Genomic DNA, 121,896 nt, shown 5'->3' with positions numbered 1-121,896 from the left:
CGCTCACTCCTTCTCACCTTTCCTCCAGTGCTGGGATTATTACAGGGTTGGCATTGGTGGTGCAGATCCTGGACGGAAAAGGTACTGATTACTATTTTGACGGTTAAAGTTGACAATGAAAAAGAAGAGGCCAGAGTGGAAGTAACATGCTTGCAGGACTAAACTCACAGCTGCCTATTATAGCAGACTAAGGAATGCTTTTCATGTATCTAAAAGAAGAGTGCATGCATTATCAATGAACATTAGGTATCGTATCAGCCAAGTCATGTATCTGTGCTTTTGGACTGTAGAATATAGACACTTAAAGCAGTCTACTTGCCATTAACAACTGTATGATTTGCCAATTAAGTGCAACACTTGTACCATTACATAAAACATCAGACAGTACACATTGTGCAAAGAGACATCTTGACTCTGTGTGAATGCGTCTGTGTAGGTTTGGGAGAAAGTTCACATATTTATAACAGGTTTAATGTTTCCAAAGGTTAAGATTATTATGACAGTGTTCAAATTTCCTTGTTAGCTATGGCTTTTGAAAGGGATGGGGGAAAAAACCCATAAGTAGAACACAGTGATTGGTGAATGAATTTTACTCTGTCTGATAATGTATTCAACTACAATGTTTCTTGCTGGTATTTTTAAGGAATAAGACCAAACCTCATGCTATGGCCTAATCCTGTGAGCCTTTATGTTGAGACAGTAGCTCAAGATCAGGTACAAAAGTCCTTAATGGCTGGGAACAGCTATACCCCTTTGTTGTGCAATGCACTGATCATTGTTACTACCACAACTGCTATACAGACTGCTGTGCTAATTATTTCCTCTTCCTTTGCATGGCCCATATACAGAGTGGCCCAAAAGTAGGTATACAGTTGTTTAGAATGTTGATGGGAGGGGGAGAGAATGTTCAGTCTTCCAGTACTGCTTTAGAATCCACTTTCTTTGTTCTTGACTCAAGTTCGCTGCCATTATTCACAATATCAGTAAAAAAAAATAACTAAACAACTAAACAACTGTATACCTACTTAAGGGCCTCACTCCCCTCACTCCCTACACTTAATTGATTTAACTGTCACTCCCTGTCACTCACTCTTCCCAACTGTCATTCTGACTCCACCCACACATCTTCTACTCACACATTCTCTCCCCCTCCCATCAACATTCTAAACAACTGTATACCTACTTTTGGGCCACTCTGTATACTTTCAGTGGGGCTTACAACAGCTGTGCTAGTGGGATAGATGGAGAGGGTGCAGAGCTGAAGATAGATCTCTATGTTGCATATACATTGAAAGGTCCAGAATAGGAAAGTGGTTTACCACTAAACTGCTGTAGGTAACTTTCTACATTGGTATTCTGTAAGATGAGGACTGTGCTTTCTCTGTTTTAAAATTCTGACCAGTAATTTTCTACAGTGTTGGGGTACCCTTTTCTAAACAAATAATATGACAACCATTGATAATTCTTGTGGTAGTGCCCAGGACAGTTTCTCAAATTACCAAGTATGTCCACAGGCCTAAAAAGGTTGCCAGTCCTGGCTCTATGGCATTCTTTGTATATACTTCAGAATACAATAATCTGTAATTATCATTTAAACCGGACAACCCTTCTGCTTGCTTGAGATATACAATTAACTTTTGCTTAGGAATAATAATAATGTTCTATTCATTCATCACCTAATAGACTACACAGTAGAAAATGCACGTATACTGAAGTGCAGTACTTTAAAAAGAAAAAAACACCAGTGGAATACTATATGGACAAAATGGTCTAAGCATTATCTTCGTTAATGTAATATCTATCTATACCAACACACACACACACACACACACACACACACCAGCCATAGAACTGTATACCTTTAATTGATAACATACATGAGCTATGTATACCATTAATGTTGTACAACGAAGGCTTCTTTTGTCATGTGCAAGGACCAATCCATGTACCTCAATAGGATTCTTTCAATTACCAACTGAATATATTATTCATAAGTAGAGTCTCTGATGTCTTAATGGAGGGACACCTCATCCAATAGGTGACTTGGCATCTTTTACCCAGGGGAGATACTTTGCAAGGGATTGCAACATGAAGACAACTGAATTGTTAAGCCTGACTCCTCAATTTCTACCAGTAAAGAAGAATAAGGAAGAGGCCGAGGCCTTCTGGTCCAAAGATTCATCTGCTTCTTGAATAAAAAGGTGCTGGTGTGCCTCTGCTCAGAATTATTATTGTCTTGCCCCCTGCCGGCCAATGGATTGATCAACCTGCAACTCTCCAGAAATTAGGATACATTTCCATTTTAGCTGGTAAGTGACTGATAAAAATAAAACATGTCAGGGCACATATTTCCTTCTCTGTCCTTTGCACGAAGCATTATCAATGCCAAGAAATAATCTATTCTTTTAGTGTTTGCTCATATAAGCCTGCTCCCTTTTAACTATGTTGTTTGTTAATGTGAACACTTCTAGGAAAACAGGAGCAAATGATAATTGGTCAAGTCTTTGACCTATGAGGAAGTTCTTGACTGACCTTGGATACAGCATTTTTACTTAAAGTTCTGTGGCAGGATTCTTCTCTTAGCAAAAGCATGGTTAAGTCCAGCCATCCTCATGTCAGCCTATCAATGGTTTAACGCACATAATCCAAGCTGTGTGCCACAGGTTGCTTGAAGAAAAAAAGATGCATCATACCATAGTGCTTTTTATCTGTGCCATCTTTTATGAATCACTTCTTGGAGATAAGGGGCCTGCCATACATATCTATGCTTTTGTAACTGTAATGTGTTTTACATGTGATTGCTAACAATGAAGGGATAGAGACTGCTAGCGAACTAGAGCAGCTCCCCCTGTTCTCACCCTAGAACCATTATGAAGAAGCTTCTGCCATATTGGAATTGCATTTGGAGAGGGACTGCTGGCCTGCCAGGCATAGCATTTCCACACAACTTGGAAGCCTCAACAAGTGTGGAATGCTGTTTAATGGCTGATGTTAGGTGTTTTTTTTTTAATGAAATTGCTGTTTTCATCTGTTGTAAGCTGCTTTAAGAATATAAAATGCAGGGTAGACAGGTATATAGATACGCACACACGTGCATGAGCCAAGCCAATATATACAGGCAAAGGGGAATGTAAAATCCTCTAGCCCCCAGCCAATATGATGGCTACAAATGTCTTCCCAGACCAAATAGAGCAATTGCTTAGATCCAGAAATGAAACCAAGCTTATTAAGAAAGTATATTTTATTAAGGGACGGGGCACCAAATGCAGCATCGTGGCTCTAGTTGAGAATGCTCCTGATGATCTGGAAGAAGAAAACCTTTGGTGGAGGGAGGAAATTTTTCCTGACCCAGTGCGCCACAAAAAACTGGAACAAATATAACAATATAACCAACTCTGAACTGAAACCAGGGGAATTCATTGCTCTTATTAGCTTACCCATGGTTGAGAGGTTAATGGAAGACATGGGTGTGAACAGGTGGAACTTTGCAATGACAGGGCTGCGGGAAAGTGGAACAGTTTTTCAAATAAGATGTGATATCTGTGAAATGTGTGACTTCCAGGGGAAACATGGCTAGGATCCAAAGCACATAATAGGGGGAGTGGTCACCAATTTGTTGATCTTTCGCCTAGTTACCTCCCTTGCACCTCATGACACCCTGTTCTGAAGGGAGTCCCAGTCTTCAGGAGTGGCTTGGGAGGAATCAATGGGCTGCAGTGGGAAAACAAGTGGAAATGCCCTGGTGCATCCACAGGACACCACCATATGGCACCTTCGGTAGCTCAGTTTCACTGGTTACTTAAGATGCACCTCTTCACACAGGCCTTTGGGTCCTTTTGGTATTCTTAAGACCTTTCAGTCTTCTCTTTTGTTCAAATAGTCTACTGTATTTATTATCAAGCTTCTGGTTCAAATTTTTTAGTATTTAAATAGCGTTTTATTAGTGTATTTTTCTTTGTTAGCCACTTGATTTATTATGAAGAGTGGTATATAAATTCAACAAATAAATATGTAGACCTTTGTATTCAAGCCCGTATCTGTTATTGTTTATGGAGCTTCATGAAGTCTTTGCAAATTCTATGTGATAATTAAGTGGGAGGTAATTGCACTGTTTGGGAGACCTGATGTCAAGGATTTGCCTTGCCTTATTCTTGTACCATTTGGAGGCAAGGATCCTTCTGTCAGTTAAGGAGAAGGAAAGCAATTTACAAGTAGAGTGTTTCTTCTTCACCATCTATGATTGGATAACATTGTACTTGAGGTGAGAGAGTCTGGAGTCTGACCTCTGCTGAGCTGGGCTGGATTAATTTGACAGCAGTGGTTCCCATAAGTCCTATGGCATAGGAGTTGTACACTGTATTTTTTTTTTTTAAAGTATGGCTGAAATGTGACATCAGGAATGTGTATTAATCTATATGGATAAGCAATCTTTATCATTCAGGAACTGGAACATGAATATTTAGCATGAGGATAAAAATAATGGTAAAAAATGCAAAAGAAACCTGTTTGCATTTTCAGTGTTTCAATTTGTGCACTCCTATACAATGATCTAATTGTGGTAAGCACCTATTTTAAAATATTGACACCAGTAATGAGAGATCCAAATAGAAATACACAAACACATCTTACATATGTACAAGACATGATGTATGTATACATTACACAAAATGCATACACATACTGCATCCATTTGTTATACTTTATTCAACATTAAGTGGATTTCTTAATTTTTTAAAAATTCTTTGGAGTCTGTATGCCTTTCCTCTCCTATGCTAGAATGCATGAGAGGTATGACAGAAGAGCATCTTAACTATCTACCTATAGCAAGCTTATCCACTGTGTGTAGAGAAGCTATCACATTATTCTTGCTGGAACGGAGATTGCTGGAGTATCACACACAAAAATGCAGTTGGACCATATTTTGTTGGGTTGGGACAAAAAGCCTGAAGGCTGGAACTTATACGGTTGCTGATTAATTCTGCGCTGGAATTCCCAGTATAAAAGGAGTACACTGTATTCTGATATATATGTATTAAGTTCCACTTTCATACTTTTAGGACAAAAGTTCACCATTCAATTGATATTGTCATCTAAGCCTCTGAACAAATGCTGCACTATGGCTTAATTTAGTTCACTGGTTCCCAACCGAATGCCAACACAGGCTGTGTTTCCACAACAACAGAAGGAGAAGCAATTGGAGGAGTACTGGATTCTTTAAAAGGAATCAGCTTTGCTGCATTTGTTCTATGCAGGGCTCCACGAGCAGGTTCTCTGCGCCAGTAAAAAATTGCTTCACAGAACATACTTTCTGGTGGGGGTGGGAGTGAACATCGTCTGACTGGCAGGGGCTGCTCAACCAATAAGAGAGGCTTCCCCCCTCCCCCGTTCCCCTGAAAATCCAGATACACCTGCATTTCAGGAGCAAGCCTCACTGAGCACAATGGGAGTTACTTCTGAGTGACACACACATGCTTGTGTTGGGAAAGGGCGGGGGAGAACACAAAGATGGGAAACCAGACCCCATTTTAACCTGCAGGATCTCTATAACGAAGGGTGGAAGTAGTTACTTCCTAAGGCAATAAGCCAAACAAAGGAGAATTGGCGCCTCAAGATCATGCTTTACTGCACTTAGGGTATTGGGCTTTAAACTGTGCCATAGCAATTGAAGGGGATCTCTGTAACTTCTGATGTGGGCATTCAGAGGGCAAGCTTCATTCAGCACAATGGGAGTTACTTCTGAGGAGACACTAATGGGTTTGTGCGGGGACAGGAAACACACAAGAAACACCTCGTGACCAGGGTCACGGTGAAAGGCACACCCCTGGGCAGGGCTAGCATACCCGAGCTAAATGCGGGGGCTGGGGCACACAGCAACTATACCGCGGAGAACCCAATTTAAGGAAAATAATTGGGACTATAAGCAATCTCAGGAAATCTGGTTTTTCCCTGATAGGCTCCGGGGTTGCTGCTAGATGGCCACGACGTCCTGTATCCCTAACACCCTCAACACACAGCCAGCTCAGAGTAAATCGCTGGTGGAAACGCCCCCACAGTCCGATATGCTTCAATCAGCTGACACATGAGCCTCAAAACAGATGCAATCACTGAAGTGGCACTTTCAAAACCACCCCACAACTGGCTGTCAAGCCTATGTTATTGAAAGGGGATGGCAGATAAAACAATTGTTTTTTTCACCTTTTACTTCTCATGGAGAGAACAGGAGTCTCAATTAAGAAATTGGACCATATATAAATAATGCAGGTATACCAAATTAAACATTTCTGAAGCCGATTTCTATTAATCCCCTTTGGCCTACGTTTGCAGAACAGATTTTTAAATATATTGGGCATTTCTGTATTACTCCAGCCATCTCCCCGCTTCCTAAATGTGTTTTGTTTCCTATGGTTATAAGAATTCACCACACTGATTACCCAATAAACAGCGTGTTCAATCTGTTTTACAAACTTAGGCCAAAGGGGATTAATAGAAATCATCTTCAGAAATGTGTTTTCCTTTCCCATCAAGGGCAGAAGGCATGATCACAGCAACATGTGCACAATCTAGTGTTGTGCTCATGGGTCTCTCGGCTTGGACCAGAATTCAATGTAGAAGCTGGCCAGCTCAATGCACAGTGTTTTCAGCCCCACCACAAATTCTTCTGCACACATGCTGTTGGGACTATTTGCATCCAAAATAAACATGCTGCCCATGTCTTATTGGATCAGGGTTCTAATCTCTGTGTTATTTGGCATGAATGATGGACCTGAACATAATTCGGTATTGTGTTATAAAACAGCTTAGACTCAGTTATCCATGCTCTGTGGTAATGCAACTTCTAGGTTGCATTACTACAATGTGGACTGTGTGGGGCTGCCGCTGAGGACAGTCCAGAAGCTGCAACTAATTCAGAATGGTGCTGCAACATTACTAGCAGGGACCAAGAGGTGAGATCATATTGTGCCTGGTCTGAAATAATAGTATTGGCTCCCTGTCCATGATCAGACTCAAGATCAGAATGCCAGTGCTTACTTAAAAGCCCTACATGGTTTGGAAGCCAGTTAACTCTTAGACCGTCTTCTCCCATACAAAGCCATCCATGCACTGAAAAGGCTTTCTGCGCTCTCCCAGAGATCCTCATACAGATCACTCTTTCTTCATGGGAAAGAGAGATGTGTATCAGGATCGCTGGAGGAGGGGGGTGGAGAGAAGGCTCTCCGGTCCCTCTCCCAGAGATCTGCATGCAGATCACTCTTTTCCCACTGGAAAGAGCATTTTGTTTCAAGATCCCCGGGGTGTATGTGTATAACTGTGCATGGGTTCAGCCCCCAATCCCCAAGTCAAAAAAAATGTGCGTCCATGGGCTATGGCTTAAAGTCAGGTTATTCTACATCCTGCCTCTCCCAAGATATGCTGTTACCTGCACATGCTAGTAAATTGGATGCAAAACTATCACTCAGGTTTACACTAGAGTGAAGGGCTGTTTCTAAGTCATAGCATAAATGAAATAACTTCCCTAAGCTTCAACACATAATGGCAAAACTTAACATTATTCCCCTACAATCTGGTCATAAGAAAATAAAACCTATAATCAATTACATCAGGTGCAATAAGCATGATATGAATAGGCTATTGTCAGGTCAGAGTATATGCAGTGTATTCCTATACTTACCACTGGAATGTTCCTTCTTGGTGCTGTTGCAGTGTGAGACAGGACAGAAGGAATATAGAGAAATTATCCCTATCTGTTCTGAGTTTTTTTTCCCTGTGAGTTTTATGCATGGGTCTTACCAGAGATCTTTCTGCATAATAAGCACTTTATTCTACTGTCATTAAAGTTAATGATACTGACGCTGGAGGTGGGAAATGGAGGAGCTTTATTATCCCCAAAGAGAGATTATTTAATTTATGTTGCGCACATTGGAGCTATATTCAGGGCTGTGTATATTCTGTTCTTTAAAAATTAAAATTTTGTGCCAAGGTTAACACAGATTTTCTCTTCTTCTACCAAGGTGGTATCCATGACTTGTATAAATTATGCAAACTAAGCCAATTTGAATAGGCATGGTTATTTTACATAATTTGTTCTGCTTCAGCTACTTATGAGCCGGAGCAAAGACCTATTTGGGACACTGAAGCCCTGCCTCCCCTTACCACTGGAAAGCTTGTTTTGTTCCTCTGCTCTCACCCCCAGCTCCTGCCTGTGCACATATTTTCAAACCCTAGACTGAGATCTGCACTCGTATAGTACCACCCCAGGATAGACACAGCCCAGAATATGTCTCACATTCTTCAACAACACCTATATGTAGAATGAATGTCACATTTTTCTTCTATGAGCTCCACCAGTTGGAAACATTCTAGACTTCCTTGACTGACATTGTCGATGTAATAAAGCAATAATAATTAAAAAAAATTAAGAGTTTTGGACCTCAGCTTCAATCCCTAGTAACACTTCTTTAGCAGGTGCATGGTTATATTTTTAACAGCCAGCATGGTCTCTGTACAAGTTGGCTTGATTAGGGTCTCCGGCAATAAAAATCCAAAATGACCTGTATCACGCAGCTCAAATGCAAAGGCATAGAGGATACCATTTTTGTATGCCCAGTCCATAGAACTGCCAGAACTCACATCTAGAAAAGGAAAAACAAAGTTTCAAGTGATGTATATGAAATAATATGCTAGTACAATATGGTTGTACTTTAAGTTGTTTTACTAAGCAAGTCTGAAGCAGCTCAATGTCCTCAACTCCAGAGATGTGAGGCAAACACGCTTTGCAAGTTGGAATCTAATTTCAACTAAAATCAGTTTCATTAGTCCCATACACACACTCCAGTTCTCTCTGTGTGTGTGGTATAGTGTAGCAATGTAGGTAACACAAGCAGCATTGCTGGTGGGGCAAGACGGATAGATCCATCCTGTTGTGTGATGTGTAGGTTTTAATTCAGTTCTAACTACTGGGTACCAGGCAGGTTTGTGCTGGCAGAGCTGTCTCTGTCTGGTTAAAACACCCTCAGACTGGCATTCCTTCTCCATTCATTTATGTACTGCTTAATATCTCACATGATGCTATAGTGGTGCAGTATTGACAGTTCCTGACATAGTAACTACGATCTGACTATGTCTCTGCTGCTACAGGGACTCATAGGACTAGCTTGAAGTAAGTCAATTTTAATTCCAAAGACGATCTAAGCATTACACAATGGAAAACAAAACAGTGCGGCTAAAATTCTCTACGTTCTCCTTTCACAATGGTTTCAACTTGCCAGGTGTGAAAGACTATACATGAAGTTTATTTTGTAAGATCTGGCCTAAGGAACGGAAACAGAAAACCCTTTCCACAAGTTACTAATAGTGCAATCCTATGCATGTCTACTCAGAAGTAAATCTTATTTATTATAGCCTTAATCACACCTTTTGCATAGATGTAGGTTAACTCCAGAGAAGATGTGTTCAGGTTGTGGAAGGCCAAAAGACCAGCTCGCCCGTACACATCCATAACTGATGAATGCATGAAATACAATTTCTATTTGTTGCTCAGTAGACTTTCCCAGCAGCAACCTGGATCCCTGGCTATACATTAGTGCAAAATACTGCAGGAAGGGCTGAATGTAGAGCACCACTCATGATTCAGAGGCTTTATTCAATATATTAATATGTGATTTAAAAACAATTCTGGTAATCTGACAATGATGTGCAGATGGAGTGTGTGGTTCAGAACAGCAGGAGAAAGCTGCTGTCACTTAAGGGCTGAAAAAGTCTTTAACCAAACATAGATGGGCATTTCACCCCTCCCCCCCCACCAAAAAAACCTAGCATATGCAGATATTTTACCATCCATTCCTTTTAATTAGTTTAGGGAAGGAACTGTCCACATATACGTTGGCAACACTCAAAACCATGTTATGCCAATAAGGCACCTTTAGATGGAAGAAAAGCATCATCTGCATGCTTCCCTATAACTTCATTTTAAACCCAGACAACATTCAGTCTTCCGATGTTCCGATCAGATCAAACTAAAGTGGTGAGCCATGTGTCCCTTTGCTATATATAAAGCTGCTGAATTTCTTTTGTCTTTCGAACTTGTCTGGAGAGTTCCATTCAAGCTCTGATCGTTATTAAAAAAACAAACTTTGAAGATTCCATACTCCACTGGGAAGAATATGCATTTTTAATACTCTTTAAAATACTTATATATTGAAGAGAGTTTATTTTGCTTTTTATCGTCTTCAGAGTGATTGTGTTCTCAACCCAGAATTTAAAAAGAACGTAGCCAAGAGTCTGAAGGAACACTTGGTACATCAATATTCCCTATAAAGATATGAGAGAAAACTAAGAAACTCTTACAAGCACAAAATGCATATGCCCTGATTGGCAAAAAAGTGCCATCCAAGGAAGTAATGTTTCATACATGTAATGGACACAGATTAAAATATGCATATAGATGCCCATCCACATTGGTCACATCTGTATGTAATGGTGAACCAGGATTCCTGGCTAATCCTGGTTTACTGTAAACAGGCTGCATGCTAATGCACACAGTCTGTTTGCTCCTGCTTTGTTCCTCCTGCTAGTACCTATCCAGCTTTGCCTTATCAGGGAAGATGAAGAATTTAGGAACAGAACATAAGAAGCACTTCCGGAAGGACAACTGAGGAATGCTTGCGACTAGCAAAGCCGTGATGCTGTACCCTAGCATCATCCGGCCCTCAGAGCGGTTGGTGAGGATCATCTGCCCACTCACCCAAGTAAGTTTTCCCACCCCTAATGTAGAATAAACATTAGGAAAACTTCCTGATTATACCAGCTGTTCAACAGTGGAGCAGACTGCCTTGGAAGGTGGTGAACCTTCATTAGAGGTTTTTAAACAGCTAAAAGTGGGTGGCCGCTTATCACAGATACTGTAGTGGATTTCCTGTACTGGCAGGGGTTATACTAGATGATACTGAAGTCCCTCCAACTCTATGATTCTATGAAACCAGCGACAGCTGCACATTACATCCAAACCTGGAATCCTGGTTGCTCCCAAACAAGCCAGGATACATAAGCCAACAACAAAGCCTGGCTTCTTCCTGGCTTGTTTTGCAGCAACAAACTAGGATCCCAGGTTCAGACATAATGTGTAGCTATCACGTCCTGTTTAGTTTACTGGCTCATGTGAGTTGGAGGGCCAAAGCAGAAATGAACAAACCGCATGCACTAGCATGCAGCTTGTCCACTCTAAACCAGCATTCAGGAATCCTGGCTTACTGTTATGTGCAAATACAGCCATTGTGATGCTCATTCAGGCCCCATTGAATTGTCCAGATGTATCTTTTGATGCGTATGGGGTTTGCAGTTTTCCATCTGCATTTGTCAGTCAGTAACTTGCAACTGGTTGCCTGTGACTTGAGTGAGATCGAGGCCTCCATTTGAATAATTCTCTGTCAGCTTAATTGAATAATTTCTCAGTATCTTTTAAAGATCCTCTTATATTATTTTACACTCAGCTCTGTGTCTTCTCAATGTTGCACTCTTCAACAGGCAGATTATTCTTTTGCCAACCTCAGAAGCAATCCATTGCACCAATAATTAGCACAGCAAGAAGACCTGGGCTGCATAATTAGGCTGCTTAATTCCACAAATCCCACAAGCCTTTGGTGGAATCCAAAGCACTGTAGGCAAAGGTCCGTTCACCCATTGGGGCTTTTCAGCTCTCCCTTCCAGTGGCAGCCTCCCATACCCGCTGAGAGGTCAGGTGGCCCTCCAGAGCAACATCCCATGAGGCACAAGGGTCTGCCACGGGAAGGAAATATTACCCCCTCCACTGCACATGCATGAAAGTGCTTTCTGCTTGCGTGTCTGGCTGAGTTTTAAATACAGTGTAATTTCAGCAGCATATAATCTGCAGGACTGCAGGCTTTACAACATCCCCTCCTTTGTCTCTGGTCTCCGAAATTGTTTTCTTGCTTTATTAGAACAGAACCAACATCAATACAGTATATGAAAACAGAGAACGGGCTTGCTTGAGAAACTTACACAAAGTGCTGGAGGCAGGCCCATATCGGTATCGTATCCCATAAACTGACTGCAAGGCATTTACAGCATTAAAAGCTGCAGATTCCTGTGAGGGGAACAAAAAAGGCCACCCCAAAAAGAAAAGAAAAAAGCACGTTATTTTATTTGAAATTTCACATAACATAGAATGACTTAGGACAATGCTTCTCAATCTTTTTTATGTCTTTCCCTTTCCAACCCTTACTTTACCTTCTCCCACCGCCCCATGCAGGAATGGTCTATTCCATCAGTGAGCATGCAGATATCCTGGCATGCAATTGTACACATACTGTCTTCCTGCCACTGCATTGTAAGGATCTGTGGCCTGGGATAGTGATTCTAACACTGCCATTAAGGGAGGTATCGAACAGGACATCTCTGACCCCACTGCTAAAACCATGTAAAGCTGCTCTTTCTAAGCTCCCTTCCTTCTCAGATCACATTGTGATGACCAGGCAGTGAAGGTGCAGCCATCCCTGCAAATCCAATATGGATCAGTGAGGGTCCTCTTCCAGGGTGCATTCAGTCCACCCATGGCTTGGCCAGAGAGAGAGAAAGGTGGTGCCTGTTTCAGGATCCTATTCCTCCTTGGAACTTCTTCCCTTCCCTTCCCTTCCCTTCCCAGGCGGGGACACACACACACACATACACACACACTCACTCATTATGAGAGTGCCTTCACAGGCAACCATTTGTACTCAGAATTGAACCTTCAGCACATAATATGCTTCCAAGTACAAAACGCTCATACATGTAATTTAAAACATTCAGAAATGGATCACCAATAAGAACATAAGAAGAAGCATGCTGGACCAAAGGTCCATCTAGTCCAGCATTTTGTTCACACAGCAGCCAACTAGCTGCCCACAGGAAACCCACAGCACCCTCCCACCCAAGTTCCCCAGCAACTGGCGTACATAGACATACTGCCTCTGATCCTGGCACTGCCTCTGATCCTTTCCTTGTTGCCACTTTTGAATGTTTTAAAGGTACATACAGAGAATCTTCAGCTGGGCACCCTTAACATTTGACGAGGTATGTATGTCTATTTTTGTTCTCAGGGGTCTTGCCCTGACGGATAATGGAGTAGCATTCAAAGTGTTTACAATGGATAAATGCAACTGTTTTGAAAGCGAAGTTTCCCCCCCCCACCAAATCTCTGCTACGGATGTGACTTTTGTGACATATCTTAAGCACTGGTGTTTATAGTTTTCAGCAGCATAGCAGTTTGTAGTAATGTGACTCTATTATTGCAATCTTATTGCATTATGCTATCATTATAGAAAATACCCTTTTAAAAAAAGTATAGATTATACTTGTATTACTGTATACAATACTACAATAATTATCGCTCTTGTATAAAAATGGCACCTGAGATATGGAAGCACTATACAAGGCAAAATGTTGGCTTGGTTTCTCAATTGCAGGTACCACCCTGCTCATTATCACTGCCCCCTGAGAATATGCATTGCATTTGCTGTGTTCTTTTAAAAGGAAGTATTGTGGACAACTTGTAAAATCAAGTTGCCAGTAACATTAGCAAAACCTTAACACATTCTGTTACAAGCTGACAATATAAACTAATTATTGCATTTCATTGGCAACTACTACAAGGTGAACTACAAAGGATCAACATGCAGTTGAAGGCATTTTTCAACTGTCCCCTGGGAATATACTTGCACCCCACATCCAACTGGATACAGTTCCAGTATGACAAGACTGGGAACAAGTAAACACTTGATTGCTCGACTTATTTAAGTTTTAAGGATTTCCAATACCTGAATTATGGAATATGGAAAAGAAAGGGTCTTATCTTGACAAGAGCCATTCAGTATGAAGAAATACCCCTGAATTATATTTCAAAACTACAACAGCCAGTCCATGACAGGAATCCATTTCAAAATAACTTAATTATGTTATAGATGAGGGAACTGCCAAGATTTTGCTACTGTATTTCTGTACATTTAAGAGCCAAATGACAGAGGAAATACAGAGTCGCTGGATGTGCTGACAGTTGACACCTTTACACACTGTTAAAGAGCTGGCTGTAGGAGATTCAGCCCATGGCAGGCAGAAGTGAGGGAAATTTTTACTAGGTAGCTAGTTGAAAGTGTTGAGCTACTTACCACAAGGAGAACTGTCACAACTGTTATTAAGCTGTCCTAATATCTCTTTCAGTGCATTATGGTCTCCTCTCTGGAATTCAGTTGTCTCACCTTTGTCCCCTTGTTTATCCAGCACTGCTGCCAAAATCATTCACCTTTCTTGTTGCTCTGATCACCTAACATCTCTCAAGTCCCTACACTGACTTCCTGTCTGTTCCCAGATCAACACAAGCTCCTTCTCTTTACTTTCAAAACCCTCTATGAACTTAACCATGATTATCTTTCCACTCTTATATCCTGATACACCTCTGCCCACGATCTTTGCTCCCCAATCCTTGTGATGAACTAGACCTCCCCACCACATTCCTTTTTTCTGGAAATATCTTTTAAACAAAGAACATAGCCAGGCAGCTGTAGACACCAATCTCTGTTTGCAGAACTTTTCCAGGCTAACTCAGCTTATGCAAAAGACGTACTGTAGAAATCGCCTGGTGGATGCATGACCAGGTTCTCCCAGGCTATCGATTGGTCAGTTTGAATTTCCCTCCCTGGGAGCTGCCTGTGTCTGAGAAGGAAACATCCTTTGCCTTTTGGGTGATTGGCAAAGAGTCAAGGCAAATCTTTTCCATGCTAGGACCTCCCAGAGGACACCCCACCCCATGCCCGGTATACTGTTTTGATGTGTTCCTCTTAGAATCCTCATAAGTAAGTGCTAGTGAATTAGTTCAATGTTCCATTTTATTTTTAAAGCAACTGTCTATGTTTGGCCCTCTCTCTGCTTGGTTCTACACTGGCTGCCTGTACGTTTCTGAGCCCAATTCAAGGTGCTTGTTTTAACCTATAAAACCTTACATGGCTCAGGACCACAGTACTTGATGGAATGCCTCTCCCGACATGAACCTACTAATACCCTACATTCAGCATAAAAGGTCCTGCTCTGGGTGCCTCCTCTGAGGGAGGCTCAGAAGGCGGCAACAAAGAAGAGGGCCTTCTCGGTGGTAGCCCCCCAATTACGGAATTATCTCCCTGACGAGGCCCATATGGCACCAACATTGTTATCATTCTAGCACCAGGTTGACCTTTCTCTTTTCTTAAGCATTTGGCAGCGTATAATGTGTTTTAATAGGGTCCTGGATTTGCCTTATGGTTGATTGCTTAAAGTTGTTTTTAGATATATGTTGTCTCTGTGTCAGTTTGTGTTTTTTATGTAAATGGATTTGTATATTGTAACCTTAATGGTTTTTCATCTTAGTAAACCATCTAGAGAGCTTCGGCTATGGGGCAGTATAGAAATGATGATGATGATAATAATAATAATAATAATAATAATTTGAATTGGAAGCTGGAGTTCATTTGATTGTCTTGCCAAGCCTGGAGTTGGCCTTATGCATGTGCTGGGTTATTTGGCAAACACACTATAACCTGGTTGTTAAGGAGGTTAAAGGAAACTGGAAAGGGGGCCCATCCTCCATATATCAAAACCATAAGCCTGGATTCCCATGTGTTCAGGTTACCAGTTATTAAATATTAATGTTCAATGAGACTGAGTTATTAAATGTTAATATTCAATTAGTTATTTACGTGGGTGGTAGCAGCCTAAGAGGAAAATAGACAAACAGCCTCTCCAACCCCACAGAGCTAGCAAGGCAGACACAGTGGTTTGTCACAGACTTCCAGCACCTGAAGGGATCTTCCTCCCTCAAAAGACTCTGCCTTTTCTCCTTTGCTGCGCTGTATGCTTGGGCCTGCCTCCCAGCTCATCTGCATGATGCCATCTTTTTCACTTCATTCAAATCCCTCCTCAAAACCCACCTTTTCCATCAAGCCTTTGGCTCAACCCCCCTTGTCCCATGCCCTACTATAACCCTACAGAGCAATCCTATTCATGTCTACTCATCCCACTAAGTTCAATGGGGCTTAACAACAGGTAATTAGTATAGGATCACAGCTCAAGCCTAAGCATATGCAACTGAAACTGCATACAGCTTCACTGTTTACATCTGCTGCCCCTCCCTCTGTACTGAATTTTAAGACTGTAAGGTCAGGGGCCTGTCCTCTTTTCCTCTGTAAAGTGCGATACAGATTCTAGGCTTCTAATTGGAGATTTGTCTGTTGTATATCTATTAATTTTGTTGTGGGATGAGAAGTCAGTATTGCTGATCTAAATGTAGATCAGCACTGATCAGCACTCAGTATTGCTGATCTAAATGTAGAAGCTGGTTTCTACTTTGGCTGCATTCCCTGTGTGTGTGACTCTTGAGTGACTGGCTGAGGACATGGCCTGAAGGAACATGGTGCAAACAACCTTGCTGGATTTCAGGTCTGGGGCCGATCAGTGCCTGGAGGAAAAACTACTTGGGAGTAGGGATGGCGGAAAATTTCTCCCCGAAACTTCGGGGGGCCAAGCGCCATCGTGTTCGGCCCCCCGAACAAGTTTCGGGGAGAAATTTTCCGCACCCCCCTGGGACGGGACTTACCTTTGCCGAATGTCCCTCCCGGCGGCGGGTCCGGCCGGCGGTTCGGCGGATGTTCGTGCAGGGCGGGAGCGGCAGCTGGTCTTTCGACCGGCTGCCGCCACCGCCATTGCAATAAAAGAAAAAAAAACAAAAACGCCCCCGTGATAGGCTACGTGACGATTAACGTAGCCTATCACGGCTAGTTCTGCAAAGTCAGCCGTGATAGGCTACGTAAATCGTCACGTAGCCTATCACGGGTGACTTAAAAAAAAAAAAAAGCGCGTACGGATAATGGCGGCCCCCATAGGGAGCCGCCATTCCCGTTCCTTATTTGGTCGCTGTAGTCTACGTAAATCTTTACGTAGACTACGGCGAAAATAAGGGCAACGCTGCGTTGCCCTTATTTTCGCCGTAGTCTACGTAAAGATTTACGTAGACTACAGCGACCAAATAAGGAACGCGAATGGCGGCTCCCTATGGGGGCCGCCATTATCCGTACGCGCTTTTTTTTTTTTTAAAGTCACCCGTGATAGGCTACGTGACGATTAACGTAGCCTATCACGGCTGACTTTGCAGATCTAGCCGTGATAGGCTACGTTAATCGTCACGTAGCCTATCACGGGGGCGTTTTATTTTTTTTTTTAAACTTTGGAGTTCGCGGCCGGGCGAGGCGGGAAGCCTCCTCCCCGGCCTGAATTTCGGCCGGGCGAGGCGGGAAGCCTCCCCCCCCGGCCTGAACTTCGCGGGGGGAGCAGCGAAGCGCCTCCCCCCCACCGCGAACAAGCTTCGAGGACAGGTAAGTGACTTTCGTCCACCCCTACTTGGGAGCTATGCTGCTTTGCGTTCCATAGTGGGATATTGATGGAATTAATAAAAACAAAGACTTGTTTTCGGCTGACATTGAGACCTTTTTGTGAAAACACTTTTTAAATTCTACACTTAATAGACAGAAATTACTTTCACTGTAAGTTTGCCTCTGGGGCCATCATTGCTGTGGATTCCACCTTGGCAGATTGTGTCCCATATATCAGCGGGAGGATAAGGGATGGTTAGAGGTTCCAAGCCCACCTTTTTGTTGCATTGCCATACAACTTCACTGTAAATCCCTTGGCCATAGTTCTTGAAGAAAAACATGTGAATAAATAAAATAATAACCTCCCTAAAGACTGAAATAACCTAACAAGCACAGATCTGCACTGGAAAATTCAGTCTGACAAGACTTAAATATGGGGAGATGTGTATCCCTTTCTCCAGTTTCAAAGCCCTAAATAATTTAACACACTAATCCAAAGAGTGACTGGCAGCACAGTTCTGTGTAGTAAGCTGGACAGAAGTCTGTTTGCCTTCAACTCAGGAATTATTAAAGAGTCCCCTCATTTCTGAATACTAAAGCCCACGGAAAAGCTTTCATCTGCTGGCCAATCTCAACATGTAAAATAAATCTGAGGGACTTCTGAAGTCAGCCCCAAGGGAGGGAAATAGGAAGGAAAATTCTTTGTGATTCTGCGTTGTGGCTCAGTGCATATGTACAATAAGCTGAAACCCCATCTTACAGGGTTGTGTGAGGCATCAGTAAAGATGCCCTTCTTCCATTTCTGTGAAAATGTGTTGTCTTTGGCAGCTCGGAGTGTGTTATTTGTGCAAGTGTTCTCCTTTGCACATGGATGGCTTGGAACCTCTCATCACTATTCTCCATCATGTTTCTTTCTTCCTCTCAATACAGTTGCAAAGAGTGACAAAACCTTGTGATGTGCTCCCTTGTTGCAGCTTATATGTTCCTGGTGATGTGCTGTGATTGGCTCCTGGACAGTAATGTGCTTAGAATTTAATAGTACACAGGGGATCCACTGGTGAGCACATTGTTCAGGTAAACCCCTTACCTTTCTTTTGAGCCAGGAGAAGAACAGGACCTTGTGCTGAATTTTTGAAAGGAGCTTCAGACCTTGTGCTGAATTTTGAAAGGTCTGAAAGCAGTGAGAGCTGACTCACTGTTTTCTATTATTATTATTATTAATATTATTATTATTATGTAATATTAGTAGAATTAATAAAATAAAGAAACATAAAATATATCAATTGATTTCTAGAAAGGTACAATCAAATACCAACTAAATTAAAATTCAGTACGATCGTTTGTTCATTTCAAAGCATAAATTATACAGTTCCATCTTATTTTAGTCAACCGTTATTCAATTTTATACTACTTCTAAGACTCCATTATTTACATTCCTATAATTATTCTTTACTCTCAGATACTAAGTAAATGTATTCCATTGTTCTAAAGAGTCATTATTTGTAACTCAGCCCTCACTGCTTTCTGATCCTTTCCAACATTGGGAAGTCCCCTTCTCCTCTCCAGGCTAAGGAGTGGGGTGGGAAAAAATTGCTGACTTTGTGCTGAGCCCTGGCAAGTCATGAAAAACAGTGAGAACTTTTGCTGCGTTCTGATCCTTTCCAAGTCAGCACCAGGTCTGGGAGATTCCCCCTCAATGACTTCTCCAGGCCTGGAAACATAAGCTCCTGCCTGCTCACATCTTGGGGCTGGGAAGGAGGGCAGGGGCTCTGGCTGGCTACAAAACCTAGCATGATATCACAGTCAAGACCCCTTCTTCTCAGGGGAGAGTCAGGATTAGTAGTGAAATACTGATACTATTTGTTGTAATACAAATAGTATTTATGGCTGCTCATTTATTTGAGAATAAATTAGAAGGAGACTGACCACAACCAAATACAGATTCTTATCCCACACCCAATTTATATACTGATAAGTTTCCCCTGAGGAAGAATATTTGTTTTAAGGTGTTGGGAAATTGGAGTATCAATACATCAGTAAACCTGTCTTGTACCATTGGTTTTTCCTTCTTTTCCTTTAATTACTATCTATAAAATAGAGTTTGAGTCACTTAGCAATTTTTCTCAATCCTAACAAGCCACTAATACCACTATAAAAAAGGTTTCTCATTAGATAGTGATTTTCTGGATGTAAAATACATAAGGAGCCTGCAAATTTTTGCAGTCATCATTGGACGGGTTCACATGTAACCATGGTTTAGCACTTCATGGATGAGCCTGAGCAAAGTGTTGGACTTGTGTGCTCAACCCTCCTCTCCTCTTTAACTAGCAAAACTAGCAAACTCTGGTTAATTAAACAAGCTATCTAAACAACCCAAGGTTTGAATTTGGCTTGTTTAGAAACAGACCAGACTTCTTTTTAAATCACAGTCTTTGGTTTGTTTGTAACGACAAGCCAATTTTTGAGGAAAGTGAAACTAAACTCTGCTGAAGTCCTTCTCCTGGCAGCAGAGACAATGGGAAAGTGCATGAAACAGAGGTTTCGCTGAGCCTTGTTCCAGCTCATGCATGTAGTGCTAAACCATGGTTTAGTGTTCCCTGCAAATCAGCTCACTCATCAACATAAACATAGATACATTTTGTAGGGAGCTAAGAATATGACGAGTTTTCAAAACAGAAGTCTCCCAAGGAACCCAATGATCTTTCTAGGCTCATAACATTGTGAAAATCAATACCTCAGACTTTTATAAATAAAGATAATAGAGTAGGCAAGGCATCATGTTTCAGAACTACAAAAGAAAAGCGTCAGAAACTTAGCTTGATATTTGACATAATATTTGTGATCGATAAAACTCATACTTATGTCTAGGAATGACATTTGTGCTTAAGTTATTAAAATTACAAACTTATTTCAGTCACTAATACCTACCTCTGCAGTAGGTATTACAAATCTGCAATATATGCATTCTTGGGGCACCTTGACCATTATGCAGGAAAAGAGGCTGGTGTGCTTCCTCTTTCTCATCCTGCCTGTCCTTTCTCATCTAGAAGTCCTGCTGGGAATGTACTCAAATACTGCAAATCCCATAGGAATTCTGCCAACATTCACTATATATTTTCAACTACTTCTTTGCACCCCTCAAATGAAGTGTATTTGATGTCTGGAAGAGACTATCACATTGTAGCAATTAAAGAACATATCTGAAAGATCATTTAGGTGATATTGCCATGTGGTTCTCAACATCTGAGGCAGGTTCAATTTCTACAATTCCGTACAAATAACCGCCCATGAAGAAGAGGGCATTCTCTCATTCTGGAAAGCAGTATGCAGATCTGCACTGCTAGGAGATTCAAGTCAGCTTTTTATTCACTGAGGGAGGCTCAGAACCATATACATTTCTCTAAATTAAAAGAGCAGAAGTGACATGCAAACATTCAAAATTCTTCAAGTTCTGTACTTACCACACAGCTGAAATTTGGGATAGTTGCATACTTATAAGAGTATGGATACAGCAACATTTGGGCATATGCATGGAAAGACAAGTACGCTTTTATTTGTTTCCGGTGTTTGCGAAGGAAGTGAGCAACAGCCTTCACTTCCGGCTCAGATTCTGGGAAAGGACCGCAGTATGTGTCATCACAGGGGTGGATGGAAGCACCTTCATCTACACAATGAAAAGAAAAGGAATGATGACGCACACAAAATTAGACTGGAACTTAAAATATGCATGGGCACAAGCCAGGAAAACTCTCTACAGAGATTGTGCTGGTGGGGCTCTGTTTTTCCAATATATTTATGACAGACAAAAATAATCTCGCTTGTAACAAAGAGGGATGGAAATGATCCCAAATTGTACAGAAAATGCCTTGAATTGGACCAATTGTGATGGCAAGGTACAATAGTCGATTTGAGCTGCATGTTTTTTTATCAGTTAGGACAAAGTATTCTGTATGTCAACACTTGCTATTCTTCTAACATAGCTGTTTAAATTAAACCAGCTTGGACAATGCCCGAAATCATTATTCTACTGGCATCAGTACTTCAGAATACTCATGTATATTAAAAGAGCAAAAGTGGATGGACCTTTTCTTCGATCCAACATGTCTATTCCTATGTATGTTGCCTATGTACACTAGTTGCTGGGGAACATGGGTGGAAGGGTGCTATTGCACTCAAGTCCTGCTTGTGGATTTCCTATAGGCCACGGTGTGAACAGAATGCTGGACTAGATGGTCCCTTGGTCTAATCCAGCATGGCTCTTCTTACATTCTTATGTTATAAATACAGGAATGCAGATGTCATGCTCCCCAATGACTAACCATGGTTTAGTGATCAGGAGGTTTACCTAGTTTTCATCTGGCTTTTAGGAATGTCCTTAACCATGGTTAGAAATAGCCAAGTGTATTATACATTGTGTGTGGAACTGGCTTGTGTTTCACATGAGAAATATGTATTTTCAGCAGTTCTGCATAGCAATGAGCCTTCACTGCCGCATTTTTTCTGCCACAAGGGGCTTATTAAAAACTTTTTCATAAATATTATTTGCATAATAAGTACCTTCAACATTAAGGGGATGAGAACCAGCACTGCATGATGATCGTTAATAATATGAGGTATAATAGGATTGTATAATTCACTTGATAGATAAGTAGCAACTAAGCAACATTTACCGTAGCCAGAGGAAGAACTCTGGCAATGCTTTCTGTGGTTTAAGACATGAGTGTTTCTCTTCAGGCCCATCGACAAGAATTTGCAAAGGGCATAGATGGGCAAGTTGTGGGTAGGGGAGTGCAGACAGTATGCTACCCACTGAACAGAAAGTCACCAAGCCATCAAACCCCTAAGAGCATCCTGTTTTAATGTCTTGCCTTTTGATGCCACAGTCCAGTAGTTTTCATACTTCCTAGCTTCAGGTAACTCTTTCCACATTCACTTGTTTGCTAAGGAATCTCTCTATGTCTGTCATGAAACCCCTATGTTTTCCAGAGGATTTTGGGAAATGTTCCTGTTAACATATTCAATTCTTGTACGTCTGAATCCCATTGGGACTGACCACTGTTTTGGTGTGAATACATTTCCTCAATAAACCTCCAGCCAACAGAACCTGTGCCCCCTCTGCTTCTAAATCATGTGACCAGGCTGTGGCTGAATTGAGCTTGGTTGTCTAAACAAGACATGCCAGAACTTCCTTTGTACTGCTCTTCCCACAGCTCCCTTTCCAGATAGTCGATGCTGCTGAATGTGTAACAGCTGCAATTACTCTATAACACCGGCTCCATTGTGAAATAAAAAAATGCTATTAAACATCCTTAAAGTTGTTTTTTTTAACAGCAAAACTGTTAAGGTCATTTTATTACAAACTGACTTCAGAAGCTTTTGCAGGAGAGGCTATTGCATTAAGAAGGTTACGCAGGTACACACACACACACGCATTTCTATGTATATATATACATGAATAAGGAAGGCTGAGCGCTGAAGAATTGATGCTTTCGAACTGTGGTGCTGGAGAAGACTCTTACGAGTCCCCTGGACTTCAAGGAGGTCAAATCAGTCCATCCTAAAGGAAATCAACCCTGAGTGCTCATTGGAAGGACAGATAATGAAGCTGAAGCTCCAATATTTTGGCCACCTAATGCGAAGAGAAAACTCCCTGGAAAAGACCCTGATGCTGGGAAAGACTGAAGGCAAAAGGAGAAGGGGACGGCAGAGGATGAGATGGCTAGATAGCATCACGGATGCAATGAATATGAACTTGAGCACGCTCCGGGAGAGAGCGCAGGACAGGAAGGCCTGGCGTGCTATGGTCCATGGGGTCACGAAGAGTCGGACACGACTGAACGACTGAACAGCAGCATATACATGAATATGGATCCAGATAAAGTATTATTTAAAATACTTGTTTTGTTATTTTTTGTTGGTTAAATTTTCATTTTTGTAATTTTGCTTTGTGTATACATTCAATATGCGGGAGCAACCAAGCTGAGCACCACAGTTGCATGCTAGTCCAAACGGAAGGCAAAAAGTTTTATTTTTTGTTTTGGGTTTTTTTGTTTTGGCCTGTTGTTGGGGCACTTTTTTTTGGAATGTGGACACAAATTGGATTGAGTTATATTTTTATTTTGGATTTTTTTATTTTCAACTGTTGTTCATATTTCTGAATATTTTTTTCTCAGTTTCTATGCAATAATAACTACTTTGATGATGTCTGAAATGGTTAGTCCTAAATGCAAACTAAGGATGTATTTGTTATACCACTTATGGTATATAAATTTAGTCACTGTTTCTAAATCTGGAAAGTTCTGTTTGGGTGGGGGGGCCAATAATTTGCTTTTGTTTTTTCAATGTTTAATGTGGCTTCATGGAACGTCAAGGGGCTGCGAAATGTAAACAAACAGAAAAAAGTTCTTACTAAGTTAAAAGAGCTTAATGTTGACATGGCTTTCAACAGATGTTGCAAAAGGACTGGGTTGGTGAGGCTTATGTCACAGATACCTCAACCCGGTGTAAAGGGGTTGTGATTTTAATTCATAAGCGACTTTCTATTTCAGTTCAACAGGTGATTCTTGATACTGAGGGGTGTTTTTTTTATTTTGATAGGAAAGGATATGGGTAAGTTAATTGTTGTGATCAGTGTATATGGGCCAAATATTGATTCTCCGGCTATGTTTCATGATTGTTTTGCTAAACTGGTTGATATTACCTATGATTATTTGATTGTGGGTGGAGATTTTAACGAGGTCTTAGATCCTTTGTTAGATAGGAGTAGACCTTCTCCTAAGACCCAATTTGCTATGAGATTGGCACTCCAGGCTTATATGATGGAATATGGTTTAATTGATGCTTGGAGAATTTTACATCCTGCCGATACAGAGTATACTTTTATTTTAGCAGTTCACCATAACTGCTTTAGATTAGACTATTTTTTTATTTCTACATCCTTAGTATGTCAAATCAAAGACTGCAAGATTGACACATTAGTAGTGTCAGATCATACCCCAGTATGTTTGGAAATGCAATTTTCTAATATTCCTACGGCCCCTGGTCTTTGGTGTTTTAATGTTTCTCTTCTTAATAATGAGAAGTTTAAAACTCTGATGTTAGCTGAACTAACAGAGTATTTCAATACTAATGAGAGTACAGCTGGTTTGTGTGCCATTGAATGGGAGGCTAGTAAAGTTTTTATATGGGGCTGAATTATCTCTTACACTTCTTATCAAAAGAAGCTTAAAAAAACTCAACAGAAACATTTAAACAAGAAGCTGAAATCTCTTATAACTCAGTTGCCATATCCCCCACAGCACAACTTTATCAAGGGCTACAAAATACTAAGCATGAGTTGAATAATATTCTTTCACAACAGGTGGAATTTGCTTTGACCTGTCTATGACAGAAATATTGGGAAAATGGTGAACGTCCTAGAAAGATCCTTGCACATTATCTTAAACAGCATCAACATCAAAATGTCATTTCAGCTATTAAAGATGAGAGTGGCAAAGTATACACTTCTCCTACAGACATAAACTCACACTTTTTAAAGTTTTATTCTGATCTGTATAGTACTGATAAGATACCAGAGCAAGATATCAACACTTTTTTTTTCTCAGATTAATCTTCCACATTTAGATTCTTCACAACAGCAGCTCCTTTTAGCTCCTCTGCATTTAGAGGAAATTATGAATGCAGTAATGAAAATGAATATTGGGAAATCACCTGGACCGGATGGGTTCTCAACTGAATGGTATAAAACATTATCTAGTTTTTTAGCCCCAAAGTTGTATTGCCTCTATAACCATATTTTCGAGGCGGGCTCCCTTTCTTCATTGTTAAATGACGCTTATATTACTGTGATTCCTAAGACAGGCAAAGACCATACCTATTGTGCTAACTATTGACCTATATCATTAATTAATATAGATATCAAAATATTAACAGCAATCTTGGCCGATAGATTACAACAAGTCATGGCGGCATTGGTCAGACCAGGTGGGATTAATTAAAAATAGACAGGGGGCTGATAATCTTAGATTAGTTGTTGATCAAGTTGCTTTACACTCTGAAAGAACTGACCAGGCAGCCATTATTTCCTTGGATGCAGAAACGGCCTTTGACAAAATTCATTGGAAATTTATTTTTTACTACATTGACTAATTTTGGTTTTCCTATAGAATTTTTGAAATGGGTTAATATCTTATACCCAGCTCCAAGAGCAAGAGTAATGACTAACGGTTTATTTTCAGCTTTTTTTTTTTACTTGGGCAGGGTACCAGACAAGGTCGCCCACTTTCCCAATTGATTCAATTTATGTTTGGAACCCCTGGCATGTGCTATTAGACAAAATAATAGTATTCATGGATTTGTCTATTTTGGTTTAGAATTTAAAATTATCCTTTATGGCGATAATCTTTTGTTGTTTATCTCGAGACTCCAATCATCAGTTTCAGCCTTAATGAAATTGATTAATACCTTTGGTGAATTGTCCTGTTATTCAATTAATTGGTCAAAGTCGGAAATAATGCTGATTGGAGATAGGGTATTAGCCAACTGGCAATTTTGACGGTGCCAAGAGTTCATTACTTACTTGGGAATAATTATGCCTAGAGACATATCTCAAATGATTAGGTTAAATTTAAACAAGTTGATTACTGATATTTCACGAGATTAGATAGATGGGCAACTTTAAAGTTGAGTTTATGGGGTAAGGTGAATACACTTAAAATGAATACTATACCTCGAATTATTTATGTTATACCTGGGATCCCTATACTTATACCTGGCAAATATTTCCAAAAACTTAATGCTTTGTTTTGTAAAGTCTTGTGGGATTCCTTTCCACCAAGAATATCTTTAAAAAGGATGCAACTTCCAATTAATGAAGGCAGGTTCGGTTTTTCAGATCTAGCTATGTACCATCAGGCCTATTTGCTGACCTCTACTAAATTTGGTCTTTTCCACTCAAATTAGATTTTCCACCTTGGACAGTGTTGGGATCTTCTTGTCTGAAGCCTCTCTCCAAATGGATGGCATTAGGTTCTTAGTATATTAAGGAAGACAGAGCTCCTCCCACAATTTTGGCAGTTAGAAAAGTTTGGCATATAATGTCACATCTATTACAGTTTGACCCATTTTTCCATGCTAAATTGACTTTATGGGGAAATCCAGATTTAAGAATTAGCAAGAAAATGTTCTTATGGCGGACCTGGACAGACAAAATGATTTTTACCCTGGATCAGTTAGTGGGGGTTGATGATGAATTTTTGTTATTTCCAATTTTGCGAGATCAGTTTGATTTGCCTGCTACAGCAGAGTGGCAGTACTTGCAACTGAAACATTTGTTGGTACGTAGATTCAGTCCTGCTGCTTGTACTGCTTCGGAGTCTCCTTCGCTATTGGAAATACTTATTGAAGCTGATCAGACCTATCGACCCATGATTCCTGTTTATATACATTTATTATCAATGAATAAATATGATACAAGTGGTTTACAGCAGGAATGGAACAGGGAATTGGAACGTCCTATTTTGGTTCATCAATGGACTACCGTCTTGGCATCTGTATTGGACATTTCAATGTATCTTCGGTTACACCTTATTCAGCAAAAACTTTTGTTTTGGGTCTATTAGACGCTGCAACGCCTTTTTAATAAAGGTTTGTCAAATTCAGCTAATTGTTGGAGGTGTAATGCAGTCAATGCTTCTCTTATTCATATGTTTTGGAAATGCTCAATGGTTGCCTCCTTTTGGGAGGAAGTTATTATATGGATAAATTTTGTATTGGAAAGCTGTTTTAATATTTACTGATGTAAATGTTCTTTTAAATTATTTACCTGCTTCTTGGAATGCAACACACGGTCAGTGTAAATGGATTTTTTGTGCCCTTTTGGTTGCTAAAAGACTGATACTACAATAATGGAAGGATAAAAGCTCACTGCCTACAATGCAATCGACTGAAGACTTAATAACACTAGCAACATTTGAAAGTGTGGTATATAGGCTTAACTTGCGAATTAAGTTATATGTGGATATCTGGTCTGCTTTTACTGAAGTTTATGTGTCACCTACTTTTTTCCTCTTTTCCCCTTTCTCAAATATTGTAATATTTGAAACTGAGGATTTTAGAACATGTTGTTGTATTTTTTTTGTTTTGTTTTTGTTATGTTTCCTGTTCGTTTTGTTGTGATAAAATTCCCAATTAAAAAATTGAGGGGAAAGGAGAGGCTATTGCAAGGAGAATTAATACAGCATGACATGGATGGAGATGACTCATCCAGTACATGTGTGTCCTCTGTAGACCTCTTCCTGTGTAACTCACATAAAGGTGGTGGTGTGGGGGGGCTCCATGTGATTAGAAGGAAGTAAAGCTATGCTGCTGGCCCCACCCTGACTTCATGCCATTTCTCCTGGCTCTGCCCCCAACCTCCATAACTTGAGCGAGGACTTGAAAGATGAGCCACCTGTACTCATGGAGGCTCTTCCATGCAATCGGAGCCCCAATCACATAGGGCTCCCAATCACATGGAGGAGCCTCCACAAGTACAACCAGCTCCCCCTTCAAACCTTTACTCGGTATGTGGAGATGGGGAGGGGGCAGAGCCAGGAGGACAGGTACAGGCAGCATTGGGGGCACATTGCAGTGTCTCTCTTTTCATCTGTCAAATGTCTGGGGGCATGTTAATTCTCTCATTCAGGAGCCATTGATAAGTTTCTTAGGGAGCAATTCTATGGCCGCTAGTCAGTGGCTAGATGGCCATAGGATATGTGGTTTTCCGGGAACTGACCTCGGAGCCCATGCGCCAAAGTCGCTTCCCAGAGAACTGACCTTCCCTCCATTCTGCGCTGCCTCGCAGGCAGCTCAGAATGGCCCCACAGTGCCTGCTCGGAAGGGGAGCACAGAGCAGCCAAAACGGTGTGTTCCGGGGCAGGGAAGGCGGAAATGCTGGTACGACACATCCTATGTATTGTCTGGCAGCCTCCTCTCCCACTCCATCTTCCTGCTGCAAATGCAGGGCAGGAGAAGCACGAAAGGAATGATCCCCTCCGTGCTTCTCCTGCCCTGCACTGGATAGGCGGTCACCTCTAAGTTCAGAGGCAACTGCCTATCCCCACAGGATTGTGCACTAAGAAACTTTAGTTTGAAAACCATAGTTATAGCCTACAAAAAAAGCAGTTTCCTAGGATGTTACAATGAACTGATTTCTAACACAACTATTTTTATTCCAAATAGTTAAAACGGTAGAGGTGTACATGTGGTTCCAGATAAGACCTGAATTGGGTCAAATTAAGCCATTTAGGTATCTAGTCTCCTTTCCAAAATTTCTCGTGAGGCATCTTTGCCAATTTAATGCATTGACAGACAGTGGGCATTCCCATAAAATATAGTAATGTTTCATTCATAGTGCTCATTTTATTTTAGGGCTTATCGTTACCTTCTATTTTATGATGGTAGATACCATGATATGAAAGCAAGATAGGTTATACCAGGCTGAAAAAGTAGGATATGGGTGCCTCTGCTCACAACCATTCTGCCACAACTTGCAGATGGCAGTCACATGATCTAATCAGATACAGTGTCACACTGCCCTTGCTGCAGCACTGACTCCAAGGGTCCCTCCAGAGGGACAGCTCCTAGCCCTACCAGTCAAAAGGCATTATGCAGCTATTCCATCTTTCCCTCCTGAACAGATTTTTTTCGTTATGGATCTGAGCAAAAATCGGGTAGCGATATCTGTTGGGCCCAGTGAAACAGAGAATTTAGCTTTGGAATGAAACTAGGGGCCTGTTTCCACCAGTGATTTACTCTGAACTGGCTGCATGTGGAGGTCGTTAGGGATACATGACAGCATGGCCATCCAGCAGCCACCCCAGAGCTTATCTCAGAAAAACCAGATTTTCTGAGACTGCTTAAAGTCCGATTCTTTTCCTTAAGTTGGGTTCTCCCCAGTTATAGTTGCTGTGTGGCCCAACCCTCGCATTGACCTTCGGTATGCTAGCCCTGCCCAGGGGTGTGCCTTTCACCATGACCCCAGTCAAGGGGTGTTTCCTATATGTTTCCCATCCCTGCACAAACCTATTAGTGTCTCCTCAGAAGTAACTCCAATTGTGCTGAATAAGGCTTTCCCTCTGAATACCCACAGAACTTACAGAGATCCCCCAATTGACAGGGCACAGTTTAAAGCCTAAGTGCGGTAAAGTACAATCTCGAGGCTCCGATTCTCCTTTGTCTGGCTTACTGCATTAGGAAGAAACGACTTCGACCCTTTGTTATAGAGATCCTACAGGTTAAAATGGGGGCTGTTTCCCATCTTTGTTTTCTACCACCCCCGCTTCCCAGAACAAGCATGTGTGTGTCTGCTCAGAAGTATCTCCCATTGTGCTCAATGAGGCTTGCTCCTGAAATGCAGGTACATCTGGACCTTCAGGGGAAAGGAGAAAGGTCGGGGGGAAGCCCCTCTTCTTATTTGAGCAGCCCCTGCCAGTCCGATGACGTTCACTCCAACCCCCACCAGGAAGCATGTTCTGTGAGGCGATTTTTACTCCCTTGTGGAGCCCCACATGGACCAAATCACAGCAAAGCTGATTCGTTTTAAAGAATCCGGTACTCCACCATTAGCTTCTCCTTCCATTGTCGTGGAAACACGGCCTAGGATTGGGGTGAAGCACTACATAGTCTGAAAGGGAAGAACACCTACTTCACCCCCATTTTTGGACCTTGACAGGAGAAAGGGATGGAAGGAGAAGAGACTTGGCAAAATTTCTCTAGCCAGGAAGATGTAGATGAAGTGGAAAGAGCTGAAAAAGGACAGGGTGAGAGACTGTGGTCAGTGGTTGAGCAAGAGCCCATAATATGGGGAAATGAGATGCAAGAATTGTGAGAGGTCTTGGTATCTGAAGGTCTGGAAAAAATATGCTGTAGATCAGAATAAGAACGTGTTATACATGTGCTGCTTCTCTGAGGGTGAAGGTCTGGTGAAATTCTATGCATTCTCAGGATTCTTGGTTACTTCTGAGGCATGTAGTTAAGATTATGAGATCTTAAATAATTTCCTAGTAATCTTCTAGGGTTCTCCTCATTAAATATCCCAATACACATTCAAATTGGGGCACCATTATATTCTGACAGGTATCTTTTCCTGAGATACTGTAAGTTATACTTATCCATGTAACCTGATACTGTCATCTTGGCCTGGCAGCAGAGTTCTTCAGCAACTTTGGCAGAGATCTTCCCCGACCTTGCCACCTGATTTTTTTTAAGCAGACACCAATAATCAAACATAGGATCTTCTAATTTCAAAGCATGTGGTAAGAACATAAGAAGAGCCATGCTGAATCAGACCAAGGGTTCATCTAGTCCAGCCTTCTGTTGACACAGTACACAGTATTCCAAGTGTGGTCACACTATAGATTTGTATAAGGGCAGTATGATCTTGACAGTTTTATTTTTTTATTCCTTTCCTAATTACGCCTAACATGGAATTTGCCTTTTTCACAGCAGACACACACTGGGTTGACATTTCTATCGAGCTGTCCGCCACAACCAAGATTTCTTTCTTCGTCAGTCACCACTAGCTCAGATCCCATCAGAATTTGGGATTTTTTGCCCCAATGTGCATCAATTTACAGTGATCTACCACTGAGTTATGACTCCCCTGCCCCGCTCCAAAATATAGGCAGTTTAGATTTGTAATCAAATGTTGCTTATGTTAAGCCTGTCATAAAATGAGAGATACAATTAAACAGGTAACTCCATCCCATGTGAACCACAGACTGCAAAGTCAAATGTGGAAATATTTCTTGCATTCCATTCAAAATAAAAAGCAACAGGTGAGCGTTGCGTCAAGATGCTTATGCCAGAAGAGAAGGGAAACAGAGTTGACACAGAAATGTTGCCATGAAGAAAAAGTGAGCTCCTTCAATGCCAAACGTGGGCAGACAAAATGCAAAAATAGGCTTTGTGCTCAAAACATACGTGCCCTCAGGCACCTGTTAAGAATTTCAAGGCCTGAAAACTGGATATGGAACTAAGACATCTCCATGAGAACAGTGAGTGAAGGTTTTTAAAACAGGTCAAGATAATATACACTACGATTTCCCTGTTGGATTTTTCATCTCACTGAGAGAGGCAATATAAGATGACAAATGTTCAAGGGATTCAGAGCAAAAGCTTGCCAAGCTCCAATTCTGTCATTGTTGTTGGTTTTCTTCTTGTCCTTGGGCACATATATGGCTCTTCCGTGCCTTCTTTTTGTTTCTGAAAACCATTTACATCAAATTCTGTAAAGGGACTGTTGTAAGGATCAGCTCATTGGAAGACAGTCTGTTCAGGAAAAAAATGCACATGGGAGTATCATCAGAGCAGAGCAGCATGAACTTGCATCCTGATACTGTGAAAAATAAAGATGACTGAAAGGAGGAATGATTTCCCAACCAGGGCTGGAAACCTTTGATGTAATAACAAGGAATACATAGTCAAAACAGCCACCCAAATGCAAGTCTATTCTTCATGTTTTAAAAAGGCAACCTACTTTGAGGTTCAAAGAATTTACTCATTTCATTCTCTTCTGCTTTGTATAATACAGGACAAAAGCTGCAATCCTATAGTCCTTGGGAGGGCATCCCAGGGGACATAGGTTGTTTTGGATCTCCCCTGCAAGGACAAAGAGTCTGGCAATGGATAAGGAGGTTCTTCTGCCTTCGGATCTCCACCCACCAGTGAGATTTCTTTGTGAAGGCATGAAGTAGACCAGAAGCATTGGGATAGATTCACAAGAGAGTTTTTTCACACCACAAGGCAACAGCTGGGGGCAGCTTCTCAATTTCATTAGGCTACAATATGAATTGATTAATCATAAATTAATTAGAGTTGGTGTATAGTGGCCAAGAGACTGAACTGAGAATCAGGAAACTCCCAGCTTGAATTGTGCCTCTGCCATGAATTCAGTAGTGGGCTTAGGCAAGCCACTCTCCCTCAGCCTCAGTCCCCCCATCTGCAATATGAGAGAGAATAATACTGGCTTACCTTACAGGGTTGTTTTAAGGATTTCAATTACATGATGCATGTGAAGAGCTTTGAACACTTGAAAAAAATGTTGTTTCACTGTTTAGTATTTTTGATCTTCTTATTGTTCCATTTGCTTTTGTTAGCTACCTTGAGGCCTTGACAATCAGGTGGGATTTAAATCTCATGAATAAATATTTGTAAATATGCCATAACTTGTTTATTCGGGCCTTACATCTATACTGTGAAGCCCACATAACGTTGGGCCAAGAGGGAAACAGAGCAGAGACTAAAGGAGCAATCCTACAGCCCCTAGACAGCATCTGAGGGGCCATAGGATATTTCAGATTTCCAGCTTCTATGTCAGAGCCAGGAATCAGAGCTCCCCTCCCCCGACATGGGAAGAACCACACTGGCTGCCTCTCCAAGGTCGAGAACTCCAACTCAAAGAGGGGAGAAAGGGTGTGTTTCGGCGGGTGGGGAGGAGACTGGAGAGGCCAGAATATAAGCTATCTTGGGGCCTCTTCATCCCCATTTCCTCCCCTTCTGAGAAGCTTTTGCTAGATGGGCAAAAAAGCCTTTTTAGCGAAAATGCAGGGTGGGGGGATGGGGAGGCAAAGATTGCCTCCACTGCTCCTCCTGCCCTGCATAGGATCCTTGTAAGCCTCCACGTTCAAGGGCTTACGAGCATAGAGGACGCAACCCATAGGAGTGCGTCCTAACAGTGCAATCCTGTACACATCTACTTTGAATAAGCCCTATTGAGTTCAGTGGGACTTACGCCAGCAGAGGACAGAACAAGGTCCCGATGCCTGAACTAAGGCTCAGAAGGGGGAAATATAGCAAAACATATAACAAAATTTAGAAAGAGATGGATTTGAATTTGATCTTGGCATAATTCTAATGGAAGAATCAGTTCTTCAGGCATATATATTCAGTATAATTTGCACCACTATTTAATCCCCTGGACAATAACAATGTTTAATTGCTTCTGCTTAAAAGCACGCTACTTCTAGACTTACCACACCATTTCACTTTCCAGTTACGATTAGCATCTACTCCATGGCAGCGGAACCTTGAATTCTTTGATCTTGTTTTTCTCCAAAATCGATCCTATCCATACATTTTTAGAGCATGAAAAAATACAACATATGTGTAGGTAAAACAGCATCACATGCATACAATAAATTGTTCTATAACTATTTCATGACATGTTTTTAAAATACATATTCTTAAATATTTGACTGGATTATATAAACAAAAATCTCTATATGAGATATATCACCGATGCAAAGAATATGAACTTGAGCACACTCCGGGAGAGAGCGGAGGACAGGAAGGCCTGGCGTGCTATGGTCCATGGGGTCACGAAGAGTCGGACATGACTGAACGACTGAACAACAACAACAACAACACTTTAAAATTGGAAAAAAATGAGAACATAAGAACAGCCATGCTGGATCAGACCAAGGGTCCATCTAGTCCAGCATTCCGTTCACACGGTGGCCAACCAGCTGTCGACCAGGAACCCACAAGCAGAGCATGAGCGCAACAGCATCCTCCCACCCATGTTCCCCAGCAACTGGTGTACATAGGCTCACTGCCTCTGGTACTGGAGGTAGCACATAGCCATCAAGACTAGTAGCCATTGATAGCCTTTTCGTCCAGGAATTTGTCCAACCCCCTTTTAAAGCCATCCAAATTGGTTGCCATCACTACATCCTGGGTTAGCGAATTCCATAGTTTAACGATGCACTGTGTGAAGAAGTACTTCCTTTTAATCTGTCCTGAATCTCCCACCAATCAGCTTCATAGGATGTCTCCGAGATCTAGTATTTTGAGAGAGAGGGAGAAAAATGTCTCCCTGTCCACATTCTCCACACCATGCATAATTTTGTACACCTCTATCATGTCTCCCCTTACCCTTCTTTTGTCCAAGCTAAACAATCCCAGCTTTTGTAACCTTCTCTCATACGGGAGATGCTCCAGCCCCTTGATCATTTCAGTTGCCCTTTTCTGCTCTTTTTCCAGCTCTACAATATCTTTTTTTAGGTGTGGTGACCAGAACTAGACACAGTATTCCAAGTGTGGTCACACCATAGATTTGTATAGGGCCATTATGATAGTGGCAGTTTTATTCTCAATTCCTTTTCTAATTATGCCTAACATGGAGTTTGCCTTTTTTACAGCAGCTGCACACTGGGTTGATATCTTCACTGAGCTGTCCACACAACCCCAAGATCTCTTTCCTGGTCAGTCACTGTTAGCTCAGATCCCATCGGGCTATACTTAGTTGGGATTTTTTGCCCCAACATGCGTCACTTTACACTTGCTTACATTGAAACGGATTTGTCATTTAGATATCCATTCTTCCAGTTTGGAGAGATCCTTTTGGAGATCCTTTTTTGTTTTAATACTTACATGGGTCCAACTAAAATGGTATCCATCCACATTAAAAATAGGCATGATGTAGAAATACAGTTGATTTAGCATTTTTCTCATGGCTGGGTCACTTTGATATGTTCGGAGAGCCTATAAAGGGATATAAAACAGTTGAAATGTTTGTAATTATTCTTTTAACAATTTTGTGTTAGTTGCATATAACCCGTAGGAATGGTCTGTCCCCAGCCTTTTTTTTTTTTAAGGGGCCAAGTAGTAGCTTCAGAGGGCGATTTTCAACATAAAAACTGAACAGGGGAAAGCACTGATGTTCCTTCCCACAGTTGCTTACCCTCATTGGGTCCCCTCTGTCTACTTTTTGAAAAGAAAGGGATGTGGCCAGTCCCAAGCATGGGAATTCTTGATGTGACCTGAACAACCCTTCAAGTTGCATCTAGTTTATCCTCCTTCATGGAGGATAAGTCTATGATGACAATATCTAACCTCCAGATTCAGAGACAATATACCTCTCAATACCCATTGCTGGGAAGCAACAACCAAAGTAGGCTATTGTCTTCATGTCCTGCTTGTAGGCTTTCTAGAGGCATCCAGTTGTTCATTATGTGAAACTGGATGCTGGACTAAATGGACCTTTGGTCTGATCCAGCAGAGCTCCTCCTTGTTCTTATGATCCTCATGACTCCCTGTTCAAATTACCTTTCCTCCAAGAGATTAGTCATGCCTTTAGGACAGGTGATTAACTTAGTAGCCTGAGGGCACTTTACATGAGCAATATCAGAGCTATGAGTGACACATGCATTCTTCGTCCAGGTTTCTTGTGTAACTTGTGAAGGGGGAACATAGGTATGAATCTCCCAGAGGTAGTGGAGAGAGATGGGTGCATGTGGAACTTGTACTTCAGTTGTCAATATGTTTACAAATCATGTAATGTTAGATCACCACCACAACTACCACCACCACCACCACCTTTATATATTTCAGGATGAAGCCCCATTCTTGTAAACAGCTTGTGGGGCTAAACATGGCACAAATTGAGCTTTGTCCTTTACATCTTTCTGGATTTTAATATAAAGCTTTTTGGCCCAGTATTTCCAACAATGACAGTATTTCTAACAAATTGAGGAAACACAGACTGTGAACATTATGTTATATTCTTTCAAGTAACAATTTTAACGTAACTATCAAATACCAGTCAGCTTGGTTTCACTAGTTACTGCTTGTAAAATATTTTCAAAATTAAAAAATTGCTGTATGAAGCTTAAGTTTGCAACTGCCATTCAAACATGGGGCATCCTGCTGCTGAATTCACTGGGACCCAGAGACTGAGGTCCAGTTCAGAGTTAATGTAGGCTCCCTTCATATTCACTTCCACATGCTCTTCTGTTTGGCTGTGGCATGTGTGTGAATTCTGTGGCTATTGGAACAGGGCTGATAACTGCCATCCAATCACTAATCCATGAGGAAAGAGAGAGAGAGAGCTGTGATCAGGTGGACCTATGTGATTGGTCGTGTCCACATAGTTGTGATCTTCCTGTATATTTTGCAGCCACATGGGATAATACCATTGGCAAGTGGTTCTGGCTCCCATGTGGCCTAAGACCCACACTGCTTGGGTAAGGTATGAAAACTAAGCCACGTGAGAAAGGTGTCCTGTCTGACTTGGTTCAAGGCGCCCAGGGGTGCTGAAACCAGCAAAACATGTACAAGGAAGGAGGATCAATGCAAGACCCCCATCGGGGCAAGGTTAGTCACATTCAATCAGGTCAGCTCAAGTGGGGTCACGTCCTGTTGTGTCAGGTCACGTAGGGTCAAGTACCATTGTGTCAGGTCAGGTAAACTTTGGTATGCTGAATCACAAGTCAAGGTTAGACAAGGCAGGGTCTTTCAGGACCTTGGCCAGCTCTGAGTTAGCTGAGACTCAGTCAAAGTGAGCTCTTGCCTCAGCAAGAGAGGAAGGCTTTCTGAAGCCTTATAAAGGCCAGAAGCTCAAGATCTGCAGTTAGCTCCATGCCCTCAGAGAAGAGTTTGCTTCTTAAAGGGCTACTACCTGATTGGTAGCCACTAACTCCTACAGGGTGGTGAAGGCTGTCATGGGAAGTGTCCTCTGCATCTGAGGAGTCAGGGAGAAGCACATCCTCTGGCCTGGAAGGCCCTGGCATAGCAGGAGTGGGGTTAATGGAGGAAGTCTCCTCTGCCTCTGAGTCCTCTTTGGGGCCAGATGGTGGGTCAAAGCTGAGGAACATGACAATAGGTTTGATGGTGTGATTTATTACCATTCCAACACCATGAATCCGCTTCCTGTTTTCATATACCACTGCAGGCGTATTGAAACTTAGCCCAATGGCTGAATTCAATTTTGGAGAAGGCCGGGTGGGTGGGTGGGTGATAGTTGTTGCAGCAAGGTTAGAGACAGTTAGGAAGTGGAAAGCCTATACTGAACTTTCCACAGATTTGTGGTACCGGCAATTATGGAATAATGCACTCCCAGAAAAATGGAGACAGCAACTGTGTTCGTCCAAAGGGAATACAGAGACAGACACTATTTATGAAATAAGGTACAACTTTATTTCATTTGCTAACAGGAACAGTACTCATCTGAAACCTCAAGCAACTGACAGGACTTTGTGGAAAGATGCCCTACGTTAATGACTCAGTTTATAGACTTGATAACTTGTGACCATCTTGATTGCTGGCTTGTTATTCTTAACCATCCAATTATTATTTTATGGATCGAGATCATCTGGACAGCTGGCTAACTCATTCAATTATTATTTTGTAGATCTCCCTGCTATATTACTTGTGCTGTTTTCAAATAAAAAAGATAAAATACAAGCAAATAAACACACACACCCCCGCAAAGGCATAGCAAACCAGAGGTGACTTCCACAACAACTATTTATAAAAACATGCTTGGCATGCCTCATTGTGGTAACAGCAAGGTACTGCAATCCATTTTTTAAGAATATGCATAACAAACTAACAATTGAGAAGCATAGTAGGAATTTATATATTTATTACATTTTTATCAGCCTATCTGCTCTGCAAGGATGTCAGGGGGCATTCAAAGCTCTTCCTCCCTTTCCATTTGATCCCCACAACAACCCTGTAAGGTAGGTTAAGCTGCAAGATAATGGTTGTCCCATGGTCACCCAGTGAGCAGCATGGCTGAGTAGAGATTTGAACCCTAAGTCCAACACTCTAACCATTACTTATGGTAATGGTAATGGTAACATTACCATTACAAGTCTGAGAAGAACTAGAAAGTCTGCAAATCCAGCCTCTCTCCCTAGGCAGGATCCTCCACATCTCAGCACACAACACAACAAGATACAAGACCTGTATTATTATGTGCACTAAACTAATATGGCAATGTAACAGATAGCTGCAAGTGGCACAAGGGAGTGAGCGACATCTCTATTTCCTTCAAGAATCACTAGCAAATTTGGTTTAGAAGAATAATTTCCCTTAAATTAGGGGTGGGCAACTTGTATTCCTCCAGATGTTTTGGCCTACAATTTCATGGTCCCTTAACATTGTCTATGCAGGCTAGGGCTGATGGGAGTTGTAGGCCAAAATATCTGGAGGGCCACAAGTTGCCTACTGCTCCTTAAACGTTTCAGATCTTTTATAGAACAAAATTCATCCACCAAATATTCCCCAAATTACATTTTATTGGGGCACAACTCCTCTCCAGCCAACAAGTATGACTTTGTTTGTAATACCCTTGGGGTCCCAGAGAAGACACCAACATTGAACGATGCAAGCCCTCAATAGCGGCTCTGCTGTTTATATTTCCACTGGGAAAAATTCATCATGCATCCTGATGAAAACATTTGCAATATTTGGTCCATTACGCTTGGACCTTCTGACTTGAAATTTCCTGTTTTTAAGGGGAACATGTTTTACATGTACAGTGAGTACCTGTAAAGCAGTGTTTGCTAAGGCATACTTCTGGAGAAAAGAATAAAAGCTGGTGTGATTAATCAGTGGTCTAAATCAAGCGCAGAAGATGGAACAAGTCTCAAGTACATGCTAAACATATGCCCCTCTCCTTTGAGCACAATTTTGCCAGCAAACAAGTGTTCAGGATGGGATTAACAGCTCCTGTGCTAGCAAAACAATCTGCTTTGTTGAGAACTGAAGAACTGTCATGCTATGTCCAGCCAAAGATCCATCTAAACCATCACTCCATTTTAAACAGTAGCCACCCAGATGCTCCTGGGAAGATGACTAGTACAGTTTGATGGAAATAGTCATTACAGTTGTTTGTCCCAGCATGTGGTGTCAGAGATATATTGCTTAATATACTGGCTATTATTTATAATCAATAGCCACTTACCAACTTATCCTCCCTTACCCTATTAACAGGAACTGGACCAGAAAACCATGCAGGACCATGGTTGGAACGCTTGGAAATCTTGATGCCACTGGGGGGCAGGGGGGGCAGGTGTGTGTGTGTGTGAAAATGTGTGTGTGAAAATGTGTGTGTGAAAATGTGTGTGTGTGAGATGGGCAGGGTGGGGGACAGCATTCAACCTTTTGGAAAAAGCTTCTATTAATGGAAGAAGGAAGAGTTGTGCTCCTCCATGAACACAATGCTCATTATGTAATCAGAAGCTCCTGTTCATGGAGGAACGCCCCCACCCCCGATATTGGATCCTGCCCTTAATTGATACTGGATGCTGCTGTCATCCCCAGTCCCCACCCTGACCTTCCTGCATCACCAAATGATGCATGAATTTAAATGATGATAATCGGGATCTGGGTATAAAGCAACTTTCTATAGTTCTGTTGCCATGGATCTATCACCTCAGCAGGTGATTCTGTTGGAGCCCTGGATGACCTTTGGAGAGGGGAAATGGCCCGGGGGGTTGGCATGATTTCCCCTGAGCCCCCACTCCCAGGAGCCAAACAAGCCTCCTGGTTGTTGGAGGAGCTGGGGATGATGAAAAGAGTGGGACAACAGCTGAAGCGATGCTGGCAGAACACGTTGGATCGACCACAGGCTAGAACCATTTGAAGTCCTATTCTGTAGCAGTGAGAGCAGCTAAGAAACTGTACTTCTCTGCCACAACTGCATCTTCACAGAGTTTTCCAACTGAGCTTTTCTTTTTTTTTCCTTTCTGGTATATCCTGGCCTACTAGATGGTAATGAAAACCACTTGACAGCCTACTGTGGCCAAATTGCAAGATACTTCGTAGATAAAAGCACTCGTATCTCTGCTGACCTAGATGTCATAGTTAGTGCATGTCCAGTTGATGTAATGTGGGCTCCTGCTTGTCCAGTTATAACGGACACTTTACAATTTGTACAGCCCAAGGATGTGGACAGGATATTTGGAGAGATGAAACCTACCATATGTGGTTATTAAGCGTGTGTGTGCGTGCGTGCGCGCGTGCATGTGTGAAAATAGGCAATGACAGTAGTGAATGCCTCTGTACAAGCAGTATAAGAGAGGTGAGTCCATCATGCCGAAAAGAGGGAGTGCTGAGAACTCTATTTTTAAAAAAACAAAACACTCCCTGAATACCACCGTATTGAATAGTTTCTAGCCAGTCTCCAATATCCTGTTCTTGGACAAGGTGCTTGAGCATGTGGTGGCATCTCAGCTCCAGGTGTTCTAGAATGAGGCAGATTATTTAGCTCCATTTCAATTTGGTTCAGGCCTGATTATGGGACAGAGACTGCTTTGATCACCTTGATGGAGCATCTGGAGTGGGAACTAGACAGCGGGGGGGTGTCCCTGTTGGTTCTGCTGGACATCTCTGTGGCTTTCATTATCTTCAGCCATGGTATCCCTCTGGACTGTCTGGTTGGGATGGGATTTGGAAGCACCATTTTATGGTAATTCCAATTCCTGGAGGGATGGTTTCAGAAGGGGGTGCTGAGGAACTTCAGTTCAATGTCTTGGCCACTGGCCAAGGATGCCAAGGTGTCAGCAGTGGCCAGGAGATTTTTGCACAGCTAAGGCTAGTGCTCCAACTACCCCATTCTTTGAAATGTCAGGTCTGACCACAGTGACACATCCCTTAGTTACTTCTCATCTGGACTACTGTAGTGCACTCTGCATTGTACTGCCTTTTATTTTCATTTTATTTTAAAATATTTTTAGGCCGCCTTTAAGAGTAAAACCTCTCAAGTTTCTCAAACACTCTTTAAAGAGTGTTTGGAAACTTCAGGTCTTTCAGAATGCTGCAGCCCATCTTCTGACTGGGGCTGGTTATAGGGCGCATGTGACCTCCATATTACAACAACATCACTGGCTATTGGTCCATTTCGAGGCACAATTCAAAGTGTTTGCTATGACCTATAAAGCTCTACATGGCTTGGAATCAGGTTATCTGAAAGACCGCATTCTCCCATAAGAGTCTGCCCAACTTTTAAGATCCCAAGGAGAGGCCCTTCTGTCTGTCCCACCAACTTCTGAAACACATTTGGTGAGAACTTTAGACAGGGCCTTCTTAGTGGCTGCTTCCAGGCTGCGGAAACTCCTTGCCAAGGGAGGCATGGGTAGCCCTGTCTCTGATTACCTATATTTTTATTTAAGTAAGCCTTTGGCCCATACACTGACTTGTATAAATGTTGAAATTGTTTTTAACTGATTGTTTTTATTGATTTTAATAGTTTTACCTGCCTTGAGGGTTTTTTGTATTTTATTGCTGCTTTATTATATTTCATTATGTTTTATTGTATTTTATTATTGTTACCTGTGTTGAGCACCATTTGGTAGAAAGGTGGAATACAAATGTAACAAACAAATAAAATAAGAGGATTCAGAAATGAAAGTGATTTGTGCTTCTGCAATCTCTGCATTGCCCAATTCAGACCAATCAGTAGAATAAAGAAGGCCAGTTTCATACATTCCCTTGACTGCATGTAGAAACCTCATAACAAAAGTCAAAGAAGAGATTTTGGTCAGAAGTGCCTTGATCTGTGGCTAGATTTACACTACTGCTTTATAGTGGTATTGAAGTGCATTGATAACTGTTGGGGTACATTACAAATTTGATATACCGCTTTTGTAGTGTTATTTCCTGCTTCTTATTCCATATTATCCAATATACTGCAACAAATGTCATTGTGTCTCCAACGAGGTATAAATGTGCAAGAGGGATATAGCGTTACCAAGATGGGATCATAATGATATGACATAAGGTGCAGATCTGGTCTCCGTCACTTTCATTATCAAGTCAAGTCCTGAATCAAGAAATCGGCCACTCATTATGACAGTGAAGCTATACACTAGGATGAACAGGGTAATTTAATCTGTATCTGTCTAAAATAGGGTTGACAGCAGATTAAGCTGCACCATGGCTGCTAACAATACTTTCTCTAAGATTGAAAGAGGTTTGACAATATTCTAACTTCAACATGTCACTGACAAATATAGGTACCTAAATTCTAAATAACCATGACAAATGGACACCAGAAATGAGTTCATCCCTGCTATGGCAGCATATTGCATACTCTGAATAAAAAGTTTCCAAATTCCAAAATACTGTAGGGAAGTCCATCCTTACTTCTTTCACAAACCACTGGCAAAAGGCTGGGCCGATCCATTCTCTTGCATGGATTCCACAATCTATCCAGACAGCTCTCTTGTAAACCTGTGATCTTTTGCCTAGCTGCAATAGTAAATATGCATAAGTGAGGATAAGAAACATAGGCCAGGATCAAAAGAGCTGTGTAGTCTTAAAGACTGTAAGGGGCTTGTCATAATCCAGTGCAATTTTGTATTTTTTCATACTTTTTCTGTGAACATCTGACCAACATAAAAGGTTTCTTGATAGCTACAAAAGCAATTTACCATGCAGTAAGCAGGGACGCTGTTAAGAGGAGAAAGAAATTTAAATCACCCCATTGGGCTCATGGAAATAGTTTCACAATTCTTTGGATCCAGAACGTTGGGTCTTATAAAATGCAAACTGATTTTGTATTGTTATCCCTTAATAACACTTTCAAAAGAAATATACATCTCTAATTTTTACGGATTTTTTAAAAAAAATCTTTCAAAGAAATAAAACACAGATGTTCACATATGTTGTCAAGATTGAAAACTAGGAAGGAGCCTTAAGTGTGAGATTGGGGCTAATAAATACACACACACACACAAACACACACACACACCAAATAAGGAATCCTTGAAATGGCACTTAAGAACTATTTTAACATTTTGCCAAAAGATGCAGCTGATGTATAGCACAGCCGTCTATGGACCACAGAAAAATTAGGAAGTTTCCATGGAATTAAAGCAAGACTTTTGATAAATTGACACCACCACTACCCACAGCAAGATTTGCTAAATAACTTGTCTGAACAGTGGTCTGTATGACTTTGTGGCATTTTGTAGAAGCAGCACTTCTACTGTAGCAACAGACAGGAATTGGGTCTTTGAATTGGTTCTTGTGCAACTGCTGCTCGCAGGTCAGCTGGGAATGAGCAAGCCCAGACAGCAGCAGGAAGGGGCCCAGCAAGCCAGGGACAGTTGTAATGAGTAAGCCAACAATTTGAACCAGTTTGTTTGGACTCAACAGGACCTTTGACATTGCCTCTGTGTGTGTATGAGTGTGCGCGCACGCACACACACATGACAGGCAAGAAACATAGGAAGCTGCCTTATACTGAGTCAGGCCGCTGGTCCGTCTAGCTCAGTACTGTCGACACTGACTGGGATTCTTTCCTAGCCCTAACTGGAGAAGCCAGGGGTTGAACCTGGGACTTTCTGCAGGCAAAGCATACGCTCTATCACTGAACTACAGCTCCTCCCACATGGAAGAAATTCTATGTTCTTTCTGAAATAAAGAACATGGCAGAATGAATGCTGACAATGCCAACAGACCCAAGAATTCCAGGATCTAGGAAAAGGAAGACTCATATTCTACCCAAAGATCAAAAGATGCAAAGGCTATTCCTGTAAGAATCTCCTACTGCTCTTGGCCTGATTCTGGCCTTGAGATGGTGGAGTGGCTGCCACCAAAGGGCATTTCTATGGGAGGCTGTTATCCTGCACTTTTATCAGAGCTTCTGCTTCTGGATTCTTTGCAGGATTAAGATCAGCTCCTTTACATATGCTTTTTTCCAGGAGTTTTCTTTCTCTGCCTTTCTATACATTTCATTATAGAACCACTAGATGGCACTGTGGTATAGCAGAATTATGCAATTACACTCTATACATACAATACCATTCAGAAAAATACTGCACTTTCCTCCATCTAAAAAAATCCGCAATAATGGTTGGAAAGCATGGGAGATGTCCTGGAGGATGACCACATTGTATAAAGGATCTGCAAACTGCCATGAGTGAGTGATCACAAGTGCACAATAAAACCTTCATGCAGAAAGGCTCAAAAACTGTTGCCATTTGGGTAGAGCTCCATGCAGTGCTGTAATGAATTGTGGAGTAAGTCCCCTTGCTAGTACAAGCAGCCCATACTAAAGCAGTTATTACAGCAACATATATTATGGGGCCACCTGGCTTTTAAAATATAGAAAATGGAAGACTATATATTTAATCTTGTTTCTAAACAGCTATTTCCCTAGCCATTCATATTTATATACTCTCATGACTTCACTAATACTTTATCAAATAAAATTTACCTTTAGCACAAAAAGTGGTCTACCTTCATATGACTTGCCCACACAGAACATGTGAACAAGATCTGAACGAGTTTTGTTCAGATGATACATCCAACTTTGAATCTGAAAAAAGTAAAAAGAAGTAGGATGTGTGAATTTGTTTGAATCATTTTTCTTCAGCAGAAATATCAAATATGGCAATGAAATACTAGCACAATATGCCAGAAGCTAAGAATGTCTTAGAGAGTTTTTTTACTGTCTATTATAGAGTTTCCTATCTGATGTATTTTTAGAAACCTTATTTCAAAGGTTCTAATAAAAACAAACCAAAAAGCAATACAAGTTTACTATTTCCCTGGCCTCTTCTTATTTAAGGATAAGAACATGCACTTCCAAAGATGCCATTTTAACGTCACATACTTCTTCCAATGAATGATATATTTCATAGCTGTATCCCGGTAATGATCTACGATTCCTGAATGACCTTGAACCACTTTGCTTTTCTACTGCTTTTTGCAGATCAGATATGAGGACTCTACATCAAAAGAAAGCAATTTCAATAAATGCAGTACAGTAAAAAGCACCCAGAAAAATAATATTGTATCACCTTATTTTAATGGTAACTCCCAACTACAGCTAGGGTAAAATGAAATAACAGTAAGATTTAGGCTGCAATCTCATCAACACTGACATGGGAGTAAGTCCCACTGAATTCAGTGGGGCTTACTTCAGAGTAGACCTACATACGTTTGCTCTGCATGGAACTATTTCTATCATTTCACTAAGCCTGCCAAAAATTGCTGTTAGAGCACTCTGGTATATTGTAACATGCTGTCGAACAAGCCAGTCATTTTGAAATATAACAGTACTTCAAAAAATGCAGGAAACATGTTTAAGAGAATGAAATAACATAATGTAAACAAATTAACCAGAGTTTAAAATGACATTTTGATCTGTATTTAAATTATACCTTAATGAAATAATTATCTTCCATTTTATTGATGGATCCTGTTTACATTAATACTTTAAGAAGGGTTATTTTAAAAGCAGTAGAAATGTAATTTTTTTTTTTAATCTGGAAAGCATTAATATTTAAACTTTTATAAAAATGCAAGTGTGCTTGAACTCAATAATTTTTTGCAATATATCCATAAGAACTATGTTCTCTACTTGGGTTCAGCTAAATCTAGCCAAATTTGCCAACAGCCAGGTCACAGAACATATGTTTCAGTGTTTATGATGAGAGATATAAATGATGTTGTTGTTGTTGTTGTTCAGTCGCTCAGTCGTGTCCGACTCTTCGTGACCCCATGGACCATAGCACGCCAGGCCTTCCTGTCCTGCGCCCTCTCCCGGAGTGCACTCAAGCTCATATTCATTGCATCGGTGATGCTATCTAGCCATCTCATCCTCTGCCGTCCCCTTCTCCTTTTGCCTTCAGTCTTTCCCAGCATCAGGGTCTTTTCCAGAGAGTTTTCTCTTCGCATTAGGTGGCCAAAATATTTGAGCTTCAGCTTCAGTATCTGTCCTTCCAATGAGCAGTCAGGGTTGATTTCCTTTAGGATGGACTGATTTGACCTCCTTGCAGTCCAGGGGACTCGTAAGAGTCTTCTCCAGCACCACAGTTTGAAAGCATCAATTCTTTGGTGCTCAGCCTTCCTTATAGTCCAGCTCTCACAGCCATACGTTATACTGGGAAAAGCATAGCTTTGATTAGACGGACCTTTGTCGGTAAGGTGATGTCTCTGCTTCTTACTATGCTGTCTAGGTTTGCCATAGCTTTCCTCCCAAGGAGCAAGCGTCTTTTAATTTCATGGCTACAGTCACCGTCTGCGGTGATCTTGGAGCCCAAGAAAGTAAAATCTGTCACTGCTTCCATTTCTTCCCCTTCTATATGCCAGGAAGTGATGGGGCCAGATGCCATGATCTTCGTTTTTTTAATGTTGAGTTTCAAACCTGCTTTTGCACTCTCCTCTTTCACCATCAACAAGAGGCTCTTTAGATCCTCTTCACTTTCTGCCATTAGGGTGGTATCGTCTGCATATCGGAGGTTGTTGATAATTCTCCCGGCAATCTTAATTCCGACCTGTGATTCATCCAACCCGGCGTTTCTCATGATGTACTCTGCATATAAGTTAAATAAGCAGGGTGACAATATGCAGCCTTGTCGTACTCCTTTCCCAATTTTGAACCACTCGGTTGTTCCATGTTGTTCTTACTGTTGCTTCTTGACCCTCGTACAGGTTTCTCAGGAGACAGGTAAGGTGGTCTGGTACTCCCATCACTTTAAGAATTTGCCACAGTTTGTTGTGATCCACACAATCAAAGGCTTTAGCGTAGTCAATGAAGCAGAAATAGACGTTTTTCTGGAATTCTCTTGCTTTCTCCATGATGCAGCGAACGCTGGCGATTTGATCTCTAGTTCCTCTGCCTCTTCGAAACCCAGCTTGTACTTCCGGTAGTTCTCAGTTTGCATACTGCTGAAGCCTAGCTTGTAGGATTTTGAGCATCACCTTACTGGCATGTGAAATGAGCGCAATTGTGCGGTAGTTTGAACACTCTTTGGCGTTGCCCTTCTTTGGAATTGGAATGTAAACTGACCTTTTCCAGTCTTGTGGCCACTGTTGAGTGTTCCAAATTTGTTGGCATATTGAGTGCAGCACTTTAACAGCATCATCTTTTAGGATTTTAAATAGCTCAGCTGGAATACTGTCATCTCCGCTAGCTTTGTTGTTACTAATGCTTCCTAAGGCCCACTTGACTTCACTCTCGAGGATATCCGGCTCAAGTTCAGTGACCGCACTCTCATGGCTATCAGGGACATTCAGATCTTTCCTGTATAGTTCTTCTGTGTATTCTTGCCACCTCTTCTTAATCTCATCTGCTTCTGTTAGGTCCCTGCCTTCTTTGTCCTTTATCACACCTGTCTTTGCACAAAACGTTCCCTTGAGATCTCCAATTTTCTTGAAGAGATCTCTACTCTTTCCCATTCTGTTGTTTTCCTCGATTTCTTTGCATTGTTCATTTAAGAAGGCCTTCTTGTCTCTCCTTGCTATTCTCTGGAACTCTGCATTCAGTTGGATATATCTTCCCCTTTCTCCCTTGCTTTTCGCTTCCCTTCTTTCTTCAGCTACTTGTAAAGCCTCATCAGACAGCCACTTGGCTTTCTTGCATTTCTTTTTCTTTGGGATGGATTTCGTTGCTGCCTCCTGAACAATGTTACGGACCTCCGTCCATAGTTCCTCAGGCACTCTGTCTATCAGGTCTAATCCCTGAAATCTATTCCTCACCTCCACTGTATATTCATAAGGGATATGATTGAGGTCATACCTGAATGGTTTAGTGGTTTTCCCTACGTTCTTCAATTTAAACTGAAATTTTGCAACAAGAAGCTCATGATCTGAGCCACAGTCAGCTCCAGGTCTTGTTTTTACTGACTGTATAGAGCTTCTCCATCTTTGGCTGCAAAGGACATAATCAATCTGATTTCGATATTGACCATCTGGTGATGTCCATGTGTAGAGTCATCTCTTGTGCTGTTGGAAAAGAGTGTTTGCTATGATCAGCATGTTCTCTTGGCAAAACTCTATTAGCTTTTGTCCTGCTTCATTTTGTACACCAAGGCCATGCCTGCCTGTTATCCCGGTGATTTCTTGACTTCCTACTTTAGCATTCCAATCCCCTATGATGAAGAGGACATCTTTTTTTGGTGTTAGTTCTAGAAGGTGTTGTAGGTCTTCATAGAACCGATCAACCTCAGCTTCTTCGACATCAGTGGTTGGGGCATAGACCTGAATTACTGTGATGTTGAATGGTTTGCCTTGGATTCGTACTGAGATCATTCTATCGTTTTTAAGATTGTACCCCAGGACTGCTTTTCCCACCCTTTTGTTGACTATGAGTGCTACTCCATTTCTTCTAAGGGATTCTTGCCCACAGTAGTAGATATGGTGGTCACCTGAATTAAATTCGCCCATGCCTGTCCATTTTAGTTCGCTGATTCCCATGATGTCGATGTTCAATCTTGCCATCTCATGTTTGACCACCTCCAGCTTACCTTGATTCATTGATCTGACATTCCAGGTTCCTAAACAATATTGTTCTTTACAGCATCGGATTTTCTTTTCACCACCAGACACATCCACAGCTGAGTGTCCTTTTGGCTTTGGCCCAGCCGCTTCACTCTTTCTGGCGCTACTTGGAAATACCCTCTGCTCTTCCCCAGGAGTATATTGGACACCTTCCGACCTGAGGGTCTCATCTTCCGGCGTCATCTCTTTTAGCCTTGTGATACGTTCCATGGGGTTTTCTTGGCAAGAATACTGGAGTGGGTTGCCATTTCCTTCTCCAGTGGACCACATTTTGTCAGAACTCTCTGCCATGACCTGTCCGTCTTGGGTGGCCCTGCACGGCATAGCTTATGGCTTCACTGAGTTACGCAAGCCCTTTCGCCACAACAAGGCAGTGATCCATGAAGGGGATATAAATGATGACAGCAGCACAATTTTACAAAACACAACATTCTGTGCTACTGCAGGCAGATAGGTGGGTGCAGATTTCAACAACAGAAATACAAAGCACTTAAGGTTGCTGTTAGCATCTATAAGAATTGTAGTCTTTTATTTATAAATCAAGCCCATGCTTAAGTATTTTGCTGAATCACCTTTGAATATCTGGAATATAATAGAAAGAAATTAATAGCCCAAAGGAAACCCTAGCAAGTAGCTTAATAATCTTTTGTGGGTTTCACTTATCGTGTTCACAAATGATTTCTTTTTAGAGGTATACAGAAAAGTTCGTATATGTAATTGCAAGGCTCATTGACAAAACAACAACAAATGAACATGTCTTCCAGGATTCTGAGCTCTAAGTTTGTCGGCTGTGTTCCCATTAAGAATATTCTGTCAATTACTTGCACATAGAGTACTGAGTACTTCCAGCTATGACCTGATTCACATATAATAGCTTTGGCTATTGGACAGTATAGAAATGCAATCAATCAATCATAAATAACGCTAACCCATGATTTACTTAACCCATGGTTGACCAATTGTTTATTGCCCTACCAAGGGTTTGTCTGGCAGTTGATCAAACAAACCATTGCTTTCTCAATCCCTGGGTTGTTTGTTTCCTTCCTCCTTGGCCTTCTCCCTCCCTGTATCCCAAATGCCTTTGCAGAGTTGTAGTACTAGCATGTAGAACAGCTAAGGGTTTATTTTAACTATTCTTGCCCACTGCCTCTGTAGCCTGGCGAAACAACCATGAACAAGCCACAATTCTGGGTTCATGCATAACGACAACCTGTGGTTTCAACAACCCAAAGTTCACAAGTTCACAAGTCATCAACAAACCGTGAGTTCTCTTTCTGGGTTGTTCCATGGTTAACAAACCATGGTTTATTAGTGCAGCTCCATCCACATATCATGACAACCCAGAATTCAACAACCCATGGGTTAAATAAACCATGGATTAGCATTATATGCGAACCAGATCTCTATGATAAATTTAAAATAATCTGCTATATATCAAAACAGCATTATGCAAATAATTGGCATGCCTATTCCAATACAACTCAAATATAAATAATTTCCAGTTAGGTATTTATCAAACCTAATTTGCTTGACACACAAATCTTTATCTCCAGAATTATCCTCTCGATCTGAGAGGGAGATCTGACAAATGCTGCTTAAGTCATTCCACATTGTTCAAAAGAATTGTGATGCGGAATGACAAGTGCAATTCCTACTGAGTAAAGAGAGAAGCACAGGAATTCACAATAATAATGGAATCATGTTACATATGGACTCATTTGGTGACAGGAAATTGACTAGCGTATTCCAACATATAATTTAAAGGGATGTTGGTGCTTGCATCTACAGCATGCTTACATATAACACTCAAGTACAAATTAAGCAGACCATAGAACTAGTACAAATAATTACCCTTTACCTAACAAATCAACCAGGCCCGCTTGCACTGAGGAGACACTGGTCTCCATTGTAAAGGAGACTATTTAATTAAACTGTCTGCCTGTGAGAGCTCTTGCATGCTTCCATTCAAATAACTGTTTTCTGGTGAGTTCTAGGTACTCTCAAGCCTCTATAATTAAAAAGGCACAATAATAAACAAAGTATATTTTTCAATAAAACTGATGTAACAGATCTAAACCATGGCACAATGTAACTGGTGGACTTCCAAGAACGAAAATCCATGCTTACGTATACTGGATGTTTGCTTGTTGCAGGTAGGGTAGAAGAATTTGAGAACTATTCCTTGATACATGGACATCTGTAACTGCACCCCTGGAAATGTAGGAGAAGCTGCCAGGCTGCCACAAGTCCACCTGTAGTGCAGGAACCAACCTGTAATTCATATTTATTCAGTCTAGATTGCGAACATCCATAAATTTAATATATCAAAGGTCATATTATTTTTATGTACTATAATAACATGGAAGAGACCATCCCTGAGTTATTAGTGAATAGTGTGTGGGTACTTACTGCAGCCTTAGAAAAGTTCACACTTTTTTAGGATCATACAGCTCCATTTTTAACATTAAAAATTAATCCTGAAATAGCCAAAGTAGAATTGCTTTAACCCACTCTTTCATCTTACCACTTACAAAACCATTATGCTGAAATATCTCATGTGAAGAAGCGCTTCAAACCTGAGATTTCTTTAAGATAATGTACATTTTCAACAAGGCAGTGATCCATGAGGGGGAAGCCATAAGCTATGCCGTGCAGGGCCACCCAAGACGGACAGGTCATGGCAGAGAGTTCTGATAAAATGTGGTCCACTGGAGAAGGAAATGGCAACCCACTCCAGTATTCTTGCCAAAAAAAACCCATGGAACGTACCACAAGGCTAAAAGATATGACACCAGAAGATGAGACCCTCAGGTCGGAAGGTGTCCAATATACTACTGGGGAAGAGCAGAGGGTATTTCCAAGTAGCGCCAGAAAGAGTGAAGCGGCTGGGCCAAAGCCGAAAGGACACTCAGCTGTGGATGTGTCTGGTGGTGAAAAGAAAATCCGATGCTGTAAAGAACAATATTGTTTAGGAACCTGGAATGTCAGATCAATGAATCAAGGTAAGCTGGAGGTGGTCAAACATGAGATGGCAAGATTGAACATCGACATCTTGGGAATCAGTGAACTAAAATGGACAGGCATGGGTGAATTTAATTCAGGTGACCATCATATCTACTACTGTGGGCAAGAATCCCTTAGAAGAAATGGAGTAGCACTCATAGTCAACAAAAGGGTGGGAAAAGCAGTCCTGGGGTACAATCTTAAAAACGATAGAATGATCTCAGTACGAATCCAAGGCAAACCATTCAACATCACAGTAATTCAAGTCTATGCCCCAACCACTGAGGCCGAAGAAGCTGAGGTTGATCGGTTCTATGAAGACCTACAACACCTTCTAGAACTAACACCAAAAAAAGATGTCCTCTTCATCATAGGGGATTGGAATGCTAAAGTAGGAAGTCAAGAAATCACTGGGATAACAGGCAGGCATGGCCTTGGTGTACAAAATGAAGCAGGACAAAAGCTAATAGAGTTTTGCCAAGAGAACATGCTGATCATAGCAAACACTCTTTTCCAACAGTACAAGAGACGACTCTACACATGGACATCACCAGATGGTCAATATCGAAATCAGATTGATTATGTCCTTTGCAGTCAAAGATGGGGAAGCTCTATACAGTCAGTAAAAACAAGACCTGGAGCTGACTGTGGCTCAGATCATGAGCTGCTTCTTGCAAAATTTCAGCTTAAATTGAAGAACGTAGGGAAAACCACTAAACCATTCAGGTATGACCTAAATCCTATCCCTTATGAATATACAGTGGAGGTGAGGAATAGATTTAAGGGATTAGACCTGATAGACAGAGTGCCTGAGGAACTATGGACGGAGGTCCGTAACATTGTTCAGGAGGCAGCAACGAAATCCATCCCAAAGAAAAAGAAATGCAAGAAAGCCAAGTGGCTGTCTGATGAGGCTTTACAAGTAGCTGAAGAAAGAAGGGAAGCGAAAAGCAAGGGAGAAAGGGGAAGATATATCCAACTGAATGCAGAGTTCCAGAGAATAGCAAGGAGAGACAAGAAGGCCTTCTTAAATGAACAATGCAAAGAAATCGAGGAAAACAACAGAATGGGAAAGAGTAGAGATCTCTTCAAGAAAATTGGAGATCTCAAGGGAACGTTTTGTGCAAAGACGGGCATGATAAAGGACAAAGAAGGCAGGGACCTAACAGATGCAGATGAGATTAAGAAGAGGTGGCAGGAATACACAGAAGAACTATACAGGAAAGATCTGAATGTCCCTGATAGCCATGATAGTGCGGTCACTGAACTTCAGCCGGACATCCTCGAGAGTGAAGTCAAGTGGGCCTTAGGAAGCATTAGTAACAACAAAGCTAGCGGAGATGACAGTATTCCAGCTGAGCTATTTAAAATCCTAAAAGATGATGCTGTTAAAGTGCTGCACTCAATATGCCAACAAATTTGGAACACTCAACAATGGCCACAAGACTGGAAAAGGTCAGTTTACATTCCAATTCCAAAGAAAAGCAACACCAAAGAGTGTTCAAACTACCGCACAATTGCGCTCATTTCACATGCCAGTAAGGTGATGCTCAAAATCCTACAAGCTAGGCTTCAGCAGTATGCAAACCGAGAACTACCGGAAGTACAAGCTGGGTTTCGAAGAGGCAGAGGAACTAGAGATCAAATCGCCAACGTTCACTGGATCATGGAGAAAGCAAGAGAATTCCAGAAAAACGTCTATTTCTGCTTCATTGACTGTGCTAAAGCCTTTGATTGTGTGGATCACAACAAACTGTGGCAAATTCTTAAAGTGATGGGAGTACCAGACCAACTTACCTGTCTCCTGAGAAACCTGTACGAGGGTCAACAAGCAACAGTAAGAACAACATGGAACAACCAAGTGGTTCAAAATTGGGAAAGGAGTACGACAAGGCTGCATATTGTCACCCTGCTTATTTAACTCATATGCAGAGTACATCATGAGAAACGCCGGGTTGGATGAATCACAGGTCGGAATTAAGATTGCCGGGAGAATTATCAACAACCTCCAATATGCAGACGGTACCACCCTAATGGCAGAAAGCGAAGAGAATCTGAAGAGCCTCTTGTTGAGGGTGAAAGAGGAGAGTGCAAAAGCTGGTTTGAAACTCAACATTAAAAAAACGAAGATCATGGCATCTGGCCCCATCACTTCCTGGCATATAGAAGGGGAAGAAATGGAAGCAGTGACAGACTTTACTTTCTTGGGCTCCAAGATCACCGCAGACAGTGACTGTAGCCATGAAATTAAAAGACGCTTGCTCCTTGGGAGGAAAGCTATGGCAAACCTAGACAGCATAGTAAGAAGCAGAGACATCACCTTGCCGACAAAGGTCCGTCTAATCAAAGCTATGCTTTTCCCAGTAGTAATGTATGGCTGTGAGAGCTGGACTATAAGGAAGGCTGAGCGCCGAAGAATTGATGCTTTCAAACTGTGGTGCTGGAGAAGACTCTTACGAGTCCCCTGGACTGCAAGGAGGTCAAATCAGTCCATCCTAAAGGAAATCAACCCTGAGTGCTCATTGGAAGGACAGATACTGAAGCTGAAGCTCAAATATTTTGGCCACCTAATGCGAAGAGAAAACTCTCTGGAAAAGACCCTGATGCTGGGAAAGACTGAAGGCAAAAGGAGAAGGGGACGGCAGAGGATGAGATGGCTAGAGAGCATCACCGATGCAATGAATATGAACTTGAGCACACTCCAGGAGAGAGCGCAGGACAGGAAGGCCTGGCGTGCTATGGTCCATGGGGTCACGAAGAGTCAGACACGACTGAATGACTGAACAACAACAACAACAACATTTTCAACCCACATGCTTTTCTGATCTCTCTACATTCAAGCAGATTTACAATGCAATCCTATACATATCAACTCAGATTAAGCCCCACTGAGGTCCCAGGTAAGTGTATGTAGTGTAGGATTGCAGCTTTAGATTCTTAAACCATTTGTTTATGTACTTACTTGAAAAGATAATGTCAAAGGAAAGATGTGTATGCTGCTGTATTGACTAGGTGCCCAAAAATGAAAACCTAAAAACAAACAAACCCTAAAGCAACTACTCTTTGCTGCCATGTGTTTACCCTAATCAAGCAGTCATTAAACGTATTTTCTGTCTTCAATTTCTTATACAGTACATTTCCTGCCAATGCTTCAAACATCACATAGCCCTTCAAAATTATATCAGATATAGTCAGTAACTGTAGTCAGACTTTATTTTTAACCAGGTCAATAAAATGAAAGGAATCTGAACAATCAGAAAGCATTTCAGATACATCAACACATCCTTCGCAAAAGTGTCACATAAGGCTCAAATGAACATTGGAAAAAGGTGGTGCAAAATATAATACATTTTAGGCAAGGAATAAATGCTATTAAGGGCACAAGCAATCCTATCAATTGCTCCCTCGCTGCTTTGAAGCCCCCATACTCGGAGGCATCTGTGTTTCTATACCCTGCCAGGCTGAAGCTGGCAGGGCAGGAGGAATGGCGGTGGCGATCTTCACCTCCCGTCTTCCCATCTCCTGTATTTTTACTAGATGAGCTTTACAGCCCATCTAGCAAGAGCACTTCAGAGGGGTAGGGAAGGAGGGTGAAGGATGGTCAGGATAACACGTATCCTGGCCTCTCTGGTCTCCTGCCCTCCCTGCCCACTGGAATGCCCCCTTTCCTGAGGATCCAAGGTCACTTTTCCAACCTTGTAGAGGCAGCCGGCATGGTTCTCTCCATGCCGGATGTGAGGGGGAGGGGTCTGGATTCAGATTTCTGACTCCCCCTTCAGAGGTCAGAATGCTGTCTCTGAACTTGGAGGGGTTTTACAAGCCATTCTATGGTCCCTGGAACACTCTCCCAGGGACCATAGGATTGCTTTCTAAGATAGAAACTTATAAAATGAAACAACAGCATTTGGAAAAATAAAAGAGGGTTAAGAATACCTTCCTGAGGGGCAGGATTAAAATCTGTTTTCCCATGTACATATTTAATAAGATATCCAAGGAGAAAAGACACAGGAAATGCACTCTCAGTGGAACTCTTCCAGCATATTATTATTATTTATTAAATTTCTTAGACACCTTTCTAAAAAGTAAGAAGACACCTTACTAAAAGAAAAGAAAAGACTGAAGGCATCTTAAAACAAAAATTAAAGCATACAAAAATGTTAAACAGTTAAAGGTGCAATCCTATGCATGTTTAGACAGAAAAAAGTCATACAACTCCCAGCATTGCTGGGAATTGTAGGAGTGTTCTCTGTCTAAACATGCATAGGGTTCCATCCTAAAATAGCTAAAAACAATTACCAATAAGATACCATGATCCAAAAAGACAACTAAATTAAGAAAGCGACCAAATGCCTGGGAATAGATGAAAGTCTTAACCTGGCACCAAAAAAATGACAATGTTGGCACTAGGTGGACCTCACTGGAGAAAGCATTCCACAATCAGGTAAGGCCTTCCCCTTGTTACCATCCTCTGAATCACCCTCAGAAGAGGGGCTCAGATGTTCGTTATCTGGGAAATCCTCAGAACTATCATACTTCAGCTATCATACTTCAGTTGAAACTAGATCTACAAGCACACCGTATGATGACATACGACAAAAGCTGAAACCTTCCCTGGCCCACACTTTCCCTTCAAAATTACTTTTCAAAAGTCATTTTAAAAAGTAATTCTGGTCGGAAACCCTCACCAAGACCAAAAAAAAAAAAAAAATGGCTACCCCTCCCAAACATTTCAGGGACAAATATGTAGGTGGGGGAAGAGTTGAGCTCCCATCCATGCTTTGCTTTAAAACTCCCCTATTTTTAGGAATTTGGTCCTAATCCATGGATCTGGTGGTATCTTGTCTCATTTGTCTCTAAAAAGGAAAACTGGCACGGTCCCAGCTGCAATGAATGAAGTGAAAGGACAAACTGAGAAAAACCTCACACAGGGACCTGGTTCACATGTAATGGCAGCAAATCATGGGTTAATTAATTAATCCACAATTTGCCATGGTGCATGCCATGCATGTTCTGCAGCCATTTTGAATGTTCAACTCCTGATCAGGCTGATCGGGGGTTGCTACATGACGTTTGAACCCAGACACTACAGATTAATTGTGACTTAAACAACAACTACTAACACTTAGTAGTTAGGTTATCTGTGGGTTATTTGGCCCATGATTAACTTATAGTCTTGGCTCACACATAACAACTCAAAGAGTACAGGTTGAGTATGGGTTGTTGTTGAATCATGGGTTGTCGTTGAATTGTGGATTATTGTTGCATGCGAACCCTGCATTATGGTTTAACTATGGATTGTTAACCACAAACAATCCAGAGCTCACAACCCAACAACGAACCATGGGTTCTCTTCCTGGGTTGTTTGTGGTTAACAGCCCATAGTTAAACCATAGTGCATGGTTTGCATGTAACAACCCACAATTCAACAAGAAGCCATGATTCAACGACAACCCATACTTAACCTATACCCTGGGTTGTCATTACGTGTGAACCAAACTGTTGATAGCAATGGTTTGCTTGAGCCAGATCTAACATAATCTGAAAAATTATGCCTTACAACTCTCTCTCTCTGGCACTTAAGTGCATCTGTTTAAGAACATGAAGGAGCAGAGTTCTATAGTTGAAGGGAAAAGCTACTGGGGTTTCTAGCAACTTAGGAATTGGTATTGACTGGCTCTGGAAGAATGAGCAGCCTACCAAAAATAATTACCTAAGTTCTGCCAACCATGCCTGCCAGATAGGTAAATATGATATATCACTGATGAATGTTTTGTTGGTTAAGAGTAATAAGAACGTAAACTTTAATTTTAATAAGAATATGCTAGCCACTATTTCTATTATTCTTCTGATCATCCTTATTGTATTGTATATTGTACGGTATACAATGTGTCTTGCTTGTTTCATCATTGCAAACATTTGTTATTCTCCAATACTGTTTGAGCAATAAATATATATTTTGTGCTGCCACTTGTGTTATCTGGCTTGAGGGATACTTCAGGGAATACTACTCATAAATTCTTAAAGCCCAGAACTCCGCTAGGATTTATAAATCTCTTGCTGAGTCGGGTTTGTCCATATAGCCGCAGTTTACTCTCTTGGTCAGATGAGTCACTGACACACCTGTTCAGGCAAGGGAAACAAGCTAGATGGATGGAGTGGGAATGATGCACCCGTCTCAGCATAGATATGAACAAGGCATTGCAGAGATCACATAGATCTGTAAAAATATAGTTTTGCAAATTTGCCTAGCATCAGTACATGCTCTTGGTGGAAAACACAAAGATGTTGAGGGCCATGGTGAAAACAAACCAATCAGAATAAACCTTTCATGGACTTCCACTTGTTTAGGTATAAAGAAGTTCACTCTTGGAAAGATTCTCAACTTTATTATACCCCTTTCAAATTTATTTGCTTTTTCCCTTGAGGAAGAGAAAATGTTGGTAATATGACAGGTGATTTATATTTACAACATAAGCCAGAAGCACTCTGGGTTTCTTAAAACATGTCTGCATTCTCATGTCTCAAATTTACCTTGAAGGCTTGAATAATGGCATATATAATTAAAGTAACTTGTGTGTTATTGCTATCCTCCAGCTCTTTAGCTCTTGTGTTTTATCGCCTTTCCTATGCTGATAGGTTTGTAGCGGCAAAAATATGTGCTTGTTTTGTATGGGATTTGGGGGCATGGCTGGCTGGGGAATGCTGGGAGTTGTAGGACTTTTTTCTATCTAAATATGCATCAGATTGTTCCCTAAATGGACTACTGAGAAGGTCATGAGTGGTGGTGCAGCTTATGACCTGGTTCGGCCGACACGACTTGCCAGTTCCCAGCAATGCCAAACACCACAAAGAACAAACTCACCTTAAGTTGTTGAGAAAGGATCTTCAGCATCTCTGCTTCTTTATCATTCACTGGAACAACCCGAATTACCTTATCCCTGTTAAAGAACACCAAAATGAAACCCTAAGGACACTTTTTCAACACAGGAAATGAATAGTGAAAGAAATGCAACCTTAAGATGGAAATAAAATATTATAGCTTACATACTGTAACAGGCCAGATTGGACAATCAAAACGCTTTCTTTTGGTCATTATTATTATTATTATTAATAATAATGATGCTTCACTTTGACACTGAATAACAGACAAAACAGAATCTATTTTTGTTTATAGATAGGAACTTAGGAACATAAGAAGCTGCCTTATACTGAGCCAGATCTTTGGTCGACCTAGCTCAGTATTGTTGACACTGAGTGGCAAAGGCTCTCCAGGCAGGAGTTTTTCCTGCCCTGCCTAGAGATGCCAGGGACTGAGCCTGGGACTTTCTGCACGCAAAGCAGGTACTCTACCACTGAGCTATGGCCCCTCCCCATTGTTGGCACACCTCTTATTTGGTCTGAGACTTTCCCTAGGTAACAATACTCCTTCTGGCTCTGGTGTGCTTCAGTGTGTTCCTCAACTCTGATTCTCAGCTTTGTTCCTTGACTCTGACTCACTGGCTCTGATGCCTGAGTCCAGCTCCTGGCTCCTCTTTGACAGCTGCCCACACAGCACTGACACTGGGTGATGAACTAGCAATGCCATTTCCTGAATACAAACACTATATGGCGCCTGAACCCAATATAATACATGTTCATCCTTATCTAAATAGCAATCACCTGAAGAGGAAATGAAAAACAGCCCCTGTACAGGCATTTCAGAACCAGGAAAGCAACCATTGCATTTTAGAATGCTTTGATATTTGCTTCATATCTCTCAATAGGTTTTTCCTGCAATGAAGAGTATGTATAGCTCATCCCTGTTGGATTTGTCTCAGCATCTATGCCATGTCCAGTGTGAATAAAGACCTGACCAAGAAGAAAAGACATTAAAATATTACATGACTGATTCTGTTGGATGAATAGACAGACATACCGTTGGGAAATGCTTCTAGCTTTAGCTATGCAGAAAAAGCACTTTAGCATGCAACATCCTGACACTTATGCCAAAAATGGGTAATCCATTGGTTACTGAGAAGCACACGTTGTTTGCAAGCATCATCTTAGCACCTTTTTTAAAGTACCTATGTTATTCCAGGAGGCTGTTTGAGCAAGAGCTTCATGGCAGGTAGGAGAAAAAGTAGCATGCACACTACTGTGCTGATAGTGTGCGAACTACCAGATCTAACAGAACTAAGATGTATAACTGGTGTGTCCTCTAAAGTAATTGAACCATCAGGAGTCACCTTCATGCAAGTTTGGAAAGCATGGGAACTCCGGATATACGCAAATGCCTCCCTTCGTAGAAATTCATCACTATAGTGAACCCACTCAGTGGGTCACTTTTGAAATGGCCTATCCAAAGACCTGGTGGGAAATATTTTCCAGTACTAAAGCATCCACATGTCCAGATAGAGCACCACCAGGTTGTCCCTTGGAAGTATGGCTTTGTAATGTATAGTTGACCAATCCAGCCTCAACCATGTAACCAGAAGCCTCAGAAAGGTTTCTTTTCACTCTGGGAACCAAGCTTTTATATCCTTTGTTTGACCCCAGCCCAAGCTGCTCCAGCTAGATTCATTATCTCCTTTGTGTTCTTGACCTGTGCCCTAAATCTACTCTTGATTGTGATTGCAGGACCCAACGTAAACAGACACTCTGGGTGAGTTCACACTGAGCCACCCTGAGAATAAGCCACAGTGGGTTGGTGGCTTGTCCATTACTTCTGACGGACGACTGCCTGCTCAGCAGCTTGCAGTGGCTGGTTTCTCCTTCAGTCCCTCTCAGTCCTCCCGCCAACTACCAGCATGTATCCCAGAGGCTATTTTTGTCACTGAAATCCTCATTCCCTACATCAGCACCCTTTCTGCAATTGGTCTGCTGGAGTTGTCAGCTCACGAGGGAAACTCCCCCCACTTTGGCATCAGGCCAAAGGGATTTAAGTTCCTGAGCCTTTATAAAGGAGGGAATGCATTCGCAAACTTTTTTTTTTTAAATTTTAAAGGTCTTGTCCAGGTCCACCTGTCCACTATTTTGCCAAGCATACTGATATTCCTGTCTTGTCAACGTCCTTGTCAATTTCACCCCCCCCCCCCCACTTCAGGGCTTTCTTTGCTAGGGAACACTGTCCCTAAAGTTCCTTCATTCCTGCAGCCACCAGCCGCTTTCAGCTCCCCTGCCCCCTTTGTGCGAGCTGTCAGATCTACAAGGGAGTTACAGAGCAGTTAGCAGGATCAGTAAACATACATACATTTCAAGGCGGAGCAGCAGGTAAATATATGGAAATTTCAAAGCAGAGGAGGGACTGAGTAGGTAATGCACATTTCAAGGCACACAAGTGAAGTGGATTGGTAAACATACACAAATTTCAAGGCAGACAAGTGAGGCAGATAGCTAAAGATATGCAAATTTCATGGCAGAGTAGGGGAAATTGTGCAAATTTCAAGGCAGAACAGTATAATACTGAGGAAAACTGCACAAATTTCAAGGCAGAGCAGGACCAAAAACATTTTTTTTAAAAAAAAAAATTGCAAATGTGCTCAGGATACTCTGCAATGTCCTTTTTTCAAGATTTCTTTAAATTTTTTGTTTAAAAATCCATCCTGATGGAGGCCGTTGAGACAGGATGAGGGCAAATGAATGGCAGCTTAATGGTTTTAAGCTCAGTGGTTTACCTTTCCTGTGGCCAAGCTGCAGCGCATTTTGCTAAGGCATCACTGGCTCCCAAGCCAGGTGCACCCCCCCTTATCATGACAACCAGCTATCACCCTCCAATTCTGCTTCAGGAATCAGCAGACCAAAGGGACAGATATTCCCTATGTCTACCTCTATTTTCCAGGATATTTATATTTTGTGAACCGTCCAGAGAGCTTCGGCTATTGGGCGGTATAGAAATGAAATAAATAAATAAATAAATAAATATATACCTGCTGTTACTTACTATCTCCCTTTTTTTCCTGGTATCTCTCTAAAACTGTCCATTCTGCCTCTCACATGGCCAACCCTGCGCCACTGAAACCTGAGCCTTCCACCTTGTAAATAGGCCCCCCATACTGCCCCATCATTAATCTAGCACCCTTCCCATTCCTTAATTGGCAAACCGTGGGTAAAATGCAACATAAGTCTTATTTAGAGTAGAGCCATTGAAATGAATGGAACTTAAATTAGTCATGACTAGCCTGTCTCATTCATTTCAATGGGTCTACTCTAATTAGAATTTATGTTGGATTTTACCCCATAATTCCCTGCCTGCATCTTCTCTTGCTCTGTCACTGCTGGTAGGAACCATAAGGTATTCGCTATTGGTTCAAGACTAAGGGTGGTTATATAACTAAACTTTTCTTTCTGTAATTATTTTTGGTAAAATAAAACTTTATGCTTAAACAGCGTCTGTATTCTTGAGCTAATTTTCCCACAGTGTGCACTCAACTACATACATGGCACCTCTGCCTAAGATCCTTGTATTTCCATGTCAGTCAAGCACATATGTTCAGCTATGTATTTGAATAGACGTGTGACTGAGGATATGTGGTAACACAATCTTTAAATCCAGATTAATTTGTTCTAAATACAGAAAAAGCAAAAGGAGATAAATTCCTTAAAAAATCCTTTAATATACACCTGTATTTTAAATCCCAGCACTGCTGCTAGGTTTTATTCTGGTTGTATTGTTTACTGTGGTTTTAATGTTTTGTGTATTTTGTATTGTTTTATTGTGTGCTCTTTGGTTTTAATTTTTGTGAACTGCCCAGAGCGCTTTGGCTATTGCGCAGTATAGAAATAAATAAATAAATAAATAACTACCTATGTGATTAGGCCTCAGTGTTTTTAAACATTCTAATTTATTGCTCGGGCAAGAATATTTCCTACAAATCTCCTTCAGAAATTTCAGATTCTGCAATGCACAGCAAACATAGCCCCCAGCTTGTTTTTAAATCCAGGACCTAAGGTGCCACATTTTTCATGTCAGTGTCTTGGAAAATTTATACCTTCACCTGAAGAAACGTAAAGTCTCCCTTATTTGAGCTGTTGAAAAAGATAAAGAGGTCTGGTTTCTTCACAGCTGCCAAAATTGGCTCTAATTCACTGATATACTGTTCCTGACATCCACCCAGCTGATACCCAGGATAGAATCCCAGGTGCCAGCTAGGGTGAAAGCATTTTTGAACTCTGATCAGAACTGGGCCTATAGGCTCAAAAGGCAGCACTCACTGTGACAGGGCTTGGAATATATAAGGCAGTTGCCTCACAGGCCTCTTGCATCTACTGCCTGCTGGCCATGCTGGACGCCATGGGGTACATGCAAGCCAGTTTCCAAGAACAGACATGGACATCTCTGGGCTGTGCTAGGGCCATGGTTCGTAGTGCTAAAGATCATACTGTAAGAGTCTACTAGACTAAATGAAAATTGGCATAAGCAGTGATGTCTGATGCCAATGTGGTCTGGTGGAGGTATCATTGACTTTAGCTCATCTGTTTTGTGCTTGTCTGATGTATGGACTCCATCTAGACTCTACAGCAAGGGTAGGCAACGTGGTACTCCCCTGATGTTTCAGACTACAATTCCCATCATCCCTGACTATTGGTCATGCTGGCTGGGGCTTATGGGAGTTGCTAAAACGTCTGGGGGGCACCAGGTTGCCTACCCCTGTTCTAGAGTAGCTAGGGTATACTTGGCTATATATCAGCCATAAATTCCCTATCCCTGCCCACATTTCACAAATGTTGAAACTTATCAATAACAGCCAAAAGACCTGTTTTGCAACCAGGAAAAATCACACAGTGGCCCACTTTGCACAACATGCATAACCCTCAGTTTGTTGTAGGGTAATGCAAATGTTGTTTAACCCTTGCATAACCCCCGTTGTCCCAGTTTGGATGCCATGCCACAACCCCACTGGCGGTTGCATATTCAAAATGGTACAGCTCATTGTGGGTTAAACAGTTCGTGTTGTGCGAACTGGGTCCCTGGTTGTAATGAGGTGTAACTTTTAGCCCTGTGGGAAACCCATCACTTCAAAGGAAACCTCTGGAAAATTCCTAGAACCTCAAGAAACAGGCGCAACGCAGAAATGAGTCTCCACACTGCACGTTTCTTCTGTCTCTTCTCAATTTTCAAACAATATTTTTTCTATCCACAGTTGAACAAATGTTAGCAAAGCTCAAGAGGGGTACTTGGGACTAGGAAGGAAAGGTGGTTGTTCAGACTTGTGAACAAACTGTTATTACAGAACACACACACAAAACACACCCATCTCCCTATCCAATAAACTATTAACAAAAGAAAAGGCAAGGGTCTTACAGGAGTATTGTATCAAGGCTGAAATGCACGGGATGGGGCAGGGCATGTTTTAACAGAGCATTTGGAAAGGCCTTTAGGGTGCCTGATTTTGCTCTAGCAGGCATTTGTAAGGATTTAAGTTTGGCACCTTCTGAACTCCCTAAGCACTACAGCTCAAAGGATATCAGCAGATAGGAAATAGACTTGTACGTAGGCTGAGGTGACTGGTGACCTACGTAAGTCCTGGCAGTACGGTATTAGACAAATTATGATCAATTAACATGAGTTACAATTAACACCAACAACCGTACTCTTGGGTGACACCAAAGACAAGATCCCTAGAGGCTTAGTAGCAATGGTGAGTTACAGGTTAATAGCTGCAAAGATTCTCCTGGTAAACCATATATACCGTCTCTTGCACAGTGGAAAAAGACTTGAACCTTTATGGCGATGAATAAAATAATAAACTATATGCTGTTATGGTGATGAATAAAATAAGCTATATGCTGTTATGGGAGGGAAGAATGAACTCCACTGAAGCATTTTATAATAGCTGGAGGTCATTCATTAATTATTGGAATAGGCTTAGACTGGGAGATTTAGCAACTTCAGGTATTTTATATGTGCGTTAAGCTGAGATACTGTGATTGGTATTGTAGTGGGGGTGAATGATTGTACTTGGAAATAAAAATTAAAAAATATATATAAAATATATAAAATAAATATTTTAAAAGCCTTGACAGTAATGGGGATCTTTGAAATTACTTAATAGCTTATATATTAAAACATTACCTCTCCCTTCTCGGCTATTCTAGAACCTTCCTAGGATGTAATCCAAATAATTAACGTATACATTTACTGAACAATACCTGCTTTCTCATTCACTGCATTTGCACATAATGCTGAGCCATTTTTTGTTAACCATGGTTTCTTGTTTTAGCCATGAATTGTCTTGCAGATGAACAAATACACCATGGCTTGTTTCTCCTGTGTCTGGTTTGTTTCTCTGAATCCATTTTGCCAACCCCCATAGTCGTTTCATTTGCAGGCTGCTCTTGCTGGGTGCCTCTGTTTCAGGGCAGGCAACAGCACAAACAAGCCAGGAATAAGCCACAGTTCTAGTTTCAAACATCACAAGCCATAGTTTAAACAAGCCAGACTTTATAAGCCAACAACAAACTATGGGTTCTGTTTGCGGTTTATAGTTGGTTAACAAACCATGGTTTGTTTGTGCGGATGGGTTTAAACACAAGGGTTAGTTGCACGTAATGTTCACATGTTTAAAAGATTATGGGTTGTCAGAGACACGCAGCGTACTCACCTCTTCCATTTTACAGCACAACCCACGATTAGCTCCTTCATAGGTTGTGCAGTGTGACGTGCAAACCCAGACTACTGGGTTGTTTAGGGGCTAACCCAACAACAAACTATGGGTTAACCACTGGGTTGTTTAGCCCCTAAACAACCCAGAAGTCCAGGTTCACATGTCACACTACACAACCTATGGAGCCAACAGAGGGTTGTGTACTAACGTGGAAGAGGTGTTTGAAATACTGGGGCTTCAAGCTCATCAAAAACAAATTGTTTGCACTATTTGAAAATCCAGCTGCGCCTAGACTTGAGATGAATTCCTGATGCCAAATTCTCTGTGGCCTCACACCTTCCATCTGTGCATAGCAAGCATAAATTGACACCATTCCGTCTGTACAGTGACAAATGCCTGCAGAAGCTGCAAGGCACTTGAGAGTGAGGCTGCACTTCGGGAATGCTAAATGTTATTTTACTCTTTGCTAGCTCGGACCAGTTGTTTGTCACTGCTGTATTGTAGCTTGTCCAGATAAGAAGTGAGTCAATTAGAATGACCTCCTTGAACTGTGGGTGGACAAAGCAGATAATGATACTTATTATTTAACTAATACATTCAGTATGTTTATAATATACTAGGGTCTTAGCATTCCTCTTCAACTTTTGGCAGTTTACACTGAAAACTTAGTTTACACATGAAGGCTGACGTTTACTTTTGTTCATATAAATTGTAAACAACTGAAGAAGGGATCTTTTAGTCTGAAACCTTGTTCTATATAAATCATGCACAAATATAAAAAGTGAAGCAAAGCTTATCTAGTTTCTCTTCTTTTTCTGGAGGATTATCTTGGCTTTCAAGATTTTCAGAGCGCTCTTCTTACAGTGAGTTACAAATTTTGTTGGCATCCAATCTTAATAAAATTACAAGCAATAATTATAGGACTGCGTGCAAATGTACTTTCCCCCAGGAGGAGGACCAAGTTAGCCTACTACAGGATGAGATTTGCTACACCCTGCACTGACACACTTACCTGGCTTCGACCCCAGTAAGGATTTTCATCCCTCTGCTTGTGCTTCAGAAAGGCTTGGGGCTTTAAAAAATGTTTTAAAGGTGCCTGGCATGTTTATCCATGGGGAGAGCAATCCTATGGCCCCTAGACAGTGTCTGGGTGTGGCGGAGGGGGGGGGAATATAACAGTTCAGAATCCTGTTACTGAGGTCATAGACAGCGCTCTGACCTTGGACCCAGGAGTCTGAGATCCCCTCTCGCTCCCCACTGGCATGGACAGAACTGTGCCAGCTGCCTCTCTGAGCTTGCAAAAGTGTCCTTGGAGAGGATAGAAAGGGGGCAGTTCTGTGGGTGGGAAGGAGAGGGGACTGGGGAAGCGGGGATATGAATTAATCTCAACCTCCTTCCCTCTCCCTCCGCAGAACCCTAGCTAGACAGGTAAAAACGTTCATCAAGCAAAAATGCAGAGCAGAAGAAGCCTGGAGACGATGATTGCCTCCACACTTCTTCCACTCAGCACTGGATGCCCATCAGCCTCTGAGTTTGGAGGCTGAAAGGCATCTGAATAGCATTATGTCCTAAAATGTTTAGTTGGCACATTAAAAAAAAACTTGAAACATTTCTCTTGGAGGAGTGGTTGCATGATTACCAAAACACCCAGCCAGTAGCACTCTGCACAGCTGGGTGGGGATTGTGGAGGAATGTTGCAATATGATTGTCACAACAGCCAGCCAATCAGCACTCTGCAAAGCTGGATATGTCAGGGTGGAAACCGAGCCCATAGAGCCCCAGAGCAGTTCTGATTCTGAGGAGGAACAGCAATCCGTGGGAGAGGAGCTCGCTCGTCTCTCACAAGCACAGCAGCTGGCAGAGATTCCTCCTGCCAGCATTCCTGGGATAGATAGTGACCCTGGCAGTGAGAGAGCGCTGGAGGGGGGCTTGCTGGACGCTCGGCGCAGGTGCAGGGAGTGGCGACAGATGGAGGGTGCCGAGACGAGGCGTTCCGCTTGTTTGGCGCTCAAACAACGGTCGCGTCCCGAGGACCCAAGGGAAAGAGGGAGGATCTCTCCATAGCCCATAAGTTCAGGGTCTTCCCGTGGTTCCCCTTCAAACGGGGACCAACTGCCTAACCTGGAGCATAGGCTACTCTGCTATCTTTCCCCAGTGCTGTTCCTTGCTTAGTCGCTGGTGATTAGCATCTGAAAGAGTCATAAAGTAATCAAGGAATAAAGCCTCGGAAAGAATCCTCGCCGTCTGTGTCCTGAGTTGGCTATTGGAAGGGACTGCAAGAGGCAGCTAGAGTGCTCCTGGCAGGATTCTGCTGGAAGCAGGAAGAACTGGTTCCTCCTGCGCTTGATTCAGTTTGGACATTTGTCCAAAAATGGATGAATGTGAATCCACAGTGGGCTCAGTACTCAATACATGTATACCTATATGCAATCTAACAGAAATAGTTTAATCCACAATGGAAAATCAGAAGAATGCATCCTTAAAAACAGATTTGGGTTCTTCCATTCGAGACTTTTATGGCACCATTGCCCTGCCACATTCATGGATTTTTAGAGGCCGTCCAAATGACTATGTTTCCTACTTGTAATCTTGTCTCCTACTTGTTTTCCCACACCTTCTTCCATCTTTTATTTTACCACAGAAAATCCACTAGGACAAAAAGATGGAATAACTGCACAATGCCTTCTAATTGGTACCACTAGGAGCCCTGCATCTGGAACTACCCATTCACTAAAAGATATGAAGTTTTGCTTGTGTGGGGCACCATTTAGGGTGGTCAGGGGGAGCACCCCTTCCCTTGTCTTCCAGATCACAGAGATGATTCCTCATGAGCATCTATATTTCTTGTCCTTGTGAAACATTAAAAAATAAGTGCTCTTAAAACATGTTGCTTTCTTCAATTTAATCTTGAAAATACCTACAAGCAGGCCTTTGTACTTTGCTCTGAACCTCCCACCCAATCCACTACACCACCAATGAAACCTGAACTGGTACCCCAATGTTTATACAATAACGTGTCTCTTGCAATGTGTGTACTTATTCTGGCAGTATATTAATTGCATTCATTTGCAACTTTATTTATAAATACATTGCAGTTTGATGTAATGCTGTATACATCAAATTGATTTTTTTTCTTCCTGAGAAAAAATATATTTTAATATAAAGGGCAGTCAGTGGGCAGGGCCAGAGGTAAAAGTGGATGGATCTCTTTCTGCCACATCCTTTTCTCCCCCACCCCCCAAAAGCAGGCTTTCAGGGACCTCTTGCAGAGGTCTGAACTGACTGCATCCAGAGGCCGTTTGAAATTAGGCTGAGGGGCACAGGTTACCCACCCCTGGAGCATTAGCTTGTGATTGTGAATGCGAAGGGCCACACCTCGGTGGCAAAGCACATGCTTTGCATGCAGAATGTCCCTGGTTCAATCGCCAGCATTTCTAGGTAAGGTCAGAGAAAATCCCGCACGGAACCCTGGAGAGCTGCTACTAGTCAGTATCAACAATACTGGGCTAGATAGTCTAATGGTCTGACTCAGTATAACACAGCTTCCTTTGTTCCTATGATTGGCTAACTAGTTTTTCTCCATCTTCATGGCTATCATGAGAACTAGTGTGGTGTAGTGGTTAGAATGTTGGACTAGGGAGACCAGGGTTCAAGTCCCCACTCAGCCATGAAGCCCACTGGGTGAGTCTGGGCCAGTCAGTTATTGATTCTCAGACTAACCTACCACACAGGGTTGTTGTGAGGATAAAATGGAAAAAGGACGATCATGTACACTGCCTGGGGCTCCTTGGAGGAAAAGGTGGGATATAAATGTAACAAATAAACAAAATATCAGAATTGTACCTGGAATAAAGCCAGTACTATATAAGATCATAAACTCCTTGCTTTTGCCTTGCATGCTTTTGCTTGAATGGTTTGCATTGCAGGCAATGTTGTCACTGATCCAACTAAACCTTACAGCAATTTCCTTCCACTCTGGGATCATGTACCCATTTATAACTTTTTAATAATTTGCTATTTGTGGGCACCTATCCCCCCATCCCACACTGTTAAAAGAAAGAAGGTGCATGGGGTGCTACTGTACCGTGTCAAGCAGGCCAGTCACTGCATTCCACAGCCTGTACGAATTATAAAAACTGGAGCTGCCCCATAGGAGGAGAGAGGACAGATGTGGCAATGGGGCTGAGGGAAGAATAGGATAGAAGAGAAGGAAAAGCATCAGCTACAATTTATTTGCAACTGTGGGTCCTGTAAGGATGATTCTCTGGGATGCAACCTGGCAACTTGAGTACCAAGAGTAAAATGAGATATCACATAACTTCATTTAAGAAGGCAACTTCCAGTTAGATACTTGATTGAAATAGGAGGAGAAAAGGGGAAGAAGACTTCAGGAAGTGTCAATGGATTTGTATTTGAGTTTGTAATGCAAGATTGTCCTCCCCTCCAGCAAGTGACTGTAGCTGTTTTTAACTGAACATGCAGATATACTCTATGCAGATTATATCTTTGTGAGTTAATAAACCATTTGGGGGAGGGGAGAATAAATTAGCGTCTGCAAAATGGAAAACTTTTTTCTTCAGTGTTTGCACTACCATATGTAATCCACTTAATTCCGCAAAGACATCAGCCAGACATATTGCTCTAGGTCCAATCCCTATGATACTTATATTTCAGCCACCCACACATAACTTCATTATGTAGAGTTACACATGAATGCCTCTGGTTTGATCATAAATTGGGTTTTTTTCAAACTCGGGACCCGAAGAGGAATCATTTAGTGCTAGATAGAATCTCAACATTCTTTTGCCTTGAAAAATGGTTTGAAACTGAGAGGAGGAAAAGGACAAAAGTAGATTTTTAAACAACCTCTCAATATCAATAAGTGAATGTGGTTATTAGTGCAGACAAATGCTGTTTGGAATATGTGGGTTTTGCTTTTTCAGGCATGGCCTTGGCTTCAGATTCCCAGACTCCCACTGATGCCAGATAAAGTTAACAATACATATAACTGCCTGCAAGCTTAAGGCTATAAGCATTTGAAGAATCTTACCCAAACTTGCTTCCAAATTAATTGAAACACAGTGTAAGTTGTTGTTCATCAAAGCTTTGCCCACCTACGGCTCCTTTATGCGGTTACATGCATGCTCTCACTCATATTACTGGAACTTTAACATAAAGAGCACTTTAGAGGGTGAGCCTGCTCATTTTCTTAGGTTTATCTAAGGTGTCTTAAGTGTATTCCTTCCTATTTGTATTTGTCTTAAGTGTTTTCCTTCTACCCTGTGTACAGCATTTTGTACAGACTTGACAGACATTTTGCCCTTATGAAAGCTTCTCATCCTTACCTTGAATTGGTCCCTATTGTTGGCACCAAAAGACAGGTCAGGCATTTGCTGGGACCCTGACCGATTTTGACCCACTTGCCAAAAGCTGGCAGTGCCATTTTGATTCTTACTTAAAGCGGGTCCCACCAATTTGGTCAGGTTCCATCCTGAGTGAAAACACATCTCAGAGTACATTGTGAAGACATAGGGAACTCAGAGACATTCACTTACTGTGTACTCCCTGTGGTCCTCTCTGGACATGCTCCCTTCCAACTGCAATACACTTATAGAGCCCTCCTTCAACAAGACACCTGAGGACTCTCAAAAAATGAGAGCAGCCTTTCTGATCATCTAACTCAACATTGCAGAAGTAAAGATTCAGAAGTTAAGATTCCTAATGTCAAAGTAGCAGTTCCATCTGCAAACATGGCAGGCGCACAGTGCGCATATTAAACCTTCATTTTTGGTTACATCTTCCTGTACTTCCACATTAGCCAGCGGTGGGCAATTTGCTCCCCTCTAGACATTTTGGCCTACAACTCCCATCAGCCCTAGCCATCATAGCCAATGGTGAGAGTTGGTGGGTGCTTTAGGCCAAAATATCTGGAGGGCCATAAGTTGCGCACCCGGACATGTTTCCATGTAGATACCCTGTGAAGGCTGTTTTCCTCATGGGAGTCTCTATTTCATGTAGCAGTCACAAACTGATAAATATACATGAACAACTGGGACCTGAAACAAAACATTACAGTGTGGAGGGCTGCTGTTCAAAATTTCAGCCACGCCATTCCATTTTTCCCGCCAATTTTTCACCTCCAACAGTTAGCCAGGATTCTGTGGTCATTAAACATGACCAATCTTCACTGGCCTGGTTGGGGTTCCCCCTGCCCTTAAGAGTTTTTTTTCCTAAAGATGTTATTTTGTGCTTTTGCAAACTTTGGGGTCCCCAAAGCCTTCCTGTGCTTGGGTGATGCTGCTTTGAGTACATAAGCAACAGCACTCACAGCCTGAACACTGGAAATAGAGGGATCATGGATTTACTTTGAGTTTCCTAGTTGGTACAATGGAGATTATTTTCTCCTGTTTGGTTTTTCTGACAGAACAAATGAGGAAAGGCATCATTGAAATATAGCTGATATACCTGAGAGAATAAACTGGCACTTTATTTTTAGGCTTTCGTTGAGAAAAACCTAGCTTTATGCTCAGCTGTTCCTCTCCCACTCAATCTGAAATGTGTAAATCCTGTCCTCCACTAATAAGCACATCTTGTTTTGACTTTATCTCCACAATGCATCATGTCTTGTTGTGAATCGCTGAGAAAAAACACTTTAAGTGTTTAAGCGCTCTGAAGCAGACGGAAAACTGAACATGACAGTTTTGAGCAGCTTTATGTAAACCCTGACACAGACATCATGTTTCACTGCATTCTAGTTCATAGCTCCTAAGGGCATGTTTAGATAGAACGAAGTCCTACAACTCCCAGCATTCCCCGGTCAGCTATGCTGGCTGAGGAATGCTGGGAGCTGTGGGACTTTTTTCTATCTAAACATGCATAGGTTTGCACCTTTAGCCTATTAGATGAGTATAGGCATAAGACTGGTACACTTACAGAACAGTTAAAGTTGGTATTTTTCAGGTATGTGGACTTTGGGCCTTCTACTATAATCCCTTGCTTTGTGCAGTATGTACAGAAATAATATGTACTTAATCAGTTCTTTTGGTGCTTAATTAGGCCCCAATATTGCAAAGACTGATTAATGACTTTAAGTTAAGGCTCGAATATCAAGCAACCACGACTAAATGGGTGGTCTGGTTGGATACTGTCTGATTTCAAGATTATTTAAATTAGAATTTTCCTAGAATTGTCATTTAGGTGCAAAGTTATGAATTTTATTATTTATTTATTTATTTATTTATTTATTTCTATACCGCCCAATAGCCGAAGCTCTCTGGGCGGTTCACAAAAATTAAAACTAAACAACACACAATAAAACAATTTAAAATATATAGAACATTAAAACCACAATATAACAATACAATCACAATAAAACCTAGCAGCAGTGCAGGAGTTTAAAATACAGATTTAAAACAGCAAAGATAAAAATTTAGAAAGCTAAAATGCTAAAATGCCTGGGAAAATAAAAAGGTCTTCACCTGGCGCCGAAAGGAATACAATGTAGGCGCCAGGCGAACCTCACTAGGGAATTGTACCACAGGTAGAACTTCCACAGGAAGCCTTATTTGAATGTAGGAGAAAGAAATGAATCTATACTGTCTTTATTTTTCTACAAAATGTTGTAGTCCATTTATTGGATCTAACATGTTCTTAAATGATTTCTATGCCATTATCCAATATGAGAATTTCAGATGGCTTTTTACCTACAGGATCAAATGGCTACCTACAAGATCATCGAGTTTGTGCAACTCTGGATCCAACCCAACAACAAGCTACAAGAAAATAATTTATGAGTGATGCTGATGGCAATTGCTCTATTCTAATGTAACATTGTTGGTGTGTTGTTGTTGTTTTAAAAAAACAAGAGATCTCTGCTTAAAATGAGCACACTCATCATTCCAGTATGGCTAGGTTTTGATATTCCCTTGTTAGGGAATATCAAAACACCAGGTACGATACCTAACTGCCAGTTTAAAGGTAAGTACTGCATGGACCATAAGGAAGGCTGTGCGAAGGAAGAGAGATGCTTTTGAACTGTGGTGCTGGAGGAAAATTCTGAGAGTGCCTTGGACTGCAAGAAGATTAAACCAGTCCATACTCCAGGAAACCAAGCCAGACTGCTCACTTGAGGGAAGGATATTCAAGGCAAAACTGAAGTACTTTGGCCACATCATGAGAAGACAGGATACCCTGGAGAAGATGCTGATGCTAGGCAAAGTGGAAGGCCAAAGGAAGAGGGGCCGACCAAGGGCAAGATGGATGGATGATATTCTGGAGGTGACGGACTCAACCTTGGGGGAGTTGGGGGTGGCGACGGCCAACAGAAAGCTCTGGTGTGGGCTGGTCCATGAAGTCACGAAGAGTCGGAAGCGACTGACCGAATAAACAACTGCACATGCAAGTTGATTATTTAGCAGAAGCTGTCAGCTTTCAGTCCTTTACTGTATGTGAGAAATTCTTTCCATGTAGTAAATTTTATGCTTTCCCTTTTCTTTTTCTCTCAGGCATTCTACAGTCTTTGTTCCATTCTGATATGTGATATTTCAGTTGTGCTTCTACTATAGCTACAACAATTGTTATTTATTTATTTAGTATATATTTCAACTGCCCAATAACCAAAGTTCTTTGGAAGGTGTACAAACTAAAAATGTACAATACAAAATGGTGATAAAAGCAATAATACAACAAGTCAGACAGCAACCCTATGGTCCCTGGGCAAGTATCCCAGGGACCATAGGATGGCTCAGAAAACCCTTTCTGAGGTCCAAGACAGCGCTCCGACCTCAGAAGTGGTAGTCTGGAGATCTGCTCCCCGTCCCCTCACAGTTGGTGAGGGAGAAAAGGGAACATTCCAGTGGACGAGGAGGAGAGGAGACCGAAACAACCAGGATATGATTTATCCTGAGCTTCCTCCAGCCTCCTTCCTTCCCCCTCCAAATCACCCTTGCTAGATGGGCTGAAAGGCCTGTTTAGGGAAAATATAGACTGGAGGACAGGGAGACAAAGATTGCCTCCCACACTGCCAGCTTCAGCCTGGCAGGGCATAGGAATCTCAGAAGCCTCCGAATTCGGGAGCTTCCAAGCAGTGAGGTCACAGACCATAGGATTTGCGCCCTTACGGAGAAACAAGATAAAAGAGCAGCACTGACTCCCCCAGTGTAACTGCTCTGATCAAATTCAGAGTCCCCAGCAACTGCTTTAAAAAGTAAAAACTGAGTCATTGGGAGATTCCATCACAGACCTCCCATGGACTGTGCCATTTTCACAGACAAAATGTATTACACAATTTATAGTTAAAAATCATTGCCATAACAATTTAAAGGTTTAGAACTGAGTTAGTGAAACTCTGAAGAATATTTCTAGTTCCAGCAGTAGAGCTGGGAAGGTAGTATCTGGAAATCAGTGAAGCAAGTTAACAAAAATTTGGGCGCCATTACCTCAATCCCATAATCTTGGCTACTGATATAATGCAGCCTAACCTGGCACCCTCCAGATGTGCTGGACTACAACTTTTACAAGCCTCAGCCAGCATGGCCATGTGGTACCAAAGGGGCTTCATAATAAGTCTATGTTGTACATTTAAACTAGTCCAACTGTCATTATTTCCTCCCAAGGATCTCTGGGAAACTTAGTTCTGCAAGAGGACTAGAAAACTCTTATCAGAAATTTCTCAAGGCCCTTCACAAAACTGTAGTTACCATTGTCTCTTTAAGGGAAGCCAGGACTTTTAGCAGGTTAATTTATAGTGCAGATACAACTAAAGTTTAAAGGGCACATGGATTTGGTGAAGATGACTACCAGCGCTACAGAATCCTAGGAGCTGGCACTGCTTCTGTTCCAGAAGTGGACATTTGAGTCTACTCTTCCTTCCCAACTGATCACCACAACTTGCCAGTGTCAGCAGCTGCTGGGGCCAGAACTGAGAACTTTCAGTCAGAGCCAGCCTTACCATGAGGAAGAGTGAAGCAGTAGTCTCGGGCAGTAGAGAGGAGGCAGCAAGGTGTTGAAGGAGAGATCTGTGTGCCACGTGGCCTGCTCTGTGTGCCCCTAAGGTAGCCTGCTGCCTTCAGGTGCAGTGGAAGATGCTGTCTGATCATCAGTGTTGAAGTCAGATTAACCTGCCAGGCCAGTTGACTTTTTGCGTATGGAATGGGAAGGAATGCGCCATCTTGTTCTGCGCCTCAGGAAGCAAAATGTCTTGGGCCAGCCCTGCCTCCAGATCTGTAGAATGAGCCACTTGGGGCTGCAGATGGAAAGTTTCCCAGGAAAGGTTCCTCCCATACAGCTCACTAGTTTCTCTTGACCTGAAAAAACGTCCATGTTATGCTTTAACTTGGTTAGGCAAGTCAGCCTTCGCGTTGTATGCCAGGCTTCTACATCTGGTGCCTGTCCACGTACTCGCTGATTTACCTTAAACCCCAGTTGCATAGACGTGTGCTTTCTGCTTCCGACCCTGCTGGCTCTCCAGGCTGGTTATGCCGAATTTAGGGAAATGCTGAGATCTCTTTCCTTAGGTTAAAATACCGTGTAAGCCTGTATTTAGCAACAATGAATTTGGAGAGTAGCCTCATGAACTGGTACAGAAACTATTCTTGAAAGGTGTTTAGTAGGGACTTTAAGAGAGACATAGGCAAAAAAAAAGGAGGCACTTATGTCTCCTTATCTCTGCAGTTGTCCCTATGCTTCTAGATGCATTCTAAGAGGGAAATTATTTGTGAGAACTTCAAGACTGAAACACAACGGAACACACTCAGATATTAACAAAAATACATATTTTTAAAGTCCTTTGCAGTTGTTTGGTCTTCCCAAAATATGCATTTTAGATTTGTGGGCCTGAAACCATGCTTTTGAAATTCTATTAGAATTTCAGCCCTTATTTTTTCAGTCATAGCTTTTTATTAATTGACTAATGTCCTGAAGACCTATTTTCTGTGGGAAATAATAATCATCTGGGAGTTTTCCAAAACTCATGTCTGCTTACACGTAGACCTGGTTCACACATCATGCTAACCTATGGTTTATTTAATCCATGGTTTGTTGCCCTACCCAGGGTTTGTCTGGCAGACAATCAAACAAACCGCGATTTGTTTTCTCAATCCCTGGGTTGTTTGTTTCCCTCCTCCTTCACCTGCTCCCTCTCTGTATCCCTAATGCCTTTGTGGTGCTGTAGTACTGGCATGTAGAGCAGGTGGGTTTTTTGACTGCTCTTGCCCTCTGTAGCATGGCGAAACAACCCACAGTTCTTGGTTTACACATAGTGACAACCCATGGTTTAAACAACCCAAAGTTCACAATCCAACAACAAATCACATTCACACATCACTGCCACCCAGAACACAACAGCCCATACTATGGGTTAGCATTATTTGCAAACCAGGCCATAGTCTACCCACTTCTGTCCAAGCACGCGGAGGTGCATTTGGTTTCGAGCTTTTTTTAGTTGAGGAAAGTGAAGACGAAATATATTAATAGAATAATAGAACAGTAGGGTTGGAAGGGGCCTAAAAGGCCATCGAGTCCAACCCCCTGCTCGATGCAGGAATCCAAGTCAGAGCATCCCTGACAGATGGCTGTCCAGCTTCGTCTTAAATGCCTCCAGTGTGGGAGAGCCCACCACCTCCCTGGTTCCATTGTCATATTGCTCTAACAGGAAGTTTTTCCTGATGTTCAGCTGGAATCTGGCTTCCTGTCACTTGAGCCCATTATTCCATGTCCTGCACTCTGGGATGATCGAGAAGAGATCCTGGCCTTCTTCTCTGCGACAACCTTTCAAGTACTTGAAGAGCGCTATCATATCACCCCTCAGTCTTCTCTTTTCAAGGCTAAACATGCCCAGCTCTTTCAGGCTCTCTTCATAGGGCTTTGTTTCCAGTCCCCTGATCATCTTTGTTGCCCTCCTCTGAACCCTCTCCAGTTTGTCTGCATCCTTCTTAAAGTGTGGTGCCCGGAACTGGACACAGTACTCCAAATGAGGCCTAACCAGTGCTGAGTAGAGGAAAACTAGTACTTCCCAGGATTTGGAAGCTATGCTTCCAAAAAGATGGAAAACTATGCAAAACTATGCTACCAAAAAGAGCATTTGTCTTTTTTGCAGCCACATCACATTGTTGGCTCATATTCAGCTTGTGATCAACAACAATTACAAGATCCTTCTTGCTTGTAGTGTGGTTGAGCCACATATCCCCCATCTTGTAACTGTGCATTTGGTTTCTTTTTCCTAGGTGCACAACTTGGCATTTATCCCTTTTAAATATCATTCTGTTGTTTTCTGCCCAGCGCCCCATTCTATCCAGATCACTTTGAATTTTGTTTCTATCTTCCAAAGTATTAGCTATCCCGCCCAATTTGCTGTCATCTGCAAATCTGATAGCATTCCCTGCACCTCCTCCTCCAAGTCATTCATAAAAATGTTGAAGAGCACTGGGCCCAGGACTGAGCCCTGCGGTACCCCACTTGTTACCTCTCCCCAGTTTGAGAAGGTCCCATTGATAAGCACTCTTTGAGTCCAGATTCTGTAGCCAACTGTGGATCCACCAGATCGTTGTTTCATCTAGCCCACTTTGAGCTAGTTTGCTCATCAGGATATCATGGGGCACTTTGTTGAAAGCTTTGCTGAAGTCGAGGTATATTATGTGTACAGCATTCCCATGGTCCACAAGGGGGGTTACTTGATCAAAAAATGAGATCAGATTCGTCTGGCAGGACTTGTTCTTGACAAATCCATGTTGGTTTCGAGTAATCACTGCATTGTTTTCAAGGTGCTTACAGATGGATTGCTTGATCATCTGCTCCAGAATTTTCCCAGGGATTGATGTCAGAATGACTGGTCTGTAGTTCCCAGGTTCCTCCTTTTTGCTCTTTTTGAAGATAGGGACAACATTAGCCCTCCTCCAGTCATCTGGCACTTCCCCCATCCTCCATGATTTCTCAAAGGGAATAGACAGTGGTTCTGAGAGTTCTTCTGCCAGTTCCTTTATTACTGTAGGATGCAGTTCATCTGGCCCTGGAGATTTGAACTCATTCAAAGTAATTAGGTGTTCCTTGACCATATGCCTATCAATCTCAAGCTGCAATCCTGCCCCTTCAGCCTGTACTTCGCCTTTGCCAGGGGGGTCATAGACCCTCTTTTGGGAGAAGACTGAGCCAAAGTAGGAATTAAATCAACTTCTGAGAGTAGCAGTTAAGTCATTAATCCTTAGGACATTGCAGGTTACATTTTAGAGTAAAACAAAACTGGAGATCGTCCAAAATGATCCAATGGAATAAAGAGACAAAGTCTCACAATGTTGAAAAAATATATATGTGGTTTTATTCCAAGAAGTAGCCCTACACGGTTTTAGCCCTGAATATGGGCCTTCTTTAGGGGTTAGGGTTTTTTATATAAATGCCTGCAGAGATCTATGAAAAAGATAGCCTTCAAGATGAATCCTGTGACTGGTGACAACTGAGCATGATGATACCACTTTGTCAAACAGATCTGACTCAGTGATGATGTCACAGAGGCAAACCATTTTCACAGGGGGGTTTCACAGGCCCCACCTATCAACTGCTGGAATGGGTACCTATACATTTTGTAAAGAAGGAGAAGGTGGGATGTTTTGGGCTCACCTATTATATTAGTAGAATTATACTATTATACTAATAGAACTATTAAATCCCTCGTCCAGCAACCTGTGTTACTCATTTTTAATCACAGTCACTATATCTCCAGATGTTGCTAAAATATCTGATAACACGTTTCACCCTTATTGTGTCTGAAAACAAAGTAAGGGTTGTTTATTTTATCTTACCCCAGTTGAAGGAGGGCATCCTCTCCCCGGATGCACAAAAACAAATGAGCATTCCCACTTAGCTAGAAGTCTAGTCTTAGGCAAATGGGGAGGGCTAGCTTGGCATGGAGGACATCGCATAAAAATGAAGCTCTTCTTTGCCTTCCCCCAAAAAGAAGTTCTCTCAAGAAAAATCTGGGCCCTTGGTCTAATAAGGGTACCAGGAAGTTAAGAGAAACCAGTCTAGTAAGGAAGAACGATGTTGCCAATCAGAAATAGGAATGGATATTCCTTGTTCAGCATAGGATTCTGGCTTCATCCAGATGGTCCTATTACAGTACCATGGATTTCTCTAGAGAGCATGTAATGTGGGGGGAAAGCCCTTAATGTTTACTGCAGTAACAGCTGCATCTGCGCATGCTCTAATGTTGGTTTGTAAGCTTCTCCCTTTCTTCTAGTTCTTTTGCAACCTCAGCTTTATTTTTAGATTCTTGGTACACTATTGCTCTATTCAGCAAAATGTGGAGAATGATCAGTTGCATTTTCAAACCGTGTGTGTATATGCCGAGGTTTAGCCCCAAGCCCTATTTCAGATGCCAGATAAGCTCTCTAAGTCTAGACACGTGAAGTAAAAATCATCAAAGAGCAAAGATTCAAGCTCCCACACCTCTCTCTTTAACACTTACTCTCACAGGTCAGTATTTTTCACCCTGACATTACTTTTTAAGTAGTAAATCTCTTTACGCTTAAAGGTTTAAATTAAAACCTTTCTTCCAACCTATTTGACAGTCTGTCCCTCCAAGGCATGGATTTTAGTAAGGCTCTGCTCTTATGTTCTGACATCATGATGGATGTTACAATCACAGATGTTGAGGAGAGAGGGAGTTCCACAGTCACCTTTTTCCCGGTGTAAGTAACAAACCAGATATGAAAAAGCAGAGTATGGTATTTTGCTAAGGAACCAAGGGAAATCCCTTTGCTTTCTCACAATTGTTCTTTGGCAAATGCAAAGTAAATCTGCCCAGTGGCATTCCTGAATGAAATCAGAACTTAGATTTTGTAAAGATTCTTCTTGAAGACCAATACATGTGCTAGCACAGAGAGCCCTACACATTAGTCAATGCCTCATATAAGATCCTTTTGATTTTGCATTGCCAATTATCTGCCCCTGCCTAACATCAAGCTTTTAAAATATAGATTGTTTTCTAAATGTCTTACACTCAGGTTGCAATCTTACCTGCACACGTACCTCGGAGTAAGCCCCATTAAACTCAGTGTGGTTAACGTTTAAGTAGACATGCATTGTATTTCAGATATGTCTAGAATTTATAAAATTAAAATCCAGACTGACTGACTGTTACATAACATTTGTTTTGAAGGATCAAATGATACTTCCCCACAACATTCTAAAAAAATCTTCATTTTTCAGAACACTAGTTACAGTCATTCCAGTTCTCCTTTGACAGAAATAATAATAATAATAATAATAATAATAATTTATACTCCGCCTTTTCCCCAGTACTGGGACACAAAATTACAAAAATTAAAACATATACAATTAAAACATGAAAATATACAAAAGTTAAAATATAAATTAAACAACAATATAATTAATATATAATAAAACATTAAAACAGCATTTTAGAAGTTTACCCCCAGGTTCCAACTATGTCCCAAAGGCCTGCTGGAACAAGAATGTTTTAGCCTGCCTCTGGAAACACATCAAGGAGGGAGCCATCCTAGCCTCCCTGGGAAGGGTGTTCCACAGCTGTGGGGCAGCCACCGAGAAGGCCTTCTCCCAGGTTCCCACCAACCATGCCAGTGACAGTGGTGGGACTGAGAGAAGGGCCTCCCCAGAAGATCATGGGCAGGTTCATAAGGGAGGATATGTTTTTTCAGATAACCTGGACCGGAGCCATACAGGGCTTTATAGGTCATAGCCAGCACTCTGAATTGTGCCCGGAAACAGACTGGGAGCCAGTGAAGCTGTTTTAACAAGGGAGTTGTATGCTCCCTGTAATCAGCCTCAGTCAACAGTCTGGCAGCAGCTCTTTGAACCAACTGCAGTTTACGAACACTGCATGGTTTGCCCCAGCAACATAGGCTGCCCCACATAGAGCGCGTTGCAGTAATCCAAATGGGATGTAACTAAGGCATGTGTCACTGTGGCCAGATCAGACATCTCCAGGAATGGGCACAGTTGACGCACTAGTTTTAACTGTGCAAAAGCACTCCTGGCCACCGCTGAAACCTGAGCATCCAGGCTTAGGGCTGAATCCAGGAGCACCCCCAAACTGCGAACCTGGGTCTTCAGGGGGAGTGTAACCCCATCCAACACAGGCTGAATCCCTATTCCCTGATCTGTCTTTTGATTGACCAGGAGCACCTCTGTCTTGTCTGGATTACATTTCAATTTGTTCTCCTTCATCCAGTCCTTTACTGATGCCAAACACTGGTTAAGGACAGAAACAGCTTCCTCGGAATCAGGTGCGAAGGAGTAGAAGAGCTGGGCATCATCAGCATATTGGTGGCACCGAACTCCAAAACTCCGGACCACCTCTCCGAGTAGTTTCATATAGATATTAAATAGCATGGGGGACCGAACAGAACCCTGAGGGACCCCGCAAGCTAACGGCCATGGAGTCTAACAGGCATCCCCCAACACCACCTTCTGAGTTCGCCCTGCTAGGAAGGAATGGAGCCACTGTAAAACAGTACCCTCAAGTCCCATCCCAGTGAGGCATCCCAGAAGAATACCATGGTTGATGGTATTGAATGCCACTGAGAGGTGCAGCAGAACTAACACGGACACACGCCCCCTGTCCAGTTCCCAGCATAGGTCATCCACCAAGGCGACCAAAGCTGTCTCCGTCCCATACCCAGGCCTGAAACTAGATGAAATGGATCAAGATAATCTGTTTCATTCAGGAACCCCTGGAGCTGGGAGGTCACCACACGCTCTAATACCTTGCCCAAAAATGGTACAGTAGAGACTGGATGATAGTTATCTAGTATGATGGGATTCAGGGAAGGCTTCTTCAACAGAGGTCTCACAACCGCCTCTTTTAAGCATAATGGAACAATACCTTGTTCCAAAGAGGCATTAACCACTCCCGTTATCAACTCAGCTAGTCCTCCTCTGGCCTCTTTAATAAGCCAGGAGGGGCAAGGATCCAGCATACATGTAGTGGCTCTCACCGCTCCAAGGATCCTGTCCACATCCTCGGGCTGCACAAATTGAAAAGAATCCATCAACACTGAACAAGCAGGAGCCAAAGTGACATCCACAGGATCTGCATCAACTACAGCATCCAAGTCAAAACGGATCCGAGCGATTTTATCAGCAAAGTGCTGAGCAAATCGTTCACAGCGGGCTGTCGAGTGGTCAGAATTTTCATCACATGGGCCAGGATGTAGAAGGCCCCTGGCCACTCGAAACAGCTCCGCTGGCCGGCTCCCTGCAGATGCAATAGTGGCAGAAAAGAAAGACTTCTTTGCTGCCCTCGCTGCCACGGAGTAGGCTTTCAAATAAGCTCTAGCCCACGTTCGATCGGACTCGTTCCGAGTTTTCCGCCAACGTCGCTCTAGTCTCCGTCTCATTCGCTTCATTGCCACCAGTTCCCTAGAGAACCAAGATGCTGGTCTGGCTCCACTCCGGGAGAGGGGACGCTCAGGAGCGATTGTGTCCACCGCCCTAGCCATTCCCCTATTCCAGAGCTCAGCCAGGGCTTCGACAGAATCGCCTGCCGAGGCAGCAGGAAAATCCCCAAGAGACATCAGGAAACCATCTGGATCCATCAGCCTAAACATCACCAGTTTAATCAGTCCCCCACCCCTGCAGTGGCCCTGAGTTCCAGTGAGTCTAAACCCCACCAGGTAGTGATCTGTCCATGACAACGGAACAACAGGAAGTTCCTCCACACCCAGATCACCATCATCCTGCTCAGCATAGAAAACTAGGTCTAGAGTGTGACCTGATGTATGAGTGGGGCCAGAAACCACGTGGGACATCATGGACCCATGGTCGTCATGGAGGACATGAAGTCCTGAGCCACTCCCAACAGGGCAGCCTCAGCCTGGATGTTGAAGTCTCCCAGCAGATCAAGCCGAGAGGACTCCATCACCGCCACCGAAATCACCCTGGCTAGCTCAGGAAGGGAGACTGTTGGGAAGCAGGGTGGGCGGTAAACCAACAGAATCCCTATTCTGTCCCGAGCACCCACTTTTAAGTAAACACACTCAAACCCAGTAGACTGTGGGCCAGGGCACCTGGTGAGGGGGATAGTATCACAATAGACCACTGCAACTTCGCCCCCCAGGTCTAGCCTGTTAGAAACAGAAAACCCTGGGGGACAAAGCTGAGATAGATTAACACCCCCAGCTTCATCCAACCAGGTCTCTGTAATACATGCCAGGTTGGCATGCTCATCCAGGATCAAGTCCTGGATGGCAGCTGTCTTACCATTCACTGACCTGGCATTCACCAACAGTATTTTCAACCCAGGGGGACTGCTGCCAAGGCTATCCAGGTTATTTGTATTGGGGGACCGCTTGGGGACAACCAGGACCTTGTTATGGTCCCTGCTCCCCTGAACACGCAACTGTCTCCCCCTACCATATCTCCCTCTGCCCTGTATAGTTCTGATGGCTGCTCCCTGTGTCCTTTCATTTCCCCTTTTTTTGAAGCACGTCCTTCCCAACACACCTCCACCCTTCCATTGACAAGGGGCAGGGCCTTTGCCCTCGTGTTCCCCTGAAGTGGCTCCCTCAAAGGGGCAAATCCCTTTGCTGTCGCCCCTTCGGTGGCCGCCCCGCCCCCACAGCAGCCTAGCTTTTATGCCCCCAGCCCAGGAAGATGACACAACTGGGCTGGGAGGGGGTGGCAGTCCTGGGAGAAGCTGTTGAGTCAGGGCCTTAATCCTGAGAAGAGGCAGAACTCACAGTGATGTGGTGGATCAGGAGTCCCAGAGGCAGAAGCAGAGGTCACAGGAAGCAGCAGGCTCCCTCTCCTTCCACCTTGCAGTTGTTCCTGGCTGGGGTCTTCCTCTCTCTTCCAAGGAAAGGTGTGGCCCGGCAGCCCCGCAGGAGCCTAGCTTTTATGAAATGTTTCAGTGATGATAGTCTCATTTGTCCAAGTTATTTAGTAATTGGAAAAGCATTCCTGTGGCCCCTAGACAGCATCTTGGGGGCCATAGGATATTTCAGATTCCTAGATCTGAGGTCGGAGACACCACTCCAACCTCAGACCCAGGAATGCGACCTTTCTGCCCCCTCCCTGTTGCAGCTGGCGCAGAGAGAACCACACTGGCTGCCTCTCCGAGGTCACAAAGGCAACCCTGGAGGGAAAGTATAGGCGACGTTCCTGGGGGAGGGGAGGGGATTGGAGAAGGCTGCCGTACAACGAACCCTCCAGCCTCCACAGCCTCTGTCCCTCCCCCTCCCCGATGCCTCACCTAAACAGGTGAAAATGCCCATCTAGCCAAAATGTAGAGCAAGGGCAGCATGGAGGCAAAGATCGCCGCCACACCTCCCACTCTGCATTGTATGCCCATCAGCCTGCGAGTTCAGAGGTTGAGGGGCATCCTAATAGGATTGTGCCTAAATGTTTTTATCCTGCTTTTTCTATAATCTGAAGTTCCTAAAAATAAGATACTAATACAAATATCACTAAAAAAATAAATACACGATAACATACAGTCACCTTCAGAAGTCAATGTATCGTTCCTATACACAGGGCAGAAATAAACAGAATGAAAAAAACTGCAGTTCCATATCCCTTTTTATAATCTAAGACATGCGTATGATTCTTATTTTAATCTTAGATATTTAGATTGCAAAATAATTTACTACCAAGTAACTTTTCTTCTGAAATGGAAGATTCCGCCAAGAACCAAAGTATGGTAACAGTTTTTTTAAGACACAACATTTCTCTAGTTAAACCCAGTATTATAAATAGTAATAGCTATTACTTCAAATTAAAAGACAGAAGTATAAAAATTCTTAGCTCCTGCTTGAGAGCACTTTGATGAAAGCTCATAAATGGTACTGCAGTTTTGCAAGGATCTGTTTTTAGCCTACAGGGAAGAGCAATCCTATGGCCTCTAGACAGTGTCTGCGGGGCCACAGGATAGTTCGGATTCCTGGATCCAAACTGTGCTGGTGGCCTTGAAGGGGAGGTAAAGGGGGTGTTCCCGTAGGCAGGGAGGTGAGGGGACTGGGGAGGCCACCATATGAGGAATCCTCCAGCCTTCCCAGCCTCCTTCCTTCTCCTTCCCCGACACCTTCGCTAGATGGGCAAAAACGCCCCTCTAGCTGAAATGCAGAGCAGGAGGAGCATGGAGGCAAAGATCACCTCTGCTGCGCCTCCTGCTCTGCATGGGATAGCCATAAGCCTCCGAGTTCACAGGCTTCCAGCCATCTCCATATGGTTGTGCCCTTAGAGTCTTTATAAACGTTATAAAAAGAAGCTCCTACCATAAAACTTTATTTTGCTGGATCAAGCTTAATGCAATCACTTGCAGAATATGATCTACAAACTGCATTCCTCAAACCACTTACTCCTCAGTAATCCCACTGTAGTTAGTAAAAGTTTTGTGTATCACTTTACAGTTAAGTAGTTTAGGACTCAATCCTATGCATGTTTAGTCAGAAAAAGTCTTACAACTCCCAGTATTCCCCAGCCAGCATGGCTTGTACAAATGATTATTTTTAACTATGGGAGTGACTTTTCCTTTAGTGATATGTTCATGCTAGCAATATGGTATGAATTTGAGGAGTGGAGGGTAGCCTTGCAGGGGAAAAGCCTATTTCTCCTTTTTAAAAAAAGGGGAGATGTGCTTTGTTCTCTCTATGGGAAAGTATGTTTAAGCACGTGTAAAGGAACTGATCTTAATCCTGAAGCAGAAGGTCCGGTAATACTGCAGGATAAAACCCTGGTGTAGAGAAGCCCATTTGTTGAGAGAGAACTTTGTTTTCCAGCAACCACAGTTTTTGCTTAGCATGCTGGAGTAACAACTACATGGGTTCATCATTCAAAAGCCCTTAAGTATGAGCAAAACAAAAATAACAACAGTAGTTGCAACAGGGCTTTGTTGGCTGGGGATGTAGTAGGAAAGACTTTCAACTAGAAAGCTTCATCAAAGCCTAAAGGCAATTTTTAAAAATGTATTACTGATCATGAAGAGTCCTAGGTTCGTTGTAGTGATAACTACTATTCTCCATAGTTATCCCCAAAAATATTTACCCTCAATAACAGAAGGCTTAGCACTCCCATTGTTTCTTCACAGTGAACTTTGTTCCTGTGCTCATAAAAACAAACCTAAACAACTTTCTCTCCATGTTCATTAAGTTCTTGGCCTCTCTTGACATCACCAGGAAGGGTCAAAATTGTGGGGGTTGTTTTTTACTAGAAGGATACCTGCAACTAGGCATTGCATTCAGACCACAGAGCAGCTGTCATGTGTTAAGTGTTCTGTCACTGCTAGTGACCTAGAGGTGAAATGCTTTATATCGTATTACAATTCAATGTCCTTTCTTTTCCTAAAGCATATGGAATGTTTTTTAAACTTCAATGAATGGTTGTGTATCGACTGTAGAATTCACATGCCTGGCCTTGCTGCTTTAATAAAAATGAAAATGGCACAGCAGTTCTTATTTCCTTCTGCTTATCTTGAATCATTTATAGCTCTTTTGAATGAATTCTGCACATAACACTTTTCCTGAAAAATATATTGCTTTATTTCCATTGGTCTATGGGGCAAGCAATTTCTAAAGCTACAGATGTTATTTCACTTTGATAATGCTGTACATCACATTCACTCATGGGTTGTTTCCACTAAACAGAATTAAAGTGAGGAAAAAAGTAGTTATACATACCCCACTTTAAAAAGGAGTACCTACCATAAATTTGAAGGCCAACGTTGAACTTTGTTCAACACCCTTTCAAATTTAGGACCATTTCTTTGCATTCCAGGGTCACTCTGGAAAGATGTTTTTCTGTCTTGTCTATTTAAACAAAAAACTCAAGAACATATGATATAGCGAGCATAATTATAATGCTAACAATGTATTTTGTAAAACATTTAAACATCAATATAGTATGAGCAACTTAGGGTGCAATCCTATGCATGTTTAGACAGAAAAAAGCCTTGCTGGCTGGGGAATGCTGGGAGTTGTATGACTTTTTTTTCTGTCTAAACATGCACAGGATTGTGCTCTTAAAAAGGTATATTGGCTTAGCTTTCCTTAGCCAGTCTAGGAACATAGGAAGCTGCTTTATACCAGATCACACTATTTGTGTATACTCCCAGGACACTCTGTCACTGATGTTAAAAGTGGACATTCTCGAGAAATGAAACTTCAATGGGAGATTAGAATGAGCGATGGCTGAATTACAATTCAAGAGGTGCAATTCTAAAGAGGTGCAATTCTATCTCCTGTGGTTTGAATTGGGATGAAGATTTTTTAAAGGGTTAATCAGCTCACCAATGCAAGGATGTCTATGGAGACCACTGTAAATAATGCAACTGTCACTCCCCCAGTTCACGTGTAATGAGAAGCCACTGTGGGTGAATTTCCTTGTGGGGCTTCTTGTTGCACCAGCTGCTGCCATTTTGAATATCTGAGCTGCTACATGGAGCTTTTATCCTGCGATGGAGATTGCTCCTTCATGGAAGTTTGCAGGCTCTTAACATGATGGTGTAATCATTCAAGGTGCCTCCTGCACTAAATGCCCTTTGTTCTGATTTTAAATAGATCGCAGATAATGAGCTATCAAATTACCCTGTTGTGTTCCGCTTCAGTTTCCTCTGTGAAAAGAGTAAAAGCGGCAAGAAGAGGAGCAAGATCAATGAACGATAATGGAAGACTCAGATATGGGTAGACGGAGGGGGAAGGGGGAAAAGGAAGCATGTGAAAAAGGGAGAAAGTCGCTGTTATCCTGCATTTAAAACAGAAGCAGAAAGCCCCATTTTAAATGAAGGATTTTAGGCTGGTGTAGAGATGCCACATAGCTTGTTGTTACAGGTGAACCTGGCAAGGGTGAATTGTTGGGGTGGTTAACAAGCCACTCACAAACCTAAAACAGCCCATGGGTTCTGGGTGGCTTGTCAACCACCCCAACAACCTACCCTTGCCGTGTTTGCACAGAACAACAAGCTACAGCGCACTTCCGTTGCAGCTTGAATATTCAAAACCAGAGGTCACCAACACAACTTCTCGTTATATGTGAATCAGGTCATAGTCTGTACTTCCTGTGTTTTATTGCTCTCTGACTACAGTCGTCCACCCCACCCACCACAATGTATGTACACTTGTAACTTGGGATAACACTTCATGCATTTGAAGAAGTGGCCTGTAGTCCACAAAAACACGCCGTCATAAATCTGTTGGACTTTAAGGTGCCATAAGATTGCTGTTTTAGTAGCTGGTCACAAGAGTCTCAGGCAGAGGTTCTGCACACCTGATCCTTTTAACTACAGATTTCTAGGGACTGAACTTTCTACATAAAACACGTTATGTTCCAACACTGTGCCTTGGTTTCCACGACGGACCACGCTATGGAAGCGCTATGACTTCAGCAATAGAGAAAAAGATTTATTGCGTTAATATACAAATTACTGTGAAGAGTAGTAGTTTCCTGTACAGTAAAGCTAATACCCTTTACGAACAGTCTAAAATCGGACTAAACCAGTTTAAGTACATTTGAGTTGGCTTATGTGGTGAATGAATCACAGTCCAAGATCCATCGAATATACAGCAAAACCCTCTTTGTTAGACCTCTCTAATGGATATTCCTTCCTGTTTTAGACATAGTTCTGTAATCATAGTGTTCATATGTTTATGCAGAACCATTACAAGTCCCATTTACGCTTTTCTCCTCTGTTCTGATCATCATCAGGACTGCACCATACAGCTGCATGAAGGCTATGGAGAATGCCCGTAGGACCAAACAGAGACACCGGCAATGGCAAAAATAAAATGATATATGAGGGTGGTGGACATAAGATTGCTACAAGACTGTAATGGAAAATGCTAAAGCAGCAGCAGCAGTTGGGAGCAAGTGGAACCACATGGAAGCTGTCACAGGCTTCAAGAAATAATTAGACTGCTACATCAGTGGAATGACAATCCCCTAAACTAGAATGAAGAAGACTCTTGTCTACTGTTAATTTTGCTCCTAGCAGTTTACTGGCAGTCTACCATCACTCTGCTCAGCAATGATCATTCCTTGGGTCTGCCATTCCATCCTGGGGGACTTTATTTGCACTGTATTTTCCTGTTGCCACTATCATGCCAACCTAGGTACTTGCTTCTTCTTGGGGTTCTTCCAGATGAAGCTTTTATTGTTCAATCTCATTCACTGCCTTTCACAGAATTGGGGGGGGGGAGGTCCACACATTAGCATCCATTTGTATCCTTTCCTGTGTTTCCCCACCACCTCTTCTGCCTTTTTTCTTACCACAGAAAATTCATTATGGAAAAAAAATTAAATAGCTGCACAATGTCTTGCAAATAGCAGCGCTAACAGCTGTCCATCTCCATATCATGCCATGCACATCCCATGCCTTGGTTATGGTTTAACCCTTCCCCTTGTTACAAGTTGCACCTCCCATTAGTTTATTGTTCTGAATTTGTAGCTCACTTTCTCACAAGGCAACTAACAAAAGCATGCCCAATAAACAAGATACAAAAAAGAAAAAGCTGTAACAATTTTGTTCGATCAATCACCTTTAATTTTAATCAATGCCCAAGCGCCCCTTGGTCACAATTTGTCCCACCATGAAATAAGCGGGCCTTACCTCTGAGGTAACAGTAAGGCTGCAGTCCTGGATGCATACTTTTGTAGATATAAGCTCCACTCAACACTTACGTCTGAGTAAATCTGCACATCCCGAAGGAAGATGAGAAATCATTCACTTCAAAAGGAATCCACCTTTTCCTGGGCGTACAGATTTACCAGCTACGGCCGTAAACTTTAATTTTGAGAGCTCTGGCTTGCTACGGCGCGTTACAATGTTCATGTTAATTCATTTGTCGTCATACAAATTAGCACCCACAGACTGGGTCATTAATATACTCCCACAGACGCGCTCTTCCCCTCCCCCCGCCGTTATCCCCTGCCGTTATCATCCAGTACTTTCAGTCCGATGGATTTAAAGGAAATAAAAAAGGACAAGATGAGGAAAGGTTCTCCTAAGAAAGTGGGAACTGCATTAAACACACGCACACCCGTGCATCGCCCACTCTGCAAAGTTGAGGGACGACTACAGAGAAGCAAAAAAAAAAAAAATCCGCGCACAAACCAAAGGGAGAACTATGAGCCCAAGAAAAAGGCAAGATGCAAGAAAGAGAAGCTGGGCTCTTACCCTGCATAGCGGTTGTCGTAAAGGTAGCTTCGCACCGGCGCCACCACAACCTGCAGACAGACCAGCCAGGAAGGGAGAAAAGCGGACCCGCTCCTGTTGAGTTTCATGGTCGCCGCCCCCAGGGCAGAGCGAGGGGAGGATGGCGCTCCGCTGCTCGCACCTCGCTCTGTACTGTGTGTACAAAAGAGCCGCCCCGGAGGAACGCGGTTTGGAATGGGGAGGGAGGAGCAGAGACCGGGGTTGCTTCCCCCACCCCCGGGAGGAAGGGGGGAGAGGAGGAGGGGCTGGTGCTTTTCTGCTATAACGCATGCAAATGCAATTAAAAGGAAGTCGAGGCTGCCGCGAAGAGGAGCTCTTTGCAGACGCAGCCGGACGAACGAGCAGAGCTGCGGGCGGCTAACTGGCCGACTCGTGCACAATAGTACGCTAATTTATATATTTACTCCAGATCTTAACACCGCTCCCCTCCCACGCTAGGGTCAGACCTGCGTCTACTCTAGAGTAATCACGAAGAAGAAAAAAACGTATACGGATTTAAAGTAACGTCCGTTTTGGCCCTGCGCTTGCAACCGTCCTGCTCCTTCACAGCGCAATCCTACGCATGTTTACTCGGAAGTAAGCCTCGTTGTATTGAATGGTGCTTACTCCCTGCTAAGTGTTTTGGGAATTGACGCCTCAGACATTCAGTGGCGAAATTCTGACATTGGTTTCTTTTAACGAAGCCGGAGTGCGGCTTTGGTCTCCAATTTAGGAGCAGAACTAAGGGCCTCGAGTGCTGGATCGAGGTTTCAGGGGGCCTCGGGTATATTCTGAAGAGCTTAGGTAGCACTGTTGACAGTCAACAATAGCGTTCTGAGCAGCGTTGCGTAGCTGAAGGCCACAACTTTTAAGTTTCTCCACAACGCCCCAAAGTGACAATATGTCAGGGGCATTGTGGGAAATTAAAATGGCTGTTACACTCTGCCCTCTGGGCTGTTCAGAGCCTTGGGTTGGACTGGAATTAAGAAGTTCCCAGGGCAGGCTGCAGCAGTGGGCCTTGCCAGGTGTTGATGGTCTTGGCGACCCTGCTACAAGTAAGAGCAGTATTGTTATTCCGTCATTGCTGGGAATTTGAGGCTGAGAAATGGTGGCATTTCTAACCAAGTGCACAATCCTATGTATGTTTAGACAGAAAAAAACTCCTACAACTCCCAGCATCCCACCAGCTGGCTGGGGCATGCTGGGGACTGTAGGACTTTTTTTCTGTCTAAACATGCATAGGATTCTGCCTTAAGGCCATCCAGAGATTTCAACCAAGGGAACTAGTGTTCGCTGCTCATTGTATTCACGGGTACATTTGCTCTTGGTGAGATGAGGCTTTGAACCTTTGCTGTTTCATAGGTTGTTTTTTTTTTTCCCCCTTGGGTGCATTTGCATTTGTAAATTCACCTTTTCCTACTCTCAATTAATGTTAGTTCTAGAAAAGAAAAACCTGCAACTTCATAAAAGACACTGAACCATCGGGCTTGTACACACACACACTGTGATTTTTCTCAGATCTCTTGCCCGCTTTTCAAACAACTTTTAAAAGCCTCTAGTGATGCTGTACAAGGGGCATGCATTCTGAGAAAGTGTATGAGTGTGTGTGGGGGGGTGGGGGGGTGGAACCTTGGCTACATGTGTGAAACTCTGCCACGTGTCTTTTGATCTGAGCCAAAAGCTCAACATTTCTTTGCCTATAATTTGTGTCTGTAGAAAGAGCTGCTTCCATCCTTTCTTCCTATTCTAACAGTGTGGGAATGGAAGAAAGGTAATGAGTTATACTGTATCTCTAATAATGCAAATGGTGTAGCACAGAGTGTGTAGTCTTGGATCCAACCAGCATAATTATCCAAACTGACCATTCTGTCTTAAATAAGACTTCTGTCTTCTGTGGTGCAGATACCAGTGCATCAACCTACAAGCAACCTGCAGCATAGATCACATGGGATGGTTGCTTATTCACTCTTGCAAAACCAGCCTGCAGATGTGGACCCTTGATTTCTGTGCTACCCATAGTAGTTAAAAATAGAGATTCACTGATTACAGGAAAATGAAAGCTTTACCAACAGTCTGACCTATTGCTTTCTCCTGACATTTGACAGTTTAATTGGCAGTGCCTCATGTGGTGGGTGCCTGTGTGCCGGCAGGGTTAATCCTGTGTAGCACATGCTCATGCTTTGCAAAGCCCTTGTAGGGAAACAACAACAATAAATAGCTGGTGGCATCTGGTCAACCAAAGGAGGTGTTTTCCATCAACAAAAGGATTTTGCACCTTGGCATTTGTCAGTTTGCAAACAACATAATCGGTATGGCAAAGGCACTGGGAAGCCACCAAATGCTGTTCTAAATCTGTGGGCTGGTCCTCAAAGAGTCTCCTAAAAGAGTTCCTGAAGTCAGAGGAATAACTTGTGACGCATGGGGTGTTTTTTTCAGCCAGCAGAGATCAAACTGCATAGTTGTGCCTGTGTAATGCAGAGAGTTAATGAGTTCTTGTACTTCAATACTGCAAAAACCTTAGTGTTTAGCCTTAGCCTATGCAAAGATGCTTTCACATACCACAGAAGTTAGCTGCCCTTGGTGAAAAATCAAACAGATGTGAATGAACTTCACAAGCTCCAATGACAAAAGACCTATTCAATTGTCTCTGAGAAGTTACTCCAGGTTTTTTGTTTCCTGGAACTGTGGGAGGCCCCATGGTGTAAATGTTCCATGTGATTCAGTAGCAAATTTTTCAGATGCTGTGAAATCATTCCACAGCAGATCAATGGATAGCTAATTTGGGGGTGATTGTGGGAGGTATGCATGTGGCCAAAGGGAGATAATAAACATACAAGAAGGATGAGAGTCAGCAATCACTTATAGAACCTTTTCTGGGGAGAGTCAGTGGATGGGCTCTCTTTCACACACCTAGCTAACCAACTCCTGTGCGTGTTTACTCAGACTCACCAAATTGAATGGGATTTACTTTTCCCAAATCAGTGTACATAGAATTCAGTGTTTAACCAGTTACTATTACATGGGGGGCAGGAAAAAAAATCTTACAGATCAAGATGGCTAGCATTCTTGGGGAGTTCTTTGTCTTCCCTTAAAGTAGAGCATCCTGTATCTATATACATGGACAAGGAGTATATGAAGAGCAGCACACATTCTGTCTTGGTGACAGATGATTTGAAAAACAGACATTCTGAACCACCCCTGGAAGGGGGAGGGGAGGAACTGCATGTAAGATTAGGCCCCAACCTTTCTATGGTGCACAAATATTTAAGCATGGACTCAGCACTGCTCATTCACATGGCTAGAAATTGTTCTGGACGTATAGCTAATTCAGTACACATTTCAGTTAGCAACATATTCAAGCAGTCTTCTGGTTCTTCCATCAGATGGTTAGATAGATATACCATGCCATGAGGTATTTCTCACACCTTTGGGTCATGTGAATTGGCCTTACTGCAAGCCTCCAAAAAGTACCAAATTAATCCCACACACATGGATGGAAAACTGCTGGTTGAGTTTATACACTCCACTTTCTTGGAGAACTGCCCAGGTGAAGTCAATGCTCCAGGCAGCTGGCCTCCACATTTCTATCATACAGTTTCTTTCCCATCCCTTTGCCCCTTCAGCAGCTGAAGCAAGTGAATCTCAGCAACAGCAAGGCACAGCAAATGAGCTTGGTGAATTCATAAGAGAGGAGTAGAGTGCTATAAAAGTAATGCTGACAACTCCAGCTGTATGGAGATTTATTTTTTATTGTTGGTGGGGGTGTTAACGTAAGAGGAATTGTGCTGGATCAGACCAAACCCCTGCCTAGCCCAGCATTCTGTTCACGCAGTAGCAATCCAGATGCCTACAGAAATCTCACAACAGGATGGGAATACAATATTCTACTCGTGTTCCCCAGCAACTGGTATACAGAGGCATTTTGCCTCCAATACTAGAATTAATATATAGTCATCCTGACTGGTAGCCAATACCATTGATAGCCTTATCCTCCATGAAATGGGCTAATCTTTTAAAACAGGGGTATTGAACCTTTTTCAGCCCAAGGGCTGAGTTCCATTTCAGAGGAGCTTTCAGGGCTGCATTCCAGTAATGGGGGGGAGGGTAAAGGCAAGGGGAGCAGGGTCAAAAATACCAGCATATTGTGGCTTAAAGGTGTTACTGCCAATAACCAAGGGTTAGGAGAAACATTTTAACCTTTCAGAATGGGGAAAAACTGCACAAAAGCTGAGAAACCACCAAACAACTGGTGATTGGGGGAAAGGGGTATGGCCATCTGAGGAAACCTGGAGGGTCAGATTGGGCCCCTTGGAGCAGAGGTTCTGCACCACACTTTTAAAGCCATCCAAGTTGGTGGCTAGTGTCACTACATCTTGTGGTGGCAAATTTACCTATGAACTGTGGGAAACGATTCACACATGCAGCCCTTTATGTGTCATCTGAAGTTGTGTAGTCTGCTAAGGAATGTCTGCTAAGGAACACTTTTCCTGCATGCTTGTAAGCTGTGTCCACATCTGCTTAAAATTGGATCTTTTTTTTTTTTCAAGTGGAGGGAATGCGAGGAAAGGGAAACTTTCAACAAACAGTGACTATGACTATTCAATGCTTGTTTCATCCCAACGCTGCTGTAAAGAGCACATAGGATTGTATCCAATGCTGCTTGAATGGAAGACTGCTTAGAGAAGGGGACTTTCTGCCCTCTCCTCCATGCTGCAGTCTCCCTGTGCCTCTGAAAAGCCTTTCCTGAGAGTGCTCAGGAAAAGGTTGTGGTGTGGCATGGGGCTACAGTGGGAGGTGGGAAGACTTGATCAAAATTAACTCTGCGAACTGCCTTCACCCAATTTGGGGTAATCCCCCCTTCTTACTGCAGCTGCCCATGGCACCTCAGGAGAGGCTTTCTGGGGGCACAAGGATTTGCAGTGGAGAGGAGAGGGTATGAAAGTCACCTTGTGCATGTGCTGGATGCAACCTGTGATTTATGGTCCAGGATACCTTTGATGAATGATTACCAGACTGGGAGAAAACAACAACAAATTACTGTATCATGTTGTTGTTGTTCAGTCGTGTCCGACTCTTCGTGACCCCATGGACCATAGCACGCCAGGCCTTCCTGTCCTGCGCTCTCTCCCGGAGTGTGCTCAAGTTCATATTCATTGCATCGGTGATGCTATCTAGCCATCTCATCCTCTGTCGTCCCCTTCTCCTTTTGCCTTCAGTCTTTCCCAGCATCAGGGTCTTTTCCAGAGAGTTTTCTCTTTGCATTAGGTGGCCAAAATATTTGAGCTTCAGCTTCAGCATCTGTCCTTCCAATGAGCACTCAGGGTTGATTTCCTTTGGGATGGACTGATTTGACCTCCTTGCAGTCCAGGGGACTCGTAAGAGTCTTCTCCAGCACCACAGTTCGAAAGCATCAATTCTTTGGTGCTCAGCCTTCCTTATAGTCCAGCTCTCACAGCCATACATTGCTACTGGGAAAACCATAGCTTTGATTAGATGGACCTTTGTCGGCAAGGTGATGTCTCTGCTTCTTACTATGCTGTCTAGGTTTGCCATAGCTTTCCTCCCAAGGAGCAAGCGTCTTTTAATGTCATGGCTACAGTCACCGTCTGCGGTGATCTTGGAGCCCAAGAAAGTAAAATCTGTCACTGCTTCCATTTCTTCCCCTTCTATATGCCAGGAAGTGATGGGGCCAGATGCCATGATCTTAGTTTTTTTAATGTTGAGTTTCAAACCAGCTTTTGCACTCTCCTCTTTCATCCTCAACAAGAGGCTCTTTAGATCCTCTTCGCTTTCTGCCATTAGGGTGGTATCATCTGCATATCGGAGGTTGTTGATAATTCTCCCAGCTATCTTAATTCCGACCTGTGATTCATCCAACCCGGCGTTTCTCTTGATGTACTCTGCATATAAGTTAAATAAGCAGGGTGACAATATGCAGCCTTGTCGTACTCCTTTCCCAATTTTGAACCACTCAGTTGTTCCATGTCTGGTTCTTACTGTTGCTTCTTGACCCTCGTACAGGTTTCTCAGGAGACAGGTAAGGTGGTCTGGTACTCCCATCACTTTAAGAATTTGCCACAGTTTGTTGTGATACTAGTTTTTCTACCCTGTGGTGTCTGGCTGGCTACTCCCTGAGAACTGGGTTGTATGGACCTTTGGTTATACCTAGGAAGGCAGTTCTTACACTCAGGTTTACAATGCACATTATATTGAATATAAAATGAAATTTGAGAGAGGAAGTAAACAGTACTGATCATGTTTCATTTCTTTCAAAACCACAAGTTTCAAGTTGAAACTAAGAACTTGAGTGACATTTCATGGCAGTTTTCCATTTGAACATTAAATATTAAATAATATTTTGTGTTGTATGAAGACTTACATGAAGGGCTTACAACTTTTGTTACAAAAATTGTCTCTTGGCAACAGAGAGGTAGATCCAGGTTAAAATGACAGAAGGAAATAAAGGCAGACATAAGATGCTATTCCATTCCGGTTAGTGTTTTAAAGGGAAAGAAAAATAAGCTTAATGGAAATGGTTTTACTGAATCCTGAACCCCTTGTGTTTAGGAACTAAATGGCATGTCAACATTCCCCTTTGTGTCCTTGGACGCTGGCACTAAATCCAACATTTACCATATGATAGATATTAGAGGTAAGAAAGATCTCTTAGGTGATCTCTTTGCAAGTTCCGGATTACTCCGTCTTACGCATTTGCTAGTATTTGTCCAATGAGTTGCCTGTAATAATTGTTAACCACTCTCCACATTCTTGATGAGTGGTAAGACGTCCGGGGGCGCAACTATGGTATTTCAGTTTCCTTTGGATGAGAGAGAGCACTGGAGATTTATATTCTTTATAATATGTGCTTTATTTAAATATACAAGTAGAAAAACCATTGATTCTGCATCACATGCCCACAGAACAATAATGTGGACAACTTCCAGACCACCCCGCCCCAGGGTGTTTCCAATCCAGCTGAAGTCACAGTTATCTCTGCTTCTGCTGTGACCAAAATTCAAAACTGCCACTTCTAGCTGTTTCTGTCCTTCACAATGGTGGTTGATGTCATATTCTGAAGGCAGAGGAGAGAAGATTCCAGACTGTTAAGGACTATTAAGGGCCTTTTGTTATGTCCCAGGTTACCCATCAAGTGTGTCAGGCTATTTGTTAACAAGACACCCCAAAGCCTTAACACTACAGTCATGAACAAAGCTCATGTTGTCATTTCATGTTTCTTCAGTATTAAAAAAAAACTTCCTTAAAAACCTTTTTGTTGATGTTTACAGTGTCGTGCATTTAATTAAAATGTTTGGAAACCAGAGACAATTCAGCAAACAGATATCCTAAGAGGGTTGGAGCCAGACTTACTTAATTGCACTTCTGCTCTATTGTGTGGTAAAGTGCATGTAAACAGTACTGTGTTGAGTGGATAGTTTATGTTTGTAGGGGGGCCATCTGCTGCCCTGGGGCAATGTGGGATGAAGAATCTCTGTTGTTACTGTTAGGGTGGCTGATTATAGTTGAGGTTCTAGGCCTTCATTGTGTTTTTATCCTAAAATAAACAGTTATATTCATTCATAAGGACTGCTGTCTGTTCTTAATAGAAGCTAGAGAAGACCTCTGAATCACTATTACCCATTGTTTTCAATAGGACTGAAGTGCAACTAATTTAAACAACAATCCTAAGGGGAGGGGAACTGAATTGTCAAATTATCCAGTATTTCGGATGTCCTGCCAGCTCACTTTAGCTGGGGAGGAAGGTGGGTTTTTTTTGTTTTTGTTTAAATTCTTCAGTGTTTATATTTTAAATCCTCATTGGTTTTAGTGGGGAGGATTAACTACTCTAGCTTCAGGCTGATGTAGTTTACATGCCTGATCTTTGGGCCTCTTTAGGGAGCAATGTGACTAGATCCAGTGCATCCAAGGCCATGTCTGGCATGGCCTTGGAACTGTCCATTTTGGGGCCTACTGTTGGTGAAAATATATCTGATGGTACACTTATATAATAAATAATAAATAAATTATGCCCATAGAGCTTTCCGCAGTGGACTCTCCAATGATGGAGGTGCACGTCTGCCTCAGTTAAACACCCTGGATGGCTCTCCGAGGGGGTTAGGATTGTTCTGTCTTTCTGGATCTAACCCATAGTTGGGGGAGGGGGTTAATGCTGAATTTTAAAAAATCATAGCATATTAAGTGTTATAATTATTAATAGCATTAATAGTTTTAATTTGGTTATTGGAAATAGAGATTGGATTTTACTGATTTAAGGTTCTTGTACACAAAAACATATAGAACCTGTGCCAGATAAACTGGAAAAATAGACAGGAAAAAATGCCTCATACATAGAGCAGTTAAACAAAATGTCAGATAATGAGGGCTGATTGAAGCACCGCTATGATATGGCTGAAGCGACTGGCAGTCTCATTTCTTTTAATGTGGTGACCAGTATTGTGAGTGAGGCAGTGCATTTATGGGCATGTATCAAGGTTTCACCATGCCATATCCTGAATGATTTTATTAATGTGGGTTGGTTGTGGGCTAGTAAACCACCTGTGATCTAAATATAGGTCAGAGTCAATGTCAGTTTGTGGGCTTCACCCATTCCAAATAACTTTAGCAGATCCTTAAAGAAAAACTATTCATTCTAAGAGTGGTGTGCACTCATTTGTCAACTCTGTCCTCCTTTCTACCTGTCCTTAGGGTTATATTATATTTCATATATATATTGAATGTGAGTTATTAACAGACATTTCCACAATATTTTATAATTCTAAAAATACGTTAGCATTTGATAGAAAAGTTGTCAACTCCATGTGTACCTTGCAATGTAAAATCCAAAAATGGTTGAGTTATTCTTGCAATTAAACTTAATTTCTGTTTGTTTTTTAAAAGTGTGATATACCATTAACATTGTGTGGCTGTGATTCTTGACCTATTTCAAAATAAATGTACAAATGTCTGTAGGATGGTACAACTTCTTACTGAATGTGCTTTCTTGACACATGAACAGTCTTGTGCATGTTTTGAGACACACATCTGTTAAGGAATCTTTTAAGTTTGGCAATAACGCATATTGGCTGGAGGAGCCCCAGTGATGCACACACTCACACACTGGTTTCTTCAAAAACAGGGGAATTTATTAAGCACACAAGAATTTAAAATGTACAGTCATTACTTGTGGAAATTAACTGGTAGAGTGTTCATTATAGAAATCACAACATATTGGGGACTGATTCATACATGATGAATAGCAATACATAGAGTAAATGCCTAAGTACAATAAGGGCACAATCCTATGCATGTTTACACAGACAAAAGTTCTACAGCTGGCTGGGGAATGCTGGGAGTTGTAGAACTTTTGTCTGTCTAAACATGAATAGGTATGTGTCCTAAGGAAATAGATGATATGCAAGTCCATGCACCGGGTTCAAATGGTGAGGAAATTAGCTTGCTAGTTCTGTTGGTGGCTAAATCAAAGGCTATGGTGTTTAGACTAGGCCATGAACATGGGTGGAGCATCTGGGTTGAGCTGGGTTGGGCTTATGGTTCTGGGGGGAGATGCAGGGATCAAGGCTAGGCAAATTGGGGCCCTAACACTACTGGGAAGAGGAAGAAGAAGGTTCAGGGGTGAGCTGTCAAGAATAGGAGGAGAGAACGTTCATGGGGGGATTTGGCTGGGAGAGTGCACCAAAAGTAATCCTGGCTTGCATTCCTTGTTACAAAAGGGGAGGTTGGGATGGGGGTAACCTATAGCTATTTCATACACTTACTCTAATTTCCAGCATCTTGTGTGCAGTTGCTCCTTGTCTCTTCTTTGAAATCTTATAGCTGGTCAGTTCAACATTACATTGTGTGTCAAGATAATTTCTCTGGAGAGATTGGCTTGACCACAAGTGGTGCAAAGACGGGACACAAGGGGTGCCCAAATTGGGGACCTGGCCATAATTCTTCCTACTAGTCAACCAGGAGAAGGCTGCTTGAAGTGGCTGGCTTTCCAACCAATATTGTTAAGAGATCAAATTATTACACACTCACACAACATACAGTCAATAAGAGTATACAGAGTAGGAGGTTATACTTTGTAGATTGAAGTCCTCCCAAAGATAGAATAGGGCTGTGAAAGATACCATTCCTTGTCTTTCAATAAACCCATTCCTGAAGGTGAAGATTGGGTCACATTGAAACTCCAGAGGTTTATATGAGCAAAAGTATGTCTGTTTAAAAGGGTTTTGTGGTATCTGCTTAGGTAGAGCAGGGACCTAAGCAAGAAGATTCTAGGTGGCCTGGGAAAAAGAGAGTGGAGTGTCCCATGACTTAACAATTTCTGTCTGGCTAATATGGGCCAACTGGGAATACTTGGGCTTGTCCTCAACCAACAGGAGGAGGAGATATCTGACCTTGAGTGGCCACAGAACCCTGAAATTTGCTACACACCAGGGAGTAAGTCTTTGGAATCCTGCCAAGAGTAGGGAGGCCAGGAGACCAAGTAATTACCTTCCTTGGGTGGCCAGGACCTTAGTGATTTCAGCGGAGTTGGGGGAGTGTGGGCATACTGAAGCCAGCTGGAATGCAGTCAAGAGGAACTGACTGGGCAAATCAAAACCAAGTGCTTTCAGCACCAGAGTGGGACTGGTTGGAACTTACTGGAACACTGAGGGCTTGAAGCTCATGGTTCTTACACCATTTTAACAAAAGCTTCAAAGGGCTAATGGAGGTCAGGTCCAACATGACAAAGACACAAAGGGACCAGAGGAAAACTCTCAGTAGCAGCAATAACCACTCCGGGCTGTAAATAAAAAGGTTAGGGAGAACTCCACAAGAGCCATTACAAATGTCAAAGGGGTGACTTATGATGGGGAAAACTAATCAAGGGAGTGCTGTATCCAAAGCAAATCAAAGTCATGGGAAATTCCCAGTCTTGCAACTGGACTGGTGATTAGATCATACCTGAGAGAAATCACTTCAGGACTGGAATGTGCTTGTGTATTTGGTATTCAATTATCACTTACCTGACCTGGGGCTCTTGATTTCGTCTGGTTCTGATTTGATTGCTGTTACTTAATTTAGCCTTCAATATATGAGCTTTAGAAATACTAGGCTTTGGGCAAGATCGGTTTGGGCTGTCAGTTTTTCCATGTGTGCCTTGCTTTGCTCTGGCTGGGTTTCTTAAAAGTTGCATACCAAATATCAAGGGTGCCTTCAACGCCTGCTCTGATACCAAGCAGCCTGCTAACAAACTGCATGGAAATATAGTCAGAGGTTCAATGACTGCAGTATAAATGGCTTCTTCAACCACGGGGTGTGTGTGTGGGAACTATCCAAGAGAGATCGATAGAAGACATGTCAAACAAAAGTGACAGAAGCTCTGTGTGTGTGAGAGGGGGGCAGGGTGGGGGGAGAGTGGGCTGGTTGTATATACTGACATGGAATAATTTAGATAAAAAGACATTTCTCAATTCCATTCCAAAATATAAAGTAGCTGATTAATAGTATGACTTTTAAAACGATTCACAGCTGCAAGAGTTTAATAGTGGCCTATCTTGATATTCCTGATTTAAAACTTCAAGGAGAAAGATAAATAGTGTGTAAACATACACACATGGTATATATAATCATATAGTATTCTGCACATGGTGAACATAAAATTATATTAAAGACAGCTCAAAAGCAAAATGGTGCTCAGATGTTAATCCATCTGTCACCTATAAGGCTAGACAAAAGTATTGATGATATCTTTTTAATTATCATCTAGTGCATCTTAACGCATGTACTGAGAATAACATCTGAAGCATGCTGGTGCCAGTGTACAAAGAAAATGCTCCATATTTCATATTTGCTTATGAGTTTAAGTTAGGAAACACTCAGCTACGTGTGTTGTCATAAATTACTTGTCAGGGAAAGTTATGTCGTTCTAAAATCTGGAGTTACTCAAAATACTCCAAATTGAATCTGGCCTCTGAGGATCTAATAAGATATAATGGTGCAGGATGGTTCTTGGAAATAGATGTAATACAGGGTGGGGCTGGTAGTTTCACGAAGAGAAGGGGTAGGTGGGGGAAGGTGCTGAATAATTTTCTTGCCTGAACTTTACCCCATGAAACTGGTTCCTTCCCAGCCATTTTTGATCCAGTGGGACTCCCAGTCTTAAGAGTATGGCCAGGACAAAAACAGCTGGGGAGAGGATATTTCTGGGGGTTGGGGAGCACTGGTTATGTGAAGATTTTAAGCATCTCTCTGTCTCTCACCAATCCCTTCTTCTCTGTTGGGTGGCTACTGTTCTTGTGCCATGGGTCTGTCCTCATCATGTCGAGTTAGTCCCATTTCCCCTTGATTGCGGGGGGGGGGGGGACTAACAGTGGGAGAGTCTTTTATACCTATTCTATTTTTGAACTTTGGGGGGAGAATGGGGGAAACGTTTAATTTCCCTCCCTGGATCTCGGTGGTCCCAATCTGAATCAGCGCCATGCATGCTTACATGAGAGTAAATGAAAACTGTCAGGCTCAGCTACACGCCACACAATTAATGTAATGTGCAGTTTGGATATCAGAAGTAACATGATAAAAATAAAACGTTGAGCTATTGGGTCACATGCACATTCTGCAACCCTGAAAAAAAGAAAAAGAAACCTTAATAAAAAAGATAGCCAAAAAATTATATTTGGAAGCCCAAGATTTTAGAAAACATAATTCATTGCAAAACTCACAATATAACTGTTAGAGCTGGCAATATCAAATATAATGCTTCTACGATGCAGCTGTCCTGGCCAACAGAGTCATAGAAACTTTTAACTAAGCATGTTCCTTGTCCATCTGATCCTCTGGAATGGTGCATCTTGGTCCCACCTGCTCTCTGCAAGTTGCACATAGTATAATATCTGAATGATATAGATTAATCTGGTAAGTTTGCTTGGCTATTGATTGAGAGCCCACCCAAAAAAGTTGATTGAGAGCCCACCTGGTGTAAACTAGGAGAATTAGGCTGCATTCCTATACACGCTTACTTGGGAGCAAGTTCCATTGAACTCAATGGGTCTTACTTCTGAGTAGGCAAGCACAGGATTGCACTGTAATCAGGAATCCTTGGCTTGGATATCCTCTCAAGGACACTTTCCCTTCTTCTGCCATCTTAAGTATGAATATAATAGTACTGACGTACCTACAGGGTTGTGATAAGGACTTCAGTAATATACTGTACATTAAGCATTTTAACCACTTGAATGTGCTGTGTAAATACTAAGTGTTACTGTTATTTAAGGAGTTTCTCTCTGATCTCTCAGTCTCTACAGTTCTACAAAACTATCTACAGTTTTACACATCTATGTGCTCATAGTTCACACAACCAGTTTCAAGTGGAAGTAGCATAGTGAACCCATCCACCATTTTATCATCATCATCTGGCTTAGCCATGGAACCTGTTTTCAGTGTCTTAGTTGTGTAAAAGTACCAATAAAGATTAAAGTGGCTAGAGCATAGGCATTTTCCTCCCAACCGGTCTTCACACAAATAGGATTGAAGGCAAGGGCTTATAGGGCAGAACATGTGATTTCCAGATAGGACTGAACTCCAGGCAGTGTTGCTCATGCTACAAATTAAGCACTATGTGAATGCACAAACAGGGAAAGAAGTTTCTGCTTATTGTGTAGTGGAGAATGTTCAAAATGTAGCTTGAGCCAAGATGTGATGTGTTCCAGATGTGGTGGCATATTCACAAGGCTAGTTACTATGCCTAAAAAACTACCAACAACAGTTTCACCACATCACCAACATGTTAAACCTGGTGTGAAATTTAATCCATAATATGGCCAGGGGAAAAACAGCTGGGGAGAGTGAGCTTTCTCTCAAGTGTCTTGTAAGCGTTCATCTCCTTGTCCTGAATGCATTAGGGCATTTCACACATGACACTGAAACAACTGTTTATTTTTCTGCATCTGTAATGTGTAATTTTTCTACATGAGCTAAATGTACAATTGATCTTTAAAAATTTGTTATCTTCTGCTTTCTATTGTGCATGAATAACATTCAGACATGCATGTAACTGAACAAGCATGGCTCAAAAGTGCTTTTGGCATCATGTTCCTAATAAAAGGAATCACTCCCTACTTACTTCATTGAACTCAATGGGACTCAATCAATTCTGAGTAGATGGGTATAATATTACATTGCAAAACATTAGTTCAATTTAAATTATAATCAACTGCAATGTACCTTCTTCATCAATATCTAAATTCTGTGCATGAATTGAGGACATAACAAAATGAAAGCACATGCCATAATTCCTCATAATATAGATTAAAGCAAAGTTGCATTGCAAAGACCACTGACAGCTTCTGAATGTTCTGAATTCTCTAATTTCAGCAGAACACATGAAACAGAGAGAAACTCTATAATTTTCTGCCATCTAGCGTCAGAAACAATGTGGTTAAAAATTTCACAATTAATCAAGTTCATATAGTTGCTTTAGTGAATAATAAACTGAATGTTGTAAAATGCATGCATGCGAAGTCTTGAAACAAGAGAGTCCAGTTTTCATTAGGGGTTTAAAATATTTAAAATATTTGCATATTTGACATGACATTGTCTTGCCAAACCTTCTGCAACTATATTTACATTTGTTGTTCGTTGTTCAGTCGTTCAGTCGTGTCCGACTCTTCGTGACCCCATGGACGCCAGGCCTTCCTGTCCTGTGCTCTCTCCCGGAGCGTGCTCAAGTCCATATTCATTGCATCAGTGATGCTATCTAGCCATCTCATCCTCTACCGTCCCCTTCTCCTTTTGCCTTCAGTCTTTCCCTGCATCAGGGTCTTTTCCAGTGGCTTTTCTCTTCGCAGTAGGTGGCCAAAATATTTGAGCTTCAGCTTCATTATCTGTCCTTCCAGTGAGCACTCAGGGTTGATTTCCTTTAGGATGGACTGATTTGATCTCCTTGCAGTCCAGGGGACTCGTAAGAGTCTTCTCCAGCACCACAGTTCAAAAGCATCAATTCTTCGGCGCTCAACCTTCCTTATAGTCCAGTTCTCACAGCCATACGTTACTACTGGGAAAAGCTTTGATTATGCGGACCTTTGTCGGCAAGGTGATGTCTCTGCTTCTTACTATGCTGTCTAGGTTTGCCATAGCTTTCCTCCCAAGGAGCAAGCATCTTTTAATTTCATGGCTACAGTCACCGTCTGCAGTGATCTTGGAGCCCAAGAAAATAAAATCTGTCACTGCTTCCATTTCTTCCCCTTCCATATGCCAGGAAGTGATGGGGCCAGATGCCATGATCTTCGTTTTTTCAATGTTCAGTTTCAAACCAGCTTTTGCACTCTCCTCTTTCACCCTCAACAGGAGGCTCTTTAGATCCTCTTCTCTTTCTGCCATTAGGGTGGTATCATCTGCGTATCGGAGGTTGTTGATAATTCTCCCGGCAATCTTAATTCCGACCTGTGATTCATCCAGCCCGGCGTTTCTCATGATGTACTCTGCATATAAGTTAAATAAGCAGGGCGACAATATGCAGCCTTGTCATACTCCTTTCCCAATTTTGAACCAATCGGTTATTCCATGTCTGGTTCTTACTGTTGCTTCTTGACCCTCGTACAGGTTTCTCAGGAGACAGGTAAGGTGGTGTGGTACCCCAATCTCTTTCAGAATTTGCCACAGTTTGTTGTGATCCACACAATCAAAGGCTTTAGCGTAGTCAATGAAGCAGAAATAGACGTTTACTTTTACATTTACTTTACATTTACTCAAATTTAATATATTGTTTACAGATGTTATCTTGTAACTGTTATATATCCTTCAAGCTAGGTTGTGAAAAAAAATTGTTACTGTTAGGGAGTAATTTTGTATCTCAGAATATAATCTTGTTACCTTCGACAGAAAAGCCAGGAACAAACATTTCCACCCACCACCAAATCGCCCTTGGCAAAGAAGTCAGGAGGCAGCAGCATTCCCCCCACTCCCCTCAGCCTTGGCGGAGAAGCCAGGAGCAAGAATTCCCCCAAGACTCTTGGCTTTGAAGCCAGCAGTCTGCCCACTGCACTGAAGCCCACTCTGCTTGAAACCTATGCATGCAGGGGCTGATTGAGAGAGTTAATGGGGTGAATGGGAATGAAATCCTTAGTGTTGAAACGGACCCTATGGCGTAATCTTCCACTCCGCTATTCTTTTCTTATGCAGACTGTTCAGATACGCCCAGGCAATTTTTGTAATCAAAAATTGTATTGGGGTAACAACATACCCCAGTCATTAATATGGACTTGGGGTAAGTTGATACCTCATGGAACCTAGGGTAATATGTTTCCCTGGGCAGTTTTTCATTTGCAAACTCTTTTATGGTAACTTGCTGTTCTTTGAGGATATTGTATATATATTGTAGTGGTAATGTCCTAAAAAGGATAGAGAAACACTAACCTCTGAACTATTGCACAAAATGTGCATCTGGGGATTGAAGTTATCCCATACGTGAGCTTGAAAGTTAAAGGCACGCAGGATTATAACAGAACACAAAATATTTTTTTAAAGTTCCATAAGCTATGCTACAGCCTCCACTGTGCTTCATGTGCTAATTAAAATTAACAGAAATGCCCTATGGATGTAGGCCTTTTAGGCAATACCTTAAGATGTTGGTGAGCAACCTCTTTTTGGTCAAGGGCTGAATTCCCTCATGAGTAATCTGTTGGGGGCTGCACATTGGTGGTGGGAAGGGCCGAAGCCAGATGTGGGCTTGGCCAAAGCCAAAAGTGGGTGGGTCACCTCCTTTTTTCTCTCTTTCTGCCACCCCCTTTTCTCTTTCTCCCTCTTAATTCCTACTCAGTGGGCTTCCTGGGAAGGGACAGATTCTTCTTACCAGAGGTCTGAATTGATTGCATACAGAGGGCTTTTGAGATTAGGCTGAAGGCCACATGAAATTAGTTTGAAGACCCTTGCATGGTATATCAGAACGCTGGACTACTAAGAATCATCCTATTTTTTTAAATATATGAACACTTTTTCTTATGTAAAATTACTGAATGCATTTATGATGTATAAACTCAAGGATGATTATATAATTGTTGGACTTGTCTAATGTACAAACAGGGACACGAAATTGCAGCTTCCATATCATGGTTGCCTGGAGTCCTGATTCAGTAGCAGAGCTTACGAATAGTTGTGAGGAAAGTGTTGGAGACCTCGGAAAGCCTTCACCCAATCATAGATGAGGCTTTTTCTATAAGCCCACTGACTTTCTAGCACAGGGGTTCCCACTTCAGTGCCCACGGGCACCTCCAATGGTGTCCATGATGGGGCCCTCAACATAGTGCCTGTGGGCACCTGTAAAACTTTGTAAATCATTTAATATTTTTTTCATATACTTACATAGATAGCAATGAATATATATGAAATGCATCCAACTTTCTAGTAGTTATACATAGGCTTCAACAAAAGCAGACCAAATATCCAAATAAGTATGCTTTTGAAGGTGGCGTCTATATGCCATCCATTCAAATGTTGAAAGCATTGTAAGGCCCTCAATCCATTGCACTATAGGAGGTGAGTGTTTATCCTTCCAGTGTTATAATATCAGTCTAATGTCAAAAGGGCATGGAGAATTCATTTACGCTGATTATTTTTTAGTTTTCATGAAGCAGGTAAATTATTTAAAAGAGTGTGTACATCAGTGAATATTAAAGTCTGTTCCAGTACATAATTTATCTGTGTAATAACCTCCTCTCAAAAAGAAGTAACTCCTGGACGTTGCCAAAACATATGTTTAAAAGAAGCATTAAGTTTTGCACCACCAGCCATTAGCCAAATTAGACAATCCCTTATTAAAGAGATGTTGCAGTGACAACAGATATGAAACAAAAGTTTTTGATGAATAAGATCCATAGATGTGACAGATAGATGCCAAAGCATCTATCCAGCTATTAGACATTTTGTGGCGGTGCCTACAGCAGTTTCTCAAATCCCCAAATCTACCCACAGGTTCAAAAAGGTTGGGGACCCCCTGTTCTAGCATGATAACTTTCTATTTAAAGGGATGAGTAGGGTTGCCAGGTCACTATCTGTAAACATGAAAACTCTTTGGATCTGTGTTATCTGAAAGAAAGAACACCCATTATATTTTGTAGACTTGTTATGATGTTGAATATAGGCCAGTCATTTTGTTGTGTCTTGCAATGCTAGAGCAAATCCCAAGGAGAAAAGAATCACCTGGAAGAGAGCATGTATTCTATTGTCATCTGCACCCAGTGTTTAATGAACAGCACTGCAAGTGCTAATCTGTAGTGTTACTGCACGTCCTCATTCACATGCGTACATGAACTCACACATGTCCACATCTCATGACAAATGCAGGAAAAAAGGGATCTTTTCCAGAGGTGCAGTGCTTAGACAGCAGATTATGCACTGTGCTTCAACAAAGTGAGGAAATAGCTTCTTCAGTTTGAAAAAATTAACTCAAGACAACTGTCTAGAGTAAATATTACAAGCTTTGTTTTATCACAAATACGTTACAGAAGAGAAAAATGCTTAGTTATTATACCAGCCTGCTAGCACATGAACCAGTATACTAGTTCTTCTAGTATAGAAGATAAGACCGAGATAAGACAGACTGCTGGGCTGGGGGGGATTAGTGTTTGTCAAATAAGGAGTAGGGACGGTGCTATGAAATCACAAGGCAGGTTTTGGAAGAGAGTACACAGGGGTGCTTGGGTGCTGGTAACAAAGGGTAGGCCATGTGACGGTAGAATGGATAGATTCAGAGGAATACAACAAGAAGAAAAGGCAATAGACTCAAAGTGGTTATATTTACCTTGGTTCAGAGTAAGGATAACACAAAGGACCTCACTTCCTTGTTGGTCATCGATACGCTACCCTCTGGTCTCCCAGGTTTTGGTACAAATTCACAATGGAGTAATTGCCCCAAGCTGCTTAGACACCCTTGAGTACAAAGTTCACCAGGAACAACCAAATGGATGATATAACCAAAGATAGTTGGATGGTTCTTGGTACTCATGGTAATGATGGGGAAACCAAATGGAAGCCAAGCTGTTATTAGGTACCCCAGAACCAAAACAGTTTTGGTAGATACTGCAATCTGCAGCATTGGGCACCTGCACACAGATCCAAAGCCTAACAGTTTGAGTCCTGGCAGCTCCTGACAGCTGGCTGCACTTGACCAGTGGTTAATATAGTGGTGATATTATATGGTTTCCATTTTTCAGGATAGCAGGCCTACTCATTTCTGGTTTGATTAAAAAAAATACCAGCTATCTCCTTCATGGGAAGGCTTGGATGTTTCTGCTAACATAATATTTTGAGTTAAGCATAGTTGTGCTACCTTCCCCTCCCCCCCCCCCCGTGCTTCTTCTTTTGTATGCCAGAGGCAAAGAAAGGCAGTAGTAGGAAATCATTCTTGGAATCTCTCCTATTTATGTGTTGAAACTCTGAAGGGGGGATTCCAGTTCCATTTCAGTTTTCTGAGAACGAAGCAGCAAACTTCCACAAGAAATCCATTGGTTGATTCAAATTTTATCTAGTTCCTTCTAGTGCCCTCCTATTGCTTCAATACTTTCTTAACTGGGGGGAGTCTCCGTGGTCAATTTGCTGTGAGCTGGCTCTGTTTTGAGGTCGTTCAGGGCACATGACATTGTGGCCATCCCGCAGCCACCCTGGAGCTTCTCGTGGAAGAACTGGTTTTCCTGAGACTACTTTAAGTCCAATTCTTTTCCTTAAGTTGGGTTCTCCGTGGTATAGTTGTTATGTCCCAGCCCCCCCCCCCGCATTTACCTTGGGTATGCTAGCCCTGCCCAGGGGTGTGCCTTTCACCATGACACCGGTCAAGGAGTGTTTCCTGTCCTTGTGTTTCCCATCACAAACCAATTAGTGTCTACTCAGAAGTAACTCCCATTGTGGTCAATGAGGCTTGTCCCCTGAATGTGCACTTCAGAATTTACAGCAATCCCCCTCAATCAAAATAGCACATTTTAAAGCACTAATTCCCTAAAGGTGGTAAAGCGCTTTATCGAAGCTGCGATTCTCCGTTGTTTGGTTTATTGCTGTTTGGAACTAATTAAACCCTGTGCTGAGCCGGTTTAGAAAGGGGGCTTGGTTCCCATCCCTGTGTTTCCCGTCCCTGTCTTTCCCAGCACAAACATATGTGTGTCTACTCAGAAGTAACTCCCATTGTGGTCAATGAGGCTTGTTCCCAAAATGTTACTCCAGAAGTTTCCGGGATTCCCATGCATTGAACTAACATACGTAGGAGCCTTAATGTTGAAGCTGTGTGTCTTTGATGTTTGCTTCCTTGTATTTGGAAATGATTAATTCACAGCTTCGATCTTTTGCAGCATCAAGAGCTTCAGTGGAAAGGAGAAAGGGGATTAGAAAGGGGGCTGGTTGGAGTGCTTCAAGTATTCAGAGTGTTAACTCTCCTAAAGGGTGTGAAATGCTATGTCTAACCTGCTTTCTCTGCTGTAAGGGAGTAACTAATGCAAAGCTTCAAAGCTTCAATTGTTCACAGCATCAGAAGCTTCAGGGGAGAAAGAAGGCTGCACCTGTGTTTCTTTAATGTTTGCTTTGGAGTAATTAATGCGAAGCTTTGAAGCTTCAATCATTTGCAGCTTTGTCAGATGTAAGGAAGGACGGGGGAAGCCTTTTGTATTGGGGCGGGGGAAGCCTCTCACATTGGTTGATCAGCTCCTGCCAGTCTGATGACATTCACTCTGATCCCCCCCACCCCACCCAGAAGTATGTTCCTGTGAAGGGACTTAGAATGGTGCGGTGCACTCGTTCATGGAGCCCTGCATGGACCAAAGCCAGCTCCTTGAAAAATCCAGGTAAGCCACCATTGGCTTCTCCTTCCATTGCCGTGGAGACACCGTCTTGGTCTCAGTACAAGTCCCAGATGTTTTGTGTGAACATTGCCACAGTTGCAATGAATCATGGAGTGTTAGTGTGTCAAGGCTGCATAAGCACTTAGAGTCAGGCACATGTTATCTTTCAGAAATGGAAGAAATCGGAAAGCCTTTTGTTGGACAAATTCTCCATGCCGATACCTTGACATGAAGCACTAGTTCTTATGTAATTCCCCATTGAGCACGGACAGTTTCCAGATAATTTCTACACATTGCCAGGAATAGGCTTTGCTGTTATGGTAATTAATGCTCCATGCCAGGTGAAAAAAAATGACAGCTGGCTGGTAGATATGAGAAGAAATGGGTAAAAATCTATCACAGAGATATTTCCATCTTCCACTGTGTGATGAAGGTAATACATAGATTGCTGTCAAATCTAGCACATGCATATTTTATCTCTCTTTATTTCTATTTCTTTATTTAAATATTTTGCCCTGGAACACATTGCATCATGCATTGAAGTCGCATTATGCACTTGCCTGTGCATATTTTACTTTAAGTTACATGTGATATCACAGGATTTGGTGAAATTATAGAAGATGGTTGGTGCAAATAGGTTAAATATCACAAGAATGTAGATATTCGTACTTTTTGTACAATATTGTAAGGTGACTTATAAAAATAGTTTTGTGATAGAAGAAAACAGTACTGTGAATTGGCTATATGTTACTTATCAAAAGTTACTGGGCTTATTTTCTACCATTAAGGGCAGTAAGAGGCAAATAAAGGTAGAGCATGCAAAATTCAAATGAAGACTTTCTCCATTTCAAAGTAGAAACATGTGTGGCTACTTCATCAAAAGCTAGGAGATTTTGTACAGATACCAGAATGTTGGAGTAAGATGTGCAATCATTCAATCCAAATTAAATGTTATTGGAAATTTCAGCAGCAAGTTGAGTCTCTCTACACAATAAACAGAATACTAGAACATGTATAGTTAAAATCTAACACTGTCAGACTGGTTCATACCTTGCGGCGTTTATTCCAGGGGGATCTATGGATAGAATTGTTTAGAGCAAGTGATGACTCAGTGATGGTCCAGTGACTAACAGGGAGTGGTTACATTTTACAGAAACAGCCTGTTTATGTGGGGAGAACATTTCATGAATGGTATTTTTCTGTAAGATTGGCACATGTATTGACACTATTTTGAACTTATAAAAGTTTCCAGCTTGCTATGACCTCAACGAACCATATCTGAAAGCATGAAGTTAGAGCTGCCTTAAGAAATGTTTCCATTATAACTCATAAACTTCATGCATATTGATGAAGGAGTTTTGACAGCCTTCCACTAATACAGCTTCATCTGCATCAATGCGCTTGCCTGTGTTTTTGAAAGCTGGATATTTATCTTATTCCAAACCGCATGAACTGTGCTTGCTACAGGCTTCACAGGGCCAAGTAAATATCCATACAGGTTTAACATTTAGTTAAAAATTGAGGCAACAGAATAATATTCTATGTAGTTCCAATCTTAATTTTTCTTCACATCCTGCAAGATGATGGACCACAAGAAACCTAAGTTTACAACAGATTAGGGTGATTAATCAGGGCAATCTTCTGAATAACTATTCTAAATTACAAGATTATGGATCTGAAAATGTCAATCAACAACTTAATGAGTTCATCCCCTTGTCTAGGCACCATATGCAGCAGTATCAGGGTTGGATCTAGATTAATGTGGATCGACTAAGCTGGCGGAAGTGAATTTCTAGGGATGTCAGAGAATTCTGCGATGGATCTCGGTGAGGCCGAATGCCAGTGCATTCGGCCCCCCTAAATCCATCACGGAACAGCCTGCCACCCCTCCGCCCCCCGTGGATCCCTCCCGGGACGAGACTTACCTGGGGCGGATGTTCCGAACGGCGGCGGCTCCAGCGGCGGCTTCAGTGGCGACGGCGGCTGGTCTTCTGACCAGCTGCCGCCACCGCCATTTGCAGTCTGGTCTTTTTCTTTCCCCCCCCCCCATAGACGTGATCGGCTATGTAAAGACTTACGTAGCCTATCACGTCTGGGTTTAAAAAAAAAACGAGACTTACCTGGGGCGGATGTTCCGAACGGCGGCGGCTCCAGCAGCGGCTTCAGTGGCGGCGGCGGCTGGTCTTCTGACCAGCTGCCGCCACCGCCATTTGCAGTCTGGTCTTTTTCTTTCCCCCCCCATAGACGTGATCGGCTACGTAAAGACTTACGTAGCCTATCACGTCTGGGTTTTTTTTTTTTTTAAAGCGTACATAAATGGCGGCGGCTACGGCCACCGCCATTTGCGTTCCTTATTTTTCGCCGTCTTAGTCTACATCAATATTTATGTAGACTAAGACAAAGAAAAGAAAGGGGAACGCAAATAGCGCCCACTACGCTATTTGCGTTCCCCTTTCTTTTCTTCATCTTAGTCTACATAAATATTGACGTAGACTAAGACTGCGAAAAATAAGGAACGCAAATGGCGGCGGCCATAGCCGCCGCCATTTGCATATGCGTTTTTTTTTTACCCAGAGCCCTCCGCAGCTGGAAATCCGGCTGCGGACCGCCCTGGCTTGGGCCTGGCCGGCTGCTCTGTGGAGCCGCCGCGGAGCACAGCCAGCCGTCGAGGATTCCGGAAGGGAGGATCGGATCGCCTCCACCCCGTCGAGGATTCCGGGGGGAGGGACAGAACGCCTCCCCCCCCATGAACAGAATCCGCGAAAAGGTAAGTCACTTTCGTACATCCCTATGGATTTCCCTACTCCTTCTCACAGCAGCAGCATCACCCCCCTCTGGAAATACTACACAGAGACCCGGCTTGCACAATCGCCAAGCTGTTAACAAGCCACAGTGGCTTGTTAACCCCATTGCACATGCTGGTCACACGCTGGCCCAATTTGCTTAATTACCCTTGCTGGTACAGCTTATCATGTTGTCTGAACCCAGTGAGGGTGGTTTGTTGCTATGGCTAATAAACCACCCAGAAGCCATGGGCTGTTTTAAGTTTCTGGGGTGGTTTGTTAACCATGGCAGCAATCTACCTTTGCCAGTTTTGGATGACACAGTAACTGCACTGGCAAGGGTAATTAAGCAAATCGGGCTGGTATGTGACCAGACATGCAGCATGGTTAACAAAGTACCGTGGCTTGTGAACTGCCTGGCAATCGTGCAAACCAGCCCAGAGAATCAGGAGACCCTATTGAATGGCATGAACTGTAGTGGAGGAGGGGTCCCTCCAAATAGGGGGCAGAGACCTTCCTCTGATTCTCCTCTTGTAGAAGGGAGATTCTGGATCCAACCCTCAGAGTTTTAAGTACAACTCTTGATTATCTAGGAGAGGGCTAGTGTTTAGTGGTGCTGTGACTTTGATAGTGTACCCTTTAAAAAATGACAACATCAGAACCTTGTATTAGCTATGTACATTTTGAATTATGTGTAAATGTCAATTATTTATTTGGTCATTTATTTTTTACATTTATATCCTGCAAAGGAACCCAAGGTGGCTTACATGATCCTCTTCCTCTCCATTTTATCCTCACAACAGTCCTGTGAGGTAGGTTAGGCTGAGAGCCAGTGACTGGCCCGAAGTCACACAGTGAGCTTCATATCCAAGTGGGGACTAGAACCCAGATCTTCTGAGTCTCAATCCAACACTCTAACCACTACACCGCACTGGCTCTCTATCAACTACCAACAAGTGGGACCTTACAACAAAAGTTGCAATGTTAAGTCCTCCCTGTTCAACCACTATATTCCATTACCTCTCCCTTCCTTAGTTTTCCTTAGTCCTCTCCAATTGTCAGTCAGCATTCCATGCCCAGTGAACTTGAGCTGCTAGGACGGGGGGTTCCTATGAATTTTTTTCTCCATGATTCCCCCCCGCCCCAAAAAGATGTCTGGTACTTCTGCAAAACTCTAGGTTCCTCTGATACCTATGTCTTGTGTGTGACTGGCACCATGCTGGCTACAGGAGCAGTGACTCTCAGAGAACTGTGATCACTATTTGTACAGTCAGGGCCAGAAATATTGGAACAAGGATAACTGTTTTGGCAGTTGGCCTCTGTACACCACCACATTGAAGTTGAAACGAAACACACCCAGATGGGAGCGAAGTCAGGACTTTCAGCTGTAATTCAAGGGGTTTGACGAAAGTGGGGCACTAACCATTCAGGAAGGACAGCCAGTGGCATATACACACACCCATCATTGGTGTCTCATAAGTAATGGAACGAATGGCTGACAAGCACCTGCATGTCCAGGTGTGGCCCGTTTCCTGGGTACCCCATGGCCAATCAAGCAGGTAAAAGGCCTGGAGGTGGTTCTGAGTGTTACATTTGCATCTGGTAGCTGTTCACTGGAACTCCCAACATGAGGCCCAAAGAGGTGTCCATGCAAGTGAAGGAGGCCATCATTAGGCTGAGGAAACAAAATAAACCCATCAGAGAGATAGCAAAAACAGTGGGAGTGGCCAATACAGCAGTTTGGAACATCCTGAAAAAGAAGGAATTAACTGGCAAGCTCAGCAACAGCAAAAGGCCTGGAAGACCACAGAAGACAACTAAAGTGGATGACCGCAGAATTCCGCTCATGGTGAAGAGGAACCCTTTCACAACATCTAGCCAGGTCAAGAATGCTCTTGAGGAGGTAGGCATGTCATTGTCAACATCTACAGTCAAGAGACGGCTTTATGAATGTAAATATAGAGGCTTCACAACAAGGTGCAAACCACTGGTAATGCTCAAGAACAGACAGGCCAGAGTAGCCTTTGCCAGCAAACACCTAAAAAGCCTGCCCAGTTCTCGAATAAGTTTCTTTGGACTGATGAAACCAAGATTAACTTGTACCAGAATGAAGGGAAGAGAAAAGTATGGAGAAGGAAAGGAACAGCTCATGATCCAAAGCATGCCTCTAGGGATGGACGAAAGGGACTTACCTCGTCCCGCAGCTTGCTTCGCGGTGGGGGGGAGGTGCTTCGGTTCTCCCCCCGAAGTTCAGGCGAGGGGGGGGAGGCGCCCCACCTCACCCGGCCGAAATTCAGGCCGGGGGGGAGGCGCCCCATCCCGCGCCGGCGAAATTCAGGCCAGGTAGGAGCGCCCCGTCTACCCGGCCGCGAAAAAAAAGTAAAACACACACACACACCCGTGATAGGCTACGTAACGATTTACGTAGCCTATCACGGCTAGATTTCCAAAGTCAGCCGTGATAGGCTATGTAAATCGTCACGTAGCCTATCACGGGTGACTTTGAAAAGAAAAGAAAAAGCGCGTACGCAAATGGCGGCTCCCATGGGGACCACCATTTGCGTTCCTTATTCTAGCACGTCTAGTCTACGTAAGGATTTACGTAGACTGGTGAAAATAAGGGCAACGCAAATAGCGTTCCCTTATTTTCGCCGTAGTCTACATAAATGTTTTACGTAGACTACACGTCCCAAAATAAGGAACGCAAATGGCGGCACCCCATGGGCACCACCATTTGCGTATGCGCTTTTTTTCTTTTCAAAGTCACCCATGATAGGCTACGTGACGATTTACGTAGCCTGTCACGGCTGACTTTGGAAATCTAGCCATGATAGGCTACGTAAATCGTTACGTAGCCTATCACGGGTGTTTTTTTGGTTTTTTTTTACTTTCCTTTTTTTTTTGCAATGGCGGTGGTGGCAGCCGGTCGGGAGACCGGCCGCCGCCCCTGCCCCCCACGAACCGCTGCCGAACCGCTGCTGGGACCTGCCGCCGAGAGGGACATTCGCCGAAGGTAAGTCCCATCCCGGTGGGGGCAGGGGGCCGGCGGAGAATTTCCCCAATACTTTCGGGGGGCCGAATGCGTCGGCACTCGGCCTCCCGAAGATTCGTGGAGAAATTCTCCGCCAACTCTACGGAGATGCCACATCATCTGCCAAACATGGTGGAGGCAGTGTTATGGCATGGGCATTTATGGCTGCCAATGGAACTGGGTCACTGGTGTTTATTGATGACCTGACTGCTGATAAAAGCAGCAGGATGAATTCTGAAGTGTATAGGGCTATACTTTCTGCTCAGATTCAGCCAAATGCTGCCAAACTGATAGGACGCCGCTTCATATTGCAGATGGATAATGACCCCAAACATACAGCAAAAGCTACCCAAGAGTTTCTCAAGGTGAAGAAGTGGGATGTTCTTCAATGGCCAAGTCAGTCACCTGATCTCAACCCAATAGAGCATGCTTTTCACTTCCTGAAGACAAGACTGAGGGCAGAAAGACCCACAAACAAGCAGCAGCTGAAGGCAGCTGCAGTAAAGGCCTGGCAGAGCATCTCGAGGGAGGAAACTCAGCATTTGGTCATGTCCATGGGTTCCAGACTTCAGGCAGTCATTGACTGCAAAGGATTTTCATCCAGATATTAAAGGCAACCCTTAAGTTTGAAATGATGTTGGTTTGTTCCATTACTTATGAGCCACCAACGATGGGGGTGTGTGTATGCCACTGGCTGCACTTCCTGAATGGTTAGTGCCCCACTTTTGTCAAACCCCTTGAATTACAGCTGGACGTCCTGACTTCGCTCCCATCTGGGTGTGTTTCCTTTCAACTTCAATGTGGTGGTGTGCAGAGGCCAACTGCCAAAACAGTTACCCTTATTCCAATATTTCTGGCCCTGACTGTATATATGATTTAAGGCAGGGGTCCCCAACCTTTTTGGACCCATGGGCACATTTGGGAATTTGAGAAAGTGCTGTGGGCACCACCACAAAATGCCTAATCACTGGATCGCCACTTTGGCATCTACCTGTTCCGTCTATGGATCCTAGGCTGCGTCATATTCAGCAAAAACGTTCTGTATCTGTCGGACACCACAACATCTCTTTAATAACAGATTGCCTATTTGACTAATTGCTGGCAGTGCAATACAGCTAATACTTCTTTTAAATATATGTTTTAATGTCTAGTTGCTTCTTTTGGGGAGGAGATTATTACCTAGATAAATTATGTACTGGAGTAGTCTTTAATATTCATTGATGTACATGCTCTTTCAAATATTTACCTGCTTCGTGAAAATTAACAAATGGTCAGCATAAATGGATTCTCTGCACCCTTTTGACAGCTAAAAGACTAATATTACAACATTGGAAGGATAAACATTCACCTCCTATAATGCAGTGGATTGAGGACCTTACAGCACTTTCAGTATTTGAAAGGGTAGTATATAGATGCCACCTTCAAATGGATACTTGCTTGGATATTTGGTCTGCTTTTGTTGAAGCCTATGTATAATTGCTAGAAACTTGTATGCATTTCATATGTATTCATTGCTATGGATATATACAAATCCATGTACATTTATTTAAAAATGGGGAAAAATAAAATAAAATTTTACAAGTGCCCATGAGACCCCTTTGTGGGCGCCATTGGAGGTGGCCATGGGCACTGAGTTGGGGACCCCTTTGTGGGCGCCATTGGAAGTGCCCATGGGCACTGAGTTGGGGACCCCTTAAGGAGGGAGCTTGATCTTTGTTATCATTTTAATACTATAGTCCTATGAATGTTTACCCAGAAGTCCCATTGAGTTCAATTAGGCTTACTCCCTGGTAAGTATGCATAGGATTATTTCCTAAGAGTATAATCCTATACATATCTACTCAGAAATATGTCCCATTGAGTTCAATGAAGCACACTCCCAGATATGTAGGTATAGGGTTGCAACCTAAATTACTTAGATTAATTATTCTGTCTTGACCACAATCCACCTTCAGTTAGTTGTGACTAAGTCCCATTGAAACAAACTAATCACAACAAATAAGTCTTGTTGCTTTCAGTGTGACCTACAGTACAATCCTACACAGATCTACTCAAAAGTAGGCCCCACTGAGTTCATAAGATTGCAACCTTAGGGCCAAACTAAATGTTGGACTATGTGTGATTGGTTTATTTACTCCAGAATAAGTGCATGTAGTCCTGATTTGGATCTGGACCATGGTGTTCCAGGAGGGTTTTTTTGAAGCTTCCCCCATACCCACTTTCATCCCGAAATTACACACAGACACAGGGCCGGCCTTAGGGGTGGGCGAGCTGGGCGGTCGCCTGGGGCACTGAGCTGAGTGGGGTGCCAAGCTGAGCTCAGTGGCTGTGGGTTTTTTAATGTACTGTCTGCAGTGAGCTAGGGTGGCAAAAAGCAAGTGTCTGTAATCTTTTTTTTCAAGGATATATAGGTCGTTGGTACTAACTACAAAAATGATATTCATTCAATTAGCTTTAAAGTGTGTTTCTTTTTCAATTTCCACTTTGCTGTCATTTGTGTTATGTAAAAATCAGTGGAACACAGCTTTATTTGAGGCATCGTTACTGAGCAATTAGCACTTCAAATACTGTAAGCACTATATAAATAATAATACAATAAAGCCATAAGCTGTAAGAGGTCAGCTGGAAGCACATCTATCATTCTGCTTGATCCCAGGGCAAGGAGGAGCTGCAGGTGAGAATTTTCAGTTGTCGTCCACGCACACAACAATTCTCTCATGTAGCCCCCAGCTTTGCATAGATGTGCATGGGTTCTTGTAGGGGACAGCAGCAGGGCCCCAAACATCACACCTGTACCAGGCCGCATAAACCTTCTGGGTGGCTCTGGAAAGCTGACTACGAGGAGGACACCAAAGGCACACCTTGCCCAGGGAGCTATTCATCCTAGGACCAACCCTGCATGCACGTACACACACACCCACACACACCCAGGGAGAGGATTTTTAAAAAATACCTCCACTGAAATCAGTGGAGTTGTTTTCTCCTTTTTACCCCCCCCCCATGGGAGGGGTGGAATTTTGAGATGAAAACAGGTGGGGGAAGCTTAGACCCTCCTTTCCCAAAGCTGATCCAAATCAGGGCTGCATGCACTTGCAAGAGAGTAGGGGAAATAATCATGCATTGCTCCACTATGTGTGATACTGTTTAGGAGTACTTATGACTACCGTTATTTATTACATTTTTATACTGCCCAATAGCTGAGGCTCTCTGGCAATTCACAATTAAAACCATAAAATACAATTTAACAAGACATAATATAAAACTGTTAAAAGTTTAAAAGTACCATGTAAAACCAAAGTAAAAACCAGCAGCAGTTATAGCCCAGGGAAAGCCTATGTAAAAAGGTGTGTTTTCAGGAGGTAAAAGATGTTACATTTTCTGCCTCCCAAACTGCATGAGGGAGGGTTTTTCCAGAGGGTGGGTGCCACTACAGAGAAGGCTCTGTCGAGGTTCTTCATGGCAACATTTTGTTCATTTTGGAATGACCAGCAAGACCTCCTCTGAAAATCTTAAATGTTGTCTGGGTAGGGAAGGCAGTCTGTTCGTCATTAGCTTATTCAAGCCATAGAGTTTTATACAAAAGAAAGTGAAAACAAGATGGCTGTCATAAAAAAAAGATCTCCTGGTGTGTGATTTTGAGAGAGACTCTTATTTTGTGTATGACCACATCTTCCTGAGCATTTTGGTGAAAAGAACATTTTTTCTTCAGGCCAGCTGGGGCTTGCTGCTTTTTTGACCCAGATTGACTAGTCTTATTCATTTCATTTCTTTTGGCCAGCCAAAGACAATTTTCTCACTTATAACTTCTTGACTTTTTATTTATAATAGCCATTTCACTGCAAGAAGTAGCACTGTACGTCGTTTGAAAAGTAGGACAGCCTTTTTACCCCCTTTGTAAGGAGTATATATCATTAGGGAGCTAGCTGACAGATTTTAGATGCTCAGTTTACAAGAATGCTTTCAGTCTTTTTATCAGCATCAGACAAAAAGCCCAATTCAAAAGTTGCTGTAAGTAAAATAAATAGATATGGGTTTTTAAAGGATGTGCAGAATAAGTGTGAGAAGAATGAACTCAAGGGTATTTCACATTCAGTGGAACAATGTATAAGCCCTTGGTTCTTTTTATCTTTTCATCTCTTTCGAGCTGACTAGTAAGAATGGGGAAATGCGCACATTTTCCTTGACCAGCCATCTAGCAAATTGGACTAGGTTAGCTTCTTCAGATGAACCACTGCTTTTCTATTCCTTTGTGGGATTGTGGTTGCTTGGTTTGTTTACTGTCTCTGGTAAACCAGAGAAGTATATTGAACAGAGTATTGTAGAGAGACCAGGGAGAAATCCTTGTTTTGCATAACACTCCAAATGAACTAGCTCTTTGGGATGGCCACTGTTTTTCAGCCTGACCCGCATTGCAGGGTTACTGTGAGGATAAAAAGTGAGGGCACTCTGTGTTCTACCCTGCGTTTCTTGGGGGAAAGGTGGAATATAAATTCTAGCATTTATTTATTATATTTTATAATACTTATATAAGTTTGCTATTTTCAAAGCTGTGAGAGTGGTATGATAAAAGTCATATTTGCCTTCAGTACAGACTTCCCCGCCCTTTGTCCCACTGTGGTTTCTAGTCAGATTTTACAGGCTTTTAGTGCACTTCACACTGTTCCTAGGAAAATCCAATTCCTCCTTCCTGTTGGGAGGCAATGGCTGATTACCCATATGTGTACACAACTGTTGCTGATACCTAATGGATAGTGCCCATGGCATCATTGGAGCCAATTACGTATTTCACATCCCCAAGCCAATTTGCAATTGTTTTAAAAGTTTTTTTTAATTAATAAGGTCAAACATGAATACATGTGTGCACACAAATGCTTGTTGTTGTTCAGTCGTTAAGTCATGTCTGACTCTTCATGACCCCATCGACCATAGCACACCAGGCCTTCCTGTCCTCCGCTTTGTCCAGGAGTATGCTCAAGTTCATATTCATTGCATCAGTGATGCTATCTAGCCATCTCATCCTCTGCTGTGCAACTTTCCCAGAGCAATGCTCTGCCATTTCAAGATAATTTTCTTATTTCTCAGAAATCTTCCCC

General features: G+C 42.4%; 2 protein-coding genes across 2 annotated transcripts; both read right to left on the bottom strand.

The window, feature by feature from the left end:
• Window positions 1-7,363: 7,363 nt before the first annotated feature.
• CPA6 (carboxypeptidase A6) lies at window positions 7,364-90,340 on the bottom strand. The gene is made up of 11 exons (XM_084849356.1): window positions 90,168-90,340; window positions 58,312-58,387; window positions 50,574-50,698; window positions 44,776-44,890; window positions 44,377-44,478; window positions 42,300-42,404; window positions 34,800-34,910; window positions 33,401-33,491; window positions 20,849-21,051; window positions 12,016-12,100; window positions 7,364-8,630 (listed from the first exon to the last, which is right to left on the bottom strand). Exons 1-11 carry the CDS (start codon window positions 90,272-90,274, stop codon window positions 8,443-8,445), a joined length of 1,308 nt encoding a protein of 435 aa, XP_084705482.1. The 5' UTR covers window positions 90,275-90,340; the 3' UTR covers window positions 7,364-8,442.
• LOC146346882 (uncharacterized) lies at window positions 81,601-82,626 on the bottom strand. The gene has a single exon (XM_084848207.1). The coding sequence runs from the start codon at window positions 82,609-82,611 to the stop codon at window positions 81,601-81,603; it is 1,011 nt and encodes a 336-aa protein (XP_084704333.1). The 5' UTR covers window positions 82,612-82,626.
• Window positions 90,341-121,896: the final 31,556 nt, after the last annotated feature.

Source organism: Heloderma suspectum, chromosome 4 (genome assembly GCF_057233095.1).
Source record: "Heloderma suspectum isolate Gila_16-S chromosome 4, 16-S_ref, whole genome shotgun sequence".
NCBI classification, from domain to species: domain Eukaryota; kingdom Metazoa; phylum Chordata; class Lepidosauria; order Squamata; family Helodermatidae; genus Heloderma; species Heloderma suspectum.
The sequence above is the reverse complement of the archived record's forward strand: the minus strand, read 5'-3'. Positions and strand labels throughout refer to the sequence as shown.

Excerpts from the sequence above, each read along its gene's own strand:
- CPA6 (XM_084849356.1), bottom strand. The coding sequence starts at position 90,274 with ATGAAACTCAACAGGAGCGGGTCCGCTTTTCTCCCTTCCTGGCTGGTC. Across the intron at positions 50,699-58,311 it reads TCCTTTCTCAACAACTTAAG|GTGGACTTGTGGCAGCCTGG; the intron begins GTGAGTTTGTTC and ends CCTGCACTACAG. Across the intron at positions 42,405-44,376 it reads GACCACTTTTTGTGCTAAAG|CTAGGCAAAAGATCACAGGT; the intron begins GTAAATTTTATT and ends TTACTATTGCAG.
- LOC146346882 (XM_084848207.1), bottom strand. The coding sequence starts at position 82,611 with ATGTTTAGGCTGATGGATCCAGATGGTTTCCTGATGTCTCTTGGGGAT.